General features: G+C 46.4%; 1 protein-coding gene across 2 annotated transcripts; it reads left to right on the forward strand.

Moving 5' to 3' along the window:
* Positions 1–25,314: 25,314 nt before the first annotated feature.
* On the forward strand, positions 25,315–102,325 carry LOC147700340 (uncharacterized). Of its 2 annotated transcripts, XM_086935702.1 has the most exons (4): positions 25,315–25,529; positions 37,424–37,501; positions 97,653–99,689; positions 99,774–102,325. In XM_086935702.1, exons 3-4 carry the CDS (start codon positions 98,714–98,716, stop codon positions 100,547–100,549), a joined length of 1,752 nt encoding a protein of 583 aa, XP_086791828.1. In that variant the 5' UTR covers positions 25,315–25,529; positions 37,424–37,501; positions 97,653–98,713; the 3' UTR covers positions 100,550–102,325. The 2 variants fall into 2 exon arrangements, with proteins under 2 accessions (XP_086791828.1, XP_086791827.1); XM_086935701.1 differs by lacking the exons at positions 25,315–25,529; positions 37,424–37,501 and having other exon boundaries at positions 98,152–101,107.
* The last annotated feature ends 41,854 nt before the right edge of the window (positions 102,326–144,179 follow it).

Consider the following 144,179-nt stretch of genomic DNA (forward strand, 5'->3'; position numbering starts at 1 on the left):
AGATGTTCCGAACAAATGGGTCTTTAAAAGCTTTCTGAATGCCAACAGGTTGTTATTCTTTCTGAGAGCGAGAGGAAGGGAGTTCCAGATTTTTGTGGCATTAAAAGAGAACGAACGACCTCCCCAACGGGCCTTGTTTATGCAAAGTGCCAGGTGTGATGAGCTAGAGCGTAAATCTCTGTGGGAGAGATAGGGAGTGACTAAAGGATGCATTATAGCTGGACCGGTCCTCCAAATTGCTTTCTGGGTGAGACACATGGCTTTGAACTGTATCCTTGCTGCAATAGGAAGCCAGTGCAGCTTCTTGAAAGCAGGTTTGGCGGATTGCCTACGTGGAATTTGGTAGAGCAGTCGAGCGGCACAGTTCTGCGTGACGTGCAGATTGTTGATTGTGGCCTATGGAGCTCCCAAGTAGAGAGCATTGCCGTAATCCAGGCGAGAGAGTATCAAAGCCTGAACCATGATTCTCCTCGCCTGGAAGGGAAGCAGGGGAAGAATCTTCCGGAGCATTCTCATCAGACCATAACAGGTGGATGAGGTCTTAGTGGCCTGGACTTTGAAGTTGAGGGAACTGTTCAACCAAACTCCCAGGCTCTTTATCTGTGTCTTGGGGGGCGGGGGGGGGGGGAGGGGGAGTCTCAGGCATTTAGGCCACAAGGGGGCAAGAATATTGGGTGGTGGATTACCCAATAACATGATTTCGGTTTTTCCCCCATTTAATCTGAGGCAGGAAAGTTCCATCCATCTGGCGACTGCCTCCAGACAGGGACCCAGAGTGCTAGACGACCCCTCAGCTTGGTTTAACGAAACCACAAGTTGGGGGTTGTATGCATAGGTAACAATTCTGATGCCGAAAGGGTGGACCACCTCCGCCAAGGGCCTCATATAAACATTAAAAAGCGTGGGGTTCAGGGCAGAGCCCTGGGGAACCCCACACCTGAGTGGCTGCTTAGCGGAGACAACCTCTCCCTCAAAGACCTGGAAGAAGCGCTCCTCCAGGAAGGAGGTCAGCCATGTCAGTGCTGCGCCCGACACCCCCATGCCATTGAGACGATGTAGTAAGATGGCATGGTTAACCGTGTCGAACACAGCACTGAGATCTAACAAGATAATGGCCGCCTTCCCTCCCTGGTCCAGCACGGTCCTTGTCTCCTCTGTCATAGCCAACAGAGCTGTCTCAGTCCCATGCTGGGGACGAAACCCCGTCTGGGATGTGGACAGCAGATTATTAGATTCCAGATACTCGACCAATATATTGTTTCTCAGCCAGTTTGCTCATCCAGGGCAAAAGGGAAATAGGGCGGTAGTTGGATAAATTGCCTTGGTCCAAATTGGGCTTTTTTAAAAGAGTCCTGACCATTGCACATTTCCATGATGTTGGAACTATGCCTCGTTATCCCCGCAATCGAGGTGTTAGAACATCAAGGATTACTGGACGAATCAGATCAATGACTGAAGTGAGAAATTGGGGAGGCGCTGGATCCCTTGGAGAGCTCGAGGTGACCTTAGGAATTATTTTATCCATGGAGACAGGATCCAGGGGGGTCAATTGTTCAAGCATGCAAGTGGCGGGGGAGTTAAAACTCACTGTTCCAGCTACGTCTGGTTCAGCAATGTCAGGAGCAAAGGAGGCATAGATGGTCTGAATCTTTTGGTGGAAGAAGGTTGCTAAATTGTGCTCCTCTGAAGAGATTAATTCTTGGGGAGGGGAAATCAGTGATTTAGCTATATGAAAGATTTCCCTGGGTGAATTGACCTCTGTATTAATTTTTGTTACATAGAAAAGAGCTTGATTTCATTCTTATAAAGTCTAATTGCTGTTCTGTATTCTGGTTTCCTGCACTGGGAATGGTCCCGTCTCCATACTGTTTCTAGCCTACGACAGGATTGTTTCATGTCCCTCAGTTTAGATGTAAACCATGGGGCTACTTTTTGCCTCTTTATACACTGCAGGCGTTCCTTGGGAAGGACTAGGTCAGAGAGTTTTGGATCCAGTTATCAAAGTTACTACTGGCCAAGATGGGGTTAGGAACATTCACGGGCTTAAGGTCAGCAAGAGCAGACTCCCATTGACTGGAGGAAAGTTTCGACCATTTCCTCCCCCATTGTTTTTTTGGCTCTTGGATAGATAGGGGGTTCCCCATTACCCAACTCAGGGGAATTAGGTAATGATCTGTCCAGGACAAAGGGAGAGGCGTTTCAGTAGTGAAGGTGTCGATATTACTGAAAACAGGATCCAGTAAATGACCCTTGTTGTGTGTCGGGGCAAATTCTTTTTGCGCTAGATCAATCGCTTGAAGACTCAGCCGAAGATTGTTGGCCGAGGGATCAAGAGAACTGTCCAGATGTAAATTTAGGTCACCCAGTACCGTGAAATTAGCCGATGTAAGAGCTGAGTCAGCAACTAGGTCTGTCATGTTGGAAATAAACTGACCTAGGGTTCCTGGTGGGCGATAAACCAGGATAACCAAGAAGGTATTTGTCAGCGCAAATTCTAGTGCAAAGGACATACTTTCGCAGTCTGAGAGTGTAGTGGGGATAATACGACATTGATATACATCTCTATAAATAATCGCCAGACCACCTCCTCTGCCAATAGTACGATCAGCTCTTTTTATAGTATAACCTTGCGGAGTTGCCCACACAATGGCTGGGTCGGCTTCCGATTGGAGCCAGGTTTCCGTTAAAAAAAGAGCGTCTGGCTTAAATTCTTCTATTAGTAGGGCTAACTCGGTATAGTGTTTGGGCAGTGACCTACAATTAAGAAGAAACATCTTCCATAGCCTGTGAGTAGTGTGTCTCCCGACGGTATTAGGTGATAACTTCAAATTACAATGTTTACAGTAGGTCATCGTGTCGGGACACAGGGAATGTAAATATTTAAGGTTAACAGCAGGTCTTAACTCACGTAAACGTGAGGGTTCATAGGTAATTAGGCTTACGGCTGTGTGACCAGGGGTCTGGGACTCTGGGCGCGGCTGGACGCCGACTGGCGCAGACTGGCTTCTCTTTGACGCCTCTTCGGCGCATCCGCGGCGCACCCGCTGCGCGTGTCTGCTGCGCGACAGCATCATATGCCCTGATATAGATTAGGTTCCTAGGAAGGCTAGAGCGTCACCTTGCCAAGATGGCCGCCCGCTAATGGCACCACCAAGAAGTGCTATGCACTGTATTCTCCCTCCACAACAATCAGCACCAATTCGCTGCGGTGGAACGGGGAATCAGCGCAGGATTACAAAGTGCCCAAAAACGATTTTAAAATGTGAGTGACAATTTTAAAAACAGTGGCAGCAGTGTAGCTTAATAATAGCCCCTAAGCGCTAGCGCAGCGAAGACCTGAAGACTCAGATTCAAACCTGCGCGTCAGCGCTCTGCAGCTCTAAATAGTCAGGGTTCCTAGGAAGGCTAGAGCGTCACTTTGCCAGGATGGCCGCCCGCTAATGGCACCACCAGGAAGTACTATGCACTGTATTCTCCCTCCACAACAATCAGCACCAATTCGCTGCGGTGGAACGGGGAGTCAGCGCAGGATTACAAAGTGCCCAAAAACGATTTTAAAATGTGAGTGACAATTTTAAAAACAGTGGCAGCAGTGTAGCTTAATAATAGCCCCTAAGCGCTAGCGCAGCGAAGACCTAAAGACTCAGATTCAAGCCTGCGCGTCGGCGCTCTGCTGCTCTAAATAGTCAGGGTTCCTAGGAAGGCTAGAGCGTCACCTTGCCAAGATGGCCGCCCTCTAATGGCACCACCAGGAAGTGCTATGCACTGTATTCTCCCTCCACAACAATCAGCACCAATTCCCTGCTGTGGAACGGGGAGTCAGCGCAGGATTACAAAGTGCCCAAAAACGATTTAAAAATGTGAGTGACAATTTTAAAAACAGTGGCAGCAGTGTAGCTTAATAATACCCCCAAAGCGCTAGCGCAGCGAAGACCTGAGGACTCAGATTCAAACCTGCGCGTCGGCGCTCTGCAGCTCTAAATAGTCAGGGTTCCTAGGAAGGCTAGAGCGTCACTTTGCCAAGATGGCCGCCCGCTAATGGCACCACCAGGAAGTGCTATGCACTGTATTCTCCCTCCACAACAATCAGCACCAATTCGCTGCGGTGGAATGGGGAGTCAACGCAGGATTACAAAGTGCCCAAAAACGATTTTAAAATGTGAGTGACAATTTTAAAAACAGTGGCAGCAGTGTAGCTTAATAATAGCACCTAAGCGCTAGCGCAGCGAAGACCTGAAGACTCAGATTCAAACCTGCACGTCGGCGCTCTGCAGCTCTAAACAGTCACGGTTCCTAGGAAGGCTAGAGCATCACCTTGCCAAGATGGCCGCCCGCTACTGGCACCACTAGGAAGTGCTATCCACTGTATTCTCCCTCCACAACAATTAGCACCAATTCGCTGCGGTGGAACGGGGAGTCACCGCAGGATTACAAAGTGCCCAAAAACGAATTTAAAATGTGAGTGATCATTTTAAAAACAGTGGCAGCAGTGTTGCTTAATAATAGCCCCTAAGCGCTAGCGCAGCGAAGACCTGAGGACTCAGATTCAAAAGCCTGAAGTGGGCAAGGGTTTTGATATTGGTGACTTACGCGAATAAACTGTGGGCATCGGAAATCTGCACTGAGATAATCCTTGTTAGGCTTTCTTAGGAGGGATTTTTTTGTATTTTCTTGACAACTTTAATTATGTATATATTTGCAATTTTACTAACGGTTGACTCGCTGTAAAGTGTATTTACAGTACAGTTACTCTGCCTCTATTAGGATGATGAGCCAATAACAAATGCTATGGGCCTAATTGGTTAATTGGGGAAATGTATTTCATATGCCATCGGTCTGATCTATCTCTTCTGAAAAGTTCTGACATTGGCTGTATGCCTGATTTATTTATTATGAAGCACACCTATTAAAGCCAACAGGCATTTAAGAGTGGATTGTTATTGCACCCTGTTAAAGCCTGCAGAAGTAAATTGTTACATGAAATCTCACAGATGTATTTTTAGGTAAGACTTTGTGTTTATTACCCTTTGAACAAACCTTATAGGTGCATGATTTGCATTGCATTAATTCTTTCTAGAATCTATACAGAAGGTTTAACGGGCCTATTTGTCTGCCAGGATCTTGTGATGAAAACCATATATACCACTGCCATGTGTGCCAATGCTATATATACACACCACTTTAGTCATTGACTCTAGTGCCCTGTGAGTGACATTTGTCTGAACACTTGTGCACAGCCACCTGAAAATGGGTGCATTTCAGTGCCAAGGCTTGTGGGCCAGTCCTTTAGTTTTCCATTCTCTAGTTTCATGGTCCTTTCATTTCTTTCCTACTTCTCTTTATTTTCATTATTATAGCTGATTGCTTGCCTCTCAGTGTGGTGTACTGCAACATGTACAGCCACTGCATCTAAACCACCTGGCCACAGTGGAAGAAGATTGTACGTAGGGTTTCATTGCTTTTAACATTGTAAAAGGGTCAACATGTTGGATCTAAACGTGGCAATGAGATACAACAAGAAAACACTACACTATGTACAGTACCATTGCAAGACGACCACCTGCTGCTTTGTATAATTTTTCTTTTTCTGTGTTTATTCTTTTAATTTCCGGGGGGGCGTGGCTTGGACTCCGGGAAGAATGGCGGCGTAATTCTGTCCTCCTCCAGGCAGCTGCTCCTTCGTCGATCATAGAGGGCTGTTATCCGACCCCAGCGCCTACACTGAAGGAATTCGCACATCGGAATCTTATCCCAACATGCCCTGAGAATTTGGACTGATTCCGAGCTCGGAATCCTGAAGAATAGGATCTCTTCGTCCCGACCGCGGATGGCCGCGGAGTGAGACGGAGACTGATGCCGGCTTAAATGACGAGGCTGACCGGGGCACCTGATCTGCTCCAGCGAGGCCCGTAACGGAGTCTACACGGTCCTGCCGTTTGAACCACCGTTTGCACCAGAACCGTGAGTAAGGACCTGCGTCTTACCATGTTAAGACAGACAGCCTAATAAGGGAAGGAGAAACGGCGCGAACATAGCGGCGGAATATATGGCGGACTGATCACACTCCCGACCGCATATGAGGCACTGCACATCCCCGCTCCTATGGCCTGAAAAAAACCTTTTCTGTTCATTGACGCCATTCATACTCTCTAGCCAGCCTGTGATTATAATGCCACAGAGCCTGTAGGGGTCTGCGTGCAAGGCGAAGTAATTAAGGAGACATGAGACTTTACTCAATAAAATGGCGGCGGTTAGTGCATCGAGTTTGAAGTTAGCACACAGTAACACAGTAACCCCCACACAGTAACACAGCCTCATTACCCCACGAAGGCTCTCAATGCTAAAATGGGCATGTGCACTCTGTCGTCTCTCATGCTGTCTCTCCCCCACGCTGAAGCACCAGTTCCTGGAGTTACCTCTCTGTAATGCCAGGCTGCAAGGCTGCAAGGGCGACTTTTCAACGTGTGTGACGCCGCGCTATCATCAAAACGTGTGGCAAACGTGTGGCAACTGATTGCTGATTGCTGATTGCTGATTATAACTGATTGCTTGGGAATGGCGGCTCCCCAGTGACTCTGACATCACGTGTGAATTACCCTGAGCTGCAATCACTGCAATTACTGCAATCAATCATGAAAACGATTTAGGCGCCTGTTAGCTGTTATAACTAACCACAGTGCCTGTCTTGCGATTGATGTTGGGGTGGTTTTCAGGTCATTGGAGATCAGGTCAGCTGGGAGCGTCTGCATGTGGACTTACCTGTAATGTGATGTGCTGGGCTGATTGATCCATGCTACAACTCAATGTAAAAGGTACTTGCAAGAAGTGGTATTAACATTCTACGCCTGCTGATGGGTGCCCATGGAAGGGTCTGCAGGTCATAGAGCGTAGGTTATCAATGCTTACATGACCCCTTCTGCATGAATCACCTTCACTAAGGGAGAAGCGTCTAATCTGCTGCCTACATTGCCACATCATAGATCGGTCTCAACGCTGTGGGGCTGGTGAGAGTCAGGGTATTTGTTCAACACATCGCTACATACGACTAAAGAATGGGGGATAAGGAAAATGGTGTAACCTCTAAACACCTGAAATCTAACCCTCCAACGCCAGTTAAAGGGAATAAAGTAATGGCGGAAGCCATAGATACAATTTTGAGCCGGCTAGAAGAAGTCAGGGATTTGGCCAAATCCACCAAAGAAGAGGTTGTTGCTATCCGCCAGGATATCAAAGATATCAACTCAAGACTTACGGAGTCCGAAAGCAGGATAAGCAAATTGGAGGACTTTGAGAATAAAACATGTAGAGCTATCAAGAACCTCTCCTTATGCTCGGACCACCTTGTGAGGAAGGTCGCAGAATTGGAAGACAGAAACAGAAGGGGGAATCTAAGAATGTTTGGTATGCCAGAAAAAGCAGAGGAATCCCATGACTCATGCATACCCTTCCTCGAGGAGTGGTTCACGAAGGCCACAAATCTAACCTTCACGCAGCCACTGGAGTTCGATAGAGTACATAGAGTACCAGGACGAATCTCTAAGGATCAGAGGGGCCCAAGAGCGAGCGTATGTAAACCATTACGATACCAGCACACAGAGCAGATACTTACCTTCGCTCGCAAGCATAACCATGTGCTATGGAAGGGCCACAAAATCTTCATCTCACAGGACTTCAGTAAGGAAACTATGGAAATCAGGAAGGCCTTCCTTGCATTGAGGCCACAACTGAAGTCACTTGGCCACATGTATGGCTTTATTGGTCCTACAAAGTTTAGGGTGACTGTACAAGGTGTGACTCATGTGTTCTCTGACCCGAGAAGACTGCGACAACTCCTGTTCGACCATAAAGATGGCACTATGGAAGTTTCCCCTTCAGCTCAACAAGGAGCCTCTTCGTCTGGCCTAGGATGAGTCTTAAGTTCGTAACTCTGGTACTATTATTCTCCTGCTCCTAAGTCCTCATAGAAGTACCTATAGTGAACTGGGACCAATATGAGGTCTTGTCTGGTAGTGCTACATGGTTAATGGCCAAGACTGATTTTGTAAGATGTACAATTAGGGCCCACTTACCTGGAGGCCGTTCTGTTCTGTTCTGTTAGGTGCGGTGCTGTTCTATGAACCCATTGGTCCCTTTGCCAGCGACTCCTCTGGTACCAGGAATTGTACTGGATTGACTTTTTAATTCCTTGAATTAAAAGTGATATCTTTAAAGTTATATCTATGCTACCATGTTATTGCTCGTGCTACTCATGGGCCCCAAATAGGTGCTATGCTATGGTGTTGTTTTGTAGCACTCCTTCTTGATGTTGGATGCATCCACGATGCTTCTCCTACTAATACTAATACTGATGTGCTAGGTTCATGCTACCAAAATCAGTGTAGTAATTTTCCTGTGCTCAATGTTATGGCATCATTGTTGTTTCTTGTTGCCTACATACCTGGGTTATTTATTCTCTACACTGGGGTTGCAGCCCCAAAGGTTAATAGTTATGAGTAAGCTGTTTGGAGGCGGCCTCGAGGTCGTCATTCCCGAGTCGCCATGTTCTGTTTCTACTACTGGGGAGGGAGGGGTGGGTTGTGGGTGAGGGAGGAGGGTGGAGGGAGGTTGGTAGGGAGGAAGGGGGGATTGTTTTTGCATTTTGTATATGGTTTTGTTTAGTTTTGTCCATCTTGCATCCTAGCTTGCATCCACTGTGTCACATTATGTTCTGAGGTTTATACTCTATCCTTCAATTCACTGCATATTGTACTAGCCCTGCATTTGGTGTGGGTGAAGACACTGCTGGCTTTGCCAAAGGTATGAGACTCTCTTCACGGCCTAATTCTTATGCATACACATGTGTTATGGGTCGATATTACTTGCTGTATAATTGATGGCTCCTGTTATAGATACTCCAATAGGCACAACAACTATAGCTAACCTTAGAATATTATCGTTGAATGTGAAAGGCCTTAACCAACCGGTTAAACGCCAGAAGATACTTGATTATCTACGTAGGCAACGTGGGGATATAGCCTTACTTCAGGAGACAAAACTAGAGGCGAAGCAATTCCACACACTGCGTAACAAATACTACACCAAAGTGATAGGCTCTGAAGCAATCTCAAAAAAGAACGGGGTGGTGATGCTAGTGGCCAAGAATGTGAATGTGGAGGTGGTCTCTACTGAGACAGACACGAAAGGTAGATGGGTCTCGGCGAAACTACTCAAAGATGACACTGAATTCTTTATCACAACAATTTACGCACCAAATACACATGATCTGTCTTTCTGGGCAGGCCTCATGAAACAGATCATCTCCATCCCCGACACAGCAGTCCATATTTTGTCCGGCGATTTCAATCTCCCATATGACCCGATACTAGATAGGGACTCTAAATGCGTTTTTCGCCCAGGCAGAGCTCATAAGGCGTTCATGAAACTGTGCAATAGGTTCCACATGGTAGACATGTGGCGCTTATTGCATCCTGATGGTAGAGACTATTCCTTCTACTCTTCACCACATGACTCGTTTTCGAGAATTGACTACGTACTCATATCTAAAAATGCGGTGGCAAGAGTTGAGGACGCGGACATTGCTCCCAGATTAGTCTCTGATCATTCCTGTGTCTCCCTCACACTATCTAATGTTAAACCAACCACCCGTCAGTCTATGTGGCGGTTCAACGATGCTATTCTTAATGACACGAAACACAAAGAAACCCTTGATACTGCCATTAAAGAATTCTTACTGTTAAACAAGAGAAGGGACACCTCGGACACCATCCGTTGGGAGGCACTGAAATCCACTATAAGGGGACTTATTATAAAAATATCCACTGCAGTTAATAAAGACCGTACCGCGGCCTTGCTGAAGTTAGAAGAGGACATCTCAACACTCCAGCGCAGGTACCTGCTGAGTAGAAACCCTGAAGACCTCACTGAGCTGTCTAATCAAAAATATACCTATAACAAACTTATCAGTGAGTTTTTGGCCACTATAGGTGTGGCAGGGTATACTCAGACATGAGTCCCTTTCTCACTGCTCCATCAGGATTCAAGCAAGCCGGGCCGAAGAAGGCTGAAATGCCAGAAACCGGTCCCCGGTAGCTTGTCTCCTTTCTGGTGAAGAATTGGCTTGGTAGTTTAGTCTGCCCTGTTCCCATGATGCACTGGGCCAGGGACAGACTGATTTGCATATAGCCAGGTTCTGAGCTGGGATGGGGCAGTGAGATAAATAACGGTGATGGATCAAGCCCTGATCTTTGGACTGGGTAAGAGTGGTCTGTTTAACTCAGACACTCTGTTCATCACCACCCCCTTTTCTAAATCGAAGTTAGAAGAGGACATCTCAACACTCCAGCGCAGGTACCTGCTGAGTAGAAACCCTGAAGACCTCACTGAACTGTCTAATCAAAAATATACCTATAACAAACTTATCAGTGAGAAGGCAGGTATTTGGATGGACAAGAGGAAGCGTTTTAAGATCTGTGAGTCGAACAAAGCAGGAAAGGGGCTAGCGGCTTATCTTAAATTTAAAATTCAAAAAAACACCATTACTTCCCTACTCGATGGGACTGGCACTCCTAACTCTGATCCCACTAAAATTGCGAATATCTTCAAAGATTTCTATGAGAAACTCTATGCTAAGAACGTGCACGTTGATAGAGAAAAAATGGAGAAGTACCTCTCAAATTGCACACTCCCAACACCTTCGGCCACAGAAAGGGACTCCCTGAACGAACCGATCTCTGAATCGGAGGTTACCTCCGCGATCAAATCCCTCAAAAAGGGGAAAGCCCCTGGCCCTGATGGCTATACAGCACCATTTTATAAGACCTTCGCCCATATTCTTGCAACTCCACTATTAGAGGTCTTTCAAGAAATTAGCACCACAGGAGAGGTTAATGGAACTATGGCTGAAGCCGTAATTGCGGTAATACCCAAGGAAGGTAAATACCCCAAACTACCCAAAAACTACAGGCCTATCTCGCTGATAAACTTGGACTGTAAGCTCCTGGCCTCGATTTTAGCGAAACGCATTCAGAAGGTCCTGCCGTCCCTAATACATCCATCGCAGGCGGGGTTCCTGAAAAACAGACTATCAAGCGATAACACGAGAATTCTGGCGCACGTTATTGAAAAAGCGAAATTCTTATCCACACCCACCGTAGCAATTACTCTAGACGCTGAGAAAGCGTTCGACAAAGTAGACTGGACTTACTTAAATGCTGTACTACACAAATTTGACCTGGGTCCTCTATTCACTAAATTGGTCATGTTCCTCTATGCCTGTCCCTCCGCTAGAGTACGGGCTGGTGGCGCTTTTTCCTCACCCTTTGGTCTAGAGCAAGGCACGAGGCAGGGCTGTCCATTGTCCCCGTCCTTATTCCTCCTGGCAATTGAACCTTTCCTGTACTATATAAGGAAAAATCCTGACATCACAGGAATCCGGTTCGCAGACTGTACAATTAAACTCACGGCCTATGCTGACGACGTATTGGTCATGAGTGAAAAAGCTGATAAGGCTATACCAGCATTACTTTCCACCATCGAATAATTCTCAAATGTATCCGGATACTCCCTGAACAAGGATAAAACTGAAGTGAAATCATTAAATAACCTGTGTGATAAAAACATCCTGGGCGACTCCGGGCTTACTTGGCAGCCGAAGAGTTTTAAATACTTAGGTTTGGAATTTGAGAGGGATTTGATAACCACCCTAAAAATTAACGAGGAGATACTCTATAAAAAAATACAAAAGCTGTTAGAGGGCTGGTCTCCGAAATTCCTCTCATGGTGGGGTAGGGCCGAAACGTTAAAAATGATGATCAGTCCTTTGGTAAACTATATGGCGTGTATGCTCCCCATGACCTTCACGGACGACTTTCTACATAAAATCAAGAAGTCGTTCACGGATTTCCTATGGAAAGGGAAGAAACCGAGAATTGCCATGAAAAAAGTGCAACTTCCAAAACTTAAAGGGGGATTAGGTTTGCCCAATTTCTGAAATTACCAAACCGCCTTTCTCTGTAAGCAGGGAGCTTCCTGGTTTGCCGAGGACCCTATTTATGTGCCTCTCCGGATTGATATTGAGAGATCCATTGTGGGCAAGGCCCCACTCTCTGCCGCGCTTACGATGGACCTCTCACATCTTACGAATTCTAAATACATCATGCTTAATACCAAGAGGGCTCTTTTGCGACTGGATCGCGTTCACAGTACTGGTCTGCAGATCCACAATTCATCCTCTGCATCTCTATAGCGTAACCCGCCAATCAAAATCGGCGGATCGCCCGTCATATGGGATCACTGGTCTGATAAAGGTATTAATGTGGTTGCAGATCTCCACGACAATGACATGCCACTGCCATTCTCGGCTCTGCAGGCTAGACACTCTCTACTACCCATTGACTTCTACGCTTTCTTGAAGCTGAAGTCGGACCTCTCCACTAGAACATTCAAGCTAGCGACACCTTGGCTAAAATCTATGCTTCCTTACTTTCACTCCTCTGGACATTTTGTCTCAAAAATATATAAACTTATTGCTCCAACACCCAATAAAGCGATGAGGTGCAATGAAGTCAAATGGGAATCAGAACCAAACAACACTGGCATAGACATAGACTGGGTCAAGATACATGCATCAGCACTCACACACAAGGTCTCGCCGATATTATCGCAGACCAAGTATATGATTCTTAACAGGGCATTCTGGACCCCACAGCGTTTGTTTAAGGTTGGCCTGCGAGACACACCGACTTGCTAGAACTGCTCCTTGGGTGTTGGTGACCTCCTGCATATGCTATTTAATTGCCCCATGCTTCACACATATTGGGCCGAAATCTTTGACTACATTGGTCACACGTTCGCCATACATCCTACAAGGGAATTCATCTACATTATCCTAGGAGCCTTAGACCCACTACTAAAGGGAGATCATGACCGCCAGCTTTTGGATCTCTTGCTTACATTAGCGTGCAAGGTGATCTTATGTAATTGGAAATCAACAGCAGGGTTCTCTTTCGCTGCCTGGAGGGTATGGCCGTCCTGTATCAGGGGCACTGACAATCCAGCTCTACAATCGTCTCCATGGCAAGTTACCAACAAAAGACTATGGTCTTCCTTACATCAGGCATCCTTCACCTTTGACCCACCATGAAGTACTAACTGATGAGGTCAAGGCTTAGTAAATGGGGGGTGCCCTTTTCATGTACTGCTCTGGGTGTGACCAGTGACCTGTGTCCGTGAGCTAGACAGCCTTAGTTATACTGTGCAGGGACGACAAAATTTGTATGATACTAAATGACTAGTTTTGGATGGAGGATCCTACGGAACTGTGTGCAACTGTAAAATTGCAATGATGGTATATTACTTTGTTTATTCTTTCATCTTATCATCTTTTTTGCAGATCTGGTCTGATGTTTATCTTCTTGTTTTTCATTATACTTTGTTTCCTTTACTGTAGGTATGTATGTATTTTTTTTTATATGTACTGACCCATGTTTGCTGCGGCATTACTCCGATACGATTGTAATTTTACTGATGCATTAATGCCGTTATCATTTTTGTTATTGCTCAATAAAAACGGTTTGAACTTAAAAAAAAAGTCTTTTAATTTCTTGCGTACGTTGCTGAGTTTGCAAAGCACTTTATTGTGTGGTGAAAATGAGTGAATATAAGAGATACTCCGTGATAAATAGATGCATGAGTGAAAGGATGAGTAGCAGAATGCATGTATGATAACTTATTCTGTACCTACACTTATCAATGACTAAGGAGGCACTTTATATATAAGCCAGTCCTATTGACAATGTCAGTGCTTATCAAACTTCCAGTGGTAGCTAGTCGATCTTCCTAGTTGCACATCTCATCACTCGGCTGCGCACACAAGCTAGAAACGTGTGCACACAAACGTTCTGTTGCCGCACACGAGGACAAATAATTTGAGGGAACATTGGTCACGGGTAGGTGACCTCTATCAAGAATCAATAGAAACACTGCCCCCCACTGCTACAGAGCCTGTGATCATCTCAATTATGAATCCTGGCAAAAAATGCCCATCCTGCAGACGACTATCTCTATTGAATCTCAATAATAAAAGTCTAGCTTGGATCATTGCATACAGACTCAACACAGTAATGAGGAGCTTAGTGTTTCTAGTGGACTGACTTCCAAGCCATTTCCAGTGTATAGAGGTACACGAGGGGGATGCCCCCTCTGACCTTTGGCCATGGAGTATTTAGCTACATGGCTTCCCAAATTGATATGTTGTATTATCACTTTATGCTAATGACATTTATGTTCTTTGTGGAAAAAATGGAGGGTGATCATTAACAAAAGAAACAAAGTATGGGGTGCTTACAGGAATAGATGTTAACTGGACAAAATCTGAAAAATTCCCCTTCACTGACTCCTCTCTTAGGCCACATGCCAACTACCCAATACACTGGTACACGAGTTTAGTTAGAAACTAGGAGTACTTAATAAAAAAAAGAGAATCCGCTGGTGCCCAGGACAACTAAGGCGCAATAATTGAAAATGAAGTGGGCAGGTTGAACAGTGGATAACACTGCCACTATCAATAGCTGGCAGAGTTTCTTAGATTAAAATGTTAGTCCTGCCCAGATTTGTGTACCTATTCAACCCCATTCCTCTTAGTTTAATACTTTTTTGTTAAGCTAAGGTTGGTATGTGGTGTACAAAGCCCTAGACTGAACTGGGCATTGGTCCTAATGCGATATGATAAAGGTGGGTTTGCTGTCCCTGACTTGGATAGATAATATCAGGCATCACAGTCCAGCTATGTGTGGTTCGATCCAGTTACAGTGTAATCCATCTTTTGATAATAAGGAACCAGGTAGATGTGGGACACTTAAAAAACAGTCTTGTAATTAAGCTACCTCCACCGTTACAGCTCATACAAACCGTTCACAGCACTAATTGGCCATTATAGAGTGGCCGGTGTGTCCCAAGTATACTCCCTGACGAACCCGCTCCTTAAGAATCCTGCTCTTTTTTCAACACTGGAGAAGAGCATTAAATCTAGAGTAGAAAAGGCTGGCCTAGTGAGACTAGGCCAGCTGTACATAAACAATAAATACTACAACAATTTAAAGGAACCAAGGAGACAACTGCCATATGGCCCTCTTTCCCGGAGAAACCTATAGAGTTTTTACCACCAGCTCAAATGGTCATGAATCCTGGAGGTAGAGGTTGAATTACAAAATGTTATGAATGCTGTGGTATTGCTATTACCAAGGCCTGTAAAAACATGAGAATTGTATTTGTGAAGGATATTAAATCAGAAGTGCGGAAGTAAGGCTGAGCTCAAACTAAATCAGTAAACTGTAGTATTAACTGCTTCATTTTAAATTTCTTAATAAACTATACTGCTCCCCCAGTTTCTTACATCGAATAGACCGAGGTAGGTCTTCCCATTGTCAGTGCTGTATGAGCGACATAGTTAGTGACTTTTAATTGGCATGGGAGGGTACCCCCAGTTATCTCATACTCTGTGAAGGTATCACAGACTACTGTGAAGACAGTAAGTACGAAGGTAGATTGCGCTCCTTTGAGAATACTTTGGGAATATGAGGGGGCTTACAATTTAAGGGAGCCTAAAGGCACATAGTAAACAATTATGTAACCAATGATATGCTGTCAGTCACAGTGGGTCAAGTTGGGAATCTCATGGCCTTAGAAAATTTAACAAGAACACTGATCAAGAAATCAAGAAGACCCTGTCATATATACATGGTAACAGTTTTTATTATGCAGCCTTGTTAGTGCTTCTGAGAGGGTCCAGGAGTTACCAAGCATGACTAATGCATTTTAGTGTGGTGAAGCGGACACCAGCATTTAAATGCATGGTACATGGCAGGGCAAGTCATGTCGCTGTACATGTGTCTGTGATGCACTAGGTGGAGACCTCTAGGACCATAGTTAAAATAATAGCTGAACTAATGACTTACACGCTAAATGTGAATACTGTTGCACTAAGTGAATCGCTTGTATTGCACAGATATGTGCATGCCATTTCATAATATATGCATTATTGATACATGCTGTCCATGTCTTACAAGTGTCTGAACTAATCCTATGGCATGCAGTGTGCTCATGCCAGTTTTCCTTATGTCTTTCTTTAAATTCGAATAAATAAATAATTTTCGAAAAAACTTTTCCCTTTTGGCTAAAGTTTCAAGCCCTTGCGCAGCACTCTTGTCATTTCCCTTTCAGGCCCAATGTACTATATCTCATTTTGCTACATAGAGTGTTCAGGAGCTATAATGCATGACTAATGTATTTTAGAGTGGTGATGGGGACATCAGCACTAAAACGCGTTAGTCTCACCCCTGATGCGTGGCACTTGGCCGGGCGGCAGTGATGTCGCTATACAGGGGTCAGTGATGCACTGCCTGGAGTCCAGAAGTCCTCGCAGCAGCGCTCTTGTCACTTCCCTCCCAGGTCCAATGCACTCTATCAAGTTTCTACTTTCCCTCCTCCCTCACTTGTCCCCTCTTCAGAGTCCGGGGTCTGCAGCTGTCACAGATGCTGCTGAGCTTTGCTGCTCCCCTCAGAGCTGCTCTGAAAGGCTGGAGGGCTTAGGACAGACACACATCTCCCACCCCGGACATACACAGGGGTGAGTGTTGGGGGCTCAGGACAGACACACATCTCTCTCCCCCTAACATATACATGGGTGAGTGTGGAGGGCTTAGGAAAGACACACATCTCCCTCCCCCTAACATACACAGGGGTGAGTGTTGGGGGCTTAGGACAGACACACATCTCCATCCCTGACATACACAGGGGTGAGTGTTGGGGGCTCAAGACAGACACACATCTCTTTTCCCCTGACATACACAGGGGTGAGTGTTGGGGGCTTAGGACAGACACACATCTCCCTCCCCTGACATACACAGGGGTGAGTGTTGGGGGCTTAGGACAGACACACATCTCCTTTCCCCTGACATACACAGGGGTGAGTGTTGGGGGCTTAGGAAAGACACACATCTCCATCCCTGACATACACAGGGGTGAGTGTTAGGGGCTTTAGTACAGACACACATCTCATTCCACCTGACATACACAGGGGTGAGTGTTGGGGGCTCAGGACAGACACACATCTCCCTCCCCTGACAAACACTTGGGTAAGTGATGGTGGGCAGTGTTAAACTCGACACCCCAACATCATTTCATTTGGGCCTTGGTCTCTTCTCCTCCTTCGGCCGCAGCTGGTTTCAGCCTCGAGGCTGCTCAGGGTCCTCCACAGACAATTTAGCCATGCTTCGTACATCAAGATCCAAGTACCACAAGCATATCTTCCTTGAGAAAGCGGCGCACTTCAAAACCCTCCTTGACTCCGCCAAAAATAGACCCAAAAAACTATTCGATCTCATCAAGATTCCGAGCTGCTCTCCCCCATCCTCCGAGGTGGAGGACTCTACTAAACGAGCAGCGGATTTCGCTATTTTCTTCGATGAAAAAGTGAAATCACTTGTGGATCAGGTCGCTCATCCTACACCTCCAGAGGAGCGCAAATCCTTAGCCATTTGGCAGAGCTTTGACCCCATATCTGAAGATGCCCTTCTCAAGTGCATACGCGAAACAAAGCCCTCCAACCATTCTCTTGACCCTATCTCCAGTGCCATTGCCTTTGACTTCTATACCCATTCCCTTTCCTATTGGACCACTCTGATCAACCTCTCCCTCTGGCAAGGCTCCCTTCCTGTCTCCTTCAAAACTGAGCAGGTCACCCCTCTGCTTAAAAAGCCCACTGCTGATGCGAAGGACCTCAACAACTTCCGCCCCATCACTAACCTTCCCTTTCTTGCGAAGATCACAGAAAGATGTGTAGCAAAACAACTCTCTCGTCATATCAAGGACAATGATCTTCTTGACAATTGTCAGTCCGGCTTCATCCAAAACTGCAGCACTGAAACAGCCCTACTGCAAGTGGTTGATGACGCGCTGAGGATACTCGATTCGGGGGGGGGGGTCCTGTCTTCTAATTCTCCTTGACCTTTCTGCAGCCTTTGACACTGTCAATCACAACACCCTCCTCAATATCCTTCAACAGAGAATGGGCATGGAGGGCACTGTGCTTAAATGGTTTGCATCCTTCCTCTCTGACAGATCCCAAATGATCAAAATAGAGAACAGCCTTTCTTCTCCTGTGGCGGTAGGTCAGGGTGTTCCTCAAGGCTCTATACTTGCACCCAGATTGTTCAATCTCTACTTAGAACCACTGGGAAACCTCCTAAACAAATCCGGGATTCACTATCATCTCTATGCAGACGACACTCAACTCTACCTCAAGGTTGCCTCCACTCATGATCTCTCCTTCCTAAGCTCTACTCTTGACTCCATCCAAAACTGGATGTCAACTCATCAACTGATTCTGAATCCCTCCAAAACTGAATTCCTCCTCTTCTACTCCTCACTCTCTCCTCCCCCGGTTCAATCATGGATGGATCAGATGAATCTACTGAACAATAAACCCATCATTGTCGACAGCGCAAAATCCCTTGGTGTCATTCTAGACAAAAAACTCAATCTAACTCCTCACATCAATTCTATTGCAAAATCTGCTTGTTACCAACTTCGCCTTCTTTGGGGAATTTGACGCTTCTTCCCGGAGCAGGACCTTATAACCCTGGTGCAATCGCTGGTCCTCTCCAGACTAGACTACTGCAATTCTCTTCTTACTGGCCTCCCCAAATCTCACCTGTCCCCACTTAAGTCTGTTTTCCATTCAGCAGCTCGCTTCATTTATGGGGCCAAAAGAAGCGAACACATCACACCGTTGTTATCCACCCTCCGATGGCTTCCCTTCGAGGCTAGAGCTATCTACAAGACCGCTTGTATCACCCACCAAGCCTTGCACTCCTCCTCTCCTTGCTACCTGGCGAATAAACTGAAACTCTCTGGAGGCTCTAGACCTTCACGCAATGCGGAGAATCTACTGCTTGAACCTTCCACTTTCAAGAAGGAGAGAACAATGGCCCAATCCTTTTCAGGCAACGCTGTGAGAATCTGGAACTCCCTTCCGCCTCAGCTCCGGACCACCGCCTCCTCCCAGGCCTTCAAAAGGGGCCTCAAAGTTCTCCTCCTCCAGAGGCACCTCCAAAAGTAATTCACGTCCTCTTGTTATTTGGAGGAAGACTTTCCACTACTGATAAATTCTATTGCAGGACAGGAGGCTCCGATTATGCTTAGTCTCATTTCTTTATTGAAATGCTCAGCAGCCAAGTAAAAAACCACATTACCCAGAAACACTTGGGTAATAACCATAGAGTCTCATTAGCATAAATAGGTGAACAGACAATCCCACTTCCTCTTTCTTTGCTGCTCCGCAGCCAGTTAAGTGCTTCTTACCTTTATCATTGTTATTTGCCTTGCACTGTGTGTTCTTTGCGCTGCTTCTAATTTGCATTCTTGCCGCTTTGTTTGCCGCGTGTGTCGCGCTGATTATATTGCCTTTACCGCGCGTGCCGCGCTTGTTGCGTTTGCCGTTCGCGTTGCGTTCTGCTGCCGGCGCGGCTGGGTGCGAGGCTTCTCTGCCCTGAAGTCGGGCGCTTTGTGCCCGGGATTCTGTTTATTTGTGGAGTGGTTGTTTTCTGGGGTCAGGGCTGCCTCGCGCGGTGTGCGCGAGCTGCTCTCCTTCCTGTCAGGCGGCCGGATTAACGCGCATGCGCGTTTTGTTGTTTCCGGCGCTCCGTGTTGTTTACTTCACCGGAGCTCTTCAGAAGGACGTCCCCTGCGGCGTTACCGCCCACAAGCCTCCAGGATTGACCCTGTCGACGCCAGTGTCTGCACTAAGATACTGGTTGTAAAATTGGCATAGGCTTTGCCTAGGGTGACGTTTTTTGGTCACAGTGAGCCCTCCCTCCACTCTCTACCTATATATTTTGGCCTGTAGTCTCTACAGCTTTGGGCTTGCTGTGAGGGTTTTTTCACCCCCCCTTTAATTGAGCCTTTGGCTTGTTTATACCTTGTATTCCTCATTTGTGGGCATATATATTTTCACATTACTGGTGAACCATGAGTGATTACTTTTATGAGGATGAAGAGTACGACGAGGAGGCTCCAGACACCATGGAGCAACATCTGGTAGAGGCTTTGGACCGTGGAGTCCAGCACTCAATGAATAAGGCACTAGTGCGTGCTATTACGCCTCTCAAAAGGCACTTGACTAAATATGCTGAGCAGCAGGGTTGGGTCCATGCGGCTAAGAAGTCGTCGTCTTCTCCTGCAGCTCCACATTCTTCTGTCTTCAAAAAATTGGCGCTGTCCTTGTCCTCTGCCAAACCTGACGCTGTTGTTGAGGAAGATGAGAGCGATGATCTGCAATCATCCTCTTCCTCGGATCCCGCTCCTCCCCCTCCCAAGAAAAAGAAATGCAAGGAGCATTTTGTTGATGCGTCTTCGCATCCACCTGTCCTAACTTTTGAGCCGGCGGACATTGTCCACCCCCAGTCCACGGCTTGGCTTCCTTCTCAGGCTGTGACAGACTACGTCCAACAGCACATACGCCAACCCTTTGAAAAGGAGGTACGTGCCCGTCTCCGGTCTGAGTGCCCGCGACCGGACTTGGCTGATCATCTGGCGGAGACCCCTGAGGTGGATCCCACCATGACGACGTACCTCCGAAAATTTGCGAAGGATCCCAAAAAGGGTCTGGATAGGTCCTGGCGAGCTTGCCAGGACAAGGTTTTAGACCTCCTGGGCCCTCTCACCAAAATGTTGGACCTCGGTTTCCTGGCTAAGAGTACTAACCGGATGGTGGATCCGGATGAACTGATTAATTGGGCTCAGCGCGCCATTTGCCAGTTGGGTAATGCCAACTGCGCACTCTCTGCTGAGAGGCGCAGGTCCATTCTGCTCAAACTAGATCCCAAACTGCAAGAGTTGGCTACTTCCGAGTCGGGTCCTGCGGCTCAAGGTCTTCTTTTTGGGCAACCATTTTTGAAGGAGCTGACCAACTTCGTGAATACATTCAGCGGCCTGGATAAGGCTCAGGCGTCTCTTCGCCGGACCCTTCGTCCGGTTTTCAACAGGGCCGGAAGAAGTAGGGGGCGTTCCTCCGGCCGTGGTCAGCAGCAGCCCTCCCAGAAGGGCTACCAGTCTCAGCGTGGAGGTCAGCAGGACTCGGGATATACCCCTCGTTCAAACTTCTATCCCTCCAGAAAAGGCCGTGGCCAGTTCAAAAAAGGACGTGCTGGTGGATCCGCCGGCGGCTACCACGATTCCGCCACTTCAGGTGAGCATTCTTCCTGCATGCAGTGTTGTTCTGGGGGGCAGGATTCGCCTTTTCCTAGAGAACTGGCGATCAATCTCCAGCAATGCATGGGTGCTGGAGACAGTTCAGGGCTTCAAGCTAGAGTTTTATCATCCTGTTTGTCAGTCCCGTCTTCCTTATCCTCTCCATTTCTCAAGCCAAAGTCGAGAGTTCATCACAGAGGAACTCAGGTCTCTGGAGGCCAAGGGGGCGATTGTGCCGACGGTGCGCCATCCTCAGGGCTTTGCCAGCTCAATCTTCCTTGTGGAGAAGAAGGGAGGGGGATCGAGGTTGGTCCTGAACCTGAAGGACTTCAATGCGGGAGTGGTTTACCGCCACTTCAAGATGGAGGGAATCCATCTGTTGAGGGATCTCCTGAGGGAACGGGATTGGATGGTCCGTCTAGATCTCAAGGATGCATACCTCTCGGTTCCAATTTTTCCGCCCCATTGCCGTTTTCTTCAATTCCAATGGCTGGGGATATGGTATCAATATCAGGTTCTTCCATTCGGCCTTTCGTCAGCACCGTGGTGCTTCACGAAACTGTTGCGTCCGGTCGTGGAATGTCTCCGCAGTCGCGGAGTTCGCTTGATCATCTATTTGGACGACATCCTCCTGTTAGCGGATTGTCCGATCAAGCTTATGTCTCACCTGACGTGGACCATAGATCTGCTCCAGTCTCTGGGATTTTTGGTGAATGTTCCCAAATCTGTACTTCAACCTACACAGGTGATAGATTTCTTGGGGTTTCAAATCAATTCCCTTTCTTGTCAACTTCTGCTACCTCGTCAGAAAGTTCGTTACATCAAACGGGAATTGAAGTCTGTTGTCTCGAGTCCGACGGTGTCGTTGAGATCGTTAGCTCGAGTTGTAGGTCTTTTAGCGTCTTCTCTGCAGGCGATATTTCCGGCTCCACTGCATTACCGTGCGTTGCAGCGTTTGAAGATTCAACATCTTCAGAGGGGCCTACGCTATTCCGATCACATCCCTCTGTCGGAGGAGGCGAAGTCGGAAATGACGTGGTGGTTGAATCACATGGAGGCCTGGAACGGCAGGGCCCTCTTCGGATCTTCTCCGGAGATTGTGGTCGAGTCGGATGCCAGTCAATGGGGCTGGGGAGCCCGCTGCGGTTCAGTCACGACGGGGGGCAGATGGTCCCCCCAAGAACGCTGTCTCCACATCAATTGTTTGGAGTTACTGGCGGGATCGTTCGCGATCAAATGTCTGTCTCCACTTCAGTCCCGCTGCTGTATACTTCTCCGAATGGACAACGTATCAGCAGTCCGTTATATCAACAAGCTCGGGGGGACTCGTTCGAGGTTGTTGGCGGAGATCGCCAAAGAGTTTTGGCATTATTGTCTACACAACGGGATCACAGTTATTGCGGAGTACCTTCCGGGTTGTCGCAATGTGGTGGCGGATTGGAATTCCAGGTACCTGAGGGATTTCAGCGACTGGAGACTCCATCCGCGTGTATTTCGACACCTTCTACGGACCTGGGGCCCTTGTCAGATCGACCTCTTTGCGTCCCGACTCAATGCACAGCTTCCCCGGTTCTTCAGCTGGAGACCGGACCCGGAGGCTCTGGCAACGGATGCCTTCCTTCAACCGTGGCCGACCTCCCTGTGTTATGCGTTTCCCCCGTTTATGATGATCCCCAGGGTTCTGGCATATGTGAAACGTTTTCAGGCGGAGCTGATTCTGATCACTCCTCTGTGGCGGGCTCAGCCTTGGTTCCCTGTTCTCTTGGAAATGACTTGCGCATTGCCATTTCTTCTGCCTCAGAAGCAGAATCTCCTGTTAGATCCGCTTCAGAATCCGCATCCCCTAGTTCAGTCAGGCTCTCTCCTTCTCCTGGCGTGGCGGATTTCGGGGAACGATGGGCTGTGTCGGGCCTTTCTTCGGACGCTGCCAGACTCCTCGGTAACGCCTGGGCACCAAATACCCACAAGCGTTACAGGGGTTCCTGGAAACGTTGGAGTGACTGGTGTGCTCAACGGCAAGCTGATCCAACATCAGCGGATGTTTCTTTAGTTGTCAATTTTTTGGCCTCCCTGCATTCGGCTTCTGGTCTGGCATACCGTACTATCAATAATTTCCGCTCTGCTATTTCAGCAGGTCATGTCCCAATTGATGGTAAACCTGTAGGGGAACATCCTTTGGTGTCCAAGGTCCTTAAGGGCGTTCGTATGGCTGTCCCTCCACGTCCCAAATATGTGGCCTTATGGGACGTTTCGGTTGTTTTGCGGTTTTTGGAAGCCTGGCCGGTTAATTCCTTGCTATCGCGCAAGCAACTTTCGGCCAAGCTTACCATGTTACTATGTTTGCTTTCTTGCAAACGGATTTCTGACGTTCACGCTTTGGATCTTGCTGGTCGGAGTTTTACTCCTGAAGGGGTTGAATTTCGCCTTTCCCGGCGCACCAAGACTGATACTAGCATTATCTCTTACCCTTCTTTTCCGGCCCGTCCCAACCTTTGTGTGGTCCAATGCCTGAAAGCTTATGAGGTGAGTACTTCTCTTATTCGTTCTGATATGCATGGTCAACTGTTAATTGCATTGCTGAAGCCTTTCCGCCCCGTTACTCCAGCTACGTTGGCTCGCTGGGTACGGTGGCTTATGGGAGAGGCAGGGATCGATGTTTCTGTTTTTGGGGCTCATTCAGCTCGGGGAGCCATGGCCTCTAAGGCTTTTTCATTGGGGGTCACCTTGGGGGACCTTATGAAGGCGGCTGATTGGTCAACAGATTCTGTGTTTAAGACATTTTACTTTAAACCTGTACCTTCGGTTGCGTCTGTGGTGTTGGATGAGCTTTGAACAAGCATAATCGGAGCCTCCTGTCCTGCAATAGAATTCAAAATTTGCAAACATTCGTGACAAGAATTTTCAATTCTATTAAGGACTAGGAGGCGAGGATTATCCCACCCATAGATTGTACATTATGTTACTGACAATTGTTTTGCATTAATCTGTTACGACAGTATGTATTGCATAGTCTTCTTTTTCCCACCCTTACTTCGAAATATGTCTGTTTTTGTTGGAATGGCTATTACGGCTTTATGTCTCTTTTCAGGTTCTGATCCCAAGTGATGCGCCTCCAGTTCCTCGTTGGAGCGCCTGTTATCTTCTCTAAAGAAGTCTCCTGTTTTCTGCCTTCGGCTGTTTGGGATGTCTCCCTTCGTTGCCTTCATTGGACTGTTATTGGCTGTTGCATTGACTTTTGGATTGTTTAATGTTTCCTGGATTCTCCTCACCAAAGAAAGAGGAAGTGGGATTGTCTGTTCACCTATTTATGCTAATGAGACTCTATGGTTATTACCCAAGTGTTTCTGGGTAATGTGGTTTTTTACTTGGCTGCTGAGCATTTCAATAAAGAAATGAGACTAAGCATAATCCTCGCCTCCTAGTCCTTAATAGAATTGAAAATTCTTGTCACGAATGTTTGCAAATTTTGAATTCTACTTTCCATGACCATGGAAGTGCCTTCCCAGTGTGTTCTTGTGGTTAGAGTGTCTGCCTTTTTGCAGTATTTTCCATGTACTTGTGTTTGGTGCCCTTTTGTAACTTGCACACACCACTTTGCCCTTGTAACACACGGTTTGCTACCTCTCACATGTTTTTACCTTTGATACTTGCACAAGTGCCACCTTGCCTACGTAACGCTTGTTCTTGTGCCTGAGTGTCTAGCACTTATTGCAGTATTATTCCTCAAATTATACTTTGTTTTCTCTTGTAACTGCACACTTGTCAATTTTTCCTCTTGTGCACTTTTTACTACCTCACGTATTTTTGGTTGCTCACAATTTTTACTACCTCATGTATTTTGTTTGCTCACAATTGTCACTTTACCTTATGTAACGTAACGTATGCTTTTGTAGTCTGTTCTTTTGTAATGTTTCTTATTATGTTTCATTTCTGTTCCTTTTGTGAAGCGCTCTGACACCTTCGGGTAAAGTCCGCGCTATATAAATAAAATAAAAAATAAAGGTTCACTGCAGACAGAGCTACTGCTGAGTCCGTTCTCCCTTTCAGCTACTCTAAGCCTTGTGGTACGAGATGTCCTTTTCCGGGTCAGCGGGGGCAGAGGCAGCAGCAGCAGTGAATGCCGTCACTTCCGGCCTCTTCCTCGGCTCCAGCAGCGGGGGGCGGTGGAAGGATCTCTGTCTATGCGGTGACCTTCACCCTCTGACGTCACCCCCCGGCCTCCGATTGTCATCTTCACCGTCCCAGGCCGAGGGGGAGAGGGCTCCGAGCAGGTGTCTGCGCAGGTAGAGTCTACAGACCCCCCCACCCCCCTCCGCTTCGGACAACCTGAACTCTGCACCCCCCCCTTCAAGGCATGACCCACCCCCGGGCTGAGGACCCTTCACCTCTCCTCCTCGCCTGTGTCCCACTTCACCTGTCCCAGTGCAAAGAGATTTCTTCCTTCTTTGCTGCCCCAAACAAGCCCCCACCCATCAGAGAAGGGGGTGTTATTCGCGAGGAAAGCTCAGCTGGCTGTATAGCTCCTCTGAAGCTCTACTCTCCTGCTTGCGTCTGTCCTCACTTGCTTTGCTTTGTGGTGTTTTTAGCTCCCAGTCCAGGCCACTGCACACAGGGATTCCAGATTGCTTCATCACTTTGTGATGACAAGCGCAGAGAAACACTGTGAAAGTGTCAGGGGCTCCCACTCCTGACCTCAGTGTCGTGTCACTCCCGCAGCCCTCACAAGCAGCTAGAGACCTTCTAAAGCATTGACAAAGTGGGCAGTGGTGGAGGGGCCTCTGAGAGGGTGAACTGTCTCCGTGGACACGTCTTCTGCTGCTCCTGCATGATCACAATGTGCTGGGAGGAAACACATCAAAACTTTCACTATCCACATAAAAGAGAAATGTCACAAATTAAAAAATATCCAGTTCATGAAACACTTTAGCAACATTGCTAAAAGATCTCCAGCTTTTCCTGTCTCAGGATAAAAGTTCATGCAGTAAACAAAGAGAGACTCAGGCTGCTCTGTGAACAGGACAAGAGCATAGAATGCTGGATCTGCTGAAAGTCAAAGAAAGGATTAAAAAAGTCACAGAGTCACAAATATGAAGCTACTGAGAAGTTCAGTGTATGTGCGTGGATGCCTAGGTATGGCAAGCCTCACGTTAAAGAAATGAAAGAGAAATGCGTTCTTTTATGTTACCGTTATCAAACGTCACTTGGTCAATGCAATCACTGCAAAGATTGTGTGTGGAACCAGAGAGAAACTGAATGGAGCCTTGGTTGGCACATTGGGGTATAGTGGCTTCTGTATTATAGAGCTACAAGGTGGCAGCTGCAACTGAAAGCACGATGAAGATGCACTTTGTTTAAAATTGTCTTGTACACAGTATAAGGCTGCTGAGATTTAGTTTTTTAATGCAAGAATTAACCTTCTATTTCTATGTTCTTGCACCAGTTTAAATTTAGTTTTAGAGCTTTTTCATTCCTCCGAAGGGTTTCATTTTCTATATTTGTCTGTTTCCATGAACTTCAATACTTGGTTTTACTCATGAGAAAGTGTCACTTTAAGTGTTACATAGTGGGCACTTGAGTGTCACTCATAAGTGCACTGATACCATGGAAATGTCACACCTAAGCAATCTGAAAACTTGGCAGCTATGCTACGGTGACCTGGAGTGGCCCTGTCTGAGATTCGCTTCTTTGGTTCATTGTTTCTGCTGCAACATCGCACGCAAAGACACCTTGTCACATGTGGCACTGGATCTATTTGGCTGCGGAGAAGACTTCAAATACACAAACAGCAAGCGCTGGATCCAACCTCTCATGGATCCGGCACCTTTTACTGTTTTCCGGATCCCTGAAACTAGTGATGTAGGTGCCTAAACACCGAGCTGCCATTAGACATACGGGCCCCCCACTCACTCCTGTGCCCCTTGACCCTGGATCCAGGGGGTGCAGTACGCTTTTGCAGTGCAGCTAAAGAAGTCCCCGATTAGTACCGGTGGGCGACACTGGCGCTTATCCTTGGGGACCAGAACTTCTTCCACACAAGGAGCAATCCTGAACATAATTTTGCTTTTTTTATATAATTTATTTTTTTAAACACCTTTTCTGACAATCTAAGCATCATATCGTATGTGTTATGCCATTATGTGACCTCAGCGTCATAGCTTCATTATGATGAATATGTCCTTCTTTGCCTGTGTGAGCCCTGACTGACTAGACCAGGTGGGTAACATTTTGCTTCACCTCATGAAGTGAGGAGTAAAAGGATATAAATTCCGCCTAGGCGGTGGTCTGACCAATACCCGTCTCCTTGTCTCAAGTGCGTAATTTGCTGATGTAGTTGCAAGCCCATGGTTTCTTTTATAAGCCGTCTTGCTCGCTCTGTCCCCCTCTCCATATCTTCTAGCTCATGCCTCCATTCCAAGGTAGTGTCTCTTCTGTATGGCCGCTTCGTTAAACTCTCCAATCTTACCCCTAATATCCCCTAGGGTTTCGTACTTGTTGGTGGCAAAGAATTTGCTTACCAGACCCTGTATCTCCTCTTCTAGGCACTTATGGTTTCCCCGCAGTGAGCGCAGGCCCCCCGCCTGCTTTGCAGTGCACCCCCCCGAATCGCTGACTTAAATGCCTCCTCAAGCATAGTGGAGGAATCACCTGTGCCCTCGTTTAACGCAAATTACTCTACTATTGCTGATCTGATTGCATCTCAGTACACCTGATCGAGTAGTGCGCCTCACGGGAGTCACCAGCGAAACGCTTTGCTTGGGTAGTCCGGCAGAGTCAGTTCAACAAGTACAGGGGAGTGGTAAGAAAGGGATCTAGCTAGATGGGTGACTGTAGAAACCCAGGGGAGTACGTCTCTTGAGGTCAGTCAGAAGTCTATTCTGGAGCAAGAGGGACCTGCTGATGATACACATGTACCCTCCTCCATGTTTGCATTTCGACTGTGCCATATATCTATCAGTCTGTGGTCTGCTATAATAGAATGTTGTTGTGCTGATGCCATTGGGTGGGGCTTTTGGCACTGCCCTATCTGTCTCTGTTGGGTTCTAAGACTTTATTGAAGTCCCCCCCTGACACCCCTCCCCCCCCCCCAAAGAATCACTCCTGGGCCTAGGGTATCTGCTGATTTCCAGACCTCTCTGTAGAAGTCTGGGTTGTCTACATTGGGCCCATATAGCGAGATCAGCCTGATTGGGTGTCCCCCCAGCGTGCCATCGTCCCTGTGGGTTGCATAAGGCTTTGCGCTTGCACCACAACAATCCTATTCTGATGAGAATGGCCAATGCCTTGCATAGTTAGAATAGCATGGCACAAGTTTCTCCCCAAGTCAGCCTGCCTGCAAGCACACGCAAGTGTTCCTGGTCAAGTGTAGTTCCTGCAAAAAGCAGACGTCCGCTTCATGGTGGTGAAAGTAAGCAGCTACCAGCCTCGCTTTCCGTCTGTCATTCAAGCATCAGAAATTCCAGAATATTACTTTTAGTCTGGTAATTTCGTCCTCCTGTACACTCATGCAAGCAGCAGCTGTCTGTCTCTCTCAATGAGAAGCTCATTGTCAAAGCCTTATGATAGGAGGCAGCCAGCGGGGTAGGGAGGCAAGGAGGGGATAGCAAAGCAACATATTAACCAATCAATCAGGGGAATTGTAAGCGTGCTACTCACCCATGAGGGTCTCAAGGCGCTGAGGGCGGTTGGGGAGGGTGGAGTACGCAGATCTGTCTAGCTGAAGAGCCAGGTCTGGAGGGTCTTCCTGTAGGTGTTCCGGAAGGGGGTGCATTTGATTTCTGCTGGTAGCTTGTTCCAGGTCTTGACTGCAATGTGAGAGAAGGATCTTCCGCCTGCTCTGACTCTGAGGATGCGTGAGGTTTCGGCCAATGAGAGGTTGGAAGATCGGAGGTTTCTTTTGGGTATGTGGCAGTTGATTCTGTCATTGAGGTATTTAGGTCCGGTGTTTTGTAGGCGTGAGTGAGGATCTTGAAGGTGATTATTTTCTATATGGGGAGTCAGTGGAGTCTTCGTAGGTGTTGGCTGATGTGTTCGTGCTGGGGGATGCTGAGGACTAGTCATTCAATGCGGGAACACCGGCTGTACACCACACTCGGAGGACGTGTACGTGGCTTTGTGAAAGGGAGAGAGACTGTTTAAGAGTTATTTGTAAGACGGCAGTTCGGCGTTAGCCTCTACGGACTTCGTGGCTTCCGATTGCGGTCACCCTGACACCAGCAACATCACTAAAAGGGCTTCAGATTCAAGTAAAAGAAATTTTATATTATCACCTTCAAGTTTGAAATCACAGATTCAATCAGTTCAGGAATTAAGAACGTTACGGTCCTGATGAGACCCCGACGCACAGTTGGGTTTGAAACGCGCCAAGCTTTCTGTTTTCCCTTGTCAAACAAATTTTTCAATATAATTTTTGTATTGATATAGCGATTGTGGCGTGAGATGTAGGAAATATTGATTACATTGAATCACCTCTACATCTCATTAGGAGTATTTAGGATTTATTGTACTGTTTGACGTTGGGATTAAGAACAGTTGTCATCAGAGCTGTGGGTATACATAATTATCTCCACCTGCTCCAGGCCTTTGTGTTGGAGTATTGGAGTGTTTGGTTTGGAGTGTTTGGCCAAATTTGTATGAGGTATGTGGGAGGGTTTGCATTGATTGTATGTTGGTGTTGTGTATGATGTAATGTAGTTCTTTGTATATAGCTTTTCCCTCTGTTTTGTATTCATTTTTGATACACATGTAGAAAGTATTATTGAAAAAGTGGTCTAAGAGAGTTGACAAATAAAGCAACTGATGGAGTAGTAAAAAACGCGGACCTATATGTTTTATTCATAGGTTCTAGAAGAAATAGTTGTTTTGTAGTTGCCCTCAGTATTGGCGATTGTGACGTTTTGTTGAGGACTAGTCTAGCGGCAGTGTTCTGTATTGTCTGCAGTTTGTGGAATAGGGACTTGTTGATGCCGGCGTAGAGTGCATTCATAGTCCAGTCCAGTCTGCTGGTGACGAGTGTGTGGGTGACTGTCTGCCTTGACTCAGGGGGGATTCATTTTAAGGCCTTGCGGAGGATGCAGAGGGTGTTGAAACAGCTGGAGGGGACCTGTTGGTGAGTGATGTGTTGAGCACAATGCCAAGGTTTTTGGCATGGTCTGAGGGGGTAGGTGGGCTTCCAAGGGGGGTCGGCCACCAGGTGTTGTCCCATGCTGAACGGGTGGTTCAAAGGATGAGGACTTCTGTCTTCTCAGCATTGAGTTTTAGGCAGCTGTTTGCCATCCAAACTGTGACGTCCTGCATTCCTTTCTGTTTGGCGGTGGTGGGGTCTTTGGTGAGGGAGAGATGGAGCTGGGTGTCGTTTGCGTAGGATACAATGTTGAGGCCGTGTTGTCGGACAATGGCTGCGAGGGGGGCCGTGTAGATGTTGAAGATGGTGGGGCTCAGTGATGATCCCTGTGGTACTCCGCAGGTGAATTTTCCTGGGATCGGAGAGGTAGGGTGGTAGTCTGATCCTTTGGCTTCTTCCGGTGAGGAATGATCAGATCCAGTCCAGGGCTGTTCCTTGAATGCTGGCGTCGAGTAGTCTGGCGATTAGTGTCCGGTGGGAGACGGTGTCAAAGGCCGCTGATGGGTCGAGTAGGAGGGCTGTGGAGTAGCCGTCTTCCAGGAGGGTACGGATATCGTCTGTGGCAGCGAGTAGGGTGGTCTCAATGCTGTGGTTGCTTTGGAATCCAGATTGGGACAGGTCGAGGATAGCGTTCTCTTCGATGAATCACGTCAGTTCCCTGTTGACCATTTTCTCTGCAACTTTGGCTGCGAACGGGAGGAGCTAGATGGTCCGATAGTTCTTGAGGTCGGTGTGGTCAGTTGAGGGCTTCTGTAGCAGGGGCCTGACTTCTGCGTGCTTCCAGTCGACTGTGTTGAAGGTGGTGTTGATGGGGTGTTGTAGTTCAGGTGCAATGGTGGCCGCGGCCGGCTCTGTGGTAGATGTGAGGAGGGCAGGGGTCAGTGGGGGCCCCCGAGTGGAAGCCTTTCATGTTCGAGGCGGTGTCTTTGGCCGTCACCGGTGTCCAGTTAGTGATTGTAGGCTGGCTAGTGTCTCTGGGGGGCGGGGGTCCGGCTGTGGCGTCTGGTGAGTGGTCGATGAAGTTGTCGTAGAGGTTTTTGAACATTGAGGTTGAAGTAGGTTCCAAGCTTATGGCAGAGGTCTTGGGATGGGGTGATGTCTGTGGCTCCGCTGCCTGGGTTGGTAAATTCCTGGATGACACTAAAGAGTTCTTTGGAGTTGGTGGAGTTGGCGAGGATTTTGTTGTGGGTGAAGTTCCTTTTTGGAGGATCTGATTTGGTTGCAGTAGTCATGGGGTCCTTGTAGGTGTTGTAGTTTTCGGTTGTCTTGGTGTTTCTCCAGTCGTTTTCCAGGTATCTGCAGGTCATCTGGCTTCTTGGAGGGCGGTGGTGAACCAGGCGGCCTTCCTGGGTCTCTGTTTGCCGTGGTTGGGTAGCGGAAGAGCTCGTCTGCACAGTTGGAGATCCAGGTGTGGAGTCCTCTGGCTCTTGCGTTAGCGTCAAATGCACCTCTGTGGTTGTCTCGGGTGACGGTGGTGATGAGTTGCTCGTCAGTAACCTTGCTCCAATTCCTTCGTGGTGGGCGTGGGGCTGGATTGGGTCGACGGCAAAGTGCATTCAGTGGTGGTCGGTCCATGATGGTTGCGTTGTGTGGCTGAAGTGAACACTGTTTCCTGAAGGGAAGATGGGGTTGAGTGTGTGTCCTGCTCTGTGGACAGGTGTTGTGATGAGTTGCATAAGTCCGATTGGCGAGGTCACGAAGGATGGTGGAGTTGGGGTCACTGGGGTTGTCGAGGTGAAAGTTCAGGTCTCCCATGAGTATGTAGTTCAGTGAGGCGATGGTGTGGGGTGCGATGAAGTCTGGTTCGTCGGAGTGTCGCCGTTGGGCTGGTCTGGATCTGGAAGTGCCAACTCACTAGTCCCAGAGTTCCCCACCCCACACCTTCTAATGCCACCCAACCTGGATGGACCCCTACAACCAAAATATGGCCACCTGTGGCCAGCTGAAAGACACAACAGAGGAAACATCAGTGAGGGGAAATCACTAGGGGCTCAGCACTTCCCATCTGGTGGAAGCTGAGTGACTGGACAAAGTTAACGCAACGGGAAGGAACTCCCAGCTGCCGGTAAGGCAGGCATCAATGCATGGTACATATCCTATATGGAAAGAAAAAAAGAGGAAGGTCTGCAGTTACGTCCCTATGAATGTAGAATAGATGCTCTGTGGGCCCGCCCTGGATTCCAGGTTGGGCTGGCGTGTCTTGATCTTTTAGTCAATCAATCAATCAATGACATTTATAAAGCGCACTACTTACCCGTAGGGTCTCAAGGCGCTGGGGGTGGGGGGGGTGCCGCTACTGCTCGAACAGCCAGGTCTTCAGCTTCTTCCTGAAGGAGAGGTGGTCTTGGGTCAGGCGCAGGTCGGTCGGGAGGGAGTTCCAGGTCTTGGCGGCCAGGTAGGAGAAGGACCTTCCTCCTGTAGTCGCTCTTCGGATGCGGGGGACGGCGGCGAGGGCGTGGTTGGCTGATCGGAGGTGGCGTTTGGGAGCGTAGAAGTTGATTCGGCTGTTGAGGTAGCTCGGGCCTTGGTCGTGTAGGGCTTTGTGTGCGTGGGTGAGGAGGCGGAAGGTGATTCTTTTGTTGACGGGGAGCCAGTGAAGGTCTCTCAGATGTCCGGAGATGTGGCTGGTTCGTGGGATGTCGAGGATGAGTCTGGCTGAGGCGTTCTGGATCCGCTGGAGTCTCTTCTGGAGCTTGGCGGTGGTACCGGCGTAGAGGGCGTTGCCGTAGTCCAGTCGGCTAGTGACGAGGGCCTGGGTGACGGTCTTCCTGGTCTCGGTGGGGATCCACCAGAAGATCTTCCGTAGCATGCGTAGGATGTTGAAGCACGCCGAGGAAACGTTGTTGACTTGCCTGGTCATGGAGAGGGAGGAGTCCAGGATGAAGCCCAGGTTGCGTGCATGGTCTGTCGGTTTGGGTGCGGTGCCCAGGGCGGGAGGCCACCAGGAGTCGTCCCAGGCGGAGGGTGAGGAGCCCAGGATGAGGACCTCCGTCTTGTCCGAGTTCAGTTTCAGGCGGCTGGTCGTCATCCACTCGGCTACCTCTTTCATCCCTTCGTGCAGGTTGGCTCTGGCGGCGGCGGGGTCGTTGGTCAGGGAGAGGATCAGCTGGGTGTCGTCGGCGTAGGAGATTATGTTGAGGTTGTGTTGGCGTGCGATGGCCGCGAGGGGGCTCATGTAGACGTTGAAGAGGGTGGGGCTCAGAGAGGATCCTTGAGGGACGCCGCAGATGACTTCGGTGGCTTCTGACTTGTACGGTGGTAGGCGGACTCTCTGTGTTCTTCCGTCGAGGAAGGAGATGACCCATTCCAGCGCCTTGTCCTGGATTCCGACGTTGCTGAGGCGCTGTACTAGGGTGCGGTGGCAGACAGTGTCGAATGCCGCGGAGAGGTCTAGGAGGATGAGGGCCGCTGTTTCTCCGTTGTCCATCAGGGCTCGGATGTCATCGGTGGCGGCGATGAGGGCGGTCTCGGTGCTGTGATTGGCTCGGAAGCCGGACTGTGAGGGGTCGAGGGATCCATTCGACTCGAGGAAGGCGGCCATCTGCTTGTTGACGGTCTTCTCGATGACTTTGGCTGGAAACGGGAGGAGCGAGATGGGGCGGTAATTCTTGAGTTCGGTGGGGTCCGCTGTGGGTTTCTTGAGTAGAGCGCTGAGTTCGGCGTGCTTCCAGCTCTCAGGGAAGGTGGCGGTGTCGAAGGATGTGTTGATGATGTCTCGCAGGTGGGGTGCGATGACAGCGTCAGCCTTGTTGAAGACGTGGTGAGGGCAGGGGTCGGTCGGTGATCCGGAGTGGATGGAGTTCATCGTGCGGATGGTGTCTTCGGTGCTGATCGGGGTCCAGGCGTGGAGGGTGGTGGTGGGGGGTGGTTGTTCGGTCTTGGTGTGCGTTGGTTGGTTGTTGAAGCTGTTGTGTATGTCCGCGATCTTGTTGTGGAAGTATGAAGCGAGGGAGTTGCAGAGGTCTTGCGATGGGGTGATGTCGTTGTTTCCTGCGCTGGGGTTGGATAGCTCTTTCACGATGTTGAAGAGTTCCTTGCAGTTGTGTGCGTTGTTGTCCAGCCGGTCCTTGAATGCAGTTTTCTTGGCGGCGCGGATCAGCTGGTGGTGCTTCCGGGTGGCCAGCTTGAAGGTGGTCCTGTTGTCCGGTGTAGGTTCCCTTCTCCAGACTTTCTCGAGGGCTCGGCAGTTCTTCTTGGAGCTCTTGAGTTCGTCGGTGAACCACGGGGCTTTCTTGCTGCCGGGTCTGCTGGGCGGGGTCCTCAGCGGGGCGAGTTCGTCCGCGCAGTTGCTGATCCACTTCGTGAGGTTGTCGGCGGCCTGGCTGGGGTTCGCTGAGCTGGCAGGAGGGTGCTGGCTCAGGGAGGTGGCGAGCTGGTCTGCTGTGATCTTGTTCCAGCTTCTGCGGGCGGCCTGTTGCTGGTGGTGGTGGGTCGGCGTTCTCTTGAAGGTGAAGTGGACGCAGCTGTGGTCCGTCCATTGAAGCTCTGTGGCGTGGCTGAAGTCGATGTCTGTGCTGGAAGAGAAGACTGCGTCGAGTGTGTGTCCGGCGAGGTGGGTGGGGGTGGACACCAGCTGCTTGAGTCCAAGATTGGCGAGGTTGTCGAGCAGGGTGCTGGTGTTGCGGTCGTTGTTGTTCTCCAGGTGGAAGTTGAGGTCCCCCAGGAGGATGTAGTCGGCGGAGGGGAGGGCATGCGGGCTGACTAAGTCGGCGATGTCCTCGCTGAATTGTGTGCGTGGTCCCGGGGGTCGGTAGATCAGGGTGCCTCTGAGGGTGGTGTTCGGGTCGGTGTGGATCTGGAAATGCAGGTGTTCGGCGGTGGTCAGGGTGTTGTCAGTGCTGGTCGTGAGACGGATGGTGTTCCTGTGGATGATGGCGATGCCTCCTCCCATCTGGTTGGCGTTGCGGTCCCTCCGGACGATCTTGTAGCCCTCTGGGATAGCGATGGCGATGTCGGGAGCTGAAGAGGCGTTCATCCAGGTCTCTGTGAGGAAGGCAGCGTCTGGGGCTGTGGCGTCTAGGAGGTTCCAGAGTTCGATGGCGTGTCTGTGGACGGAGCGGGTGTTGAGCAGGATGCACTTGAGGTGGGTGCTGCTGGTACAGCTATCTTTTCCACTGTCCTTCTCTGATTTTTTTACTTTCTTGATTGTCGAGAGTTTCTGCAACAGTGATCCCACTAAGGCGGATGAAATTCAGTCTCTAAGGGCTTTGGCATGAGGCAGTCAGACCCTATGTTACACAGGCCGTGAGAAACATTTGTCTTACAGCAGTCCTTCTTCAATGTTTAACAGACTGCCCTCTTTTTGTTGTGATGCTGCCTTCATGGCCATCAGAAACTTCCAGTAAATGCTTCAGGCGTCTTAGGAAAACACACCAGTGAGCATTTTTGACACTAAATGATGCCAGTCACACTTTCAGTGACTAGATTAATATAATGCAGTTGTTCTAACGTAGTGTAATTAAACAGCCACACCCCCATTGAAGGTGCAACTGGTTTAATGTTCTAATGAAATTAATGCAGCTCTTTGTGAAATTGTTGTTATCGATGAGCTAAATAGTGCATGTACTGATTGGGTGTAGATACATGGTCTCACAATAGTACTTTTTTTGTGGCAGAAATCTCCCAGCCAAACCTTGTTTTTGGGGTTGTGTGTTTTTTTCCTCACTCACTGCATTTCACCTTGATTCTTTTTCCATCCTGCTATTTTCAAATTTCACCAGCTACCACTGGTTTGCAACATGACTCAGGGCTACAGTAAAATGTAGGAGTAAAGCTGCTTTTTCTGTACTGCCTTGTCTGTGGTCTATCGCCTGTATGTGTAGGTGATCACATGCTTTTCTACCTGCGATAGAAAGAAAAGAATACACAAAACACTTATAGCTGACCATTTTGTATTTCACTCCAACCAAGATGTTAGGTTTGCCTAGTTTCCTCAGACTCCATAGATCAAATATTGTGCTAGGTGCAACTAAAATGTAACAAGCTTCGGTGACTGGAGACGGCAGAGGCAAACAAACTGCAGGAGGCGTGCTGTGCAGGCAACAACAACAAGGAAGCAACAAAAACAGGATGGAACAAGGATTTTAAAAAAGAACCTGAATCCGAGCCATGGCAGGACATCAGTTAAGCAATTAATCAGTACTTTGTCCATGCTCAATGAAAGGGACAAACATACAATGAAAAAAAGTGAAACCGACAGGTGCTGGCTAATGATAAGCGAGGAAAGGTACAAACAAAAGATCATGCAAGCGAATCTCAGGAGAAACCTTAAAATGAGCAAGAGAAGCAGCGTAAGACATGATGGACAGGCACATGAACAGATGTAGGCTACAAACACCCCTATATCAAAAATATCAAACACCAATACTTGCCTCCAGACCAAAGCCTAGACAGCTCTTGTCTTAACCATCAGGGGTCTTAGATAAATACAGAGACAGACAGACTAGGCCAGGTGCAAAGACATAGGAAACACAAGGAGATGATGGACGGAGCGCTGAAACCTTTCAGACACCCCCCCACCCCCCACCCACAGTCACTATTAGATTTAGGTTGAATCCATCATTGTTCTTTAGCTCGTTTTGCCACCCCATTTCAGACCCAGCCATTTGCAAATCAGTCTTGTCTCTGTTCCTCATGGGAACAGTCCAGCCCAAGCCAGGTTTTCCCTTGAACGGAAACAAGCACCTGGGACCGGTTTTGGGGTAACACCCTTTATCAGCCAGGCTAGCTTGAATCCAGTGGCAAGGTGAGCAAGGGACCCCGTCTGGGCATACTGTGCCAACTGCAAATACAGACAGATTTACACACACACAAACACAGACACCCTTAAACATATTCAAGCACACTTTAAAAACACGCAGACTGTACATGGAACTGAGGCTCTTGGGAGCAAACAGTGGGTGTGGCATATGTGTTTGGTTTAGTTCTGTAACAGAGGCCAACTACAAGCCTCCCTGGGAATTTAAATGTTATCTTGTTCTCCATTTATCATAAAGGCTCACATTCTTCAAAAAGTCTACCAAAATCTCACAGAATAATTTCTCCTATTGTTCTTAGGCTCAGGCCTTGCAGACTCCTCCTTAGCTCCAGAGACTGAATGGCTCGACCTCCAGTTTCTTCAGATTAAAGGAAAACGTGAGTATCTTTTTAACCAGATGAAATAAAAAAATCTCAACATGATTGGATAACCAGTTCCTCTCAAATGCTCATCTATGGCAGTTCTTCCCAGCTCTATCGTATCCAGCTATGTTCTACTTTCTATGTACAGTTGTATTTCTTTTTCTTTATTTCCCCTGTCTGTTTTATTCTTCTTCTGCTGTGCTCTCATCCAGTCACATTCTCTTTGACTGAACCTGCATCACAATTATAAGGCCCCTAGTTAGGTCATCAAGACATGCTTCTAAAAGAAAATAAACCCAGAAGATTTTAGGGCTCTCCCTGTAAGCAGTATTCTATGCACCATTGTCATGGTTCCCACCCCGCCCACCCAAGTGTCACTCATGGGCTCTGAGTCAGCCTCTATGCCCGTTCTCTCCATGACCTGTACCTTCCCTGAACTAGCGCTGTCACTCACCTGGTCAGTCAAGGTCCTCCCAAGAACCATGGTGGGACCACAGCATTTCCAGGTGAGTGCCGGCTCCCGTCTGTGTGGTTTGTCTGTATTTAAAGGTCAAACTCTTGTCTGTGTGGTTTTCCTCCCTCCAACAGCAGCTCCTTGGTTTCGATTTTTGGCTATCTGGGGTAGTTCGTGCTTAGACCTGTACCTTTTTTTCCACAATAGGTATTCACACCAAATTTGTGTCCTTTACTTGTAACATCCTAAGGATTCTAAAGGTACCCAGGGTTTGTAGATTCCACTTCACGGGCCCAAGAAATTAGTCAAAATACAACAAAATATTGGTTTTGGGGGAAAAATTGAGAGAGTGCTGCAGAAGAAAGTGTATTTTTGTCCCAGCAAATGGGTATAGCAAGGTCCCGGTGGTTTGCCCCAAGGCCAGGTGCCCGCAGCCAGTATGTCACGCGAGGCCACCACAGAGAGCCCTGCTGCAAAGCAGGCAGCGCTGCACCGGTGGTGCCAGCGGCGGTCCTCACTGCCCCTCTTACCACCTGTGGGAAGCACAGGTGCCGGCGGTCTCAGGCCCAGGCTTGAGGTATGCACCACAAATGCTGGATCTAGTCCCATTCTCACCACCAACTGATGCAGCCTGTTACCAGCCCGGGCAGCCCAGGCATCAGCCGGCAGCCGCCAATGTAGTAGTGGGGCTGCAATGTGCATGGGGCACAATGAGGAGTCTCTTCCCACCCCAAACGGGCAGGCTTGCGAGTGCACTCCGGGCCACGCAATGAGCAGGGTAGCCACGGGCCTTGGCTACAGCCCGTTTGCATACTAAAGCGTGTTCTTCAGGGGGAGCACAGCCCAGAGGAATTAGCAAGCAGCAGCCACAACCTCACTCCTGGCTTCACCCTTTATGGGGAGCGCGGCAGCCCACTCTGGGACCGACCAAAGTGCACAGTCTCTCACAGAGTTGGGTAGCCTCACCCTGATCTCAGTAGGACACCACACACTGCTCGGTGCCGCGGGCTCCAGAGGTAGCCAAAGTTCGCCAGCGTGGCCTGGTGGGTTGCAGTCTGTATGATGGCTTTCCGGGTTGGTGGCCAGCCCCCTGTATGACGGTTGCCTGCTGGATTGTAAGTTTGGCCGACAGAGCCTCTCTAGAGAGGGCCCTTCTTGCAGCCTAGCTAAGCTCGACCTCCTTTCTTACTTTCTTAATGTTTTCTCCAATTGAACCCCTTCACAGTTGTCCCTTAAGGTTGTTATCCTTCAAAACAGTTATTTTTGTATGGCATGACATCAGCAGGGCATGTCATGGAACTGCAAGTGCTGACTGTAAAACCAGTCTCTACTACCTTCTTTCCAGACAAACTGGTATTACGGAGCATAACCGACTTCCTCCCTAAAGTGGTTACTCCATTCCACTTATGTCGATCCATTACACTTCCCACCTTCTATCCACCTCCTCCTTCTATGAAGAATGAAGAAAGACTGCGGGGACTTAATCCGAAACGTGCAGTCGGCTTCTATATTGATAGAACCAAAGAATTCAGACTCAATGATCAACTCTGTATAGGATACATAGGGAAAGTGAAAGGAAAAGTGATTCACAAACCAAGACTCTCAAGGTGGATCATCCTGTGTATCAAAATCTGCTTCTCCATGGCTCAAATAGAGCCACCTAAATGTATTCATGCTCTTTCTGCTTTAGCTACATCACCTAGTCTGCCCTAGCTAGAGGTGTTCCTACAGCAGATATATGACAAGCAGCATCTTTGTTCTCCCTTCACAAGCTTTCAAAACACTACTGCTTGGATTCAGAAGTAGGAAGGAATAGTTATTAAACTCGCTCAGTTCTACGGGACTGTTTGGTTTAGTCAGCCTTGCTCACACCTCCAAGTGTGTCACAGCTTAGAAATTCTATTCAAAAGTTGTGGAATCTGCAGGTAGATGTATCCATCAGAAATACAAGTTACCTACCTTTGGTAATTCTTTTACTCCCCAATCCACCCTCCTCCCCATAGCTATCAAGACTCCTTCTCATTCCTACTTACAGCTGTTTACAAATGCATCTTTTATACATAGTTTCTAATTACATTATGAATAATACATGTAGCATCAATATTCTATTGATACTTTTGCGAATCACGCCTATCTTAGTTGGTTAGTATCTTCTGTTCGTCTCAAAGGGTCAACAAAAAAAAGAATGGGAACTGATGTCAGCATGCCACGGCGTGCTTTATGGCTCCAGTGACGTCACACAGTATGGAGGGGAATTGAAACTGGCGGACATTGGCGGCGTGGGACAGCTGTCGGAGAAGCCAAATAACTTGTTCATTTCTGCAATATTTGTTTGGTTGGTCGAAACTACTCCCAGTCCCCAGTCACGCAAGCAACACTAAGTCGTATGGGAAGGGGCAACTGCTATTTGGAGCAGAAGGGCACAATAACAGCAGACACCACTTTCGGAAGGAGGCGTGCTAAAACGTGACTATCCTGGGACAATATCTGGATCAATAAACTGAAAGATTTGATTGAAGGAACGTTGCCTAGGTTACAAACAGAGTAAGAATTAACTAGACTACAGATGTATAAATATATACAGTTGGGAAACGTACTCTACGCAACATACCTACAGATTACAGGAGCGATTACGGACTATGGAAGGTAAAGTGCTGGGGGTGATTGGGATGGGGGGGCTGTATCCACTATATGCAGAACCAATAATAATATGCTGGATGGGTTGTAGAATTTCTGAAACAGAAGGGGGACTCGCCTAGGCACAGTGGAAGACTTCTCCCTATCTTGCGTAAAGCTAAGGTCAACATAGTTGACAACATTGCATCCGACTCTTCCAGTTCGATGTATTCATAGTCATCGTTCCACTTGTTCTCTCACGGCTGCGTGTAGCATCAACAGAAGTATACAACTGCGCAATGGCAATGAAAAGGGTTAATAAGATGTCAAAAAGAGAGCAAGCCGAACACACATAGGATTTGTATTTCATAAACAATTATTTATATAGCTTTTTTATAAGAGAACAATACATACAGAGTATTGAAATAATAATTAAGCAATAGTGAATGGTGTTCCAGTGAAAAAATGGAACCTAAAGGTGTAGTGACATATTGGTGACATATGTTCAAGGTTTCCTTTATAACATAAAAACGAGCATTAGAAAGTATACATTGTGTGAACTGCGCTTTATACAATGATAAGGACTGTTTTTTGTTTTTTAATGGTTCGCTTTTTAAACTGTCAATGGTGTTTCGACCCTGTGCGCAATGTAGGGTCTCTTTAGGACCTGGGGGTGTGTAGGGACACCTGAAACAAGGGGAAGGATATTGTCAGTCAGGAACTGCGGTGTGTCAGCAGTGCTTGACAACGGGAAGGTGTACGCATATTATTGCAATACCTGAAGGTGGGTCTGCGCAGCCTAGTGTAAGAGTTGTGCCACCGTGAGTGTAGGGAAATAAAAGTACTGACACGGGACGCTATATGTGTGAGAAAATGAAGCATATTATTGTCAAATTAAGACCGAAAATAGGCTTACATGTCTTCACTGGGGTCTCACAATGAGGAGGTGAACTTAAACCATGTCAGGGTAGAAGTAGGCTGACAAATAAACAAAGAGCGTTCAAGGAAAATTCCTAGGTAGGGTGTTTAAATATCGATTACAAAAATATAGTTGACAAAAATATAGTTGTATAAATATCGATTACAAAAATACGACTCCCTATACCTAAGCAGGTAAGTACATAAATATCTACTCAAAAATATCAATGTAATAAATATAGATGTAAAAAATATCGACTTTATTAATTAATTAAAATTACATTAAATAATTAAAAAATATAAGTATTACTAACAAAATACATTACATTACTTTTATATTTTAACTATTTATAACAAATTAACTAAATTCAATCATTATAAACTTAATAAATGTGTACATATACATATATTTAACCCATAAAATTATATAACAACAATAACATATACATTTAATAAAAATATGAAAAAATATTAGGTAAAACATTTGATAGCGAAGGGTTAAAAATTACTATTCCCACTCCAGAGGGTCCAACAGTAGGGAAAACGTTGGATAGCGTAGGGGTAATAATTACTATTCCCACTCCAAAGGGTGCAACAGTAGGGAAAGCGTTGGATAGCGTAAGGATAAAAATTACTATTCCCACTCCAGTGAGTGCAACAGTAGGGAAAGCGCTGGATAGCGTTGGGGTAAAAATTACTATTCCCACTCCAGTGAGTGCACCAGTAGGGAAAGCGCTGGATAGCGTAGGGGTAAAAATTACTATTCCCACTCCAAAGGGTGCAACAGTAGGGAAAGCGTTGGATAGCGTAGGGGTAAAAATTACTATTCCCACTCCAAAGGGTGCAACAGTGGGGAAAGCGTTGGATAGCGTAGTGGTAAAAATGACTATTCCCACTCCAGTGAGTACAACAGTAGGGAAAGCGCTGGATAGCGTAGGGGTAAAAATTACTATTCCCACTCCAGAGGGTGCAACAGTAGGGAAAGCATTGGATAGCCTAGGGGTAAAAATTACTATTCCCACTCCAAAGGGTGCAACAGTAGGGAAAGCTTTGGATAGCGTAGGGGTATAAATTACTATTCCCACTCCAGTGAGTACTACAGTAGGGAAAGCGCTGGATAGCGTAGGGGTAAAAATTACTATTCCCACTCCAGAGGGTGCAACAGTAGGGAAAGCGCTGGATAGCGTAGGCATAAAAATTACTATTCCCACTCCACAGGGTACAACAGTAGGGAAAGCGCTGGAACTCAAAAAAAAGAATAAACCATCTATCAAATTAGGTATAAAATTTAATGTAGATTATAAACATATTTAATATATACATTTAAATATATTATTATTAACAAACACCTACACACCTAAAATTAATTACTCAATTACATTTAAGATTTACTAATTAATTATTGATTATTAATGTATTTTCAAAATATTTAAATAATTAATTAATTGACGGCTTTCACACCATATACACTTATAAACACCACAACACAAACCTAAATTTATTTACTCTTTTTAAATTAAAAAATATTTAATTATAATTATTTTATAATTAATTAATTAATTATTCAATACAAATTTATTTACTTCACTACATGTTCACTTAAAAAGTCCACTACACACACCTAAAATTAATTAAACAATTAACATAATTAATTAACATAATTAATTATCAATTAGCTAATTGAAATTAATTAACTAATAATTATTAAACTATTTATATTAAATTAACACATTAATTAATCAATTATTTTAATATATTTAAATTACTTCCCACCCTATTCCCCTATAAACCCGCAACCCGCTACTGAACTATTAACACTAAATTCAACATAAAATACATTATTTACTAATGCTACAAAATATAATTAATTGACAAACAATACTCATTAAAAACACTAAATTACTTATAATTATTAAAAAATCGATATTTTTGTAAACTATGTTTTTGTAAACGATATTTATTGCAACTATATTATTGTTATCGATATTACTTACCTGTCTGTCGATATTCTGGTCAAACTATATTTTTGTTGTCGATATTTCTTCTTGTCGATATTTCTGCGGAGATAATTATGTAACTCGATATTTTCCCGTCGATATTCCCGCTCTACACCAAATTTCTATATGAGGGGTTATCAGAATATGCAGTCTCGGCGTGTGCGCTATGGATAAAGAGTGGTAGTACTTTATGTAGATGGCAGTTCAAAGGCAGCTGTTGGAAGCTTAGAAAAGGAAAAACAGACATTACCCAGATGGGTGTGTTACGCGCTAGAGGTACAGGCTTTGTGTATACTGGAACACAATCGTTTCTGGTAGCACGAGGGGTGGGTACTCATTTTCAGTAATTATGTAGCTTGGGTCCTAGATTGATGGCATAAGACAGAAGGGAGCACAATGTCAGTAGAGTGCTGGGCGTGTCATGGACGCTGTGCGCATCACTGGCAAATCGATATTGGATGGGGTCTCTTACCTTACACCAGAGGTCTTCAGTCTGTGGGGCCGACCCCCAGGGGGGTTGTAGAGTCCTGGGAAGGGGGTCGCAGATTCTGTCAGAGCATGTAGTTCCTTGAAACGCATGGTTCGATTGAGGATGCTCACGGCTGAGGCCTAATTCACACAGAGAGGTGAAAAATATCAAAGCCTCATTAACAAGTAAAAGGTCTTTTAAAGACCTGTGAAGTACTCGGTGTGGGTTTGTGTGTGTCCTGAAGGTGTTTCAGCCGGGCTCACATACATGGGGGGGGCCGGGTGGCTGGTGGAGGAAGCTGTAGCCCTTTGAGTTCAATGGACGTTGGGCGCCTGGAGATGTGAGTCCCGCCAGTAAAGCACATGAAAGGTCCCCCCTGACACGTCCCATAAATCATTGGTTCAAGTCCCACGAGCCCTCATACCTGGCGCCTGTGCGGGAGAAATATGCCTGAGAGTCTGTTCTTCACGGTAAGATGTTGTTACAGCCTGTCTGCCCCCGCCCCCAGCAGGGAGGCACAGAGATGCCCTCCCATGAGAGAGGAAGAAGGAAGAAGACGAGGCAGAGAGATACTGACCAACCCCCATGAGAGAGGCACAGCAAAGGTGGGTGGATGAATGATGGGTGGATGGATGAAGGATGAATGTATGGATGGATGAAGGATGAATGTATGGATGGAAGGATGAAAGGGTGGATGGATGTATGGATAGAAGGATGAAAGGGTGGACGGATGAAGGATGGATGGTTGTGTGAAAAGGTTGGTGGATGGATGAATGTTGAGTGGGTGGATGGATGGATGGATGGATGGATGGATGAAAGGGTGGATGGATGGATGGATGGATGAAAGGGAAGATGGATGAAAGGTTGCATGGATGAATGATGGATGGATGGATGTGTGAAAAGGTGGGTGGATGAATGATGAATGGATGGATGGAAGGGTGGATGGATGTATGGATGGAAGGATGAAAGGGTGGATGGATGTATGGATGTAAGGATGAAAAGGTGGTCGGATGAAGGATGGATGGATGGATGGAAGGATGAAAGGGTGGATGGATGAAGAATGGATGTATGGATGGAAGGATGAAAGGGTGGAAGGATGTATGGATAGATAAAAGGTTGCATGGATGAATGATGCATGGATGGCTGTCTGAAAAGGTGGGGGATGATTGATGGGTGAATGGATGGATGAGGCAGAGAGATACTGACCACCCCCCCATGAGAGAGGGACAGCAAAGGTGGGTGGATGAAGGATGGGTGGATGGATGAAGGATGAATGTATGGATGGAAGGATGAAAGGGTGGATGGATGTATGGATAGAAGGATGAAAGGGTCGACGGATGAAGGATGGATGGATGTGTGAAAAGGTGGGTGGATGGGTGAATGATGAGTGGGTGGATGGATGGATGGATGAAAGGATGGATGGATGGATGAAAGGGTGGATGGATGAAGGATGGATGAAAGGTTGCATGGATGAATGATCGATAGATGGATGTGTGAAAAGGTGGGTGGATGAATGATGAATGGATGGATGAAAGTGCGGATGGATGAAGGATGGATGTATGGATGGAAGGATGGAAGGGTGGATGGATGTATGGAGGGAGCGGACTCGATAATTCTCTCGCCTTGGTGCCCACTCTGATCAGCGATCACACTCGGCAACTCTGGGCATTAGCTTGCCTCATCTTCATTAACGGCCCCACCAGACCGCCGGGGATGCCTGGTCTCACCCTGGAGATACCCATTAAGGGACCATCTCTCAGGGAAGCCAGGAAGGGTTTCGCAGCGGTCGAAGCGCCTTGGGACCCTACGGGTAAGTAGTGCGCTATATAAATGCCAATACATTACATTACATTACATAAGGATGAAAGGGTGGATGGATGTATGGATGGAAGGATGAAAAGGTGGTCGGATGAAGGATGGATACATGGACGGATGGAAGGATGAAAGGGTGGATGGATGTAGAATGGATGTATAGATGGAAGGATGAAAGGGTGGAAGGATGTATGGATGGATAAAAGGTTGCATGGATGAATGATGCATGGATGGCTGTGTGAAAAGGTGGGGGATGAATGATGGGTGAATGGATGGATGGATGAAAGGGTGGGTGGATGAAGGATTTATGGATGGATAAAAGGTTGCATGGATGAATGATGGATGGATGTGTGAAAGTGTGGGTGAATGAATGGTGGATGTGATGAGGTCTAAAAGGAGCATTTATGGTTGTCAATAGTTGATGATGAGTACCAGTTTCTAGAAACGTTTGTCCGAAGGAGGTCTTTACACCTAAAAAGGTTTCACAAGGGGGTCTTGGCATCAAAAAGTTTAAAGACCTCTGCCTTACACGATCGTAAGTAGGTACATGCCTGCACTCGGACCGCTAATCAGCAGAACAGCAATAGTATTTCTGCTAGGTTCAGTGACAAAGAGCCTCTGTTGGGCAACGTCTATATCGGGAATATCTTCCAGCCAAAGACGCACTGAAAATGCAGGCAGACGTGATTAGGGAAAAAACAAATGCCGATGGGAGCGAGGGCTCTGTGATCGTCAAAGAAAATAGTAAACAGACCGATGCTGGTTACCTAGCGGAATGGGGGTGTGCCTGAAGAGTGGAATAATAATTCATGGACAATCTTAATTGAGTGTATTAGTGGTGTGTCAACTGGTAAAAAGGAAAGAATGTATTGTGTGTCTCAATGCGTTTGCTGCCGCATTATGTGAATACCATCATCACAGATTTTATTGAGGTCAGCCAGGTACTTCATCCGAGTCAGTCTGGTTTTAGAGCAAATTTCAGTACAGAGACGGCTCTATTGGAAATCTAAGAGACGATCAAAATCACCTTAGACAGAGGCAGAAAGGCTGTGCTGATTTTATTAGATCTATCAGTGGCCTTTGACACTGTGCCACATGATCGCTTCCTTCATAGATTGAGGGAGAGCGGCATTGGGGGCACGATGCTCAGATGGTTTTCTTCCTTCTTGGATAACCGCCAGCAAACAGTCTGGGCCCCCCTTTTTCAGCCCACATTCCACCACTGAGCATAGGGGTCCCACAATGTTCCGTCTTAAGTCCGACCCTGTTCAATATATATATATGGCGCCCCTGGCTCCTATTGCAGAACAATACGGGGCAAAAATTATATCGTAAGCAGATGATACACAATTGCTGTTCACCTGGATGAGGTGCTTAATGGCAATGAAGACTATGTTTGCTTAATCAATGTTTTTGAGTGGTTTAGGCAAAATCAGTTTCTCTGAAATTCCGACAAGTCAGAAATGATCTTTTTTGGACACACCCCAGGCGATGAGTGGAGTAAATGGTGGCCTAAAATCTATCTCCTCCTGAAAGACCAGTCTCTACTGCAAAAAAATTAGGGGTGAAGTTTGACTCTGACATGACGATGAAGTCCCAGGTTCAATCGGTTGCTGGTACCTGCTTTGGTCTTTTAAAAATGATGAGGAATTTTCTCCCTTTGCTTCCTATTCCGCATAGGAAAACTGTGGCCCAGGCCCTGATTATATCAAGTTTGGACTATGTAAATGTGTTGTTCCTGGGCCTTCCGGACTACTTACTGAACCGCGTGCAGTGGGTCAAAATGCACCAGCTCGGTCCGTGCTCATGGTTGGACCCAGGTCACACATGTCTCCCCATCTTAGATCTTTGCACTGGCTTCCAGTGAGATAAAGAGTCTTTTTTAAATCCCTGGTCCAAACTTTTAAGGCTCTAATAACATATATTAGAAACAAAATTCAGCCCTACAAACCACTCGGAACGCTGCGATCTTCCTCCCAGCAGCTGACAATTGTGCCTACGTTTTACCATTCTTACAAAGGAGGCCGCTCCTTTCAAGTAGTAGCGGCAAAATTATGGAATGGTCTCCCTTTTTCCCTTAGACAGGAACAAGATCTTCTTAGCTTTAGGCAAAGCTTAAAGACCTGGATCTTCCAACAGTAATCGGAGTCCAGTTAGTTATCGCTGGCTGTTTCTTTACTTACTCTGTTCTGGGGTTAAGCCAGTGCCGGGACACTCCTTGGAGTAGCCGTGCGCTTAACAAATACCCCTAAAACATTACATAACAGCGATGGAAGCATATATCAATGTTTAGCCATAGCAAGCACCTGAATATAGCTATTCATGTTTACAGATGACCGGGGTGAACAATTGTACCCGAGCTAATGGTGTTGGTATAGAGATAGCATATATTATAAAACTAGCATATTTGGCATACCAGGATGTGGATGTCTTTGATAAGTAAACATTGCGAATGTGTCAATAAACATATGTATGATACAATTAGTGTTACCACGAGCGGCAAACCCGGTAAGACATATCTACACCGCTGCCGAACTACTAAATCTCAGACACGTAGCTGAACTGCCCCATGCTCCACCACTTTTCGGATATACCAACCCACTCATGGGCCCTCACCAATGCCCTACGTGTACAACGGAAACTCCTAAACCCTCTAAAACTGTTCCTCATCCAATATTAGCAGCGCTCATAAACGCTAGATCACTCCCCAAACATAAGCTAGAAATTGCAGACTTGATAGATACGTACAAATTGGATCTTCTGTTTATCACAGATACTTGGGGGGACGAAGCCTCCGGCCCAGACTTTAGAGCTGCCACGCCAATCAACTTCAACGTATGCAGACTAGACAGACCTATAAAAAAAGGTGGAGGTATAGCAATAATGTACAAAGACCAATTTAAACTCACCACGGCACAAACTATTTGTCCCGAGTATGAGGCCCTCCTCTTTACATTAGGCCTCTCTGCTAAATCATTGTTCAAGGGCATGCTAATCTATCGCCCACCCGGTTCGAGATCTAAGTTTCTAGCCAACTTAGGAAACATTATTGAAGCTGCCGCAGGCTCCCCATACTTCACCATATTAGGTGACTTTAATTTCCACTTAGAAGCCTCCAACGACCCTGATACTATGCAGCTAACTATGGACCTAGCAGCCGCCGGCTTGATGCAAATAGTAAAATCACCCACTCATCAAGCCCTAGATGGTCTATTCACCAACAACCCCCATATAGCCGTGACCCAAGTAATCCCTCTGATCTGGACAGACCACTCAGCGATCTGTTTCTCTCTTGAAATGAACCCCACCAAACCTTCGCCCACATCGTCCTCTCAATCCTCTTATAGAGACTGGAAACATATCAATCTAGCGCAGCTAACAGAGATGATGCAAGAAAGCCACATCCCCAACGAGCAGGACCCCACTCTGGCATCCTCCAATTACTTGAAGAACTTAAACACGGCTTGCAACAAACTAGACCCGATCAAAACTTCCCGTCGAAACAGGAAATTGCCATCAGCACAATGGTTCACAGAGCCCCTACGAATTCAGAGACAGTATTGCAGGAACCTTGAAAGGCAGTGGCGCCGACAATACAGCCCTACAGACAAAATAAACTACAAAAACGCCCTTTCCACATACAAAAAACTTATAAACTCAGAAAAAAGTCGCTACTACACGGCACAAATCAACCAAGCAAAAAACTCAGCAGGAGAATTGTTTCAGGTGGTCACCCATCTGTCCAATCCACCTGCCCCACGACTAGAGGGCTCACAATCCCTATCAGATGCTTTGGCCAGTTTTTTTGAGGAAAAGGTTAGCTCCATTTTCCTGACCTTCTCTCATTCATCCTCTCCCCCCACCCCTGCGTCACCTCCTATAAGCCACAAGCCCAGCTTCTTATCTTTTAACACGACTAATCAAGACCAAATTCAACATCTGGTAACAAGCACCAAATCAGGATCCCCTCTAGACCCATGCCCCCCAGCTATCTTGAATCTCATCCCAGAAGCTGTCTCCCCCGCGTTATCTACTATCTGCAACGCCATGTTTTCAACAGGCATTTATCCATCGGTCTGGAAAGAGGCCATCATCAAACCACTTCTGAAGAAGCCAACGTTGTACCCTCTTCTCCCTGCTAGCTATAGACCCATCGCCTGTCTCCCCTTTCCAGCCAAGATCTTCGAAAAGGTAATGAATACCCAACTTTCAAAATACATCAATGATAACGACCTTCTCGATGACACCCAGTTCGGCTTTAGGCAGGGGCACGGAATGGAAACAGCACTCCTCAAAGCCGCAGATGAAATCAGAGCAACGATGGACAAGGGAGGAGCTGCGGTGCTAATACTATTGGACCTTTCCGCTGCATTTGACACGGTCGATCATGTTACTCTGATCGACGGTGTCTCAGCCTTAGGCATAAGAGGCAAGGCCAAAGACCTCATTGCTTCATTTTTAGCCAACCACCCCCAGACAGTCAAGATGGGTAACTTCACCTCCCAGACCTTCTCCCTCCCCTGCGGAGTTCCACAGGGCTCCTCGCTAAGTCCGGCGCTTTTTAATATCTATGTATCGGACTTAGAGAGGGTGATAAAATCACACGGAATTGCCCTCACAACGTACGCTGATGACACCCAACTAGTGCTGTCAGTGCACAATGACGGAACATCTATAGCAGCCAATTTCCAAGAGGGGATGAAGGCGATAAGCTCCTGGATGTCATCAAACTGCCTCAAGCTGAATTCCGATATAACGGAGGTGATGACATTCGGGAACTTGCAGCCGGCCTGGTCCCCCCAGTGGTGGCCATCCCAGTTGGGTACACCCCCCCAGCCAGTAGTCAAGGTGCGAAATTTGGGAGGCACTTTTGACAACAAGTTGACTTTCCTCCACCACGCCAATGCTGTGGTATCTGCCTTTCTACATTCTAAAAAGAATAAGAAAACTACTCCCTTACCTGCCGCAATCTGCAGGCAAAACATTGATCAGTACCTTAGTGTTCTCTAGAACCGATTACTGCAACTCCCTACTGCTGAACGCACAGGAAAAGGTACTAAACAAGCTCCAGACTGTGCAAAATGCCGCGGCCAGAATTCTACTATCCATTCCCAAATTCACCTCAACCTTCCCTTACATCAAAAACTACACTGGCTTCCTATTAGGAGCCGAATCAAGTTTAAGGCTCTTTGCATAGCCTATAAAACCCTGAACAATCCCGGACCAAGGTTCCTAAAAAAAGCCCTCTGTCCAGTGGAACATTTGAGGACATTACGATCAGCTTCAGCCCACCTGCTGAAAGTTCCACGGACAAGAAAAACCAACTGGGGAGACCGATGCTTCACCATCGCAACCGCCAAACTGTGGAACACTTTGCCACTCTACATTAAAACCGCCCCTACGCTACTAAAATTCAGAAAAAGCCTCAAAACCTGTTTTTTTTCATCCTAAAATTTTCCCCCTTACAAGAAGTGAGTATCTGTAACAATAGTGCCGAGACACCCGTATGGGTATTTGTTGCGCTCTAAAAATTGCATAAAATAAATAAATAAATGTTGACGCATTTGAAGTCATATTTAATTCAAACACTGTAATTTACGAAATATAGTCATCTTTTGCATAGCAGAACTGCAATAACTCTAGCAAGTCAATCAATCAATCAAAGACATTTATAGAACGCACTACTTACCCGGAGGGTCTCAAGGCGCTTGGGGGGCGGGGGGGGAGTGCTGCTACTGCACGAATAGCCAGGTCTTGAGCTTCTTCCTGAAGGAGAGGTGGTCTTGGGTCAGGCGCAGGTCGGTCGGGAGGGAGTTCCAGGTCTTGGCGGCCAGGTAGGAGAAGGACCTTCCTCCTGTTGTCGTTCTTCGGATGCGGGGGACGGCGGCGAGGGCGTGGCTGGCTGATCGGAGATGTCGTTTGGGAGCGTAGACGTTGATGCGGTTGTTGAGGTAGCTCGGGCCTTGATCGTGTAGGGCTTTGTGTGCGTGGGTGAGGAGGCGGAAGGTGATTCTTTTGTTGACGGGGAGCCAATGCAGGTCTCTCAGATGTCCGGAGATGTGGCTGTGTCGTGGGATGTCGAGGATGAGTCTGGCTGAGGCGTTCTGGATCCGCTGGAGTCTCTTCTGGAGCTTGGCGGTGGTTCCGGCGTAGAGGGCGTTGCCGTAGTCCAGTCGGCTGGTGACGAGGGCCTGGGTGACCGTCTTCCTGGTCTCGGTGGGGATCCACCGGAAGATCTTCCGTAGCATGCGCAGGATGTTGAAGCATGACGAGGAGACGGCGTTGACTTGTCTGGTCAAGTATGAAAATGTAATCATGTGCAGTGGTAACAGTTAAAGGACAGTAGACACCCGATAATTGTTGTGTAAATAACTTTTAAATACATACATTCCTAGACATATTCATGGGTCTTAAATTACATGATGGGTAAACATGTACATCATTGTGTTGTCAATTACTGAGTGTGGTAATGAAACCGCGCCACTCTTCTGCGGAGTTCAACCTTTGGGCTGTGGAGTTAGTTCTTTCTATCCAACGTCATTCTAGTTGTTGTAGAATACGTCTGATGTCTCCTCTTTCTGGAATAGAGGCTTTGTCCATGAATTGCCCTTTTATGTCATCTGCTGTGTGGTTCTTTTTGAAAAAATAGCTAACAAGAGGAGCATTCACTACTGAATGCCTAATGCGACTGCAGTGTTGCCCTATTCTTGCTTTTATGGGTTGCTGAGTTTGTGCAATGTAAGGCAAGCCGCAGGGGCATGTAATGCAGTACACAACATTCCTGTGTTGCAATTTGTAACCAAATTCAAGTGTGTGTTTAACATTTGCATGTTCAAATGTCTTGGTGTTAAAGGTGAATGCGCTTGATACACAGTTGCCTCATTTAAAATGCCCCTTGACCTCTGGTAGGCCCCTACCGACTGCAATGAGCTTGTTGTTTGAAGTGGGATTTCTAAGGAGGACCGGATTAAGTGGTCTTTCACATTCTTGCCATGTTTGTAAGTGAACATAGGTACTTCGATAGTAGGATCTATGCTCTTGATGATCTGGCAGTTTTTGGTAATTAGCTTGCGGACTTGGTTTGGTATGTACAGCAAATGTAGTCACCAAATGAGTCTGTCAATTGTGTTTTTTTCTTTGGTGACTAACAGTGCTTCTCTTGGGCAAAACCGGGTATGTTTTAGTGACTTCCTGACTAGCGTGTTGGGGTAGCCTCTTGACACTAGTTTATCTTCCATAATATCTGCCTCTTTCATGTAGTCAAGTTTTTTTGCACAGTTTTTTGCGCAAGTGCACACATTGTCCGAAAGGTAGACCATCTCTGAGTGCATGCGGGTGGTGACTTTTGTAGGAAAGTAGAGTGTTCCTTTCTGTTGGTTTTCTGTGAAGGGAAGTATATAAGACCTCATTTTCATGTTGTATGTTTAAATCTAAAAATGCTTTGCTAGATTTACATATTGTAGCGGTGAAGGTGAGGTGCTTTTGTATGCTGTGTAAATATGTGACAGTTATTAAAGTCATGCGCACTACCAGACCAAATGAGAAATATGTCGTCTATATAGCGCTGCCAACACTTAATGCTGAAGCGGTACCTGCTTGTAGTGTTAAGGGCAAAAGTTTGTTCTATATGGTCCATGTTAATATGAAACAATAGGTATGACCTCCTTAGTGTCCCCTCGTTGCACTCCTGTGGGTTGATACAACCCTAGTTCTAAAGTTCAAATAGAATCCACAAATGCTCGTTTTTACTTTTTTTCCAAAGAAATTTCTTTCTTCCTTTTATTTGATGCTTAAGGAATCACAATAGGCCCCTGATGAAGGGTCTCGACCCGAAATGCATTGGGACTATTGAAATGTAACATATGATAAAGTTGATATCATGAAGCCGCTTGAAAGAACCATATGATTTATATTGACATGAAAACATTAACATTGTGATTCCTTAAGCATCAAATAAAAGGAAGAAAGAAACTTCTTTAGAATAAAGTAAAAAAGAACATTGGTGGATTCTATTTGAACTTTAAGAAACAAAGTAATTATATTTCAAGGCAATTTGTAGAAGGGAACTGATAAATGTAGTGGGTACTTGGGTTGGTCTAGGTCTGGTATCTAATAGATTTTTTATCATCTGTATACTTTCAATTTGTGGTATATTGGTGTAGAGAGAGGACATGTCAAGAGTTGCAAGCCAATCTGTCGCGATACTGTATGACCTGTTTTCTACTAAGTTGATCATGTGCATGGAGTCGCTCACATATGTTTCCTGTAGTGGGGCATCGTCTTTAATAAAAAAAAAATCTATATATTTACCAATAGGTTCTAAGATCGAACCACATCTCAAAAGTATAGGGCGTCCAGGAGGATTTGTGGTATTTTTATGGCTCTTGGGTACAGTATAGAGGACCGGGTTATGGGTGTTCTGCATTAAGAAATTCAAATTCTTTCTTGCTAAGAAACCTTGTTCTCTTCCTTCCGTGGTTATTCTTAAAATCTCTTTAGTGATACTGGTCAATGGGTTGGTATCTTATTTCTTGTTGTGTTTGACTTCTCCTATTTGTTTTCTAATCTCAGTGTCGTAGTCGTTCCGGTCTTGGACAACAATACTACCTCCTTTGTCTGCCAGTTTGAGTATGATAGATTTATAATTTTTGAGCCACTCTAGGGCTTTTCGTTCTTCCAAGCTGATATTATATGGTATGAAACGACTAATACTTTTCAAGTTGTCCACTCCTGCAAGTATGATTCTCTCACAGTTTATGAGTTCTGGTGGCATCATGCTGTTAGTGGGATAAATAGTGGAGGGAAGTCTTAGTCCTGTGATGGAGTCTGGTGTTATGTCATCTCTGTCCATAAAAAACAGTTTAAGTCGTATCTTGCGGAAGAACTGGTATAGTTCTGTCTTTAGAGTGAAAAAGTTATTATGCTCTGTAATTACAAATGATAGTCCCTTACTTAATAAAGAAATTTCTGATGAGGATAACACATGCTGTGGCAAATTCAAGATAGAGGTTTTCTCTGTTCTAATACTCTCGTGGCCTAGTATGGCTGGGGGCACCATTGGTAATGTTTGTTCCGTGTTTGCTGTTCTCCTGCACATTGGTACCATGTTTTGGCCTTTCTCTTCCCACCTCGATCTAAAAACGGCTTTCCTGAGTGACTATCAGTGCGACTTGGTCCGGATTGGGCGTCAGAGTTGTCTGAACCTCCTGTTGACTCTGAGAAGGTTATAGGCTGCTTCCTCCTAAATCTACCCCACGTATTTTGTCTGTTTTGTGTGCCAATTGTACTGTAATAGTCTTTTCTCGGGTAAGGATAAACCTTTTCTTTTGAGAAGTTTTTAATATCTTATGTCACTTTGTCCGCCTTTTACTTCAACTCAAAGGAGTTGAATTCATCAATTGTTTTGTTTGTCCAAAAGTGTTTTAGCCTCTGTTACTCCGTCACCACCAAGTAACTCTTTTTCTAAATCTTCAGTTCTTTGAGTTCTGCGTTTGCATGTTCTATGGCCGTTTCTATACCTAACACCATCCAGTGGCGTGAACAGGTTGTGGAAATATGACTAAAACCCCCTTTGAATTTCGTATCTTCTCGGAAAATTCCTGGGATGTTTCTGACCTGCAAGCCTTGTGTAATTATTCCTGTCTTCAGATATTCTGACAACATCCAAGCATGAAGCTCAGTTCTGACATGTTCTTTTTTTGCTTTCTCTAATTTGTCAAGCAACAGCTGTCGTGGGCTTACAGTCCTGCTAGGTTGGTTGTGTCACGTTTTGTCACCGGTAGTCACTGACTGCCGCAATTATGTATGAAGATTACGATGAAAGCATTTCCGGACAACAAATCCCTACATGCCTTGCGAATCACACGGGAAGTGATTCGCATGACATCACACCCGGAAGTAAAAGACCGTGGTGAGAGACGCTCCTGGCCGATAATTCTAGGATGTTATCAGAAGCGGACCTGGTGTGGAGTTCTTCAGTATCTGGGCGGTAAGAGTGCGTTCCGCACTAAGGATACTTGATTACCTGCAGGAGGCAAGTTGCGCTCCTGATTATATCGGTACTTCCCCGTTGTTGGCAGTATCGGAGGTTCCAGTGTTTTGGCAGCATTACCGGAGGTCCCGGTTTCTCGTTGTTGTTATCCGATTCCTCTGTTGGCGGAGACCTTGCCGGTTAGTCTCTTGCAGAGTAATATTTGTGTTGTTTTCCGAGTGCATCAAGACCCCTCTGTTGGCGGAGACCAGTTTCCTGGTCTTCTTGCAGAGGAGTCAGTTGTTGCTGGTTTTATTGGAACTCTTCGGCCACCATACAGACGAGGTGAATTAAACCTCGTGTATGCAGGCTCTGGATATAAAGAGTAACGTTCCTTGTTTCCACATCCAGTGCTGTTTCGGGTGACAAGGAACTGTTCCTTAAGTGCCTTGAACTGGTTCCTATTTTTCATTTGCGATACTGCGGATATATCAGTCATTTACAAGCTACTTCCTTTGTTTAGTTAATTGAACAAGACGATATTGCTCAAGCATGCCACAGGGCTATCATTCATTTGTTCTCTTCTGTTTTACATATTGTAGGAGAGAGTCTTCAGAGAGGGTTTTAGTCACACCTTAAGCACAAGCTGGTAGGTGGACACAGGGAGCGCGTGGTTGATGTATATAAATGCTGGTATGACTAAACCCCTGAGAAATGTATAGCTATGAATATGGTTATACATATGTGTGTCCTTTTGTTTCCTAATCAAGATATGCAAGTTGCTTGAAGTGAACCTGCTACAACCCTATACTCTCTTCTACCTGATTAGTCCCTTCTTCTTTCCTTTACAGGTGAGGGATGGAGAAGTAGTATAAAAGGGGGGTTAGTACAAACGACTGATTTAGTAGGATTGAAGTTAGATCTGTTACTGATTCTGTGTCTTTGTGTCTTCTACAGATCTCCCTCCCCGCTGTTCCTACCCTTTCCTTCCCCCGCTCGATTACCTCAACAGTCTGTGTGTTTATATATACCGGACTTGGGGTTGTCCAGAGGTGGGCCCCTATAGAGCATCAATACAACCCTGAGGATTTGGAACGGAGAAGCCTGACAGAATTATCGGCCCACAAATTATTTTCCTCCCGGTTGTATTGAAGGTAGGATTGCCACATTAGAAGAGGTAATGGAAGCTTTAGCTTTGGTACAGGCAGAACTAGTTGCCTTAAGGCAAGAAACCGCTGTGTTACAGACCAGGGTTGATCAACTGCAGTGTAACCCTTTTAATGCTGGTGGTAGCCCTCACCCAGCGTCAGTGGTAGTAGAAATACCATCTCGGGTCCCTTTAGCTCCTCCAGAGAGATACCATGGGGATAATAAAAAGGTCCAGGTGTTATTGACACAAGTACTGCTACACTTCACTTGTAAGCCCAAGATGTTTCTCACAAATCAAGCACGGGTGGCTTTTTTGATATCCTATTTAGGCGGTGAGGCAGCACAGTGGACGGTTCCCATAGTCAGGAGGGATGATCCCTTTCTTTACGATTGGGATGAGTTCAGAAATGAGTTCGAGAAAACGTTTGACTGTCGGGCAGAAAGCTTCTCAGTGGATAAAGACCTACTTGAGCTTAAACAAGGATCTTCGGATTTAGTCAGCTACTTAAACAACTTCCGTAGGTTGGTCACAGAAACCAAATGGCCAGTGGCCAAACAATCAGTCATTTTCTACCAAGGCCTTACTGAAAAATTAAAAGACGTCCTTGCCCAAATAGAACCTCAGCCATGTACATGTGCGGCCCTCATCAATCTAACACTAAGATTGGATCACAGACTTAAGGAGAGGAAAGGGGAACACAAAAGAAAGGACAAGAACGCTCCCTTGTATGATCGTGCTAGTTACCAGGAGAAGACAGTTGCCAGATCTGAACTTATGGAAATCTGCACAGTGAGAGCCTCATTAACACTCAGTGAGGGAGACCATCGGCGTTAGCAGGGCTTGTGTTTGTACTGTGGGAAGAAGGGGCATTTCCTTCGGGAGTGTCCTGTTAAACCCAAATACGGTCGGTCCCGTCCTGGTCAGCTGGCCGCTGTGGCATCAGAGAGGGGGGCGGAAAACTACAGCGCTTGACTGCATCAGAAGGGGATGTCTCAGGCAGAAACACCATCCCTTCAGTGGATTTTGCTGCTTTCTGTGATACTGAACACTTTTTTATCACTATAACATTGGGATACTACAGGAAACGAAACCCATCAGGGTCATGATAGATTCAGGAGCAACGGGATGTTTCATGGATCAGGAAGAAGCCAACAGGCTTGGGGTGGTGTTCATCCAGAAAAACAACCCGGAACAAGTCTACGCAGTGGACGGCAAAGAGTTGGAATCAGGACCCATCAAATATCACACCCCTGAATACGAACTTGCATATGAAGACTACCACCGACAATGGGTGTCGTTTAACATCATTCGAGCCCAGCATTACGCGGTGATTCTAGGTCTTCCCTGGCTATGGAAACATGAACCAATCATAGATTGGGCTTTCGAGACCCTGCAATTGCAATCAGAATACTGTCAGCATCATTGTATTTCGCTACCGACCTGACCCTTAGTGGTTCTATCCACCTGGCATCATATAGCCACAGCGGCGGAAAAGGAAGTGTTCTTGCCGGATTGCTACCAAGCCTTCCGGGAGGTGTTCAGCGAAGTCAAAGCAGAAGAACTTCCCCCACACCGGGACTATGACTGCCGTATCGATTTGGTCCCAGGAGCGGTGATGCCTTGTGGGCGGATTTACGCTCTGACTCAACCAGAAAATCTCCATCTAAGGTCCTATCTGGACAAGCTTTTGGAGTTGGGGTTCATTCGTCCATCACGGTCGCCACAAGCCTCTCCCCTTTTTTTTATTCCAAAAGTCAATGGGGAATTGAGGTGTTGCATAGACTTCAGAGCATTGAACGCCTTCACGGTAAAACACCAGTACCCACTTCCATTGATCCCTGTTCTTTTAGAACAGGTGAGAGGGGCTGGCATTTACACCAAACTAGACCTGAGAGGGGCATACCACCTGGTACGGATGTGCGCAGAGGACGAATGGAAAACCGCTTTCAAGACGCGGTATGGGCTCTTCAAATACCTGGTGATGCCCTTTGGGCTCTGTAACGCCCCTGCGGCGTTTCAGTTCTTCCTTAACGAGGTGTTGCGAGACTATCTGGATATCTCGGTTGTCGTATATATTGACAACATTCTTATTTATTCCGCAACGGAAACCGAATACATCACTCATGTCTGTCAAGTTTTGCAGGCCTTACAGAAAAAACTGTTGTTTTGTAAGCTCACAAAATGTGAGTTCCATGTTACTAATGTGGAATTCCTGGGGGTTATGCTCACACCCTCGGGTCAAATCATGGCAGAAAGAAAGGTCAAAACCAAAGCATATTAGCCACATCCTCGTAACATCAAAGACATACAAAGCATGTTAGGTTTTGCGAACTTTTATCGAAGGTTCATCCGGCAATTTTCCAACATGGTAGCTCCCCTAACCAAGCTGACAAGGAAAAAGACACTGTTTCTTTGGATCAACGAAACACAGAGGCGGTTGATGGATTGAAAGAAGCCTTCTCCACTGCTCCAGTGCTCACCCATGGGAACCCAGAGTTGCCTTTTATAGTCGAAGCAGATGCTTCAGAAATAGCCGTCGGGCGGTGTTATCACAGAGGCACGAAACCACAGGATACCTCCATCCCATCGCGTTTATGTCCAGGAAACTAAACTCCGCGGAGCAGAATTACACAATAGCGGAAAAAGAGCTCCTTGCAATACGGGACGCGTTCTTGGAATGGAGACATTGGCTAATGGGGGCAACAAATTGTGTCACGGTGTACACTGATCACCGCAACCTGCAATTTATGCTAGCTGCTCAACACCTCACTCCCAGACAGCTTCGTTGGATGCTCTTTTTTGTCAAGTATCATTTTATGGTGACCTTTTGACCCGGCATCGACAACAAAAAGGCTGATCCACTTACGAGACAAGACAACACCCTACACGCAAAGAAGGCCATAGAAAGAGCTATCATTGAACCCAGCAAGGTGCTTTGTGTGGTACACACCAACGAGTTTCTAGAGAAAACCCGAAAAGGATTGCAAACATTCAAGTGGAAGAACTGGCTTAGATTTTACCCTGAGTGGAGGTTGCGTCAAGGTGTTGGTATGAAAGGCCGGCAGGTGCTTGTACCAAACGCCAATCTATGAAGAACCCTTTTCAAATGGTGTCATGATATTCCTAGTGCAGGCCACATGGGCGGAGAAAAAACATTGGAAAAAGTGCTACGCCACTTCTGGTGGCCCACGGTTCGCCCGGACATCCGTTCGTGGGTACGAGATTGCCATATCTGCGCTCAAATGGAAATGGATCATAGACCAGCACTGGGATTACTCCAAATCATCCCCACATCTGAAACGCCATGGGAAAGAATTTCAGTTGACTTTATAGTGGGATTACCCAGGGACCAGGGAAAGACGGCAAACTAGTGGTCGTAGACTACTTGTCCAAGATGGGTCATTTCATTGCCTGCACACAAGCACCCACAGCTGGCCAACTGGCTCATTTGCTTCTCACACATTTCGTTCGACTCCATGCTCTTCCACAGGTCATTGTGTCAGATAGGGGTTCCCAGTTTACTGCACGTTTTTGGAAGGAGTGGTGTTCTAGGTTACATATATCTTCTGCCCTATCTGCTAGTTTCCATCCCCAGACAGATGGCCAAACTGAGAGACTGAATCAAACCCTGAAGCAGTACCTTCAATGCTATGTTAACAACACTACTGATGCTTGGGTGGATTGGTTATGGGCTGCTGAGATCGCCTATAACAATGCTATACATACATATACGACACATACCCCGTTCTACTGTACTTATGGGTTTCATCCAAGATTCACTCCGTTAGTTCTTCCTAGCACTACTACCCAACTCCCTGATTTACAGGTTAGGCTGGCGGGTATGTGTAGAACCTTACTAGACTCTAGGCGCAATCTGCGGAGGGTTATGGAAAGGTATAAAACTACAAATGGAGGAGACCGGGCCCTGTGTTTCAGTGTGGGGACTGGGTGTGGTAATCCACCAGACACATTAGATTTAGGAAATACAGTGTTTTCAATCCTAAGTACATTGGTCCTTATCGGGTGGTGACGCATATAAGTCCTGTGGCTGTAAAGTTGAGATTGCCTTCCCACTTCCGCATACATCTATTTTTTCATGTTTCTCTATTGAGACCTTCTCAGAAACCTGTAAGGAAACCTTCGAGTCCTGTATGGGTGCAACAGGAACAAGAGTACGAGGTCAAGGGTATACTGGACTCCAATTGGGTGAGGGGTCGGTTGAAATATTTGGTGTCCTGGAAGGGTTACGGTCCTGAGGAGGATTCCTGGGAGCCGGCAGGGGCCGTTCACGCTCCGAGGTTGGTGTCTAGGTTCCATAGACTGTATCCTTGCAAGCCTTCTGGCAGTCAGTGATCCTGGGAACGGGAATGTACTGTCACGTTTTGCCACTGGTAGTCACTGACTGCCGCAATTATGTATGAAGATTGCGATGAAGGCATTTCCCGGCTACAAATCCCTACATGCCTTGCGAATAACGCGGGAAGTGATTCGCGTGTCGTCACACGCGGAAGTAAAAGACCGCGGTGAGAGACGCTCCTGGCCAATAATTCTAGGATGTTATCAGAAGCGGACCTGGTGTAGAGTTCTTCGGTATCTGGGCGGTAAGAGTGTGTTCCCCACTAAGGATACTTGATTACCTGCAGGAGGCAAGTTGCGCTCCTGATTATTTCGGTACTTCCCCATTGTTGGCAGTATCGGAGGTTCCAGTGTTTTGGCAGCATTACCGGAGGTCCCGGTTTCTCGTTGTTGTTATCCGATTCCTCTGTTGGCGGAGACCTTGCTGGTTAGTCTCTTGCAGTGGAATATTTGGTTTGTTTTCTGGGTGCATCAAGACCCCTCTGTTGGCGGAGACCAGTTTCCCAGTCTTCTTGCAGAGGAGTCCGTTGTTGCTGGTATTATTGGAACTCTTCGGCCACCATACAGACGAGGTGAATTTAACCTTGTGTATGCAGGCTCTGGATATAAATAGTAACGTTCCTTGTTTCCACATCCAGTGCTGTTTAGGGTGACAAGGAACTGTTCCTTAAGTGCCTTGAACTGGTTCCTATTTTTCATTTGCGATACTGCGGACCAAGCAGTCATTTACAAGTTACCTCCTTTGTTTGGTTGATTGGACAAGACGATATTGCTCAAGCATGCCATAAGGCTATCATTCATTTGTTCTCTTCTGTTTTACATACTGTAGGAGAGAGTCTTCAGAGAGGGTTGGTGCCAAGTATAGGCAAGGCGTTTTAGCCACACCTCAAGCACAAGCTGGTAGGTGGACACGGGGAGCTGGTAAGACTAAACTCCTGAGAAATGTACATCTGTGAATATGGTTATACATATGTGTGTCCTTTTGTTTCCTAATCAAGATATGCTAGTTGCTTGAAGTGAACCTGCTACAACCCTCTACTCTCTTCTACCTGATAAGTCCCTTCTTCTTTCCTTTACAGGTGAGGGGCGGAGAAGTAGTATAAAAAGGGGGGGTTAGTACAAACAACTGATTTAGTAGGATTGAAGTTAGATCTGTTACTGATTCTGTGTCTTTGTGTCTTCTACAGATCTCCGCCCGCTGTTCCTACCCTTTCCTTCCCCCGCTCGATTAACTCAACAGTCTGTGTGTTTATATATACCGGACTTGGGGTTGTCCAGAGGTGGGCCCCTATAGAGCATCGATACAACCCTGAGGATTTGGAATGGAGGAGCCTAACAGGTTGGTAAACAAGGATGGTCCACTGATTATTTTTGCAATGCACTTAGCAGTGTATAGGGGAGTCTCTCTTTGTGACATCATAACCCTGGGAGCTACACCTAAACCCTACATGTGTGGGAGATTCTGTTATGGGATACTTCCCTTACGGTGCAGCCACCACTCTAAATGTTGAAAAACCAAACAAGGGAACCCTACTCACTAGGAACCAGGGTAGTTAAAGTGTGGCTCCTATGGACTAGTGGCAAATTGATATAAGTATACAAATGCGCAATGGCAATGAAAAGGGTTAAAAATATGTCAAAAATGTATTTATTTATTTTTGAGAATTATAAAGCGCTCAAATACCCCAAGGTGTCTCGGTGCTAAAAAGAGAGGAAGCCGAACACACGTTGGATTTGTATTTCATGAACAATTATTTATACAGCTTTTTTATAAGAGAACAATACATACAGAGTATTGAAATAATAATTAAGCAATAGTGAATGGTGTCCCAGGAAAAAATGGAACCTAAAGTTGTAGTGACATATTAGTGACATATGTACAAGGTTTCTTTATAACATAAAAACGACCATTAGAAAGTATACATTGTGTGAACCGCGCTTTATACAATGATAAAGCAATACCAAAGGGGATGATGGAAGGAGCATTTGAGCAAATCAAACACTCACCCCCAGTCAACTGATCTGGGTTTAATCCATCATCATTATTTATCTCACTCCACCACCCCATTTCAGACATGGCCATATGCAAATCAGTCTGACCCTGCGCCTCATGGAAACAGTCCAGTCCGAACTGCCAAGCCATTTCTGGACCGGAAACAAGCATCTTGGGACCGGTTTCTGGCTAATCAGCCGTCCTCAGCCAGGCTAGCTTGAATCCAGTGGCAAAGTGAGCAAAAGACCCACATCAGGGCATACCCTGTCAATTTAGGGCGAACAAAGCGATACCAAAGGGAATGATGGACGGAGCATTTGAGCAAATCAAACACTCACCCCCAGTCAGCTGATGTGGGTTAAATCCATCATTCTTTAGCTCACTCCACCACCCAAGTTCAGACATGGCAATATGCAAATCAGTCTGACCATGTGCCTCATGGGAACAGTCCAGCCCGAACTGCCAAGCCATGTCTTCCCTGGACCGGAAACAAACATCCTGGGACCGGTTTCTTGCTAGTTAGCCGTCATCAGCCAGGCTAGCTTGATTCCGTTGGGAAAGTGAGCAAGGGACCCACGTCTGGGCATACCGTGCCAACTTAGGGCGAACAAAGCGATACCAAAGAGTATGATGGATGGAGCATTTGAGCAAATCAAACACTCACCCCCAGTCAACTGATCTGGATTTAATCCATCATCATTCTTTAGCTCACTCCACCACCCTAGTTCAGACATGGCTATATGCAAATCAGTGTGACCCTGTACCTCATGGGAACAGTCCAGCCCGAACTGCCAAGCCATGTCTTCCCTGGGCCGGAAAATGCATCCTGGAACCTGTTTCTGCCTAATCAGCCGTCATCAGACAGGCTGGCTTGAATCCAGTGGCAAAGTGAGCAAGGGACCCACGTCTGGGCATACCCTGTCAACTTAGGGCAAACAAAGCAATACCAAAGAGGATGATGGATGGAGCATTTGAGCAAATCAAACACTCACCCCCAGTCAACTGATCTGGATTTAATCCATCATCATTCTTTAGCTCACTCCACCATCCCAGCTCAGACATGGCCATAGGCAAATCAGTCTGAGCCTGTGCCTCATGGGAACAGTCCAGCCCGAACTGCCAAGCAATGTCTTCCCTGGACCGGAAACTAGCATCCTGGGACCGGTTTCTGGCTAATCAGCCATCATCAGCCAGGCTAGTTGGAATCCAGTGGCAAAGTGAGCAAGGGACCCATGTCTGGGCATACCCTGCTAATTTAGGGCGAACAAAGCGATACCAATCGGGGTGATGGACGGAGCATTTGAGCAAATCAAACACTCACCCCCAGTCAACTGATCTGGGTTTAATCCATCATCATTCTTTAGCTCACTCCACCACCCCAGTGCAGACATGGCCATATGCAAATCAGTCCGACCCTGTGCCTCATGGGAACAGTCCGTGCTCACTACGCCACTGGAGTCAAGCTATCCTGGCTGAGGACAGCTGATTGCCAGAAACCGGTCCTAGGATGCTTGATTCCGGTCCAGGGAAGACATGGCTTGGCAATTCGGGATGGACTGTTGCCATGAGGTACAGGGTCAAGACTGATTTGCATATGGCCATGTCTGAACTGGGGTGGCGTGGTGAGCAAAATAACGATGGATTAAACCCAGATCTGTGACTGGGGGTGAATGTTTTGCCAATGTGCAACATCCCGTCCATCACCTTGTGTGTTTTGCTGTTCACCCTATGTGGGAAGGGTATGCCCAGACGTGGGTCCCATGCTCACTACACCACTGGAGTCAAGCTATCCCGGCTGATGACTGCTGATAGCCAGAAACCGGTCCTAGGATGCTTGATTCTGGTCCAGGGAAGACATGGCTTGGCAGTTCGGGCTGGACTGCTCCCATGTGTGAACTGGGTTGGCGTGGTGAGCAAAATAACGATGGATTAAACCCAGATCTGTGACTGGGGGTGAATGTTTTGCCAATGTGCAACATTCCGTCCATCATCTTGTGTGTTTTGTTATACAATGATAAGGCATTTGTTTTTTCCCTAATCACGTCTGCCTGCATTTTTATTGTGCCTTTGGCGGAAAGAGAGTCCTGATATACATCTAGTCCAACAGAGGCTCTTTGTCACTGAACCTAGCAGACAGACTATCGCTGTTCTGCTGATTAGCAGTCCGGGTGCAGGCATGTACCTACTTACGATCGTCTAAGGTAAGAGACCCCAGACAATATCGGCTTGCCAATGATGCACACAGTGTCCATGACACACCCAGCACTCGGATGACATAGTGCTCCCTTCTGTTTTAGACCATCAATCTAGGACGCAAGCTACATAATTATTGAAAATGAGCAGCCACCCCTCATGCTACCAGGAACGATCGTGTTCCAGTACACACAAAGCCTATACCTCTAGCGCCTAAGACACTCATCTGGATAAGTCTGTTTTACCATTTCTAAGCTTCCAACATCTGCCTTTGAACAGCCATCTACATAATGTACTGCAACTCTTTATCCATAGTGCACACGCCGAGACTACATAATCTGAAAACCCCTCGTATAGGAATTTTCCTTGAATGCCATTTGTTTATTTGCCAGCCTACTTCTACCCTCACATGGGGTAATTTGACCTCCTTATTGTGCGACCCCAGTGAAGACATGTAAGCCTATTTTACATCTTAATTTGATAATAATAAGCTTCATTTTCTCACACGTATAGCAACCGGCCGGGTCCTGTGTGAGTACTTTTTCTTCACTACACTCACGGTGGCATTACTCTTACACTAGGCTATGCAGACCCACCTTCAGGTATTGCAATAATATGCGTACACCTTCCCATTTTCAGGCACTGCTGACACACCGCAGGTCCTGACTGACAATATCCTCCCCTTTGTTTCAGGTGTCCCTAAACACCCCCAGGTCCTAAAGAGATTCTACATTGCGTTCAGGGTCGAAACACCGTCGACAGTTTAAAAAGCGAACCATTCAAAAAACAAAACAGCCCTGATCTTTGTATAAAGCCCAGTTCATACAATGTATACTTTCTAATGTTAGTTTCTATGTTATAAAGGAAACGTTGAACTCAATGCAATGTGCACTGTTAACTTAATGACAGTGTCTCCATCTAGCACTCCCTTCGAGACGTAGTCTCCTATGTGCTTCTCTAGGTAAACCAGACGTATGCAAATGAAAGCAGTAAACCTGATGACTTGACTTTGAAATTCTTATGTTTATCTTGTCCACATTATCATCTTCATTGTTACATCACAATGATCTCATTCACTGCGGGTGGTACCGCTTGTGTTACTTGTGGAATCACAGTCTATACATCCATTCAACGCTGTGAATCCCTATGCATTTTGGGACTGAGCCCTTCTTCAGGGGAAATGTGTTTAATCTAGAAGGAAAAAGGCATATAGTTGTAATCCAGGGATGTCTAAGCTCCCTCATTCTAGCACAGGTGTACATTGGTGAAAACAGTGCTGTGAAAACATTGACTTAAATGTTGATGCAAACGTTGGTGCTGTGAAAAAGTTGAAAAAAGGGTACTTATCCTCACAAAGTGTCTTAAATGAATAGTGATCTCGTGGAAAGATAAACGGACATAGAATAGTGGGCTATGTTGTGTTAAAAGCAGTTGCATTGACGGTAATGCGAGCTTAATTCTACTGCCCTTGTGATAGTGAGTGGGCGTTTCGGTTGGATATTTTAAGTACACGCTGTTCGTAGCTGTAATCGGCGTGTCTTTAGTGTGGAAAACAAATACTTTGTGCCGATCTTATGATGCGTGTTTTGAGCCGGTCCACTTTAACTTAGAAAGCGGTCTGAAACACCGCTTGCGTTTGAGTAGAAAAACAGTGCCCTTAAGTCTTACCGCTTGTATAAACGTTGTCGGGCTCTTTCCGCTAATAAATTCTGCCGTGAATCCGTAACCGGCTTCTTCGGAGTCCTGGTCGATATCCGACGATGTCAATGCGTATACGTTAAATGTTAGTGTGTTTCTCTATGGAAATTGAAAATGGACTACGATCATGGCGGCTATCTTGGAGTGATTTAAAGCCAATGCTTCTCCAAGGATAAAATGAATACTAGTGTGAACGCGCGCAAACAATCTAAAAACACATAAAACAAGTGAAAAAAAAGTGAAAAAAAAGTAAGAACGGCGTAATGGCTATTATGGTGATGGTAATGGTGTGTATGGATAAGGCTACCCTAAGGGTGATTCTGGTTACATATGTGTTTACACAAATTTAGAAGGGTTTAAAAAGAAAAAAACATGTCAGCATGCTGAAATGGTATACACGTTGTTATGAAAAACAACTATGTTCCATGCATGGGGGCGCTAGAGGGCGCACGAGCTGAATGGCCGCACTCTAGTGTGGCTCCGGCCGCCTGGCATTCCTATCCTGCTTTAATCCATTAAATCTGCGACCACCCGCCTGAAAAACGACTGAGGGGTAAATATACCTCTGCTGCACACTCTGTCCGAGTTTGGTGGTCCTACGACCTGCGGTGAAGGAGTTAGACCGAGGTGAATCTGGAGCGGCGGAGGCCCTGGGCTGGGTCCTCGCTGGCGGCGGTGCTGGAATTCACGCGACGCCCAGGACTGACACGTGGTGTGTAGGCCGCGAAACGCCGCGCGCGCCAAATTCACACGAGCCCGTATCCAGCGGCCCCGGCAGTGGGTTTCTGCCTACCCGGGTGGATTTATATGCCGGCTACAAACCCTGTGGCGCATTGGGAACTGAGACAAACACCGTTTGGCTACTGAACGCCGGGTCTCGCCCGCCTCTGGGTGCTGCCCGCCCGCGGAACCCCTAACAGTGCGGCTCGGACCCGTGGTACGCTTCCTGCTGTCCCGGCATGGGGAAGCCGGACACCCGGCAGCCCAAGCTGCAATTTGAACCAGCAACGCAAAAGAAAGGGACTAAGCAGACGGGGGATAGCACTCAACCGAGGAGCCCGGCGGCAGAGGTGGCCCCCATGGTCCCCGAGATCGCCACGATGCTACAAGAGATGCGACAGGGATTTGCCACGGTGGTGGACAAGGTGGACAGGCTCTCCGCTCGGATGGACGGCATCGTCCAAAAAATGGATGTACATGAAGAGCGGTTGACGGAGGCCGAGCGCCGAATATCCGAAACCGAAGATGCCACGACATCGCAAGCCACGAGGCTCTCTCGCATGGACAATGTGCTAAGGGTGATAGCCGCCAAGAACGAAGAATTGGAGGCAAGGAGCAGGCGGAACAACGTACGAATCACGGGTGTTCCGGAGTCCACAAACACGGGGCGGATGGAGCTCTACGTTGAACGACTGTTAATGGCCACGGTGGGGGAAGAGGCCCTCTCCAAACAGTTTATAGTGGAACGTGCTCATCGCTCCCTTGGACCCCAACCTCAACCAGGTGCCCCACCAAGGCCCATTATTGCACGGCTGCTAAATTATCGTGACCGGGATGCGGCGTTGAAAGCGGCCAGAGCGAACCAGAATCTTGCCTATGAGGGAGTGTCATTTTCCATCTACCCGGACTTTACACCGGTAGTCCAGGAACAACGCAGAAAATTTCTGGCTGTAAAGAGGAAACTGAGAGGGCTGAATATTGACTATGCATTACTTTATCCCGCCAAGCTGCGTGTGACCCACCAGGGCACGCAACATTTTTTCTTGAACCCACAGCAAGTCGAGGACTACATTAAAACCCTGCCTAAACGAGACAAGAGAGCTGCACAGGCGGAAGGCGGACATGACTCTGGAGCGGAATGAATAGGATTTGAAACTCTCCACATTTGCTGGTTGATGTCGACTACTGCATTGGATTACAGCTTTTGCGATGACCCCTCAGGAGGCTAGGGCCGGGTGGTCCCGCAGGTCCAGTTGCATGCCAGGCCCCCACCCCCCCATGCTCTCTCACTCGCCCGGACAGAGACGGTAAGAATGGAGGAGACTGCGGAGAGGAGAGGTGGGGGTGAACGACGGTGCACCTCTAGAACCCCGAGCGTGTGTACCCCACAGGACTTGCTAAATGCACTTTTGCTGTTGTGTTGTTGTGGGTTTGCTAAGGGAGGGGGGGGCACCGGGTACTGGCGAGTTGGGGGCGCTTCAGTGGGAGGGGGGAGGGGAAGTTCTGCAGGTGGTACGCTTGTGCTTGCCTGGACCATGAATCTCACTTTCAACAAGTTGGGCCTGTGCCCCCGGATAATTGCGAGGATGCTGACTGCTCCCTTTCATGTGTTTTTGTGCACAGGAGGGGAGGGATTGTTTATCGACTGGCCTGCCAGTCACAGGGGCTTGCTTGGTGAACTATATATTCTGCGACTTCTTGAATTGGTCACCTGGGTTTGCACTGGGTTTAAGGTTCTGTTTTGTTGTCTAGCATGTGCACTTCTAACTCTTCGACCATCTGCCTACTGCGGGGTGGGATGGTACACTGGTATTGCTATGAAGGGGGGGACCGTAGACCGCTCGGTGTGGTCGACCAGGCTGTTATGTGATGTGAATACTGATGGCTGCATGGTCTGTCAGTTCGTATCGACTTTACTGTTATGTGGTAGACTCTCAGGATGGGGGACACCTGTTTGAATGTTCTTACTTGGAATGTGCGGGGATTGGGGGACCATCGGAAGAGGAGACACGTTCTGGGCTACTTGGACCGGCATAATGTCCATATAGCCTTTCTACAGGAAACACACTTTGCACCTCACAGGACACACGCCTTCGGTAATAGATGGGCTTCATGTACTGCGTTCTCATCGTATTCCTCCTATGCCCGAGGTGCTGTGATATTGGTGAAGAAATCTACTCCCTTTCATATGGTTGGCTCAAAGGCGGATACACAGGGGAGATATTGTCTGGTATGGGGTAGATTGGGGCGTGTGACAGTGACCCTTGCATGTTGTTATGGGCCTAATGTGGACGACCCGCAATACTTTGAAACGCTTTGGGCTGCGATATTGGAAACAGGGTCGCAACACATAATATGGGGGGGAGATTTCAATGTTGCTGTTAACCCGACCCTAGATCGCTCACACCAAGCTCCGCATCACTACACGAAAGGGCGGGAAGTACTGCACGCCATTTTGGAAGAGAACCACCTTGTAGATGCCTGGCGCGCACACTGCGGGCCGAAGAGGGAGGGTACGCATTTTATGGCACAGGCTAAATCCTGGGCTAGGCTTGATTATTTTTTTCTGACTACACACCTCTATGCCTCACTAACTTGTGCGCGACACCTCCCCAGAACATATTCTGATCATGCCCCAGTTCATATTGCCCTACGAGGGGCGGAGTTAGGCCCCCCTGTTACAGCGTGGCGCATGCAGACTGCGATGCTCTTAGATGAGGAGTTTAAGGAGGCACTTCGTGAGGAGTGCTTGGATTTTTTTAAAAGAAATAAGGGCTCTGTGAAAGATGTCGAGACTATCTGGGATGCCTTTAAGGTCACACTGCGAGGTTTCTGTATTGCAAAGGGCTCTGGGGTGCTTAAAGCTATCCTGAATCGATTGAAGGCTTTGGAGGCGAGGCTGGGCCGGGCAGAGGAGGCCCTCCGTACACGCCCTACTGGCGACGCGCTTGCGGAGATAAGAGAATTGGTTACTGAATATTCGGATGAAGCTGCACGCGAGGCGAAGTTTAGGCATAAGTATTGGGTGGCGCGGAGATACGGGGAGGGTGAGAGGCCCGGGAAGGCGTTGGCCGCTACAGTCAGGCTTATGCGGACGCCTACTGCTATTCTGGAATTGGAAACTGCAGAGGGGCTTCTGCTCCGGGACTCCACGCAGATACTTAATGAATTTGTCAGCCATTATAGTACTTTATACACCTCCAGGGGGTCGGGCGGGCCGTCTCTAGACGACTACCTCACGGATGTCGCGCTTGGGTGGCTGAGCGACGCTCAGCGGGCCTTTTTGAGTGCCCCGTTTGAGCTTGATGAGGTCAAAGAGGCGATCATGAGTATGCAGTCAGGCAAGGCCACGGGACTCGATGGCATCCCTGTCGAATTTTTCAAAACCTACATTGACTTCATGGCCCCGGTGTTGCGGGAAGTGTATGAGGATGCCCTGGAAGTGGGTCATCTCCCTGCGTCCATGAGGACTGCGCTGATCATCTCACTACTTAAGCCAGGAAAGCCTGCTTCGCACTGTGACTCCTACAGGCCCCTCTCGTTGCTAACGTGCGATGTAAAGATACTGGCTAAGCTTATTGCCACACGTATTAGTCTGTTGCTGCCAAACCTTATCCTTCCAGATCAAGCGGGCTTCGTCCCAGGGAGAGCTACGTCCCACAACCTACGCACCTTCTTCTCGGTGTATGACTCCGTACATGAGGATTTACCCATGGCGGCCATCTTTCTAGATGCCACCAAGGCATTTGACTCGCTGGAATGGGAATATGTCTTTAGAGTGCTGGGTCGCATGGGGTTTCCGGCCATCTTCATTTCCTGGATAAAGCTACTGTATACACGTCCTGCAGCCAGGGTCCTTATTAATGGGCAGCTCTCCCCAGAATTTGAGGTCTCCAGAGGGACCAGGCAGGGGTGCCCCCTATCCCCCCTCCTTTTTGCCATTGCCACGGAACCCCTAGCTGCTAAACTGCGGCAACACTACAAGGACAGCGCGCTAAGATGCTTCCAGAGACAGATCCTCATATCCATGTACGCAGACGACATCACACTGTATGTTCGACATCCACGGGATAACCTACACCCATTGCTTAGGGAATTCATTAGGTTCGGGGCCCTCTCAGGAGTGCAGATAAACTGGGCCAAATCTTGTATCTTCCCCCTCACTGCGTCCACGCATGCATTCCCACTGGAATACCCGCTTACATGGACTGAGGGTGACTTTAAGTACCTAGGTATTCACATCGAGAAGGATAGGGAGGCACTCATGAGGACGAACTATGGTACGGCCATCAGCAAGATCGGCGACCAGGTTTCGCGGTGGATAACGCTTCCCCTTTCGATGGCGGGAAGAGCCTCTCTGGTTAAGATGATTGTGCTTCCGAAACTGCTTTATCTGTTCCTCAACATACCCTTTCACCCTGGTACATACTTCTTTAAAAGGCTTCGATCGGAAATGCTTAAACTGGTGTGGGGTGGGAGACAACCCAGGCTTAAGTGGGAGGTACTGACTAGGCCTTATGTGCGGGGTGGATTCGGAGTGCCTGATTTCGAACTATACTTTCGGGCGGCCCAGGCGCATTACGCCTATTTCTGGGTGAGACAGCCTAGGTACATGCCGCAACTGGCTGCGGAGCATTGGTTAGCGCACCCCACGCCTATAGAGGGAGCACTGTACACCATTGTGGAAGGTAGGGATAAGACCCCTAACACTCTGTCTAGCACTGTCACGGCCTGGGTGCGCATTTGTGACACGCTGGGACTGCAATTACTTTACGCCCCACTTATGCCCCTGACATACCACCCACAACTGCCACTGCTGCAGGAAACTGGCTTCCGGAAACTGCTCTCCAAAATTCATGTACACACGTGGGGGGACTTGTATAACAATGGCACGTTCCGCACCAGAGACCTCCTATTTGGAGGCATACACCCTACTTCACTGGAGATCTTTTACTACCTGCGCCTGCGGCATGGGCTACAAGCCCTCACACCCGACTTTCCGCATGAGCCACCTGTCCTATTACCCTTGCAGCATATACTACAATTTGAGAACCCACGCAAATTGGTGTCTACGCTATATAGATCCATTCGGGCCCACATTGAATACACTACACTTCCTGCCAAGGCAAAATGGGATCGGGAACTGCTTACCCCCCTCACTGATAAACAATGGGAGTTCTGCTTGCAACAGACGGAACGTATATCATCCAGCAGCAGGTATAGGATCATCCACTACAAATTTGTGCATAGATTATATTACACCCCAGCTCGCTTACACAGATTTGGACTGCGGGATGATGACACCTGCGACAGGTGTGGGGCCCCTGGGGCTGATTTTCTGCATCTTGCTTGGGGGTGTGCCCGAATACATCAGTACTGGGACCAGGTATTTCAGGCCCTTTCTACAATGATAAACACTGAGGTAACACCGACTCCTGTGATGGCTCTGTTGGGGTATGTGGAACCTCTGCAGGCGGCTCACCGCAAAAATGTAGCGTTGGCCTTGTTGTTGGCCAAACGTAGGGTGGCCTGTCGATGGGGCAGGGGAAGGGCGCCCAAATTTAAGGAGTGGTTGAGTGACCTGGTATATTGTCAGGAACAGCTTCACACGTATGCAGAGTTACTGCCGCTCTCATCCAGGCCCACTGATATCTGGGCCCCGCTGCAATGCTACCTGATGACGGAATCTTCACACAGTGATGACTTGTGAGCTGCGGTTGTTGTTCTAGGAAGGGGAGGCGGAATTGATGGGGTGTTGCGGAATGATCCACAGCTCACTGTGCCCCGCGATTAAAAAATGCACTTTATTCCCTTTGTGTTATCCCTTTACTCCCCCCCCCCACACAGCTTCCCCCTCGGATGTCTCCAGTCTACCATGAACTGTAACTGTCCTTAGAACACATAGTCGCCACGCGGTGCCGCCCCCCCCCCCAAATGTGTTTTTTCTGTGGTGCACATGCTTAGAGTTTGTTCTGTTCTCTTTCTTTACTGTTTCAAAAATTACAAACGTGAGACGAATTTATATGCTTTACTTCTGCCTGTACTGTTAATTCAATATTGTGCTGGTATGCAGATCTGCAACGACTGATTGTTATTTGACCATTTTCCTTTCCTTGCTTGGCGATTTATGTTATGGCAGCCGGCCTCCGGGTTGTGGCAGTATGCTGTGTACAATTAACGGTACTTAATAAACGTCTTGCACCAAAAAAAACCAAAAAAAAAAAAAAAAAACTATGTTCCATGCATTCATTAAGTCCCTTTGGGTTACAAGAGTCCAATTTCTTGGTCCAGTACATTTCACGTTGCAACAGTTTTTTCCTGTTATCAGTACCTGGTTTCACAGGAACAACCTCCAAGATCAGGAATCTTAACTAACTTATATTGTGGTTATTGATGGTAAAAAGTGCAGCTACTGGCGCCTTCGTGACTTTATTTCTGAAGGTGCTTTTGTGTTCCGTCATTCTAACTTTCATTTTCCTCTCGGTTTTTCCAAACGTATGGAAGTCCGCAAGGACATTTAAGTAAGTATACCATATTTTTTGTGTAACAAGTTGCATTGGTAAACAATCTAATGGTTTTTCCAGTGGTGGGATGATTCAAGGTGTTACCACGGATGATGTTATTGCAGTGGCTGCAATTTAAGCATGGTTTGGTTCCACTGTATGTGACACTTTTACGTGTTGGTCGGGTCTCAAGTAAATCTTTAAGGTTCCTCGAACGTTGGTATGCGAATAAAGGTTTAAAATTGAAAATTACGTTAAAATCTGGTTCATTTTCTATCATGGGCCAGTTTTTGAGTATGATCTTCTTCACCTGATCGCTCCTGGTCGAGAATTTGGACACAAACACTGGTCTACTGCTGCTTTTCTCCCTTTCTCAAAGTGTTAGTAACGCTGATCAATTGATGGCTTCTGCCCTTTCTTTTGCACTAGTAAAGACTATTTCTGGATATTTTCTGTCTTTGATTCTTGCAAGCAACTTATTTTGACTCTTCGTGTTTGTATTGACTTGAGAAGATATTCTTTTCATCCTTAACAATTGTGAATATGGTAGATGCCTTTTCAGGGACATTGGGTGACAACTGTCGAAGTGCAGAGAATTATTCCTGCCAGTACTTTTAGTATATACGTCTGTCTCAATTTTGTTGTTTTTACACGTTACTAATACGTCCAGAAATGCAAGGCTTTCTGTGCTGACTGAGTGTGTGAATTGAATGTGATCATCTTTATTTAAAAGTTTTATTTATAACATTTTCAGGTAAAAAAGAACAACAGGCACATTTCATTCATGAGCACATAGTACAGAATACATAGCAACAATGCATGACAACAATACGACAATCAGGTATACCTCAAGTTCATACAGTTTATTTATTTTTATTTATTTTTATTTAATGCGATTTTATATAGCGCGAACATTACCCGAAGGTGTCAGAGCACTTTACAAAAAGACCAGTTGCGTTACATAAGGACTTTTGATTACATGAGTTACATAGGAGATACAAACAGAAAAAAAATGCAAATGCACAAGGTGTAAAGTCACACAAGGAAGAGATAAAAACAGGAAAAAATTGCAAATGTACAAGGTGTAAAGTCACTCAAGGAAAAGAAAAATAGGGGAAAAAAATTGCAAATGTACAAGGTGTAAAGTCACACAAGGAAGAGGTAAAAACAGGAACAAATGTTAAATGTACAAGTTGTAAAGTCACACAAGGAAGAGATAAAAACAGGAAAAAAATGCAAATGTACAAGGTGTGAAGTCACACAAGGAAGAGATAAAAACAGGAAAAAATTGTACATGTACAAGTTGAAAGTCACTCAAGGAAGAGATACAAACAGATAAACTCTAAAATCACGTAGGAATGGTAGTAAGTATAAAAGTGTACTACATATACTAGAGGTTAGAATTCTATATATACAAATAACAAATTCACACAAGAATACATTTTAACATCAATTAGGCTTGGACAATTAAATAATACATATTTACATATAAATTTAAGACCGTCCAGGAAAAAGAGAAAAACGATCAAGGGTCATCAGACAAAATGGTGGGTCCAGGTCGTGGATATAGACCGAGAACATCTCAAAAAACAAAACAAGGCGGGAAGCACAAAAGTCACGAAAGTCAAGAATCAGGAGAAGAACACAGAGAGCAGGATTCCATGGAGTAGAGTCAGAGGGGGGGCGGGGCGCAGCATAGGATAGGATTCCCTGGCGAGGAACTGGCTGTTGAGATGGTCCGGAGTTATCACGAGGCATTATGTCCTCCCCAGGCGCCATTTTAGAGTCAGGCAGCGCCGATTTCAGAGTTCCGGCTCGGTTGGTAGGAGGATAATTACATAAACCACATTTGAGAAGGCAGCAAACAAGGATATTAGTCTCTGGAAGAAAGAGCTAATACATACTCATTGAACGGTCCCCAAAAATCCCGAGGTCTGGAGGCATGCGGCAATTCCTCCCCATAGCATACCAATTGGTCAAGACTATAGGCAACATCTTTCAACCACTGCGTCAGCTGGGGCGATGTTCTACCATCCCAATGAATGGACACTCTGCGCCGTGCCAGTAACAGGCCCATCGCAACCCGCTTCCGATTAGGGGCCTTAAGCTTCAACACATTTCCTAACAGACAGACCGTCATATCACAGGGTACAGGCTCACCAACCATCTCCCCCAGAGCCTCTTTAACTTTGACCCAAAAGTCCGATACCTTTGGACAATTCCATGCAAGATGACAGAAATCAGCGCCCTCCATCTCGCAGCGTCTGCAAGAGGACGATGTCCTAAGCCCATACCTATGTAGCTGCAAAGGCGTATAATACATTTGATGTAGATACTTATAATGTATTAATCGCAATCGTATTTCTTGATGTAGATACTTATAATGTATTAATCGCAGATTGCCATTGGTCGCATAGAGACCTGTCCGCCTACAGCAGGATTCCCAGTCATCGTCTGTGAGTGGTTTTGGTAACACAGCATTCCATCTACCCATAGACTTTAATGCAACATTTTTCTCATCGGCTTGTGAAGCATTGTATAGTCTGGTAACCAATTTAGTTCGAATGGGTGAGGAATACAGTAATTGTAACGCTGTCAGTGCGGGAGGCTCATCAGGATATCCAGGGTATAGTACCCTAATCACAGCTCGCAAACTACTGTAAATGAATGTCACCATCGCAGGCTTAGTATTCCCCCATTAAACTACTGTATACTGATAAACTCACCAGAATCATAAACATCCCCCATATTGCTTATCCCAGCCTCATGTAATACCGCAAGAGCGCCGGGCTCCCTAGTTACTGAGATTCCGTCATGATGCAGTAGGGGCATGGATGGTGCATATAATGGCAATCTCCCAGCACACCTCCCAAGCTCCCTCCTGGTCCGCGCTGTACACGGTACCTTGTCTATTTCGCCTTTCTCAAAGACGGATGTACTGTTAACAATCATCGCTTGCAATAGTACCGCTGCACTGCCCCAGCTTCAACTGCGACATGCGGTGTATAGGGCGGTGCACTTTGTCAAAAAAGGGCATACTGTGCCCCCCCCAACCAGATTTATCAATAATCCGCGAAGCGTATTAAAGAAATGAGACTTTAGCACTATGGGTATAGTATTAAAGTAGTACCAAAATTTGGGCAGGACTACCATTTTAAGCAAAGCAACGCGGTCCGAAAAAGTTAGAGGTAGGCGTATCCAGCGAGCAATTTGCTCCTCTAACCGAGTAATCACCATGCCGTAGTTTTCGCTGACAACACATTGTGGATCGCTGTGTATCCACACACCCAAATATTTAACAGGCTCGTCACTCCACACTAACGGGATTTCGAGCGCAAATCGCTGGGTGGCCGGTGTCAGAGAAAACACTACAGACTTATCCCAGTTGATCCCTAAACCAGAATGCCATTCAAATTTCAGGTATTGTCTGATGAGCTGGTACAAGTAAGGCTCCCGCACATATGAAACCATATCGTCACTGTACATAGACACCGCTAATGGTCTCTGGTGAAAGTGCAATGCAACCTTGGCATGCCGCAGCCGCAATATACAAACCAATGGCTCCAGTACGATAGCAAAAAGTATAGGCGACATCGGACATCCCTGCCGCGTCCCACACCTAATTGGGAAGGATTAAGACGTCCTACCATTCACCCTCACTTTAGCCACAGGTTGTTTATAGAGTAACTTAATACATTTGGTGTAGATATAGGGAACACCCATACGATGTAGTACCGCTATCATATACCGCCAGGAGATAGAATCAAAGGCTTTAGCGGCGTCCATGAGTACTGCTGCAGCAGCAGGGTGGGCTCTAGAAGATGCAGGACAGCAAAGAGCGTACGCAAGTTGTGGGCCGTGGAGCGCAATGGGATAAAACCCCGACTGATCCGGCAAGACCATGACGGGCAACAACAGCTGCAACCTTGTGGCCAGGAACTTTGCCAGTATTTAGCGTACCCAAACTATCAACTGAGACAATATTTTCTTCAAAAGATTTTGCAATAGCGTCGCACACTCCCTCCCGGAATACCTATCTTGTGGTGCCATAGCTTGCAACCTCCACTGAAACAGAGGCGGCATATAAGCGGGGATAAGCGTTTGAATGAGAACTGGGGAGTGATCTGATAGTGTTCTGGGCAGGTGATGGGCTGTAGTGATCAGTGAATCAACCTTGTCTGTAACCAACCAATAGTCCAGCCTAGACCATGAGTGTTGTGGATAGGAATGGCACATACCCTCCCTCTGCCCAGGATGCCTCAGCCTCCAAACATCAATGAGAGACAGCGCTTGCCTCCCATCCCTAACCGCCTGCGAAGCTTTCTTAATTACCGTGTCCACCCTGGATTGACGATCCATTTTAAGATCTAGAACCACATTGAGATCCCCTCCACAGACAATCGGAGCTAGGGGCAAATGATAGATCTTATTCCAGACCTCATAAAAACCAGGGTCATCAATATTAGGACCGTACAAATTAATCAGAGTCAGTGACATGCCGCACATTGTCCCTTGCACAATGAGATACCTTACTTATATAAACTGAATAACCTGCACACTCCTCTTATGTACTTTTCTATCCACTCTTTTCTACCAATTAATCATGTTTGAATATAGGTGCTGTCTTTAAAAACTGACTGGCTCCTGTCAGTTATAATATAATGTGAAAAGACAAACAGATCCTGTTTGTTAAAGACGCACTGTACACTTGCCCCTTAGGTGCTTAACTGTTATCTGATTCTAGAAAACCATACTCTTAATTTAAATCTATATCATCATCATTAACATACGAAAAACTTCCTTGACATCAACAAACAATATAAAACAGTCTTTCATAGGTTCTTCTTATTCTCTTCTTTATTCTTTTTTGCAAATCATGTTGCTGAATATCTTCAGTGTCATTTTTGGTTCACTACTTCATGAATCCTTCACATTTATACTTCCTTCCCAATGCATTTCGGTAAGATCTACCTTCGTCAGGGGAATGCTGCAGTAAATACATAATAAACAGTGTATGTCTTCTCCCTCCTTCTTAGGGATATCCCCACACCAGAGACCTTAGTCTCGTGTTGGTACAATATGATCGTGGTTAGTTAAAAGTGAATCAACAAGTCCTTGCCACCTCCTTTATCGTGCTCTCTGAATATTATATACTGTGTCTGATACCACTGTGCTCAAAAAACCACAATGAGATACCTGCCATCATCATCGATATCCACATGAGTCGCCTTGAAGGGGTAGTCTTTCTTAATCAATATCATGACGCCTCTTGCATAGGAGGAATAATTGGAGGCCTGAAACATATGGAGAGTAAGGAATTGCGTCCGTGGATCTTGGACGGGGAATACTCCTGATCCCCTGGTCAAGAATTTTAAAGAACAAATGAAGGAGTATTACCCGATGAGAGAGATGAAGGCTTTCCAAACGTGGAATCAGTGTTCCTTGTTAATAAACCCCTCACTCACCACCTAGTGGTGACTTGCTTCATCATCGGGGCCCACCCAAGTGGCCTAGCGTCACTTGGGTGTGCTTCGACACCTGAGTTACAGTGGAGCAGGTTGTGAAGTGTGGATGCCTAAAAATGTAGGGGGTAGGTGCTTCACGTGTTACAACATATTAGTTGGCTGTCTATAGCCGAGCGGTGGACGGTAGACGTAGGTGATTAGCCTCTCTCCACGACAGCCAACTAATATGTTGTAACACGTGAAGCACCTACCCCCTGCTCGTTGAAGCCAAACAAGAGAATTCCTCCAGTTTTTACTGGCACCCTACATTTTTAGGAGTGTCTTCCCAGTGGAACACTTTTTCCTCTGGATGACAAAGGATTTAGGACAGGGTGCGTCTTTTACCTATATTTTAATATTGTCCAGTTTCTTTTTTATTAAAACTGTAATACAAAGTTATAAACCAGGACAATTTTTAACACTCACACTTTTTTTGTTTGCATCCACACTTCACAACCTGCTCCACTGTAACTCAGGTGTCGAAGCACACCCAAGTGACGCTAGGCCACTTGGGTGGGCCCCGATGATGAAGCAAGTCACCACTAGGCGGTGAGTGAGGGGTTTATTAACAAGGAACACTGATTCCACGTTTGGAAAGCCTTCATCTCTCTCATCGGGTAATACTCCTTCATTTGTTCTTTAAAATGGAATAATTGGAGGCCCACTTAAACTCACCCCATTTCGTGGCTATCTTCTCAGCCGTCTTTCTAGTCAGATGGGTCTTTTTGCAGAAACGGCACTTGAACATTATGCCTATCCAAGTAGGCAAACACCTGTCTCGTTTTCTTTGGACTGTTGAGGCCCCTGACGGCCCACGTTATCCATGTAAGTTTGCCTAACTCAGCTACCAGTCTCATTAAGTTCAATCATCATATCCTACTGTAATGTTGCATGCTGTCTGTTTAAATCGTTCTTCTTGGCATATTCCATTCTGTACCCCCGCCCACCAAAAGCAGAAAACCTCCTCCAGACACCCCAGGAACAAAAGCTAAACTGTTCAGGTAGTTCCCTTCTGGAGACCGCTAGTAGCCCAAATGCCCCCACTATAGTAAGCAGGGGGGTCACAGCCATAATCATAGCCCCCTTCAATCGAACTATCTGTAGCATATTGTAGTAAAACTGTAACAAATTGGAAAGACCCCACAGTAATCAATGGCAGTCTGGAGTCCACAACGGTAGGGCTATACGCCGTCAATGCTCACCCTCCAAAGCATGTATAGTGCCTGTCATTCCTTTGCCAACTGTATCCGTGAAGGATCAGTAAGTACGCGAGACATCAAGGAGCAAAGGACAAGAAATATAACACAACACGTGTACAACTAGCAAAATACAGAGAAAACAGCAAAGGAGAGAGGATCAGGCCCAGTACTAACATACAATTCCAAAATGATAGGTGCATGTATCAGTCAGCTTGAGGCAGCAAGACGTAAGCCTATACCCCACCATATACCTACAACAGCAAATAACAGAGAACGTTCAGACATCGAAGCTGTTGGCTCTAATCATATTCCAGCATGTAATACAGCAGAACTAGTGAGGCTATCTGTAGCACCATCACAGCCTCATCAGTCCTGTGCATCTGCTTCTCCACCCTCTGTCATCATCGAGGTTTTACGCTCAATTTGATGAAATGCAGTGCGTCCTTAGGAGTCGTAAAGATTCTCGGCTTGCTGCCGTGCTGGACCTTGAGCCGGGCCGGGTAGAGCATTGCATATTGGATTCCAAGCATTTGCAACCTCTTCTTGACCTGTTGAAATTCCCGGCGGGCTTGCTGAACAGCTATTGTGAAATCCGGATAGAGCTGTATCTCTGTTCCCTGATACCTTGTTGTGCCCATTTTCCTCGCCATCTGAAGCGCCACATCCTGATCCCTATAATTAAGGAGTCTTGCTATAATTGGACAGGGAGGCGCCCCTGGGACCGGGCGTGGCGCAAGAGACCTATGCGCCCGCTCTACCACCAACATACCGGAGAAGTTTTCGGCACCAAACAGCGTCTTCGACAAATCCTCCACATACAGCTCCATTTTCACAATATTTGTGGACTCAGGAATACCAAGAATGCGCAAATTATTGCGCTGCGATCTAGCTTCCAAGTCCTTGTTCTTGGCATTGATCACTGCAAGGAGCTTCTTCATCTGTGCGCACGACTTTGTGATGACCTCCACCTTATCTTCTGAGCTAGAGATTCGTTGCTCAGCTTCAGTGAGACGTGCCGCATGCTTGTCAAGCTTAGATGCCATATTGTCAATACACAAATTGAGCGTATCGATTTTACCATCGATGGTCTACAAACTCTGCTGCATCGCCAACATCATCCGCTCAAGTTTGCTGGTTCCAGCAGCCTCCACATCAGTCTCAGTGTCCGACATGACCTATAGAGCAGCTTTCTTAAGGCGTTTAGATTCAAATGTCAATTTGGGCTGCACTTGTTTATAAGGTTTACCCATTTGTGCAATGCAATATTATAGAGATGGCCAAAAAGAGCTAAAGGCAGTGCCAGTACGCTAGGACGAAGCCCTTGGTAAGACACACACAGTGATGAAGATCAGTGTGAAATGCAGAGTTGTTGCAGCATGGGGAAAGGTGAAAAATAAACTGTACCACCAGCACAGCCGATGCACAGAGCTGTAGGCACCACCCGGTAGGGCAAGGATAGTGACAGATACAGTTCAGCCCTAGAGAACGTTATCCAAGAGATATCTCATCCATATGGAGGGCACCTGACATCTCCATCGTAGTCCTCAGAACCAAAATGGCGGCCACTGCCACAGGAACACAAAGTGCCAGAGCCTGCACAAACACACTGTAATACAGGCCTCAACTGTAAAAAAAAACAACCTACAATAATGTGGCCTCCGCACAGCAGACGGTCTAGATAGGGTGTTAATTACTGTGATCTTTGCATGGCGCCACCTCTGCTGCCGTAACACAAAATGGCGGGCCTGCCTTCACTTCGCGAACCACCCGCGTCGCAGACAAAATGCCCACTTTGTGCTCCTTCACGTCTATGCACCGGCAGACTGGCACCCAGCAAGCCATGGGCAAGGACTTCAGCTCGCGCTGTCCCCCAGACCACAACAAACACACAGGGGCAGAGCGGCAGTCCTGGATTGAGCTCCGATCACAGCCGCCAGAAGCTCCGGGGACGCTCAGCTGCACACTCAGCCGCTGCCGCAGCTGAGCACCAAGCCAATGCCGTCCACACTGGTGAGAAAGGGGCACACAGCCCGCCCCGCAGCCACTCCAGCACCTCACACTGCAAGCCAGCTGGAGACACCTCACCGTCCATCCGGTAGCAGCGCAGGACACCGGGCCATCAATACTGAGGAAATCTTCGAGCCGCCATTACAGGGTATCATGGAAGTCCAGGCCGTTCTTGGCAAAGCCAGTAGCAGTGGACAGAGTGCAGCACCAGCCAAATGGGACACAGCAAACGATCGCCCACAGGTAAGACGTTTTCCTCCACCCTACTACAGTACAGGATGGACTCGTAGAAGGCAGGATAGTGTAGGATGTTGGGCCCTGACCAGCAGATCTGCACTAATGTGCAGCCATCTTTCTCAGGGCTCTCTAGCGCCCCGATCATCCTTATTGTTGATGAATGCAATGAAATCCTTGATCTCTTCTGAATGGTCCCTTCCATATAAGGAAGATATCATCAATATAACGTCAAAATCTCAAGATTTTCTCATTCCATCTCGGGTTGGTTAAGATGTTATCCAGGTCCAGACAATGCATAAACAAGTTTGCATAGCTGGGAGCCGCACAATTGCCCATGGATGTACTGGCAAGTTGTAGGAAAAAGTCAGTATTGCATTCAAAATAACTGTGGTACAGGGTATATTGGAGTAGTTCTAAGAGAAAGATCTTTAGCTCTTGTTTGATGTTGTGTTTAATCAAAAATGATTCAATGGCTTCTATGCCTCTGTTGTGTGGAATTGATGTATAGAGAGCACATACGTCGATGGTACATAAGGTTATTGTCATGTTTGAATCCAAGGTGGTAACGTTTAATCTGGTTAAGAAATCAGTGGTGTCGGGTGTATACGTTGTCATTTGCTTCACTAGTGGTTGTAGGTGTCTGTATTTTCCCGTTGGTTCATGGATGGATCCCTTTGTAGACCCAATTGGGTGAAACTGTGTTTTTTTTAGAATCCTTGTGGATTTTCGGTAGCATGTGTAAACTGGGGATCCTTAGGTATTCTTGTATCAGATATTTTTTGTCCTTCTCTGTGATCACAACCACTGTGCAAGCGTTGTCAACAATGGTTTTCAGTGTTTTTGCAAATTCTCCTGTTGGGTCCTGAGGTAGTTTTATGTACAGTTCAACATTGTGTACATGCTCATTAACGCTCTGTAGGTAAAAGTCTGAATCCAGTATCACAAGTGCACCACCTTTGTCAGCTTTACAACAAATTGTTTTCTGATTGTTGACAATTTGGTTGCTCGCTTGTCTTTCTTTGATGGTAATATTGGTATTTTTTGAAGTTGGTTTCTTAAATAGTTCCTTGATTTCGTTGATGGTGATAGTTTTGTAGGAGTCAAATATCGATGAACTTAGATCTTTGGGAGGCTCTGCCCCTCCGGGGTCGACGTTTGTGGTCCGGCCTCTCCCTAAAAAAGGAGCCTCTGTAGTAACCTGTTATATTTCCTCTATTCATTTGAGTGTTTCCTCTCGATCTGTCGTTTCTTGATCCGCTTCTCTGTGAAGAACCGTTAGATATTGTGCTGTCGCCAGTGTGTGCAGTATCCTCTACCACCGACGCGCATGAGCAAAGCGGGTCCACCAACAACCCGATTCTGGGGACGCCGGCCCCATCGTAATCCCTGTCGTCAGGTGTATGCCCGCCCTCTATCAAACCAAGTTTTTAGAGGGTGAGGACTGGTCTATGATGAAGCATGACTCCAGGTGGTGTGTGAGACCAGTCCTTCACTTTTTGTGAGATGCCTGCACTCACAAACTGAAAACTGCACTGGCGACAACACACTGGGGGCGGCTACATTGTGGTACATAGTTTATGTTGGAGGCTGCCGTCTCCCAGCCCCCTGTGCCTTTGGTTCCCTCACCCCAGATTCGGTCTGGACTTTGTGGTTGCATAAGTTCTTGTGTGCACAACACAGGTAAACTGGATGTCCTGGGAAACAAGGTGCTCTTAGTCCCCACCCCAGTTCCTAGGCCATCCTTTGCCACTAGATTTCGAAGTGTCATCCACCACAAGCACTGACTGATACAGCCATTGGTTTTTTAAAAATGTATTTTATTTGCATTTGAAAACAAACATAACAGTCAAACCAATAAACAGTTACGCAGATATTTGTGCGGTCCCAAATCCCACGCCTAAGTGGGGAATTAATAGTTCCATTCTATTCAGTAAGGAGAATCTGTATTGTAATGGCTCTGGGGGGTAAAGTAGTCGAGCACCATCAGAGCAGTCCGTAATCTCCATTAGCACGGCTCCTTCTCTATCTCTACTCTGGGCCCGGCTGGTCACCCATACAATCCAATATCATTCCCAATCACCCCAAATGTTCTTAAATTTCCTATGAAACCCTTTTCTCTTGTATACCAGCTTTTCCTTGACACAGCATATGTTCACTTCCCCAGTTACGCTGCTGCAGTTTAGTTGGCTTCCACCATAGCCATGCAATCTCCCTTTTTGCCAGCAGAAAGCCCAAGCTAACCAGCAATTTTTTTGTAAGAGGAGACGTCTGAGTTTCTGAGTTCTGCCATATCCCCAGCAAGCCTAGGGCTGCCTCTGTCAGTGGGCGCACCTGCGGTGATTTCCAGCCTCTCAGTAACTTCCCCCCAGAAATGGCGCATCTTGGCCTTTCCCATATGGTATGTATGAACGTACCCTACTGGATGCCGGTGCGCAGGCATGTGCTGCCTCTGGCCCTTCCTATTGTGTGTAGTAATGACTTTGTATAATAGATTCTCTGTAGCATTTTCAGCGTAATCTGCTGAAAACTTGCCTGTATCACTACTGCATGCCAGTTCCCCAACATCAGTTTGCCAATGAGACCTCAATTGGTAAAGCTTCTACTTTGTGTTAGTAAAGTGACACACGTGAGGGAGATTGATTTCATAGTCATGTGGCAGTTCAGCAACCTCCTCTCCAGCAGTGATTCCTCTTTAGTTCCCTCCCCAGCTGTGCTCTCAGTGCGTGGCACAGTTGTAGCTTTTGTGTAGGTAATCTCTCATACCCTGTCCTTGGATGTGTAAATGAAACAATACCATTTGTGTCCCCCACATCTTCCAAGGTGGACAGGCTGATATGGCCCCATTTTGTTAAGCCTGGTAATGTTGTCATCTGGCCCAGTCTTGTGCCCAGCCACAGTGTGATCTTCAAAGTTGATCTCCTCTCTCATTTTATTTCACTTGCTTATCTATGCCACGTAGTTGCCAGTGTTACATGGGGGACAATCATTCAGTGTTCTCCACTGCATAGTGCATGGAGATAGCCCCTCCTGCCCAGCCAGGCAATCCAGGAGGAAGGCCTTCTAGCAGTACGTATCCCATTTGTTGACAACACTGATCTGTGCCACTTCAGCCAAGCGTAGTATTTACATATGTTAGATAGTGCTATGCCCTAGTCATAGGTAGACCGCTGAATTGTTTGGGGTGCTATTCGTGGCGGGCTGTCTAGCCTGAACAGAGATCACAGGAGCCTATTTATTGCGAGTGTTGGGCAAGGCACATGTGCTAGTCTGCAGTATAAAGGTAAATTCAACAGTGGCGATGCCCTCAAGTGTTTCACATCTTTGTCTAGCTTATTAACCAGTGGGATCGGGTTATTCTCATAGTGGGTATTATCCTTTTTTTAAATCCACAGACCCAGGTATTTAAAGTGCTTGGTGGCAACATTTAATGTTATGCGAGGGCCCTCATATTCCCAGCCCCCCTTCTGCAATATTGGGGAATTCTCCCAGTTTATCCCAAGGTCGGAGAAGTTCCCATAAATATTGGCTACCACACCTATCCCCAAAAAAAGGATTTGTCCCTGTGGGATAGGTACAATATAATATTATCTGCATAGAGTGATAGACGTTCCTCCCATGCGTGATCCCATCTCCAGCCCCAGATTTGGGCATCAACCCAAATCCATGTCGCCAGAGCCTCTATCACTAGGACCAATACCACTGGTGAGAGGGGGCAGCCCTGCTTCATGTCCTTCTTTTTTGGCACATTCCAGAGAGCGGACCCCTTTGACTTTGAGCTGCGCCTCGGGGGTAGTACAGAGCAACCTGACCTATTTCAAGAAGTTGGGACCAAATCCCATCTTGTTCATAATGCCGAATAGGAAGGGCCATTCCACTGAATCGAGTGCCTTATTGGTGTTCAGTGATGCTACCACCAACGGAGCCCTAACTCCCTCTTCTTCGGCAATGTTATTATAAAGACATTGAAGGTTAACTTAGGTCGATCTATAGGGCATAAATCCTATCCAAGATTACCCTTCTTAGTCAGTTTGCCATTACTTTAGCAAGTATTTTGGTGTCCGAATTAAACAGATATATCAGCCTGTAGGAGGACCATCTGTCTGCAGGTTTCCCAGCCCTGGGTATAAGGACAATGATTGCTGTGCATCTCTCTTTTTTGTGTAAATAACTCCACACACCAGCAGTATGATGCAGTGGTTGGACACATGTTGATAATGACTGCCTTATGATTAGGAGTGGGGAATACTGTGCATATCATAACAAAGACTAGCACATGATGGGTTTTGGAGTTTTTGTATAGTGTGACGTAAATCAATTAAACTGTATTTTAATGCACAGTATATTGAATCTTCCAGTTGAGGGATCTTGTATACTAACCTTAAAACAGCATCTGCCACTTGATGCTCATTGCAGTACTGCTGTTCTTACTTTTGCTTTTTATGTTTCTGGACCAAAGTTTCTGTGTCTGTAAACCCATGCCTGTTGCTGTCTGACTTGTTGCGATTTATCTCAGAGCATGTCTTGGAGGGTTGCATCCTGAACCTCACATCAGCCCCTGTATTTTAAGATATATTTGGTTTGTGGTTGGAGATTGTTATGTCAGTGCTGCTGGGTCTGCAGGTTACTATTCCATTGTAGTATGCTCTTGGGTCTTGTATGGTCCTCGGTGTCTGTGGTTAGATGTTTCCTAGATTTATACCTTCTCTCACTAGATGCTGCTGTTTTATGAGTGCAGGGTCAAGACTGATTTGCATATGGCTCGGTCCAAACTGGAATGGCATGGTGAGCAAAAAAATGATGGCTTAAGGCCCAGATCTCTGTACTGGGGTGAATGTATGACATTGTTCTGCATTCTGTCCATCAGTTGTTGTTTTTGCATTTGTCACCTTGAGTGGGACGGGTATGCCCAGACGTGGGTCCCGTGCTATCCATGCCACTGGAGTCAAGCTATCCTGGTTGATAAGGGCTGAAAGCCCGAAACCGGTCCTAGGATGCTTGTTTCCAGTCCAGGGAGGACCTGGCCTGGCAGTTTGGGCTGGACTGTTCCCATTGGGTGCAAGGTCAAGGCTGATTTGCATATGGCTGGGTCCAAACTGGAATGGCATGGTGAACAAAAAAAAGATGGCATAAGGCCTAGATCTCTGTACTGGGGTGAATGTATGACATTGTTTTGCATTCTGACCATCAATTGTTTTTTGCAGCTGCTTTATGAGTAGCATTACTTAGACTTTTAGGTTGACTTGGGAGAAGTCGGTAGTTAGCAATAGATTTTCTAGGTGATAGTTCTAGTTGCATTGTTTTAATGATCTTTAAATCCAAGCAGCAAACATAGTATGAAGTGGGTGATCTATGAACCCGTCAAGTCATCAGTTATTGCCTAATACATACTTACAAAATGTAATAGTTCGAAATCAGATACACTAATTGTTGGTAAGGGTACTCTATAGAAAGACTGACAACTATATAATCACGCTCTGTTGTGGTTCAGGAAGTCAACATTTCCTATGCATACATCACCTTTGACAGCATTTTGTATCATCTTCCAGGGTGCTGATTAATTTAGGGCCATTTCCTGTGCGATCATTGATTTTCATTGCAACACTATTCATTCCTAAGCTATGACCATGATGAAATAAAATGTATTAATTAATAGTCTTGCTGTACCATAGGACTTAAGTCACACAGGGGTGTAGAATTTAATAAAATATCTACTTGTCCATGGGGCAGGTTGCTTCATGAATCTTCTTGTCCTGTCACAAAATCCACTTGTCCCTTTGGTGCCATGTCGTGCAGGACACATTATGGCAGCAATCTCATTATATAAGAGCTCTGATATAGCCTCTCTGATTATGCCAGGGCTCCTTACATAGTACAGTTTGAATGCTTGCAATCCCCTTATGTTGCCACATTTCTGCAGATTTACATACTGGGCTGAAGGTAGTGGTAAGCAATAGTTACAGGGTTAGAATACCCTTTTGAGTCTGTGCAAACCTACTAACTTGTATGTTTTAAAGCTTTTCAACAGCTCTTCTCTTATCTTTTCCCATACTGAGAAATGTTGGAAATTTACTCCCGACAATGGCAGATATAAACCTTCTTCCAGAGTTGCGGAAAAAAGTGGTTGGAGGGAACTTGCAAACACTCAGATTTTCGCATGAGCAAATCTACACATGCACATTTGCTCATGCTAAAATGCAGTTCACAAATATTTTCTAGGAGTACTATTTCTTGTCCTACTTCTGTAGATTCTTGGGAATTAAGGAAAGCTGTATAGCTGCACTTAATGCAAGGACATATGGAAAGGGGTGACCACTCTGTCCCCCCGAACGTATGGTTGGGTGCACCGATCCTCCCGGGAAACCATTTTGGGCGGGGGGCGTCTCGGCTGGTATGCCTCCCGCCCAAGAGGGGTTGTCCTAGACACCTACACCGTTGGCCACGCCCAGTAGGCGTACCGGCGGAGGGTACACGCCCTCCCTGAAGAGGAATAAAGAGAGCGGGAATCCGAAGAAGCGTCCTCTTGTTCATGTGCTTGGAAGCTGCACCCACTCGTTGCACGTGAGCCCTCGACGGAACAAGGAGCAATTTTGAGAACTTGTAATTCTTGTGTTTCTCTTTCAGTGACTTCGAGGCGAAGGATCCAGGACCGTGTTGATCGACTCGGAGCGGATAATCGAAACGATGTCTGGCAAGAAGGCAGGAAAGGGTTCCGAGACAGACAAAGTGCTTCGCATGTTTGTGAACAGAATGGCGAGAATGGAACGAAGCATCGGACAAGTCCCAGCGCTTGGTCGGGATATGGCGGGCATCAAGAAACAACTGGCCGCAATGAACAAGCCGGGTAACCCGAAAAAGGTAATAGGCCCGGCATTGCCGGGAGTCGTCCCCGAGGGTAGAGGAAAGCGGGTCAAAAGGAGGGCGGGGGCAGGGGAGGTTCCGGTCCCTGAGGTACCTCCAGTTCTCCCTGCCATACCAGCCGATGGCCCGGTACCAACCCCAGACGCGGGTCAACAGATTCCGGTTGTGATTACGCCCGCCAACGACGAGGACATGCCTCCCGAATTGGCCACCCAGTTGGCCGCATGGCTCAACAAAAAGGCAGGGGGTGCTCCGGCGCCCGGAGACACGGCCGAAGAGGCCAAGTTACTAATCCAGCAGTTACGGCAGTCGCGAGATGCCGCGAAGGCGAATCTCCCTCTTCTCTCCCCACAGGTGACCCCGGAAGGACCGACAGCTGGCATCGAGAAAACGGCGGGAACAACGACCGAACCGGGTAAGCTCGCTTTGCCAGTGGCGGGGGAGGGCTCATTGCCCTCAAGACGGGAGAGAGTGGTTCAACATATCCCGTTGGCCACGAAAGAATTGATATGGGCAGACAAGTATGTTAATATGTTTTCGTTGTTGACTGACCATCGCGAGATGGAGTATGCTAAGACACAGAAAGATTTGTGGCACCCGAGTGTCTGGCGAGCCAAAATGGCGGGATTCAGGGTGGATGAGACGATAACAAATTGGGCCAAGGCCTTTGCAATGTTTACTGCGATTATTGGCGAACGTAAGCCCGAGGTATTGCCCGAATTGTCTTGTTATCAGGCACGTATAATGGATTTTTTATGAAACATATGAGGGGAATGAATGGATGGGTTACAACATGAAATTCCGTAAAGCGAAAGAGTATGATTCCTCTCTGACATGGGATTGCCTCAACTCGATTTCTTGGCAGAAGCAGCTCCTGCCTGGCGCGGCGAGGACGTCCTCGCCAGGTGAGAATGGGTCAGGGTTTTCCCGCCAGCAGCCCGCGGTGCCCTTTCGAGCAGGCGCCGGTGGCGATCACCAGCCGAGAACCGGCGGGAATGGTGGAAAGCGGGGGGTCTGTTGGGGCTTCAATAGAGGCAACTGTACCAGACCGCAAGGGGCATGTAAGTTCAAACATGCGTGTGCGGGTTGTGGGAATTCCTCGCACCCGGAGAGTTCATGCAGGTCAAAAAATAGCGGGTCGGAAGGTAGAGGAGGGTCCAAACAAGACTGAGGGGGATCGTTGTGTACAATTGCCTACCCCCGTTGATATCATGGCTATGACTCCCTGGCTAAACAAATACCCTGATTATGTCTCCGCTGGGGTGTTGAGGAAGGGATTCTTATATGGCTTCCACATCCCGGCGGGGGATTTTCGTGGGGAACCTTTTTGTAGAAACCAGCTTTCGGCACAGCATAATCCAGGTGTGGTGGAGAGAAAAATCGCTAAAGAGGTGACCCTAGGCCGAGTCGCTGGCCCTTTTCAGCACCCGCCAGTAGCGAATTTCATCTTTTCCCCATTAGGGGTGGTCCCCAAAAAAGACCCGGGGGAATTTAGGCTGATCCATAACCTGTCGGCTCCAAGGGGTTTCTCAGTGAACGATGCGATTGACCCAGGAGTCTGTTCGGTGCGGTACGCATCCTTCGATGATGCCGTCACCATGTTGAATCGCCTGGGCCCCGGAGCGCTGATGGCGAAATCAGATATCGAGTCGGCGTTACGGTTGCTCCTGGTACACCCACAGGATCAGCGTCTGCTAGGTTTTGCGTTCCAAGGACGTTACTACATGGATAAATGCATGCCGATGGGTTGCTCCATCTCTTGTGCCTATTTCGAAAAATTCAGCTGTTTTTTTAGAGTGGGCATTCACCGAGGCCACAGGGCATAGGCATGTTAGAATTGACACCAACCTTGATTAACAGTCAGGGTCTTAAAACTTACCTCTGGGGCCTTTTCTTTGTGTTTCATAGGCATGTTATGCATTACCTAGATGACTTTCTGTTCTTGGGAGCTGCCGGCGACACGAAATGTGCGCAGGCGCTACAGGATTTTTGCAGCCTCATGGAGGAGTTTGGGGTACTATTGGCACCAGGTAAGACGGTGGGACCATCTACTTCACTGGAGTTTCTGGGAATTTAGCTCGATTCTGTGGAGGGGTGTTTCCGCCTGCCAGTGGGTAAGGTATCGAAATTTAGGGCTTCCTTGGCGCTTTGCCTTGGTAGGATGAAAGTGACCCTGCACCAGTTGCAACAAGTTGTGGGTCAGCTTAACTTTGCCTTGAGGGTGATGCCAATGGCTCGCCCCTTTTCATGCTCTATTGCACAAGCTATGGTTGGTCTCAAAGAAGGGCATCACCGCAAGAGACTGTCTGCAGAGGTCCGCCAGGACATGCGCATTTGGTTGGCATTCTTGGCGGACTTCAACGATCGAATAGTGTGGAACAAGCCGCCAGCATCTTCAGACGAGCTGGGTTTGTGGACCGACTCGGCGGGGAGCGTGGGATTTGGCGCCATCTTCGGTAATCGATGGTCGGCGCAAACATGGCCGACGTGGTGGCACGCCAGCGGTCTCACAGGCAACATAGGGTTCCTCGAGCTATTCCCAATTTTTGTCGCTCTGAGGGCATGGCCGGACGAGTTCCGTGGACCGCTCAATTGTATTTTGGTCTGATAATATGACTGTTGTAGAATGCATTAACAATCAGGCAGCACGCTGCAAATGGATTTTGAGATTGCTGAAGGAAATTGTGCTACTTTGCATGAGACTAAATGTACAGTTCAGGGCGAAACATGTGCCGGGTGTACTGAATCATGCGGCTGATGCACTCTCTCGTTCACATATGCAGGCGTTCAGGGGTTATCTACCTACAGCGGACTTAGTGGCGGCACCGTTCCCCGAAGCACTCTGGCTAATCGGTGCCCCGGATTACAAGACCTCGTGGCAGCAAGCTTAGCCCCCAGGACGAGGAAGGCATACGAAGGAGCGTTTCGTTCCTATTGTACATTTTTGGGTCCAACAGGGAGTCAGAGCTGGGGGCAGGAGGAGTCCTTCCTGGGGTTCCTGGTAGCACTGCACAGAGAAGGCCGATCAGCGGCAACGGCCAATAGACACAGGGGGGCCATCTCATTCATGGCGCAGGTGCATGGCATCAAAGACCCGACAGGTTCCTTTTTGGCTAAAAAAGCCCTTCGTGGCTGGCAGCGCCTCGAGGGTCGCAGGCATGACAAGAGACGCCCGATTGGCTTGGAAAGGTTGTCCCTACTCATGGCAAAACTAGTGACGACATGCTCCTCCCACTTCGAAGCAGTTCTGTTCCGGGCGGCTTTCGCATTAGCGTTCCATGGGGCTATGCGGGTGAGCGAACTGGTTGCAAGGAATAAGAAAGATATAGAGGGAGGCCTGTGCAGGGATCACATCCTAATTAGGGGTGATTCGATGGTGGTCACGATAGCTAGGTCCAAAACTGACCAGGGAGCGATGGGAAGCAGCGTTGTTGTCCAGCGCATGCAAGGGTCTCCCACGTGCCCGATAAGGTGCATTGAGGAATACTTGGCACTGAGGGCGGATACAAGGGAGGGGAGTTTGCTGAGGCACATCGATGCCACCCCACTGACGAGGTTTCAGTTCCAGAGAGTGCTAGCACTGACAATCGCGGCGGCGGGCATGGACCCGTGCGATTTTGGGACCCACTCCTTTAGGATAGGGCCTGCTACTGAGGCTACAGCCAGGGGTCAGAGTGCGGAAGAGGTGAAACAGTTAGGACGATGGTCCTCGAATTGTTTTAAAAGGTATGTGCGATTGCACATGTTGTGAAGTCAAGTTACATGCACTCACGCTTCTTGTCTTCTGTTTGATTTACAGTTTCGCGAGCATATCATGCGGGGCGGAATTTGCAGTCGACCCAGCACCAGGGGACCAGCGGTCATGGATCACCTGCTGAGGAGAGAGTGGTGTGATTCGTGGGCCACTCATACGTGAGGCAGGCCGAGGACGTATTCAAAGCAGGTGACGTGACCCACGCAGCTGGGGAATACGGGTACAGAGTGGCCTTCCACGGAAGGGGCGGGCTCTGTATTGACCAGTTCGAATCTTTTGTTGAGGGTCTCTTAGGGCGGCAGAGGTCACCGCCATCTGTAATCATAGTACACCTGGGGGGCAATGACTTGGTGACACTCGGTAGGTGAGTATTATTCGAGCGAGTTTTGTCTGCCGTTAGCTGGTTGGCAAAAAGAATCCCGGGGTGCACAATTGCCTGGTCCCACATGATTCCCAGAAGGGTTTGGCGGGGGGCCTTTCAGTGTCAGCACTGAACCATTCGGTGAAGAAGGTTAACAACAAAATTGGTAGATTGTTTCGCTCTGCGCAGTTGCATAGCATTCCGCATGGGTGTATTCGGGGTTATCACATGTATCTGAATGATGGGGTTCACCTGTCCCGGGAGGGGAATGTCTTACTCATAGGAGACTTCATAGCATGGCTAAGGGGTTTGAGGAAGCATGACCTTTAGGAGGAGTTTGTGGGGGGGCCGGATAGCCGGTCAACTATCCGGCCTGTGGCGGTAAGGTCATGATCGGTGAGCAGTAATTTCAAGGTCCCTAGAGGGGGGCGCCACCCACTATGGATGGGAGCGCCCGGGGGGAGGCGGCCATTGGCCCCTCCCACTGGGAGGCGGCACCCACTAAGGATGGGTCGCCTAAGGGGAGACGGCCATAGGCCCCTTCCAGGGGAGGAGGCGGCTATATGCCCCTCCTACAAATTTCCCGGGGCCCGGATATCCGCGACGGCGGATGTGATAGAGAGTGTGGGGTGGGGGGGGAGTAAACGCTGTCCTTCCTACAGATACCTCACACGGGTGCTCGGACGACCTTTAAGATGGCGTCAAGCGGAAATGGGGGCCCCCAACAAGACAAGGGAAATTGGAGTTGGCACGGAGGGTACAGTCCTCTGCGCGGCCGCCACTCACACCGTGAGGGCGAGAGTTTTGGTAGTAGGGATCTGACACCGGTTGCGACCTTGCCGTTGGCCCTTAATGCTAGGATGTACAATTTTAATTTAGAATGTATGCATTTGCAGGATGTTAGACTCGGCTAGGAAACCTTTGTATTAGAGATTTGTTAAGGTTAGCCAATGAACATGTCTTCATCGAAATGTAATAAATGAAAATTGTACATGATATGAAACTTTTATTTAATGTTTTAATTTTGTTTCATATTTTAATAAATACGGCCGGGAGGGTGACTCCCTCCCGCCTTCCAAAAGTTCAGAACTGCGTCCGTCTTCCCAACCTTGGGGATTGTGTTGGGAGGGGGTGACAGGCATCCCGGCCATATACCAAGGGTGCACTTTTGAGACTTTCTTTAATAATTGGGCACTTTTGAGACTTTCTTTAATAATTGATCCCCTAATTTGGTCTGGCATTGACCAATACCTTTTGTGTTTATTAAAATTCTGATTCTCACTCTCACTGTATCGGCTGGCTTCACTGTGAGTGACATCATTCTGCTCTTTCACAAGGAGCATATGCCCGCACACTAAGTAGTTTTGTTCAGTGCCAGTACTTACTGTGGCAGTGGGTGCTTTTTGAGACCACATTTTTTTTGTTGCTTTTGCCAATGTGTGGTATAATGGTGAGGGCCCGGCAACTCCCACACCAATAAGGTTGTACGCAAACCATGCTAAAACAAGTCACACATTGACAAAACTAATTGAGTGGGGCGATATGCCTTCAGTCTGGTTTGCGTTCTGTAGTCCTGGCGTAAGGTATTTTAGTGATATTTACTCTCTAAAGTAAATCAGGATTTTCATTGAAAGGTTGGGCAAAGGGATGAAAAGTAGCACTATGTGCTACTTTGCATCAAGGGGTCTTTCCATAGGTGAATAATGGGTGTTTTCCTACAACCACCCCTGAGTAGTGATGCACATACTTCTCTATTACAGTTTTAGAAAATTATTTAAACCAAAACTTCATGCTTCCTTGAGACAGGTGTGACGGAGGAGTAACATTTCAGTTTGCCCATACTTTTCAAACTTTGCATGTGTGCTGAGTTATACAGCAGACATACAAAGTGGGTCAAATAGTAAAACATGTTTTTTAACCTATTCTTGATAGAATGCACAACCTCATGCACCATGGTGCACAAGTGTGTGTTGGGGAATGGCAGCCTCAAAGGCACCAGCGCTGGGTGGGAGGAAAAGCAGCGCCATATCATGGTAGAAATAACACCGTTTTTTTCACACTCCCCTTCACGTGATGCAGTGCTGCATTTTTGGTGCTGCATTGCATCAAAAGTTTGCACATTTCTCCCTTAGGTTTTAGTTTTCAGACTCTTCCAGATATATTCTTCAAGCCAGTTGGAAAGGCGTACGTTAACAGCACATTTATTAGTTAAAATATATGGTATGCCATCTTTATCCGTTGCATATTTATGCACATCTATGAGGTCAGCTTGCCATTGATGATTAAGGACCCGATTTTTAATTTGGCGGAGGGGTTTTTACTCCCTCAGGGCAACCGAGTAAATTACTGCTTCCCCACTATCCACATTTAGAAATGACCACCAAGCCTGTGGTGATTTTTAGGCATTGGCAACAACTGAAGTTACAGCAGGTCCTGTAAAGGCTTCTTTGAGTTTGATGCATGGCTCCATCAAAATTACAGAGTCGTCCGTCAAACTTATGTTTTTATTTCCAAAGAAAATTATTTATCGAAAATATAATTGTTTTTTTAAAATGTATAAAAATGCATACAACAGTTTTCACTGCCCCTTACCGCCAGGGTTTTTCTGGCATGATGGGCAGTGAAAACTGACCTGTATGTCTGGGGTGACATACAGTCCTTACTCGATCAGGCCATCAGAGGGGTGTAACCATGCTGGAGATGGAGTGGTCTCCATTGCGGTTACATTATTGGCCCTCCTACATTTAAATCAGGCAGACGGACCATTATCTTAGCCATAAGCATATCCTTAGCCTCAAGATATAAATCAGTACCTTAGTCCTGTGAAGAGTGTAGAATTTCTTTGACAGCATTTGCATGCACTGTTACCTAATGTATGAGCATCTTGTCCTGAGAAACCATTCCACTTCATGTTTTTTGTTGTTGTGAATTTCGTTTTCTTTTTAAAATTTATCTACCCCTCCAAAACTACTAATCCACTAGGGGTTGTAATAAACTCTTTGGAAAAGCTTCTGCATTCTTTCATTTTTTGAATACAAAAAATGCCCAATATCCTAAATCATCAGTCTATCTTAATTTAATTTTTTTGTGGTATCAGGATATTAAGATGCTGTGATATTTTCTATTATGCATGGTTGCTTATGTTACTATTCAGATCCAGGTGAACTCCGGCACATACAGGGTTGTTCATTTTGGAGCAGGATAAAAGCTGATTTCCATAAGAATTATTATTGTCTTTAGTGGCACAGTGAACTAAAAAGATAGACAGGTTTGCTTTCTAGAGTAATAACCAGTGGCTGGAATTTATTTGTTTTAATTTTTTGACCTTTCATCTGATACATAGTGTACACTATGCTGCTTTTAGATTTTGATATTACAAGTATTCTTGTATCCACAGATAGGAGATTCCTGAACACATAATGCGATGAAGAGTAATGAAGAAAATATGACAATACTTGAAAGGTATCTAATACTCAAGAAGAACATGAAATGATGCCAAATAGTAATAAGAAAAAGAACAACTCAGTAGGAGACAGTGAATCAAGTACACAAACAGACAAAGCCTGCAAGAACATCAAGTGCAATCCAGCTGCTTCAAGAGGCCGACGACATCCATGCTGCTAGACTCAAAAGATTAAAATGAATTAAAATCACAAAAATTAAACTGGCAGAACAGATCCAGTATTAAATTATGCTAGATACCATCCTTTATCTTAGATAATTATTAGGTAGTTACAACAATGCTAGCCTCTCTAACATGAAAATATAAAGACTGTGATGTTAGTCCACCATAAACACAGTTTGGCTGACCCCTACAATCCGTTCATTATTCTAGAATATAAAGACTTGGTAATGAGGTTTTTTCTTTGTGTGTGTATTTTATAAATATTCTCCTACAAATATATTATTTAGATAAGCTGTGAGTTTGCAGTTCTACTTGAAAAGTTCTTAACGCAGGTTGAAGACACAGCTCCTTACAGGAAGACCATGCATATGTTATTTGTTGTGCAAGGATTCCAGTAACTATTTAACATTATTATTAAAAACACACACACCCTTCAAATACTACACATATCTAGTGAATATTAAAATATAGTTAGTGGTTCAGGAACCACTATGGTCAGTCAGCAAACACATGGCATAATATGATTTATGCCAAAATATAGCCAACACTTCGACTCTAAACCCCAAAGTAAAACACAAACAATAGAAGACAAGCTTTAGGTTCTGCTCAGTGCTAAAGTAACGTCACCAACAATGCACAGGGTGAAACCCATAAGGACACCGTTAATGTGGCAATAGTGTTCATCAGCAATTCACAACTAAGAGTTCATTAATAAAGAGAAGAAACAACATAAAGGTTTTGTGTTTTTGAGAAAATATTTAATCATTCATTATTACTACACTGCCACCAGTAACAACTCAACAGAAAATTCATTTTGGTGTAATGAATGTAAGATGACCTTTAACGAGTCATGGACTTTGTGGAGCAAATATTGCATGCATAAACCAGAAAATACAGACACACGTAGTGAAAATGGAATGTGCTTTACCCACACAGCAAACCTAAAGATCCATCAGCAAACACTCACAAGGAAAAAACCATACACATGCAGTGAATGTGGTGAGGGATTTACTTATGCATCAGAGCTAACCATCCATCTGCGACGGCACACAGGAGAAAAGCCAGACACATGCCAAGAATGTGGAAAGAGCTTCAGTACATCCTCAAGTCTAAAGCGCCACTACCTAACACATACAGGAGAAAAACCATACACATGCAGTGAATGTGGAAAGAGCTTTTGTCGCTCTACCAAGCTAAAACGGCACCAGCTAACATACACAGGAGAAAAACCATACCCATGCAGTGAATGTGGAAAGAGGTTTACTGAAGCATCACTCTTAGCAATTCATGTGCGATGGCATACCGGAGAAAAGCCATACACTTGCAGTGAATGTGGAAAGAGCTTTCGTACATCTGCAAATCTAAAGAGCCACCAGCCAACACACACCGGGGAAAAACCATACACATGCAGTGAATGTGGAAAGAGTTTTACTGAAGCATCAACTGTAAGGAAACACCAGCTAATTCACACAGGGGAAAAACCTTACACTTGCCAAGAATGTGGAAAGAGCTTTAGTACATCCTCAAGTCTAAAGCGCCACTACCTAACACATACAGGGGAAAAACCATACACATGCAGTGAATGTGGAAAGAGCTTTTGTAGCTCTACCAAGCTAAAACGGCACCAGCTAACACACACAGGAGAAAAACCATACCCATGCAGTGAATGTGGAAAGAGGTTTATTGAAGCATCACTCTTAGCAATTCATGTGCGATGGCATACCGGAGAAAAGCCATACACTTGCAGTGAATGTGGAAAGAGCTTTCGTACATCTGCAAATCTAAAGAGCCATCAGCCAACACACACCGGTGAAAAACCATACACATGCAGTGAATGTGGAAAGAGTTTTACTGAAGCATCAACTGTAAGGAAACACCTGCGAATTCACACAGGGGAAAAACCATACACATGCAGTGAATGTGGAAAGAGTTTTACTGAAGCATCAAATGTAAGGAAACACCAGCGAATCCACACAGGGGGGAAACCTTACACTTGCAGTGAATGTGGAAAGAGTTTTACTGTAGCATCAACTGTAAGGAGACACCAGCTAATTCACACAGGGGAAAAACCTTACACTTGCAGTGAATGTGGAAAGAGTTTTACTGTAGCATCAACTTTAAGGAAACACCAGCGAATCCACACAGGGGAAAAACCTTACACTTGCAGTGAATGTGGAAAGAGTTTTACTGAAGCATCAACTGTAAGGAATCACCAGCGAATCCACACAGGGGAAAAACCTTACACTTGCAGTGAATGTGGAAAGAGTTTTACTGAAGCATCAACTGTAAGGAGACACCAGCTAACACACACTGGGGAAAAACCATACACATGCAGTGAATGTGGGAAGAGCTTCACTCAGACATCAGGCCTAACCATCCATCTGCGAAGGCATACAGGAGAAAAACCATACACATGCAGTGAATGTGGAAAGAGCTTTATTATTGCATCCGCCCTAAACATCCATCTGCGACGGCATACAGGAGAAAAACCATACACATGCAGCAAATGTGGAAAGAGCTTTACTAACGGATCAGCTTTAAAGATCCACAAGCGAATACACACAGGAGAAAAACCTTACACTTGCAGTGAATGTGGAAAGAGCTTTATTACCCTCCAACATCTAACGAGCCACCAGTTAACACACACAAAGAAAAAACCATACACATGAAGGGAATGTGGAATGAGCTTTACTCATTTATCAACTAAAAATGTCCATCAGCGCTTGCACGCAAGAAAAACCATACACATGGAGTGAATCTGGAAATTTCTTCACTTGAGTGTCAATCCTAACCATCCATCTGCAAATGTATGTAGCAGAGAAACCATGCACTTGCAGTGAATGTGAATGTGGAAAGAATATTCTAAATCCATGCATCAAAAGAGCCACCATCTAACACGCAGGGGAAGTAAATCTACAAATGCAGAGAAGGTGGAAAGAGATACAAGCCTCAGACCTAACCATCCATCTGTGATGGCATACAGAAGAAAAGGCATAGACCTGTAGTGAATGTTGAAAGAGCTTAAGTAAATCCATACATCTTATGAGTCAGCAGCTAACAAAAAATGGAAAAAAACACACATGCAGTGGATATGGAAAGAGCTTTACTCAAGCATAAGTCCTAACCATTTATCTTTGAAGGCATTCAGAAAAATACCCATTCAAAGGCATTGAAGGTGGAATGGGCTTTGCTAGCTAAACATACCTACAATTACACCAGCAATCACACATAGGAAAAACAACATAAATTATGTAGGATGTTTCAGTTATTCATAAAATGTAAGACACCATCTGCAAACCACAGATATAGTTAATGAGGGAAGAACTTGCATTCTTTATTATGCCTAGTGGTCAATTAGTGAACACACAAAGTGTAAATAACATCCTGTTGTAATGGGTGTGGGAAAAGCTTCCATGTTTTTTCCATCTATATATGCATCGGTAAGTTTACACACAGAAATCTCATACAGAAGCATCAGATATGGTGTGTTTCAGTATTTCATTAAATTAGAAGTCGCTTTCACCAAAACATCTTAGAAAATAATTTTGGTTCCAGTAAATGTGGGAGGGTTTCATTTACCTTTCAGCATTCTGAGTTATAAGGTTTATGAAGAAACTGTGTCTAGACCTTTCCGATGTCAGGTGAGGTTCAATATTGTGCTTTCTAGGTTTGAAAAATTCAATATGTTGAAGCGACCCTGTGGAAGTTGTCTTTTTCACACTGTAAGGAGAGGTAGCTCTTTGATCCTGTTACTCAATGTATTGGTAACCTTTGACATTGTTGACCATGGGGTACATTTTTCTATTTCATTCATGTACATGGGATGGTGAAGGCCTTAATGAATTATGTAAACATTAAGTTCCAAGTATATTTCAATGTATAACCTTTGTTATTTTTGTAGGATAATAATATGTAACCATGTAGTATGGTCCTACATTTCCATCATGGTGTTCTGGTCATATCATAAACCACAAGGCTAAAGGCGATGTGATTTGTAAATATCACCAGATCCCTTGGATGGCATTGTAGGGTCATATCATAAACATTAGCCAGTTTATATTTTTTATTTTACATGATTATTTTGTGGCAGTTGTGTTGAAGAATTTATTGTTTTTCAAATGGGAATGTTTACTAAAAACTGTAAGTGAAGTCGGATTAAGGGTGAGATTGTTCATGCTATTCTCCTGATTCTATATTTAAAATAAGAACGGCCAAGAATGAGTTTTCATAATTGGAATATTAAATCAACAAAATGCAATAGTAAAACTCTGCAGGCTCTTTTGAGGCTGTCCACTTGCTGGTTTGATGCTGTCCACTTGCTAATGAAACCCATATTTCACAGTGGCCCATGAAATGCCTCCAAAACCCCATGGGGTCAGTATAAGATCATATTACAGGATAACCTGCTATGTGTTTGTCTTCTATTAAAGTATGATGTCATTTCATTGCTCGGATCTGGGAATTCTGTATGATTGTAAAAAGAAGAGTATAATGTGTTGAGGATAGGATACACCAATCTTTTTTATGTATGTTGCTTTCTTTTTTTAGAAAATATGATGTGTAGGGTGATCGGATGTCACCATTTGGCAAAACAACTTTTCAAGTCTTAGACTTTCTTTTAACAATCCTTTTAAAAGGTCTGGCCATTTCTATTGAAAAAGAACCATGATTATAATACTTACAATGCACAAATAAATAAAATCCAGACCTTTCAAGCAGCTTCAACATAACATTGACTCATCTGGCCATCCTCATGGTGTCCCACTACTCATATTTAATAGACAAAAATAATTCTGAATGCATTTTTTGACTTAAAAAAATATTTAAGTTCATTCACGGTTAGTAATCTTGTCATATCTGTAAACAACAATATACATTATAAGATTTTTCTCTTGTTTACAGATTACACTTTAGAATAGATATTGTCTTCTTTGAGCATTATTGTGCAATACTGTTAAAAGGATTTTATGTTAATACATTTTGTCTTATTAAACAGCAATTTTAACTTTCATAGCACTCTGACTGTAGTGAACACTCGGGCACAAGAATGCTCATGGGGACATAAATGCATTTGTTTTGTTTCTAATAAACTACAGAAGAAGCTTTGTGTGCTTCCTAGATTCGACAGATTGGACTGTAACAAATCCACATGGGAATGCAGAAGTAAATGAAATTTCTTTTTAGAAAACCAGAATATGCTATTGAGAGAGCATAAAAAGCACCAATTGGCGTACAAAGCGCCAATGCGCTCACCTCGCATAGATACACTAGCAGCCGGAAGTGGCTCTCTCTCTTACACTCATAAATTGCAACCCTGCACCATGAACGACTGGTGCACAATGACCATAATATAAACAACGTAATGGCTCCCTCCTTGTTGTATTTTGGAAGGGGAAAATATGGCGGCCGGATAGTTGCAGGCTGCGTGTGTCTCCCGAGTCGGGTGGTGGTTGCAGGGGGTTTCTTTACTGAATGGAGTCTGGCAAGTAGGTGCAAGTAGTCTGAGGATGCAATGATTTCGTATCCGCCACGATTTTGTTTGTGAAGACCAGTGCGGGCACGTTAAACAGTAAGATTTACTGGTCTCACTACACCCGTGGTGTGTGGTGGGATCGGCTTACGGAGCCGTAGGGAGTCTGGAGAGGCGGGAGGAGGACGCAGACGAGGAGCCCACAAGCCAAGCGATTCTAAGCTGGGACAGAGGGCACTCGAGGTCGGCAAAGGGTGTCGAGCGGCAGCCAGGATTACTTTTCGAGAGGGAGGACGGGGGGGCAGCCAGGCTGCTACAAGGAGCAAGATGAGGTCGAAGGTGCGGCTTTCCTCTTCAGAGGCACAGGTACACTTTTCTCGCATACATGTAAAGCCCCAGCTACGGTCCCTTGAGACTTTACCTGCTAGGGCAAATAGTAAAGATAGTGAAGGTCACAAGGCTGTGTTCGCATGTAAACAGTTGTGTTTGGAAAATTTGTGGAAAATTCTGTGGCGGTTAGCAACCATGGAGTTGGGGGAAAGCAGGGAAAGCGGCGCAGAATTTCATATTTAAGCAGGGCAGCTCTTCTGATTCAAATAACAAGGAGGTAAGGGAGGTGAAACGCAGAGGAAGGCAAAGAGCTAAAAACTCATTTCATGACAAACTGGTAAGGGGCGACTCATCAGAAATCAAGATTAAGGTGACACCCTCCCTCAGATCATACTTTAAGGTGTTACCAAAGTCTTTGGTGTTGAAGGGAAAATCTCCGACAAAGTTAATAAGGCCATTGACACCCCCAAAGGTAAACAGGTACATCAAAAGTGTGGGAATAATTTGGCTATTGTTGGGGGTAGTTTGGGTGAGGTGTCTGATATAGATTTGGTTGATTGGTCCACACATTTGAGTCTTAACCGATTCCAGGTCCTGGCTCTAGACGTGGGTGATGATGTATCACAGGTTCAGGATGAGGGTATTTTAAGGCTATCACGAGCTAGCTCTGAAGCAACTGGCTCTGAAGTAACCGTAGTTGCAGCAGAAGTTGGAACTTTATCAATGATGGGGGTTGTACAGTGAGAGCAACAGAGAGAGGCAGAGCAGGAGAGCAGTGATTCTTCTATAATTACCATGCTTAGAAATCTTAATCTTCAGACGCAGAAGAGATTTGAGACGCCAGAATCTAACCAGGAAAGTATCAGGGCGGCCTGAGGCTTGTTAGAGAAGAAGATTGATGACTTGAGTAGCCGAACGATTGCATTAGAGGTTGAGGTTGGAGATCTTAGAGATGAGGTCATGGTTAATCAGAAGGAGCTAGAACTAATTAAGAATAAGGAGAGAGAGCACGAGGGAAGGGTAGAAAGTTTGGAGAATATGCAAAGAAGGAACAATCTGAAAATTCTAAAACTTCCGGAGGGTAAAGAAGGAGAGGACTTCAGGAAGTATGTAGTACATTTGTTAAAGAGTGAGTTGAAGTTGGAAGAGACAGAGGAGGAAATCTCTAGAGATATTCAGAGAGTACATAGTGACCCCTTCAGGTTGAACCCTAATCGTGCTAAACCCAGGAGTATTCTGATACATTTTAAGACCTTCACTTTGAAAGAGAAGATTGTAGCGAGTTCTCTTAAGATGAAAACTTTGGAAGTAGACGGTGCTAAAGTTGAAGTAATATCGGACTTATCGACTGTTACTGCTAATAGACAGTGGGAGCTTGGTAAAAGGATCGAGCCACTAAGGAAATTGGGGGGTTTTGTTCAACTGAAATTTCCAGCCCTTTTAAAGGTGATGTGGAATAATAAGATGCACTTCTTCCGTTTTGTAGAAGATGTAGATACATTTTTGGAACAGAGTCAACCGGGTAATATTTGAATTGGAAGTTATAAGGTGTTTTTTGGGCTGCTCCGGCTGATCTTTCTTTAACACCTTGAATGCAGCAGCATTTCATCCACGGTGCTGCAGACCCTTAAATCCCATTATCAGAGCCTTATCTTACGTGTGAGATACAAATCAAACAAGAGTGTTGACAACGGGCACCCTTGCCTAGTGCCACACCTAATCAGTACCGGCTGCGTCAGCGTCCCGTTCACCAGCACTCTTGCTGTGGGGGCCCGATAAATAGCTGACAGGGTTTTACAAAGGTGTTTTTGGGCTGCTCCGGCTGATCTTTCTTTAACACCTTGAATGCAGCAGCATTTCATCCACGGTGCTGCAGCCCCTTAAATCCCATTGTTCATGATGAGCTGAGCTCGTCATGAGCACACGAGCAGTGTACTGCATGACGAGCTGAGCTCGTCATGAGCATGGAAGGGGTTAAGGATTTGTTAAGGATTCTACTTGTGTATTCTTTTTATTTTTAATGTTTATTAAATGCACCGCCCGTTAAGGGGCACTCATAGGGCTTATTAGCCATGGGTAGTTGGAAAGGGTTTTCCTGGGAAAGAGGGTGGTATGCAGGCCTTTTGTGGGTGGGGGAGGGAATGGTAAGGTGTAAATGTAGAAAAATCCTCACTTGCATTTTTGCTGTCAATGGTAGGGAGGGTGTCAGAGGTTTTTTTCTTGGTTGGGATGAATGGGGGTAGTTCAAACGAATTGAGAATATTATCATGGAATGTAAATGGAATGCGTGTAAAGAGAAGAAGGGAATTGATAATGCAATATTTTAAGGATTCTCCAGCACAAATAGTTATATTACAGGAGACTCACCTGACCGGGGGTGAGAGTAAGCAGCTGTTTTTATCTCAACGGTGGATGGCTCATGTAGTATACACTACACAGACATCTATGACTAAGGGAGTGGCTGTTCTAATTAAACGAGGCTTGAATATCTCAGTGGAAGGTACATCGTCCAACGCTGGAGGGAGATGGTGGATTGTTAAGTTAAAGGTTTTTGGGCAAGTGTTTATTGTGGTAGGGTATTATGGCCCGAACCAGGACAATACGGGTCCACTAGATAACCTGGCAAGGGGATTACTGAACTTTTCTGGGCCGATTATTATGGCTGGGGATTTTAATAGAGTTTTGGATCACAAACTAGATACATCTCAAAATAGTAGAGTGGCTGTAAATCCCAAAATGTCAAACGGAGTTAGATTACTGATGAGCCAGCTGTGTTTATGTGATATATGGAGAAGGAGGTTTGGTCAGCAGTCAGAATTCACGTTCTACAATAAAAAGTATATTCATAAATTTCGGATTGATTATTTTTTGGTGGACCACAGGATGGTTGATTCAGTTGCGCAGGTTGGGCATATTGGAGTTCATCTTTCTGACCACTTAGCTATTTCCCTTCGATTGACAATAAGGGACAGCACTTTAGCCTCAATCTGGAGGTTGGATCGAACAATAGTCTATGAAAGGAATTGGGGGTCGGCTAATACCGAGATTGTTTGGGATGAATACAAGGCATTTTTGCGAGGGAGACTAGGAGCTTTGGCAGCTAGGAAAATAAGATTTTATTACAACAGAGTTTCAGACGTCGGGGAGAAGATTCGCAAGCTAGAAAATGTAGGACACAGAGGGGCTGGTGATAAAGACCTACAAGATCTAATTGATTTAAAGGCAGATTTAGCGGGAATGCTGAGAGATAGAGTCAAAGAGAAAGGGGATGCTAGCCATCTTTCTCATTTTGAGTATGGTAAGGGCTGCAGCAAGCTTTTAGCTTGGAAGACAAAGAGTGACCAAGTTCGAAATCTGTTTAAAGAAGTGAAAAGTGACGAGACAGGTCTGATTATCACAGATAATAAAGGAATAGCTGCAGCCTTTCATGAGTATTTTGGGAAGGTATATCAGGAAGATCGGTTGGTGGAAAATCAGGCAGTTCTGAGATGGGTGGAACTCTTGGACGATTTATCGGAGGATTTTAAGGATGTTTTGAATCGAGATCACTGAGGGAGAGGTTGAGGAGGTCATGAGATGGGGTGAAAGAGGCAAGGCACCCGGGCCAGATGGCCTTCCGGAGGAAGTTTATAAAGCCCTGGTTGGAATTTTCACTCTATCATGACTCCCTCTTGGAATTAGGCAACTATAACGCTTATTCTCAAGCCAGGGAAATCACCAAAGAATGTTGAATCATACAGACCTATCTCCCTTTTAAATACCGACTATACGCTTTTTGCCAAAATTATTGCAGGGAGGCTGAACAGTGTCATTTCACACTTAGTTCATGAGGATCAAAAGGGCTTTATTAGCGGTAGACAGCTGAAAGAGCTAACCTTTTCCCTTATTGGCTCTGTAGACTTAGCCTCTTCCTACGATCTTCCCTTGGCGGTTATCGCATTAGATGCCGCCAAGGCCATCAATCGAGTCAATTGGGTTTATTTGCACACTCTAGGTAAACTTTTTAATCTAGGCGCAAATCTCTGTAAAACCCTGTCAGCTATTTATCGAGCCCCCACAGCAAGAGTGCTGGTGAACGGGACGCTGACGCAGCCAGTACTGATTAGGTGTGGCACTAGGCAAGGGTGCCCGTTGGCAACACTCTTGTTTGATTTGTATCTCACACGTAAGATAAGGCTCTGATAATATTGTGCCTTTTGATGTTGGAGGTTGGTCCAAGAAGATCGGATTGTATGCAGATGACTTAATAATTTACACCCCTAAATTAAGACAAACTATGAGCTGTCTCCTAGAGATGACGAAAGAGTTCGGGTCTGTTTCAGGCTACGATATTTTTGGGATAATCAACTTTATTGTTTTTTTTAAGAACAATTAAATTAATTGGCAGCAGATCAAGCATCGTAATAAAAAACATCTCATCACATACAGTCGACAAACGTAAAGGTGGCCCGCTGGACTGGGTGTGGTAATCTCAAAACATTGCAGATGTACAAGATTAGTCGGACCCTCACACTGGTAGCAAACTGAACCATTTACCCCACACTTAACCGTATAATTTGAGGCAACCCCGGGCCTCGAAGAGAGACCCCTCCTGTGCTCCACACCAATCCACCCCCCTCTTCCATTTACGCACAGTCGGTGCCTTAGCCTGGGACCACAGCCCAGATATATCCTTTTTTGCCACCGCCACTGCTGTCCCCAGGAAACGCTTATCTGCCCTGAAGCCATCCAGGCTGTTGAACACCCCAAACAGCAAGCGCCTCGGTTCATGGGGAACCTCCCATCCTAGGGCCTGCGTGAGCTCGAGTTCCACCCCTCTCCAGAACGGCGCCAGGGCCGGGCATTCCCATACCATGTGATAGAAGTCTGCTGGGGCAGATTTGCAGCACGCGCATGCTGGGGAAGATCGCATATGTGCCCGGAAAAGACGTGCCCGAGTGAGCTATGCCGCATGGAGGTAGTAAAGTTGGACCAGTTGTAACTTGAAGGATGTATTCAAGGTTTTAGGTGCCATAAGGGCATCCCGCCAATCTGCCTCCAAGGGACCCAGCCACTCCTCCCAGCGAGCCCGGAACCGGTCCTGGGACGCAGGACCGTTGTTCAGTAGTGACCGGCATATGCGGGACACTCCCCCTCCCCAGGTTCCCCATCATCACATGGGCATCCAGGGGACTGAATTCCGGGAGAGAGGTGGGAGATGGAATGTGGGTGTGAAGGGCTTGTCTGAGTTGTAGATACTTATAGAATTGGGAATGAAGAAGGGTGTGGCGGTATTGTAGGTCAGCGAAGGATCAAATGTGGTCTCCCACCCACATTACTCCAAGCAGCGAGATCCCAATGAGGTCCCAGCGGTGGAACCCTTGCAGGGACGAGACCTCCCTCAACCAAGCGTTTGCCTGTTGAGCTTCCAGTCCCATTGCACGTGGCAAAGGGCTGTATGCCAGGCCGTGAGCACCGTCCTAGTGACGGGGTAGAGCCTGCGGCACCGGGCAGCCATATAAAAACGCCAGAATCTGCGTGAAGTCCATTGTTCTGAGTTCCACCTGGTATGCTGGGTCGGACCAGCCGCCCGCAAACCAGTGCGTGTATCACGATAAGTCTTGTGGCCAGGTAGTAGAGGTGGAAGTTAGTTACCCCCATGCCTCTGTCAAAATGGGGAATACGATAGTGGGCCAGGGACAGCGCAGCCTCCCTCCACCCCATAGAATCCGGGTGAGAACGCCGTTTAGGTCCCGGAACCAGCTACCTGGGAGGTGGATGGTGATATTTTGGAAAGTGTAGAGGAAGCAGGGGAGGATCATCATTTTAAAGAGCGCACTCCTGCCCAGGGGGTTGAGGGGAAGGGTCTGCCATTTCTTGAGGTCTGCCTTCATCCTAGTGACCAAGGGTGCAACATTCAGGACCCACTCGAGCTCCGACAGGGGGGTAACCCACACGCTGAGGTACTTGAATGATTGCCTAGGGGAGACATGGCAGCCGAGTACCGGTCCCCTCCAGCAAGCCTGCCAGGGGAGCACACGGAGGGCGAGCACCCTATAAGGTCGCATAGCAGCCAGCAAAGGTTTGCGCAATGGCAGATGACGTTACATGGTGGACCCCAGTGTCCGACCGAATCTCGGGAATAATGCGGTTAACTTTGGGGTAGGACACTAGGTTGTGGAGAAGCTTGACATTTTTATCGCCCCAGCCATAAATACGTGCCACCAAAGAGCGCCAGAGCATTTTAGTGGATTCCAACAAGATCCGACGTATCTCACGTGGACCATTGCAAGTTGTCGAGAGGAGTCATCGCTACCGTTGGTCAGTTGGATTCTTTCCAACTGCACTGCCGGAGTCTCCAGCTGCACGAGCTGGGTGGCCTGCTCCACACGTTTCGTGTGGACCAGTCCTCTGTCCACACCCGGAATGACAGCCTTGCTGGCCTCCCACAGCGTCCCCCCGGTGAGGGGACCGAGCCCGTATTAGTTGAGAAGTAGTGATGCAATTCTTGCCCGAGTGACTCCACCAGACTGGAGTCTTGAAGGAACCAGGCGTTCAGCCGCCAAGTCGCCCGTGGACCAACAGTGGAGGTCCCAATACGGAGGGAGACGGGGGAGTGATCCAGGATCCCCCTGGGCAATATAATGGCCCCAAACAATAATTGGCAGTCTGTGGTGGGCATCAGGATGAGTTCTATACGGGAGTGGGTATGATCAGCCGCCGATGTGTGGGTGTATTGTTCTTTGAGGGGGTTCCATACCCTCCTTACATCACAAAGGCCCAAGGCCGATGACCAACCAGAGAGGCTCCTCACAGAGGCAAGACGATGTGCCGAAGGGGTGCCTGTCGCGTCACGTGAGGGTTGCAGGACGGCGTTAAAGTCTCCCCCAACCCGGAACTCACCGCGTGAGGCGCTGAAGGGTGGACGTCATGAGTGTAGGGGGAACGCAAGTGCACAGGAGGTTCATAGGGAGTCCCTCAATCATCCCCGACATGGCTACATACAGGCCCTGCGCATCAGTCTCGGCTCTAGCCAGGGTAAAGGGAAGCCCCTTCCTGAGTAGAATGGCCACCCCTCGAGAACCCCATGCGAAACCAGAATGTCAGACCCTGTCAAACCCATATCGGGCTAGGAAGTTGCATTGTGAGCCCATGAGGTGCGTTTTCTGGAGAAACAGAATGTCGGGTGTGTGATGGTGGGCAGCAGGGAGGACGGACGTGCGCTTGATTCGGTCGAGGAGGCCATTGACATTCCAGGAGAGGATGTGGAGAGGCCTATTGAGGGTGTAGGACATCTAGAGGAGTGATATGCGGAGGGGTGGATGCAAGCGTAGGGCCGCGCTCAGTCCAAGGGAAGCACCCACCCAGGCCCGGGGCCTAAAGATGAGGGTATGTGAAGTAGTGATCTGCTCGCCGTCAGCGGGAACATCTAGGAACATGCGGCTACCAATAAGAACAAAACACAGCGGCCCGTAGGCGGCTAAAAACAACAAACTGTTGGGAGACAACGCTCTCCCCCCCTCCCTCGCCCCCTAACTCCTCTCACCCTACACTTCTGAAGTGGAAGCATCTGTCGCCCAGAAAAACCCCAACCATCAACTACCCCACAAGGAGGTGAATCGCTAATCTAAAACGGTTAGCAACAAGTAAGGACATGGCTGAGCTGGACCCCCCTACATGTATTCGGATTAAATGCTAACAGCTGACAACATGAAATGGTAAACGTGTGACTAATAGAGTGTATCAGTCCCGGGACTGCAATGGAAGATCAAATTCTGACCAGACCACTTAGGTAGGCCCCCGCTCGTGGGGTCAGGAACAGTCACGCTGCAGAGAGTCCCGAAGGGTGAATTGTGTGTTACACATCATGTGGCGTCGGTCATTCAACCACCAGATCCACGGATCATGGGGCTCCCGGACAGGTCCTAATCCGACATGGCCCTTCGCAGAGTTTCACCGGGCTCGGGGACGCTGCCCATATCAATCAGAGAAGAAGCCAGGTTGGGGAGGCGGATCCCTGATTTAGAGTCCGGTCCGGGGAGCGCTGGGGCTGCGCCTCCGGCAGATGGGATTCCCCTCCCCGGCGGCCGCCCCTCCTCTGAGACACGGTTCGGCGCCATGGGACTTGGGCGCGTCCTTGTTTGGCTGCGTCGGAGCCATCCGGGCAGAAGAAAGGGCCGCCCCCGGCAGGAGGGCACGCTCCTCCTTGAGCCAGGTCCATGCCGCCTGGGGGATGTCAAAGAAGAATGTCTTTTCCTGGAAGATCACCTTGAGCCGAGCCGGGAAGAGGAGACCATAACTAAGGTCCAAAGCCCTAGCGGGCTTTAAAAATTCCATATTATAGCCAGAAGGCTTCAATTTGGGATGCGCCAAGATGCCCACCCTGGTCCAGGGATTTGCTGGCTTGACCACTAAAGGAGATGGGTCTTCAGAGATGGGAGCAGCTATTCCCAGATGGAATATTAATTACATGCGGTCAGTGTGAGGAAGAATGGGGTTCCAGTTTCCCTAGATTTAAATTTTCACAGATTCAAAGTTGTTCGGCGGCAATGGGCGACCAAATAAGATCTCACAATGAGCTGCAGGAGAAGCTCTTTTCGAATTGTGACTTTAAGAAAGAAATAGCACTGTGGTACTGGTTGGTGCTAGAAATTGAGGATGGCCCTTTCACTCTTCCAGAGACCCTGTGGGGAGACTGCTTGCTGGAGATCGAGATGGAAGGCCAATTGCAAGTAACTATGTCTATGCTTTATAAAATAGTAAAACCCGCATATTTAATGAGGAATCATTTTTTCACAGTGTACGGGGCGTATTCAACTCCTCGAAGACTCTCCAAATTTGGTTCAGGAGGTGTGGTGGTGTGCCCTAAGTGTAAACGCCCAAATGAAGATGATCTGCATATGTTTCTGCGGTGTCCGAAGATTCAGGTTTTTTGGGAGGCCGTGAGTAGCTCTCTGTCAAGTGTCCTTGGGCTGCAGATTAAGGTAGGCCCTGAGCTGGTTATATTTGGAAGACTGGATCTGCAAGGTAAGGGCACAGATGACAATGTTAAGCTTATTTTTCATGCTGTACTTTTGGCTGGAAGAGAGATATGCAAACAATGGTTATCCATGGCCCGTCCAACAGAGCTTTATTGGTTACGTTCCATGAGATTTATTGCATAAATGGAAATTTCGGATCAGACAAAGAATTTTGGAATCCTTTTTTGGCACGTTTTGGGTGAAGGGTAGGGTGTTATGGCATATAAGAGGTATCGGTCCAATGATTAAGCCTTAGCCTCCCTCGGCTGGTGAAAGTCTTCTTGGTTTACCAGGAAGATCTGGGGTAAGGGTGTGATATGAAGCTCCCGGGTTTTCTTTTCCGTCGAGGGTACTTCCAAGAGGGGAGCCTCTATTCTAAACGGCGTTGGTCTCCTCCCCTTTGTATTCAATAAAGGAGGTCGAAAAGCCCAGGGTGGTTTCGTTGAGTTTTGGGCGGCAATAAGGCAAATGAGGATAAAAAGAAAAAAAAACGTAATGGCTCCCATCTTCTCTCACTCCATTTCTCCTCTTACCTTTCTTAACTATTTCTTGGTCTATTATTTTTAAGTTGGATAAGTCTCCTAGATCAATACTAACCTCCGGACTTTTAGATGACTTCCCCCCTTATGCATTATTTTAGGCCACTTTATGTGTTATTCTTTACCTTATGTATTATTTATGTATTTCTTGTTTTAAGAAAATTCAATAAAATCTTTGAAATATAGAACAGCAGAATACGCTATGGAAAGATGTCGATAATTTATACCACTTCCTCAGCACTCCCCTTTCTTTGAAAAACCCCAAACTAAATGTGGAAGTGTGCATTATGCACCCTGTGTACTTCCATGCTGACTTTATACAGTCTCCTGTAGTTGACATTGATTTATATGCGCCAAATGAGGGTAGAGTATTGAGCTCTTGCTAACTCTGCCACACTGGAGAGCTGGACTTTGTGTGGAAGGCGACTCTGTGGACGGCCCAATATAATGTACAAATACTTACTTTTTGTTTCATTGTATTTATTTTATTAAGAAGGCTATGCTAAGAAGCAAACATTTCACTGTGATTTTTTTCTGAAATATGGCTTTTGAAACTAATGCTAAATTTTAAAAAGTTATATTCATGTAAATAAATAAAACAGTATGTATGTTGATGCACAGAATGAATATGTTGTGTTGTTGGAAGGGGAAATGGATTTTGAGTAGTTAAATATTAAGTTAGTCATCCATCAGCAAAGTTAAGTAGCAAACTATATTCAGCAGCTTTGGATTGTATGCTTAGTCACGCTGTGGATTAGGTATTGGCCAAGTTATTTAACTTTAACCAAACCGCGAGGGGTTACATTTGCAGTGGGGGGTGCTAGAGAGCTGCTGCCACCGGTGGCCACTCTACACTAAGATCCTGAGTTTAAAATTCACCTCCATCGTACAGATAACGTGCTAAAAAAAACCTCAAACAACAGCATACCTAAACAGTGCGTTGTCTGCTGATTCTAGAGAGCAGAACTCTGATTCCTGGACAGATACGTGGGCCTGGACCATTACAGTCCCAATGTGACTGGTGAGTGCTGAGGCCCGGGAGGGTACTAGGCATGACCACTGAGCTGAGCAGAATACGGGATGCCAAAGGCCAGTCCTGCCGCGATAACTCCTTCTAGTTGCAAGGTTGAATGGAGTGAAAAAACCATGCAGTAATGCCATTCGACAGTAATACACCTCCATGTGGGTTCCAGCAGAGGAGGGACCATTACTGAGTGGCTCTCCAGCAGAGGCCTGCACTGGTGACTGCCTGTTTAGACCTGGAAGAGTTCATGGACTGACTGCTCTGGCCTCCTGGGCAGTGGTACGGCCCACCACCATCACCTGGCCTACATCAACGTGCCCATTTGAAGGTGGGAGATAAAACACATGAGAACACGGCTACAAAATGCCAAACAGGGAGTACTAGGTTATCACTGGGGCCTATTGTGTCCAAGTAAGATGTGGCATTACAATTTCAGGATGCTCATTGAGAGCCTCAATTCATACTACATGGCACAAAACAAGATTCTGAAATCAGCGAATTTGCGTCTGTCCACCCCTTGTAAGTGCTAATGAGTATATTTACCTACTTTACTTGACCAAGTAACAGCTCATTGTTGGGCATGTGTCCACGGCGCTGGGGTAGAGTAGGAGGACCGGTTGTGTGCTACACGGGTTATAATATGCCTAGGCGAAAGCAAGATCGAACTTCTGAACTTAACGTTGCCGCACTCTTGGGGGTTGTGTTTAGCATCAATATCAACTAAGAGCCTCAAAGCCTGGCTATGAGTGGATCGGTTAATTCCAACCTATTGGTAAACCCTGATTATAATTACGAGCTAAAAGCTATTTATTGTATCCGATAATTATCAGTTGTATTAAATAGTTCAAGCTTCGTTATATTTCAGCAGGTCAAACCTGCCATAATTTAACAGTAGAAATATGTACGTTATTTACCACACCATGCGGATCATGGTGTATTAAACACCAAAAGGTGCAAGTTATTCTCCACAAACTCTTAATGGGTGCTATCTATTGCAGCCGATCAATAACATACTCAGTGGTATCATTATTTATCAGGTGCGCTAAATAGAACCTACACTGGTAATCAGGGTCTTAGAATATTAACACAGACCTGCACATTCACCATCATAATGGCGTGGGTCTCCATAATCACACATGAGCACCATCTAACTTGAACATTATAAACAGATTCTGAGGACCTGGGAGTCCTAGCACTCACAAACCCACTAGTCACAGGAAAAATTCTACCACACCTCATGCAGATGGGAGATAGCAGATTCTCATTTAATCAAATGCTGAAACCAGTGGATCTTCTGAAACCAAACATGTGTACACCGGGATCAGTGCCAATCCAAAGTGTTATACAAGCAAATGGATGTGATGAAACAAGAAAACACAGATACAGCGGTAGGAGGTTACAGCTCTAGACACAGTCGGTAGCAAAGCTCTTCTACTGGACCTGAAAACTGCCCGTACATCAGGGATGGGAAAAACAACTAATTGATTGTGCGTGTAGACCATGTAAAGGAGAGAATGGACAAACCGGGAGTGATAATTGATGTGGTGGAGCAAGAGATAACTGACTGTGAGGACATCGTGGCAGTACATAACATCCAACTAAACAAACGTAGTAAATGACTGAAATCAAAACTAAAAATAGAAAGGTCTGGAAGTTCGCTCAAGAAGAAATAACCTCTGGCACTGGGCATCCCCAAGACCAAAGTAATACATAGGGTAAAACATCACTATAATAAAAGCTGTATCCAGGGGCGTGGCCAAGCTGGTGACCAAGATGGCCGCTCGGCTATGAAACTCTAGAGAATTTGTCCCGATAAACGGATGCCTGCCGGCACTGTTAAGTGCTCTCTGTTTCCGCACAACGCATGATTGCAATGCCCTGAGTGTATGGGGTCTTGATTATATGATCTAATGCCGCTTGAGATCGCCTATCAGCACCCTGACAGCAGTCGTGGCCTGACATGGCCCTTGGAGGCTCCATGGTGATTTCAATTGTTCAGCAGGTGCATTAGCACCGGGACCAAAAGCTCTAGGCACCCCACTAAACACAGATTACTGCTCTTTTTTCCAACTAAACAGGCAGTCACAAGAGAAGTTATCCCCCAGGCACTGGGTTCATGGTTTGAGTTGTGCAGCAGGTGTAGTGGCACCAGGCCCACAAGTTGTGAAACTCTTTTCTTACGTTAACGCTGTTTACTGTTTACCGATACTTATTTTACCTTGGCTGCACACATTTAAAACGTGCTGGTTTAACTCTGCTTTAGTGGGTGGAACTTTTTACCAATATTGTATCACTAAAAAAATTGGAGTTTTTTTGTCCTGTTTGTCGCTAATAAAAACAAAATCTGTGTCATGTGTTTGTTGTTTGCGCATTATGTAGCATAACACGAATTAAGTGATTGTAGTGCTTTACATGAGCACACTCCTTATTGCTCTGTAGGGATGTTTTAGCCTCCTTTATCTGTTGGTACAGTTTCTGTATAAAATTACAGTGCCGACAACTACCGTTGAGTCTTGGATTGTAAACACAATCATGTGTCTGTTCTAAAAGTATTCCTTGAGTTTTGTGATTGCAGCTTGTACCTTCGACTGACCGGGAAGGGAGGCTGTGTAGTTTCTAGAGCAGTGGATTTGAAAATTCCAGTTGCTGGGCATTGTTGTCACATTGTGTCAAGTTTTGTCTTTGTGCTCAAGCGTGTTTGGTGAGAGTGTGGGATTTGTGCTGCTGTTCTATTTTCAGAAGATATCTATTATTTTGGAGTAATAAAAAAATTGTTTTTTCTTCTTTGGTGTGGGTTTTATACTTTTTTAACACCGAGCGTTTATCTTAGTAAACAAGTCAGTGGTAAGACTGGCTTTTTTTTCGGCGAAGTCCTTTACAGTACTGATTGTACTGTCCTAGCACCAAAAACATGTTATATTGTTCGTTGGCTATATGAATAAGCAACGTGGTAATTGAGCGATACTCTGTAAACGTAAGCAAATAATGAGAATGTTGCCATTCATTTTTCCGTGGATGTAAAATGCATTCATAATATTTGTATACTTTTAACGCTTGGTATTTTAGCTTAATAATTGCTAAAAATAGTTTGATTTCTTCAACATAATTTAAACAGCCTCCTGTATTGTCATTGTTATGTAATATAAATAACATTGATTGCACATTTGTAAAACAGGCAAACGCTTTGTCTATTTTGGCTCGCTTTATGCATGCTATTTTAGCTTAATAATTGCCATAAAGGGTTTGAGTTGTCCAAAGTAATTTAAACAGTCTCCTGTATTTTCATTGTTATATATTATAAAGAACACCAACTTAAGCATGGGCGAATTTTGCAAATTCGCGATCTGTGAATTTGCGGATTTGCGAATTCGCGATCCGCAAAATTCGCAAATTTGTGCGAATTTGCGGATTTTTGTTTTTTTGCGTGTTCGCGGGGTTTATTGCGTGTTCGCTGGGTTTTTTGCGTGTTCGCGGGGCTTTTTGCGTCTTCGCGAGCCGCTTGCATAGCGATGTTACCCATGCAGTCGTTTATGGGAGAGGGAGAGAGATAGATAGATAGATAGATAGATAGATAGATAGATAGATAGATAGATAGATAGATAGATAGATAGAGAAAGAGAGGGAAAGAGAGAGGGAGAGAGAGAACGAGAGAAAGAAAGAGAGGCCGGATCTCTGATGGGCCAGATTCCTGAGTTGCCCCTACAGAACATACATCTTTTTATTTTTAGCAAAATGCATATGAAAATTGTGCTGTAAAGGTCTCTTTTAGTTTAACCCCTCCTGACAACTCAAAATGGGTGTATTTGCCATCCTCTCCCTTCTTCCTGTTTTTTATATCTGTAAGTGCTTCCTGATGAGGTTTAATTCCTTGGATAGGTGCCTCGTTGCCTACTTGTAACTATTCTCTGACCCTGCTTCAAGGGTCAGAGAAGGGTCAGAGAATAGTTGCAAGTAGATAACGAGGCGCCAGGAAGCAATTAGCAGCAGCTGTCCAAGTTGAAGTTAATTTGTTTGTAACCCTTTTGTAGAAGGTTACAAAGAAATTAGGTTCAACTTTTGCACCTGCTGCTGTAACCCTTGCTTGGTTGAAAATTCGTCCCCGCTGATTCGCGGATCGCGAAATCGCGGAAAATTCGCAAATTCGCCCGCGAAACGGATTTTACGCCCACCCTTACACCAACTGCACATTCTTAGAATGGGCAAAGTGCAGTTATCCAGCAGCATTAGGGTTATGATTCAATTGTGCAGCAGGTGCAGTGGCATCGGATTTATTATTACACATGGCGTGAAAAAAAATGCAGTGTTTGTTACAACATACAAACTTAAAAAAATATAGCACAACTATTGAAAATGTCACAGTGTACTGGTTAAATAAAGAACACATGTTAACCATAAGTAACACATTGCCAATGACAATGCAAGTTTATGTTCCTGTTTTAAGTTTTTTTGCAATAATAAAAAACTGTGCAGTGCAAAATAAAAATAACTTTATAAGAGAAAATGTAATTTTAAAAAACTTGCTCATCTGAATAAAACAATATTACTTTAAGTGTGTTTCTTTCACACATTACACACCTGCTCGGTTGCTACTTTGAATAATTTTAAGTTACATTTCATTTGTTTATCTTAATTTATTTATTTTATTTATTTATTTATTTATTTTCTAAAGCGCGACAGCTACCCACAAAGGGTTTCCCGGCGCGGAGAGACACTATATTTAAGAGCAGAATGTGAAACTCTGAGAGGGAGCCGGAGCAGCTTACTGATTAAAGAGCCAAGTCTTGATGGCTCTGCGAAACTGGTTATAACGAGTTTCCAGACGTAGGTTCAGTGGGAGAGCATTCCACAACTTGGGGCCCAGCAGCGAGAAAGACCTTCCTCCAATCCTAGATCTACGCACTTTCGGCACGCAAAAAAGGCCTTGAGATGCCGACCTAAGACAGCGGGCCGGCATATAAGCCTGCACGAGGGATTGTAGATATCTTGGGGCATTTCCCCATTTGATTTTGTGCATAAGGCTCAAAGTCTTGAATTTGACGCGGTTTTCAATTTTCAACCAGTGGAGTGCCTTGATATGTCCAGATATTCTTTCCCTTCTGGGACACTTGCAAAGTAGTCTAGCAGCGGCATTTTGGCCGAGTTGGAGGCGTCTCATGACTGCTTGCGTTGATCCCAGGTATAGGACATTCCCGTAATCTAAACAGGAGGTAATCAGTGCATTGACCACTGATTTCTGCGTGTCTTCTGGCAGCATCCAGATGATTTTTCTGAGCCATCTCAGAATGGTAAAGCAGGTGGCAGTTACATTGTTAACTTGTGCCTCCATAGTTAATTCATTGTCAAAATTGATGCCCAGGTTACGTACTTGGTTTGACGGGGTAGGTAATGAGCCCATTTCAGAGGAACAGTGCCTGGGATTCCAAAGGTGGTGATCTGGACCCAAAATTAGAACCTCTGTTTTGTTGCCATTTAACTTGAGTAGATTATTACTCATCCAAGTTGCAATCTTTCTGAGACCGATTTGAAGACAAGAAGGGGCGTCCGGATCACCTTTAGAAAGTGAAAAGATAATCTGGGAATCGTCAGCATAAGTAAACATGTTTAGGCCTGTTTCTTCCGCAATCTGGACAAGTGGGGTTACGTACAGATTAAAAAGCAGGGGACTCACAACTGATCTCTGAGGGACACCATAGGGGGATCGATGGGTTTTTGAGGTCGAGGTATTGGAAGCAATCTGAAAAGTCCTAAGAGTAAGGAATGATGTGATCCAATCCAATGCAGTTCCCCTGATGCCCATGGCCGAGAGAGAATTTAACCAAATAGGGTGGGAGATGGTGTCAAATGCTGCGCTGATATCCAAAAGGATCAGCGCAGCAGACTCCCCCCTGTCGACCAAGAGGCGAAGATTATCCATCACCCCGAGCAGTGTTGTCTCTGTTGAGAAGCCAGGGCGGAAACCCGATTGGGAAGGATGTAGTAAATTGTTTTCCTCCGAGTATTTGGCAAGGTGAACGTGGACGTGTGTCTCCAAGATTTTGGAAAAAGCAGGTAGTAATGATATCGGACGGAAATTGGCCAGGATTTTGGGGTCTGCTGATGGGTTTTTTAGCAGTGGTGAGACCATTGCGTGTTTCCACATAGATGAAACCTTCACTGAGGATAGGGATAGGTTCAGTGTCTGACATATTACAGAAAGTTGCGAAGTGTCAAGAAGCTTTAATACTGAGATAGGGAGGGGGTCAATCGGGGAGCCCGACTTCAGTTTCCCTAAGATGGCTTGGAGGTCCTGAATTTTTAGTTCAGGCCAAGATAACAATAGCTCGTAGGGCAGGCCTGTCAGGTGGGAGGTGTTCCCCTCACTGGTATCAGGCTCTGGGTGTGTTATGACCTGAGTCTGTTGTTGCGTGACTATATCCTGATAGATGGTCTCTATCTTATTTGTAAAAAACAATGCCAGTTCTTCGCATTGAACATCGTTCAGCGGAGGAGGTTTGGCTGTGGTATTAGCACCAGCCAAGTCCTTTACTAAGTTGAACAGTATTTTAGATTTGTCAGTGCCCTCGGCAATGGTCTATGCCAGGTAGGTAGTTCTTGCCACGGTACAGGCTTTGTGATAAAGTTTAAGCTCATTTCTGTAGGTTGTTCCAGCTATACTGGAGTATTCTTTCCTCCATAAGCGTTCCAAACGTTTGCATTTGGATTTTAAGGTCTTCAGAGATTCATTGTACCATGGTGCAGGAGGGTTGTGGGTTTTAAGTTTTTTATGAGCCTGGGGCAAACATGTGTCTAAGGCTCCTAACAGCCAGTCGTTGGTCTTATTGGCTACTGTCTCAATATCTTCCGAGTCGAATATCTCGCCCACGGGGGCGGATTCTAAGATGGAGATGAGATGGTTTATATCCAGTTTCTTCCAATTTCTATTTCGAAGCAGTGATTGCGGGCTGGATAGCCTATTAGCCGTTGGATTGGGTACACTGAAATTGACTAGAAAGTGGTCTGACCAGAGTAAAGGTAGGGCAGGAGGGCAATGTGACAGGGGGATACTGGAGAAAATAGGATCCAGGAGATGGCCTCCTTTGTGAGTTGCTCCTGAATTCCAAAGCGCAATATTCATGGCTGCAAGGTCATGGATTAAATTACTGCCTATTTTAATTGAAGGGTCATCCAGGTGTGTATTTAGGTCACCTAGGATAGACAGATTGTCATAGTTGCTCCTGACAGAGGCAATCCAGTCCACAAATTGGGTGGCCAAGGCTTGGGCGGGACCAGGTGGTCTGTAAATCAACAGGCCAGTGAAGGTGAATTTGGGGTGCAGTTGTAGTTTGAAAAAAGCCGTCTCAGAGGCAATTAACGGAATTGATTCCAAGGTGCAGTGAAATGATCTTTTAAAAATGAAAGCTATGCCTCCCCCCGTTCCTATGCCTCGGTCTTTTCTAATTATAGCATAGTTAGGTGGTAAAGCTTCTGCGATGTCAGGGCCTGCACTGTCATGTAGCCAAGTCTCGGTGAGAAACAGGGCATTGAAGGTATCTTCCGACAGAAGGTCATGGATGTCCCTTTTATGTTTACAGAGAGATCGACAGTTAAGACTGCCTATAGACCACTTCTGTGTAGGCTGGCTTAACAATGGACAATAACCAAACAACCCCTTTCATTTAGTTTTCGTAACCATGTTTTTTTGTTTTTGGATGTGAAAGAACAGTGCCTACACTGTACTTTTGTTTTTCATCCACCCGTTACCTATTCTCCCCATAGCTGCATCACATTCAAGCCTACTAATCAGGAACATGTTTATTTTTATCTTTGTCCTCCACCTTTTACCTAATCTCTCCACTTTATGATACCCCTGGTAACAACAATATATTGCCTTCTTTTACCAAAACAAGTCTTAACACTTTAACAGCCTTTTTGTAACATATATTGTACAACTATTCATTAAGATATACCTTGCGGTTGTATGACTCAATAACTACTGCCTGAAGCACGACTGCCTGAACCACGACCTCCTTTACCACAAACGTTTTTACAACAATCTATTTGTTATAACTATTTGTTTTTGTACGACTTCCTTTACAACAAAATTCCTTAAATTATTTTTTTTTTTGTGGGGGGAAATCCCCCCACACTCCTCATAATCCCTTTATATTGTTTTGCTTTATTTGATATTGTTTATTCGTCACATTTATTTCAATTTTAAAACAACGCATTTTGAAGATTATTCTTTTATTAATTATTTTAAGTATTAATTAAAATATTATTTTTAAGAAATGTCCTACCTATGACGCCAGTCAGTGTGCGGACGAAAAGATGTTAATGTTTTTTTTTTTTCGTAACCTATCGTGTGAGTTATTTTGTGATTGGGCAGTGTTGAGTGATGTATCTCTTCAACAAAGCACAATCGTATTGAGCGTAAGGGGATTGTAGGCGGAAGACAGCAGAGAGAAGTGACGTGGTCAGCAAGTCGTGGTTCCAGAAGTCGTGGTTCCAGCTTTCGATGTTGAGCATTCTTCGTTTTTCTCAGGTGAGTCGTTGTTCGAGAATCGTAGTTTAGGATGTTTCCCATAACTTGCATATTAATCACCTAGGCAAAACATAATACATTTACTAATGCTTGTTCTTTCATATGGCTTTCTTGGGTGATTGAGAGTTTGCTGACCAATGGGAGGTAGTGTAGGTGGGGGAGGGATGATTTGGGCATACTTTTATTCACAAACTGATCAAGCATTAGCAGATTGCGAAGCATGTCACATGATCAACATGGTATTACAACACTTGTACATGGTATCCATACTCACCCGCCAAAGATTGTGAAGTGTACGAAAAAGTTCCTTACGACTCATATTAAGCTCCTCTCATGGAATGTAAAATGACTTTTCTGATAGAGACTTCTAGCTGTGATATATTCGTTGTAGCGAGGCAGCTTATTCCTTACATTGTCCTAGAAAATGATATTTCAGCAGTGAACTTTTGCACACAAACATGCACGACCATGTTGGTTTTTTTTCTCTGAAACTACTTTGTATACACATCCAGCTTCGCACAACATTATCACGATGCCTTGAACATCATGTACTAGGTCTCTCTATGCACTAGGTACAAAAGTCATCCTATCTTCATCCACAATGCAACAGGGCTATCCATAACATCACTAATCTAGCACACACATAGCAAAGGCTGCTTTTTATTATTAATATAGGCATCCAGATAAATTGGTATAGGAGACACCGAAAATCCCTGCATGTGGAGAAATCGTCATGCACTGCTCTGATATTATGTGAGGGGTGTCCAACTTGAGACCAAGACAGGGTCCTTCACTCTATCATATCAGGTAATGGGGTTGGATTGTCCCTTTGATGGGCTCTTGGCTTTACACCCACACACATTCTAGGTACACTCAGAGTACAGTTTGCATCGTGGGAGTACATTAGATTATTGTATTTTACATATATGCCTGCATATATTCATTGCATAGGGTGCTTCTAATCTCCTTTATTTGCATCTGTCTCCTAATAATTGCAGAAAAAGTATTTTGTGTAAGAATAACGTTGGTTCAATAAATATTATTGAAAACGTCCCACTGTGTGTTCTCTGTATATTTCTCTGAGTACAAGTGAGCATGAGTGACTGAGCAAAGGATTCTTTACTGTTTCCACGATTCCAGAGTGATTAGGATTGTCATGTTCGCTCCATGTAGGCTAGAAGGAGCTTACGGTGGCACTGAGAGCTAGCTGGTATATAGACCAACATATCCTGTGGGGGTGTCCAGAATCAGTCTTGACACCAAGCCCTTAGTTTATGTTGTCCAAACAATGCGCAGATCCTATGGATTAGTAGAAACTATACAACAGCTGTAGATTGCTTACCATAGAATATTCCACCAGGTGTCAGACTGGATCCAGAATCTTTTCAAGCAGAACCTCTACATGCCAGTAGGTGGTGTTGATTGGCTCTGCGTCAGCATGAAGTGAACTGCGTGGTGCCTATATGGGTGCCACCCCAGCACGTTGCCCTCAGTTCTTTTCTTTCTTAGGAAGTCACACAGATCTAAGAGGGCTCCCTTTGTCCACTTTTGGACAACTTTTTTCCACATTATTTTAAACCTGTTTTTTGAGACTTTGTCTCCCACTTTGTTTATGGATGTCCCCCTCAACAACTGGTGAGGCTAAGCCCTGTGGTCTGTCTGTGACAAACCCCCACCTAGTTTGCCTTTGGTACTTTGATTGGATCACAATCCTAAGACTCGTGAGGACCGCCGCCCATGAACACTAAGTCGCTGAAAGAGCTTTCCTTGAAGCTTGATACACTCGGTCACTCAACACCTGTCGACTCCGCAAAGTTCCCGGTCATGAGGAAGGACCCAGGACAATTTGCTGAGACGTTCCAGGCGCTCATCATCTCTCTCAAAGTCATTGGGTAAGTCCCACAAAAAGTTAAAAAAGTCAAAGAACAGGAAGCGCTCTTTGAGTTTACAGAGCTAGTCCAAATCTTCAAACAGGTTGTGAAAAATAAAATCACACTAGGACCCTCTCCAACATGGAGCCATCGTCCCAATTGCAAGATTATTATGATGCCATGTATCTTATTTTTGGGCAGACCAACCCCTCTAGAGTACTTTCGGCCCTCATGGTTTTGGTGTCAGTCCAGTCCTCTAGATCCATTTCTGGATACAGAACGACTCCGAGCATAAGATCGCAACCTTCCCCGGAGCCCGTTCCAGCGATGTTGTTACTTGGCAGTGCAGACCCCATAATCTTACCTGATACAGAGTTTTATTAGGAAGATCTGAGGATCTTTATGGCTTCACCAACCTCCTTTATGAGTTAGCAGATAGCCGGTATGAGGAACTGGCAGGTGCCAGTGGTCTGGACACCTTCTCACACTCTGGCCTTGTCTCTGCTAGTGTGGGTATGGAGAAAGGTGCTTCCTTTGCTAGGGTGGTTAGAAGGGTGGCTGAGGTCCTGGATCTACGCCACCGCCTGCAGCATTCGAGACAAATATCTTGACAGAGGTGCTTCAACTGGGAATTGACCCTCAGAACCTCTCCTCCCTTTTAACAAAACCTTCACTGATGTCCTGCTCGGAGCGTCAGCCAAGCTCTGCACAGAGGTGACTGTGCAGAGAACAGTTGCCCCTCATCACACCACTCCTAGAGACCCAGCTTTCCCCACACAGCACCCAACCCCAGAAAGTTGGGTTGTCCAGTCCTCCATAGCCAAGATCAACCCTGGTACGTTCCCTACCACACCTCTAGATAGGGAATCCAAGAGGCTGGACACCTTTGGCAATAGGATGTTCTCTTCCACCAGCCTTGCACTGTGGTCAGTACCACTGAGTGTCTTTTGGGCTGATGTACCTCATGGTTTGGGATTCAGTTGCAATTGTGTTCTCCTTTGCCTGTGACGAGGCACAAGCAACACAAATGTTTGCCAATGGCAGAAATGAAGCAAAGTTCACCATTTTGCTGTGAACTGTATACAACTGACTTGTTAGGCAGAGTAATTGTGTTATCAGTAGCACTCAGACACCACTCCTTGCTGAGGTCTACTGGCTTTGCGGGGGACATCCAGGTATCCCTTATAGACATCCCCTTCGATGATACCCGCATCTTCTGCAACAAAGCAGATTTAGCACTGGAGCGCATTAAGGACAGCTGGGCCACTGCCAATTGCTTGGGCATCTCCAAGCCCCACGCCAACCCATTCTTGCCCATCCATCAAAGCCCAGAGGTGCCCTAGTCCTTTTGTGGCCTCCACGGACATACAGCTAGAGGTCCACCCAGGCTGCCACCCCTTCGGCCCCTCAGCAGCCGTACCCTCCAAACTACTTTAGTTTGCCCTCAAACTATCATGGGCACCCAGTTGGCAGCGAGAATTGACCTCACATGCCCCGCTGGCAGTCTGTTACATCGAACAAGTGGGTACTTCAGATTGTTCAGCAGGGTTACTCTGTCTCCTTGGTACAAACCCAGCCATCAATGTCACCATCTTTGGACTAGCTGATGGAGGGCCACCTGTATTGGCTCCGTCAAGAGGTTCTGACTCTTTTGGCCAAAAGAGCCATTGAGAGGGTGCTGGCACCAGAAGTAGATTGGGATTTCTATTTCTACTACTTTCTGGTGCCCAAGAAGGACGGAAGCCTCCACTCTCTTTTTGACTTGTGCGCTCTAAATTTCTTCCTGAGCAGGAGAAATTCAGAATGCACACATTAGCTCAGGCGCTACTTGTGGTTCAAGAGCATTATAATTTAGCTCGGCTTTGCTCCCTTTTAGCCTTATGAGCGCTCCTCAGGTGCTCACCACCGCGATGGCAGTGATTGCAGCCTACTTGCTAAAGTCGATGGTTCCAGTCTCCCCTATCTCAAAGACTGGTGGCTAAAGGTGGACTTTGCCCTAGACAATCGTCTCCCACCTCCAGACTATGGCAAACCTCCTAGACTCGCTTGGGTTCACTATAAACATGCCGAAGTCTCACCTGACTCCCTCTCAGATGCTCCCTTTCATTGGAGCTATTCTGGTTACAATGCAGTTTTAATAATAATAATAATAATACAGAATTTTATTGAGCGCGAACAGCTACCTCACTAGGAGGTGTCCCGGCGCTAGATGGGCAGAGAGAGACCAGATCAGGGAAGTAGGGCCGCTGGCTTAAATAAAGCCACGTCTTCAGTTGTTTCCTAAAGCCGGTTTCCGACGGTGCCGACTGAAGTGCAGGTGGCAGGGTGTTCCAAAGAAGTGCGGTGTTTGCCGAAAAAGTCCTGCCCCCCAGACGCACCCTTCTGACTCGTGGAATGAGTAGTTGGGCCCGACAGTTAGAGTGGAGCAAACGGGCCTGAGTATATCTTGGCAGCCGATTTCTTAAATAGTTGGGGCAGGTTCCATGCAGGGCTCTGAAAGCCAGGGTGAGAGCCTTAAATTTTATCCGACTAGTAACTATCAGCCAATGTAGCGAGCAGAGATGCGGAGAGACATGATGTTTGAATGGGATATGCTTTATCAACCTCGCAGCCTCAGTTTGCAGTCGCTGAGTCAGATATTTTGGAAGACCCAGATAAAGGCCGTTGGCATAATCCAACCTGAAGGTGACCGTGGCATGGATCACCGTTTTACGGCATCCCTCTGGCAGTAGCCGGAGAATTTTACGCAAATTTCTCCGTTTGCTGAGGCATCCTCTGACCACCTGCTGGATGTGGGGGGGGGGAAGGATAAGCTGTTATCCCATTTAACCCCCAGATTTTTTGCCTTTAGGGAGCTACTTCAACAAAAAAAATAACTGTACAAAGGGGCTGTTTCTTCCAACAGTGAAACGTAGGTATTGAAGTAGCTCCCTGATGGCGGCCAAAAGCAGTACAAAAGGGGGTGGTGATGGACGGAGCATCTGAACCAATCAAATTCTCACACCCAGTCAAAAGATCTGGGTTTGATCCATCACCGTTCTTTAGCCCACTCTGCCACCCCAGTTCAGACATGGCTATATGCAAATCAATCTGACCCTGTGCCTCATGGGAACAGTCCATCCCGAACTGCCAAGCCATGCCTTCCCTGGACCGGAAACAAGCTTCCGAGGACCGGTTTCTGGCATTCCAGCCGTCTACAGTCCGGCTTGCTTGAATCCAGTGGCAAAGTGAGCAAGGGACTCACGTCTGAGCATACCCTGCCACACTTATGGCGGCCAAAAGCGGTACAAAAGGGGGTGGTGATGGACGGAGCATCTGAACCAATCAAATTCTCACACCCAGTCAAAAGATCTGGGTTTGATCCATCACCGTTCTTTAGCCCACTCTGCCACCCCAGTTCAGACATGGCTATATGCAAATCAGTCTGATCCTGTGCCTCATGGGAACAGTCCAGCTCGAACTGCCAAGCCATCCCTTCCCTGGACCGGAAACAAGATTCCGAGGACCGGTTTCTGGCATTCCAGCCGTCTTCAGTCCAGCTTGCTTGAATCCAGTGGCAAAGTGAGCAAGGGACTCACATCTGAGCATACCCTGCCACACTTATGGCGGCCAAAAGCGGTACAAAAGGGGGTGGTGATGGACGGAGCATCTGAACCAATCAAATTCTCACACCCAGTCAAAAGATCTGGGTTTGATCCATCACCGTTCTTTAGCCCACTCTGCCACCCCAGTTCAGACATGGCTATATGCAAATCAGTCTGACCCTGTGCCTCATGAGAACAGTCCAGCCCGAACTGCCAAGCCATGCCTTCCCTGGACCGGAAACAAGCTTCCGAGGACCGGTTTCTGGCATTCCAGCCGTCTTCAGCCCGGCTTGCTTGAATCCAGTGGCAAAGTGAGCAAGGGACTCACGTCTGAGCATACCCTGCCACACTTATGGCGGCCAAAAGCGGTACAAAAGGGGGTGGTGATGGACGGAGCATCTGAACCAATCAAATTCTCACACCCAGTCAAAAGATCTGGGTTTGATCCATCACCGTTCTTTAGCCCACTCTGCCACCCCAGTTCAGACATGGCTATATGCAAATCAGTCTGACCCTGTGCCTCATGGGAACAGTCCAGCCCGAACTGCCAAGCAATGCCTTCCCTGGACCGGAAACAAGCTTCCGAGGACCGGTTTCTGGCATTCCAGCCGTCTTCAGCCCGGCTTGCTTGAATCCAGTGGCAAAGTGAGCAAGGGACTCACGTCTGAGCATACCCTGCCACACTTATGGCGGCCAAAAGCGGTACAAAAGGGGGTGGTGATGGACGGAGCATCTGAACCAATCAAATTCTCACACCCAGTCAAAAGATCTGGGTTTGATCCATCACCGTTCTTTAGCCCACTCTGCCACCCCAGTTCAGACATGGCTATATGCAAATCAGTCTGACCCTGTGCCTCATGAGAACAGTCCAGCCCGAACTGCCAAGCCATGCCTTCCCTGGACCGGAAACAAGCTTCCGAGGACCGGTTTCTGGCATTCCAGCCGTCTTCAGCCCGGCTTGCTTGAATCCAGTGGCAAAGTGAGCAAGGAACTCACGTCTGAGCATACCCTGCCACACTTATGGCGGCCAAAACCGGCACAAAAGGGGGTGGTGATGGACGGACCATCTGAACCAATCAAATTCTCACACCCAGTCAAAAGATATGGGTTTGATCCATCACCGTTCTTTAGCCCACTCTGCCACCCCAGTTCAGACATGGCTATATGCAAATCAGTCTGACCCTGTGCCTCATGGGAACATTTGAACCCGAACTGCCAAGCCATGCCTTCCCTGGACCGGAAACAAGCTTCCGAGGACCGGTTTCTGGCATTCCAGCCGTCTTCAGCCCGGCTTGCTTGAATCCAGTGGCAACGTTAGCAAGGGACTCAATCTGAGCATACCCTTCCATACTTATGGCGGCCAAAATCGGTACAAAAGGGGATCGTGATGGACACACAGCAAAGTTTGCTTATTAATATTAATATAGGCATCCAGATAAATTGGTATAGGAGGCACTTCTGCTAACACCGAAGGTCCCTGCATTTGGAGAAATCATCATGCACTGGTCTGATATTATGTGAGGGGTGTCCAACTTGAGACCAAGACAGGTCCTTCACTCTCTCCTATCAGGTAATGGGGTTGGATTGTCCCTTGGAGGGGCTCTTGGCTTTACACCCATACACATTCTAGGTACACTCAGAGTACAGTTTGCATCATATGACATTATATTTTTGTATTTTGCATATATGCCTGCATATATTCATTGCTTCAGGGGCTTCTAATCCCCTTTATTTACTTCTGTCTCCTAATAATTGCAGCAAAAGTATTTTATGCTACAATAACGTTGGTTCAATAAATATTATTGAAAACGTCCCACTGTGTGTTCTCTGTATGTTTCTCTGAGTACAAGTGAGCATGAGTGACTGAGCGAAAGATTCTGTACTGTTTCCACGATTCTTGAGTGGTTAGGATTGTCATGTTGAACTGTTTGCTCCATGTAGGCTAGAAGGAGCTTGCGGTGGCACTGAGAGCTGGCTGGTATATAGGCCAACATATCCTGTGGGGGTGTCCAGAATCAGTCTTGACACCAAGCCCTTAGTTTATGTTGTCCAAACAATGCGCAGATCCTATGGATTAGTAGGAACTATACGACAGCTGCAGATTGCTTACCTTAGAATATTCCCCAGGTGTCAGACTGGATCCAGCACCTTTTCAAGCAGTACCTCTGCATGCCGGTAGGTGGTGTTGATTGGCTCTGCGTCAGCAGGAAGTGAACTGCGTGGTGATGGTGCCTATATAGGTGCCACCACAGCACGTTGCCCTCAGTTCTTTTCTTTCTTAGGAAGTCACACAGATCGAAGAGTGTTGCGTTTGTCCACTTTTGGACAACTTTTTTCCACATTATTTTGACCCTGTTTTTTGAGACTTTGTCTCCCACTTTGTTTATGGATGTCTCCCCAAAAACTGGTGGGGCTAAGCCCTGTGATCTGTCTGTGACAAACCCCCACCTAGTTTGCCTTTGGTACTTTGATTGGATCACAATCCCAAGACTTGTGAGGACTGCCGCCCATGAACTCTAAGTCGCTGAAAGAGCATTCCTTGAAGCTTGATACCCTCGGTCACTCAACACCTGTCGACTCCGCAGAGTTCCCGGTCATGAGGAAGGACACAGGACCATTTGCTGAGACGTTCCAGGTGCTCATCATCTCTCTCAAAGTTGTTGGGTAAGTCCCACAAAAAGTCCAAAAAGTCAAAGAACTGGAAGCGCTCTTTGAGTTTACAGAGCTAGTCCAAATCTTCAAACAGGTTGTGAAAAATAAAATCACTCTAGGCCCCTCTCCAACATGGAGCCTGCATGTGGGTCTAGTGCACATCTCTCTGAGGTTCCTTGAGCTGGAGTGCTGCGTCCCAATTACAAGATTATTATGATGCTATGTATCTTATTTTTGACAAAATTACAAATTGTCCCTATAGGAATTATTTAAATAGCTTTCCTCAATCCTCTTTAAATCACAATAGTGACGTCGACGCACGACACCGTTTTGTTTTCGTTTGTACCATTTGATGTGATGTTACAATGAATGCAATATGTTGAGATAAAATCCTCTCCACATGGTATTTTGATTTTAAAGAACAAAAGGTGTTAAATACTACAAGAAACCAAATTTGTATATTGTGTAGTATTTTTGTTGCCATGTCATATTTTTGATAAAGAAAATAATTCATAAAAATAAATAACAGTTAAAGACTGTATCTTCCTTGCTTTCATATGAATAATAGATCACTATTGTGACTTAAAGAGGATTGAGGAAAGCTATTTAAATAATTCCTATAGGGACAATTTGTAATTTTGTTATTATTCATGCCGAGTCCCTACGGGAAAATTGGGTGGCTTGTCTTGTCTAATAAGTATCTTATTTTTGGGCAGACCAACCCCTCTGGAGTACTTTTGGCCTTCATGGTTTTGGTGTCAGTCAGGTCCTCTAGATCCATTTCTGGATACAGAACGACTCCGAGCATAAGATCGCAACCTTGCCCGGAGCCCGTTCCAGCGATGTTGTTACTTGGCAGTGCAGACCCCTTAATCTTACCTGATACAGAGTTTTATTAGGAAGATCTGAGGATCCTCATGACTACACCAACCTCCTGTATGAGACAGCAGATAGCTGGTATGAGGAACTGGCAGATGCCAGTGATCTGGACACCTTCTCACACTCTCGCCTTGTCTCTTCTAGTGTGGGTATGGAGAAAGGTGCTTCCTTTGCTAGGGTGGTTAGAAGGGTGGCTGAGGTCCTGGACCTATGCCACTCCCTTCAGTAGTCAAGACAAACATCTTGACAGAGGTGCTTCAACTGGGAAGTGGACCCTCAGAACTTCTCCCTTTTAACAAAACCTTCACTGATGTCCTGCTCGGAGCGTCAGCCAAGCCCTGCACAGAGGTGACTGTGCAGAGAACAGTTGCCCCTCTTCACCCCACTCCTGGAGACCCAGTGTTCACCACAGAGCACCCAACCCCAGAAAGTTGGGTTGTTCAGTCCTCCATAGCCAAGATCAACCCTGGTACGTTCCCTACCACACCTCTAGATAGGGAATCCAAGAAGCTGGACACCTTTGGCAATAGGGTGTTCTCTTCCACCAGCCTTGCACTGTGGTCAGTGACCACTGAGTGCTTTTGGGCTGATACACCTCATGGTTTGTGATTCAGTTGCAATTGTGTTCTCCTTGGCCTGGGACAAGCCCCAAGCCACACAAGTTATTGCCAATGGCAGAAATGAAGCAATGCTCACCATTTTGCTGTGAACTGTATATGACTGACTTGCTAGGCAGAGTAATTGTGTTATCAGTAGCACTCAGACACCACTCCTTGCTGAGGTCTACTGGCTTTTCGGGAGATGTGCAGGTATCCCTTATAGACATCCCCTTCGATGATACCCGCATCTTCTGCAACAAAGTAGGTCTAGCACCAGAGGGCATTAAGGACAGCTGGGCCACTGCCAGGTCCCTGGGCCTCTCCATGCCCCATGCCAACTCATTCCTGCCCAACCCCCAAGGCCCAGAGGTGCCCCAGTCCTTTTGTGGCCTCCACGGACATACAGCTAGAGGTCCACCCAGGCTGCCACCCCTGCGGCCCCTCAGCAGTCGCACCCTCCAAACTACTTTAGTTTGCCCTCAAACTATCATGGGCACCCAGTTGGCAGCAAGAACTGACCTCACATTCCCGCTGGCAGTCTGTTACATCGAACAAGTTGGTACTTCAGATTGTTCAGCAGGGTTACTCTGTCTCCTTGGTACAAACCCAGCCACCAATGTCACCATATTTGGACTGGCTGATGGAGGGCCACCTAGTCAAGTCAAGTCAAGTCAAAGGATTTATATAGCGCACTACATACCCGTAGGGTTTCAAGGCGCTTAGGAAGGGGAGGAGAATTACTTGTCAAAAATCCACGTTTTAAGTAGCTTTCTGAATGCTAGGTGGTTCTGGGTAAGGCGAAGGTAAGCGGGGAGAGAGTTCCATGTTTTAGCAGCCAGGTATGAAAAGGATCTGCCTCCCATGGTGGTCTTGTTGATGCGAGGTACAGTGGCGAGGGCTTGGCTGGAAGAACGTAGTTGGCGGGAGGGGGTGTAGAAGGACAGTCGTGAGTTGAGGCATTCTGGACCGATGTTGTAGAGTGATTTGTGTGCGTGGGTAAGCAGTCGGAAAGTGATCCTCTTATTGACGGGTAGCCAGTGGAGGTCTTTAAGGTGACCAGAGATGTGATCGTTGCGTGGGATGTCTAATATGAGTCTGGCTGAGGCGTTTTGGATTCATTGGAGTTTCTTCTGGAGTTTTGCGGTAGTACCTGCGTAGAGGGTGTTTCCGTAGTCCAGTCGGTTCGTGACCAGAGCGTGGGTGACTATTTTCCTTGTTTCGGAGGGGATCCAGCGAAATGTTTTTCTGAGCATGCGAAGAATGTTGAAGCAGGAAGAGGATACGGCGCTGACTTGTCTGTTCATTGAGAGTGAAGAATCCAGGATGACGCCTAGGTTCCGTGCGTGGTCTGTCGGGATGGGTGCTTTTCCGAGGGCTTCCGGCCACCAGGAGTCGTCCCATGCAGAGGGGGATGTACCTAAGATGAGGACTTCTGTTTTGTCCGAGTTCAGTTTCAGACGGCTTTGTTTCATCCATTCGGCAACTTCTTTCATTCCTTCGTGTAGGTTGGTTTTGGCGGTGCTGGGGTCATTGGTGAGGGAAAGGATCAGTTGAGTGTCATCCGCGTACGAGATGATGTTGAGGTTGTGATGGCGTGCGATGGCCGCGAGGGGGCTCATGTATACGTTGAAGAGGGTGGGACTGAGTGAGGATCCTTGTGGTACGCCGCAGATGACTTCAGAGGCCTTGGATTTGAATGGTGGTAGGCGGACTATACTTGCTCCATCAAGAGGTTCTGACTTGTTTGGCCAAAAGAGCCATCGAGAGGGTGCTGGCACCAGAAGTAGGTTGTGATTTCTATTTCTACTACTTTCTGGTGCCCAAGAAGGATGGAGCCTCCTACCTATTTTTGACTTGTACCCTCTCCATTTCTTCCTCAGAAGGAGAAATTCAGAATGCACACATTACCTCAGGTTCTGTCTGCCCTAAAGCATAGAGAATGGATGGGAATTCTGGGCTTGCAGGAGGCCTACTTCCACGTTCCCATCCTGCCAGACAAGGGGCTACTTGCGGTTCACGAGCATTATAATTTAGCTACACTCCCTTTTAGCCTTACAGGCGCTCCTCGGGTGCTCACCACCGCGATGGCAGTGATTGCAGTCCACCTTGGCAGTTCGGGCTGGACTGTTCCCCTGAGGCACAGGGTCAGACTGATATGCATATGGCCATATCTGAACTGGGGTGGCGGAGTGAGCTAAAGAATGGTGATGGATTAAACCCATATCAGTTGACTGGGGGTGAGTGTTTGATTTGCTCAAACGCTCCGTCCATCATCCCCTTTTGTATCGCTTTGTTCACCCTAAGTTGGCAGGGTATGCTCAGATGTGAGTTCTTTGCTTACTTTTCCACTGGATTCAATATAGCCTGGCTGATGAGGGTTATGAACCCGAAACCCGTCCCAGGACGCTTGTTTCCAGTCCAGGGAAGACATGGCTTGGCAGTTCGGGCTGGACTGTTCCCATGAGGCACAGGGTCAGACTGATTTGCATATGGCCATGTCTGAACTGGGGTGGCGGAGTGAGCTAAAGAATGGTGATGGATTAAACCCAGATCAGTTGACTGGGGGTGAGTATTTGATTTGTTCAAACGCTCCGTCCATCATCCCCTTTTGTATCAATTTGTTTGCCCTAAGTTGGCAAGGTATGCTCAGAAGTGAGTCCCTTTCTCACTTTGCCACTGGATTCAAGATAGCCTGGCTGATGAGGGTTATGAACCCGAAACCGGTCCCAGGACGCTTGTTTCCGGTCCAGGGAAGACATGGCTTGGCAGTTCGGGCTGGACTGTACCCATGAGGCACAGGGTCAGACTGATTTGCATATGGCCATGTCTGAACTGGGGTGGCGGAGTGAGCTAAAGAATGGTGATGGATTAAACCCATATCAGTTGACTGGGGGTGAGTGTTTGATTTGCTCAAACGCTCCGTCCATCATCCCCTTTTGTATCGCTTTGTTCGCCCTAGGTTGGCAAGGTATGCTCAGACGTGAGTCCCTTGCTCACTTTGCCACTGGATTCAAGATAGCCTGGCTGATGAGGGTTATGAACCCGAAACCGGTCCCAGGACCCTTGTTTCCGGTCCTGGGAAGACATGGCTTGGCAGTTCAGGCTGGACTGTTCCCATGAGGCACAGGGTCAGACTGATTTGCATATGGCCATGTCTGAACTGGGGTGGCGGAGTGAGCTAAAGAATGGTGATGGATTAAACCCATATCAGTTGACTGGGGGTGAGTGTTTGATTTTCTCAAACGCTCCGTTCATCATCCCCTTTTGTATCGCTTTGTTCGCCCTAAGTTGGCAGGGTATGTCAAGACGTGAGTCCCTTGCTCACTTTGCCACTGGATTGAAGATAGCCTGGCTGATGAGGGTTATGAACCCAAAACCGGTCCCAGGACCATTGTTTCCGGTCCAGGGAAGACATGGCTTGGCAGTTCGGGCTGGACTGTTCCCATGAGGCACAGGGTCAGACTGATTTGCATATGGCCATGTCTGAACTGGGGTGGCGGAGTGAGCTAAAGAATGGTGATGGATTAAACCCAGATCAGTTGACTGGGGGTGAGTGTTTGATTTGCTCAAACGCTCTGTCCATCATCCCCTTTTGTATCACTTTGTTCGCCCTAAGTTGGCAGGGTATGCTCAGACTTGAGTCCCTTGCTCACTTCGCCACTGGATTCAAGATAGCCTGGCTGATGAGGGTTATGAACCCGAAACCAGTCCCAGGACGCTTGTGTCCGGTCCAGGGAAGACATGGCTTGGCAGTTCAGGCTGGACTGTTCCCATGAGGCACAGGGTCAGACTGATTTGCATATGGCCATGTCTGAACTGGGGTGGCGGATTGAGCTAAAGAATGGTGATGGATTAAACCCAGATCAGTTGACTGGGGGTGAGTGTTTGATTTGCTCAAACGCTCCGTCCATCATCCCCTTTTGTAAAGGTGGACTTTGCCCTAGGCAATCGTCTCCCACCTCCACACTATGGCGAGTGAAGTAGTGTGGCTCACTGGTTAGAGGCGGCAGACCCGAGAGCAGAGGACGGCCCGGGACCAGGGTTCGATTCCCGGCGCGGCAGGTTTCTGGACCAGGGTCAGCGTACTCGATAATTCTCTCGCCTCGGTGCCCACTCTGATCAGCGATCACACTCAGCAACTCTGGGCATTAGCTTGCCTCATCTTCACTAACGGCCCCACCTGCCGGGGATGCCTGGTCTCACCCTGGAGATACCCATTAAGGGACCATCTCTCAGGGAAGCCAGGAAGGGTTTCGCAGCGGTCGAAGCGCCTTGGGACCCTACGGGTAAGTAGTGCGCTATATAAATGCCTATACATACTATACATACAACCTCCTAGACTCGCTTGGGTTCACTGTAGACATGGTGAAGTCTCACCTGACTCCCTCTCAGATGCTCCCTTTCATCTGAGCTATTCTGGTTACAATGCAGTTTTGGGCCTATTCTCCAGAAAACCGAGTCCAGGATATTCGAGCCATGCTTCCGATGTTTCAGTCTCTATCCATGATTTCAGTGAGCCCTGAGGCTGCCAGGCTTCATGGCTTCCTGCTGATACCAAAAGCATATTGGAAAATGCAGCTCTGCAGTGTGACCTGAAGTCCCAGTGTGCGCAGCATCAGGGCAATCTCTTTGACCTGGTCCAGATATCGGAGGCAAGTGCAAAAGATCTGCAGTGGCGGCTGACGAAGCGCAACTGGGTCAGCAGTAGACCTCGCTCCCTTCTCCACCTAGAGCTAACCGTAGTGACAAATGCTTCTCTCCTCGGCTGGTACGACCATTTAGGGGAGGTTAAGGTCAGAATATTCTGGTCTCTGGTAGAGTCTCCGCTCCATATCAGCCTGCTGGTGCAGAGAACTATCCAGCTGGCATTGAAATCCTGTATTCCTTTCATCAAGGAAAAGCTTGTTCACATGTTCATGGACCCCACCACCACCATTTGGTATTTCAAAAAGCAAGGCAGGGTGTGGACCCTTTGTCAAAAGAGTCTACATCTCTGGACTGGGCTAGAACTCTAGGGCATTTCCCTTGTGGCTCAATATATGGCTGGCTTTCTGAACGTCTGTTCAGACAAACTTAGCTATTGATGACTAGTGGATTACGCATGGCAGCTCCACTAGGAGATGGTACAAGGTCTCTTAAGAGATCGGGGAGAACCTTGGTTAGATGCATTCATAACTGCAGAGAACGTGCAATGTCCACCCTTCTTTGCACTGGAGTTTCCAAGGTGACTCTCACTGTCGGAGAGGCATTTCGTATTGAGTGGAGCTCAGACCACCTGTGGTGACCGGATATTTTGTCACATTTTCGGGTGATGGTGACTTTAGTCTACTACCATGCTAGTATAGTGAATAGATCCCTATTTTTATTCTATTCTTAGGATTAGCCTGTTGACTTTGACATAATTCAGTGCTCCTTTCATCAATTTTGAGCCTGAAGACTTATATTAGGAGGTAGATGCTTTATTCCTGATTCAATATGACCTATTGGTAGGGCTTGCCTATGTACTTTGACAGAGTTATGCGTCTCTTTCATTCTTTTCTGGGCCTGCAGGGCCCAAACGAGAGAGACTATATTTTCTTTCCTGCCTCAGCTGCTCGAGGCGCTTGTAGGTGAAAGTGATATTTTAGTTATGAGCTGTTGTTCGCTGAAGAGGAACCGGTCAGAGCTGGCCCTTACGGAGGAATGTAAACGGAGCTCGGGTTTAAGACGCAACAACAGGTGGCCACTGTGGGAGCGTCAATTGTCCGGGGCCTGGTACAGGAGTCTGGTGGACAGCAGGTTACTGTCTGGAAATTTCCATGAACGAAGGGCTCTCTATATTATCGAAACGCAGCAGAGTAGAGCAGGCAGATGACAGATGACAGAGAGGAGAAGGCAGTCGACAATTGCCAATCGCAGATGACAGTTAGAATCTGGAGTAATTGAGGGCTGATGATCTTTTGGAGAGACTGAAGTTACATCGTGAGTCAGTCTAATAGAGCAGTTGGAGATAGTTAAGCGGCGGAGTTAAAATAATCAGAGTGAAGAAGTTAGTTGAACAGATGGTTTCCAGAGCGGCTGAAACTATATCATTAGATTGAAGTCGGAGGGTGAAGACAGTTTGTGGGAGAGAGAGAGCAGAGCTGAGCCACAGAGATCAGAGACGAAGGAGACGAGGGAGAGAAGGGTTCCAGTGCTTTGAAGAGGCATAGTGGTGCAGAGGTGTATCCGTGGGTGCAGAGTAGAACCTGATGAGCCAAGGCACAGATGAGAGAGGGACCCAGATGCCAGCTACAACCGGACTCCGTAATTAGTCTGTCTTGCTATTATAGTGTATCTATGCTAATTCTTTCCTTTATTTTTCAGGCTATGTTTAGATTGTGAGGTAGTATTGTGGTTTTATAATATAATGTTTTCTTTGTGTGTTATTGCGTAATGAAGGGACCCCAGTTTGTAATGAACACATGCTTAGTTATTATTTCTTTGTGACCGAACTAACCTTTCTTTACAGCCAGGTGCTATCATATGGAAGGATGGGTGATTCCCTTCCTACAGGTAACTGATGCGGGAGATTGATGTGAGTTTTATGTTAAGAAATAATCTTTAAGTGTGCCAATTGGCAGCTCTTGTGTGAGAGGATCGGATTTCCTATCTATCACATGAGGGATATTAATTATTCCTATTAGTGTGTAAAGAGACCCCAATACGTAGTAATTGCACTAGAGAGTTGTTTACCAAGACAGAATTAACCTTTCTTTTTAACCAGGTACTGACAGGTAACAGAAAAATGGAAGACAGGGTAGTTTTGATAAGAAATTGACTTCCAGTGAATATTAGTTATAAAGAAACTTTCCAGATAGAGAGAGAGAGGTATTAATAGGACAGTGAGATTGCTCAAGGTAGGGCATTAGTGAGAACACCAATTGGGATTGGTGTATAATGAGATTGCTCAAGATAGGGCATTAGTGAGAGTACCGAGTCCGGGCCAGATTGTCGCGGGGCTATAAGGTAAGATCATAGGATGGGACATGGAATTCCGTAGTTATTAGTGATTATTCTTAGTAACCCCATTAGATCTAGCAGTGCTTTTGATGATATAAGCTTCAATCAATCAATCATAGGCATTTATAGAGCGCTCTACTTACCCGGAGGGTCTCAAGGCGCTAGGGGGGGGGGTGCTGCTGCTACCCGAACAGCCAGGTCTTGAGCTTCTTCCTGAAGGCGAGGTGGTCTTGGGTTAGGCGCAGGTCGGTCGGGAGGGAGTTCCATGTCTTGGCGGCCAGGTAGGAGAAGGACCTTCCTCCTGTTGTCGTTCTTCGGATGCGGGGGACGGCGGCGAGGGCGTGACTGGCTGATCGGAGGTGTCGTTTGGGAGCGTAGAAGTTGATGCGGTTGTTGAGGTAGCTCGGGCCTTGGTCGTGAAGAGCTTTGTGTGCGTGGGTAAGGAGACGGAAGGTGATTCTCTTGTTGACCGGGAGCCAGTGCAGGTCTTTTAGGTGTCCGGAGATGTGGCTGTGTCGTGGGATGTCGAGGATGAGTCTGGCTGAGGCGTTCTGGATCCGTTGGAGTCTCTTCTGGAGCTTGGCGGTGGTTCCGGCGTAGAGGGCGTTGCCGTAGTCCAGTCGGCTGGTGACGAGTGCCTGGGTGACAGTCTTCCTGGTCTCGGTGGGGATCCACCGGAAGATCTTCCGTAGCATGCTTGTATATTGCGAGTGCCCCATTCCCGGGTAAGTATTCAGGAATCATTGTAAATAGGGTCCGGGAAGGGATGGTGTTACATTTTGGCCGGGTTGGTTGTATCTAGGTGAGTGGGTGATTCTTGCTCTGAGAATCCGGTCATTACATTTGGCGTCACGAACCGTTTACGAAAGCCTTGTAGAGCGTTTTTGTTTTCATCTTGTTGGTTTACGCTAACCGTGTGCGTAGGTTCTTTTTGTATATTTTTGTTTATTTTTGTATATATATATCTTTCTACTGAGAAGGTCTAAATCTACTCTTAAATTGCCTGTTGAAATTCCCAGATGGGAATCGACGCCTTATGAAGCGCTAACTGATGAATGGGCTGATTGTACTGGTTTGAGTGAGAACTGGAATTCTTGTCTGGAAACAGCGGATCCGGCTCAGGTGATTGCTTGCTTACAGAAAGCGCCGATTGTGAAGGGTGAGGAGCTTCCTATATTAGGACGGAGAGGTTGGATTTTGTTGTATGCGTACAGGCTTGTACATGAAAAGTTTGTGAAATTGCAGCGTCAATGCAAAGAATTTGAAGATCAGTTTGTTGAAGTGCAGAATGCTTGTACTCTTTTAAGATGTCAGAATAAATTGCTTGCCGACAAACTGGATACATACCAGACTATTGCGGAGAGGGCTGCAGTTTGTATTGCTAAATATAAATACAGACATCGACGTGGTCGAGTCAGTAAAAGGAAGTGCGTCTGGTTGTGGTGAAGGCAGGGCTCGATTGGAATCCTGATGAGTGGGATGGTAATATCTGGGACTCGAATGAGTCTGGCTCCTCGGCTGAGGAGAATGAGAGGCGTGAATCTTCCTGTACTGAACATGACTGTAAATCATGTGCTTCTTGTAAGTCTACCGATCAGTGTAAATGTGATGATCGTGCAGAGGTTTCTGCACATCCTGTCTTTCGGAGAAAATTACAGCAGGCTCCTGGCAATCCCAATGGAATTCCTTTGGATAGTTTGGAAGATTTTACACAACAGGAAGTTAGTGACATTTTGGATCGCTTTCGACAACAGCCTGGTGAGGCCTTGCTTACGTGGATCGTGCGTCTTTTTGAGTTGGGTGCTGCTGGCTTCATGTTGGATATGGGAGATGCACTTAAATTCTGTTCTTTGAGTTCCGATTCTACTGTGCAAGATCATTTTCAGAATTATAATGTTAATGGACAGATTAGTTTGCTTCAATTGGCTACGGAGGGTTGTAATCACAAATATCCTAGTGAAGCTGATTGGCCTTTGAATGATAAGCTGTGGTATACTTTAAGAGACGCCTCTCAGAGACTGCGACTGCGATTTTTTTCTGGGCATGTCTGACAGACTGATGGATGGCTTGTTAACTTCTTCTGTGCGAAATAGAATTATTCGATCCACCCCTGTTGCCTATAAGCAAGTTATGATGACATTGTTAATTAACCAGACTGGCAGTCCTTTGTCTCTTGTGCTTGAGGCTGTGCGTCAACTTGGTGAATTGGGCGAGTAGCTTAAACCAGACAGACAATCCAGACCCAAGGGTCGTACTGGTGGTAATTATCAATTTACCAGACGTGATATGTTTCTCGCCTTGTTGGCTGATGGTGTAAAAAAGAGAGGATATTGATGGTGAGCCGAATAATCGATTGTGGGCCATGTTACGCAAACGTGGTTTAGACAAGAAGGAAGGTGCTAGGAGAGTACGTAAACAGGATTATGATCATTATCATTCTGATGACAGTGCTGATGAATCTAACCGTAATGCATCTGACAGGCCTGGCAGAAGATGAAATGAAAGAGATCTGTTTCCCTATTGTGCACGAGAGAGAGAGGAAAAGGGAGAGAGAGAGAGAGGGGGAGAGATGAGCGCTTTGAAAGCAGACTTAGAGAGGAGAGGGATGAATCTCCTGAACTGAGAATGAGAGATAGACGGCACAGATTTTCTGAACGAAATTCACAATACTTTGTGGATGACAAAAATCCATTTTGTGAGGGAAATAAGTATGAACGAGAAGTGACACTACCTAAGAGATTTGAAAGTCTCTATCCTGATTTGATTTGGGCGATGGAAAGCAATAAAAATGACTAGGAAATAGGTCATGCTCCGGTACGCAATTGGGCTCACAGAGATTACAGACCCTATGTAGATATTGAAATTTTTTGGAGACATCGTAACATACAGGGGGCTCGAGCATTGGTAGATACAGGAGTGGAGGCCACATTAATTTATGGGAACCCAAAGAAATTCAAAGGACAATTTTTCACAATTACTGGATTAGGTGGGAAAGAAACTCCCGCACTGCAAGCTAACGTTGAAATGAAAATAGGTAGAATTCCCCGAAAAGAATATTCTGTACTAGTGGTACCCCTTCTTGAATACATAATTGGAATTGATATACTAAAAGGTATGACACTATATTTGGATGATGAATGTTATCGATTTGGAGACCGGTATTATATATCATCAAAGTCTGTGAGAGTTGGTCGTTTAAGAATTCCTCCTGTAAAAATTCCCCAAGCTACAAAAATAATTTCCCAGAAACAGTATTGCATTCCAGGTGGGCATGAAGAGATCAGTGCTACAATTCAGGATTTAGTGGATGCAGGAGTTATAACTCCGATTACTTCTGCTTGGAATAATCCCGTATGGCCGGTGCGCAAAAGTAATAATTCTTGGCGCATGACAGTTGATTATCGCGAATTAAATAAACACACCCCTCCTTTGACGGTTGCAGTACCTGACATTATTACTTTAATTGAAAGAATTCAAAAACATTCAGGAACTTGGTATGCCTCCATTGATATTGCTAATGCCTTCTTTTCCATCCCGATTGCCCCTGAGTGTCAAGAACAGTTCAGTTTTACATGGAATGGATGTCAAATGATGCTCAGAAGTCTTCCCCAAGGCTAAGTGCATAGTCCTACGATCTGTCACCGGCTGGTGGCAGAACATTTATCTGAAATACCGATGAGTTCACAAATACAGGTGTGTCATTACATCGATGATATTTTGATTCAAGGTGAAACACAGGAACAAGTTCAGACCCAATTAGATTTAATTGTAACTCATTTGCAAAGTAAAGGTTGGGAAATTAATCCAGACAAACTGCAAGGTCCAGCGCAAAGTGTAACATTTTTAGGCATTAATTGGCATGAAGGGAATAGAGAAGTGATTCCACAAGTAAAACAGAAAATTGCAGAATTTGCAGTTCCACGAAACAGAAAGGAAGCACAGAGATTTATTGGTTTATTTGGCTTTTGGCGTCAACATATCCCACATTTGAGTCAGATATTAGCCCCTTTGTACAAAGTTACCTGTAAAAAGAATGCAGTTGAATGGAATAAACCACAGCAAGATGCGTTTGAATTGGCGAAAGAAGCGATTCAGCATGCTTTGGATTTGTGGCCCATGCGTGATTGAGATGTGGATTTGAATGTGTCTGTGCACGGCCCTTATGCAAATTGGAGTTTGTGGCATAAACAAGGTAGAACTAAAGTACCTTTAGGTTTCTGGACTAAAAATTTACCTGATGCTGGTGAGCGTTATACACCCTTTGAGAAACAGTTACTTGCATGTTATTGGGCTCTAGTGGATACCGAGCAATTGACTTTAGGTCATGATGTGATTTTGAGACCTGAAATTCCTATTATGCAATGGGTTTTGAGTTCACCAAAAACTCATAGGATTGGACATGCTCAAGAAGCGAGCATAATTAAATGGAAATGGTATATACAAGATAGAGCGTGTGTGGGTCCGAAAGGTGTTGCGGTGTTACATGAGCAAGTGGCGCAGGCGCCATCAGGAGAAGCAGACAGTGATTACTCCGTACCTATAGTACAGGAATCCCCTGTTAAGTGGGGGAAACCATTTGATGATTTGTCCGTGGAGGACAGAAACCATGTGTGGTTTACGGATGGTTCAGCGAGGTATATTGGAGAGAAAAGGCATTGGAAGGCAGTATCCTATAATCCGACCACACAGAAGCTGCTGAGTACCACAGGTGAAGGGAAATGTAATCAGTCTGCTGAGTTATATGCTGTTTATCAAGTCTTGAAAGAAGAATTGCCTGGTACATGTCATATTTTTACTGATTCTTGGTCTACTGCTAATGGTTTGGCTGTTTGGTTACCGACATGGCACTC

This window comes from Lissotriton vulgaris, chromosome 8 (genome assembly GCF_964263255.1).
Source record: "Lissotriton vulgaris chromosome 8, aLisVul1.2, whole genome shotgun sequence".
Classification (NCBI taxonomy): Eukaryota; Metazoa; Chordata; class Amphibia; order Caudata; family Salamandridae; genus Lissotriton; species Lissotriton vulgaris.

Bases quoted from the DNA above. Each gene is read 5' to 3' on its own strand.
- LOC147700340 (XM_086935701.1), top strand. From the start codon at position 98,714: ATGACCTTTAACGAGTCATGGACTTTGTGGAGCAAATATTGCATGCAT.